Source organism: Ylistrum balloti, unplaced genomic scaffold (assembly GCF_031769215.1).
Source record: "Ylistrum balloti isolate Yb309-2 unplaced genomic scaffold, AGI_CSIRO_Ybal_v1 Utg369820, whole genome shotgun sequence".
Lineage (NCBI taxonomy): Eukaryota > Metazoa > Mollusca > Bivalvia > Pectinida > Pectinidae > Ylistrum > Ylistrum balloti.
The window spans coordinates 659,541-796,325 of NW_026781988.1; the positions used below are offsets into that span (position 1 = coordinate 659,541).

General features: G+C 36.0%; 2 protein-coding genes across 2 annotated transcripts; one reads left to right on the forward strand and one right to left on the reverse strand.

The window, feature by feature from the left end:
- The first annotated feature begins 616 nt into the window (after positions 1-616).
- On the forward strand, positions 617-121,235 carry LOC132545019 (RNA-binding protein Musashi homolog 2-like). Its single transcript, XM_060208683.1, has 17 exons — positions 617-735; positions 884-924; positions 1,157-1,238; positions 3,089-3,173; positions 5,379-5,420; positions 18,753-18,845; positions 55,455-55,503; positions 91,720-91,802; positions 92,774-92,858; positions 94,976-95,038; positions 98,139-98,186; positions 99,436-99,525; positions 107,131-107,337; positions 110,259-110,330; positions 113,614-113,715; positions 120,125-120,303; positions 121,194-121,235. Exons 1-17 carry the CDS (start codon positions 668-670, stop codon positions 121,233-121,235), a joined length of 1,431 nt encoding a protein of 476 aa, XP_060064666.1. The 5' UTR covers positions 617-667.
- A 10,260-nt stretch (positions 121,236-131,495) lies between these two features.
- LOC132545010 (uncharacterized) lies at positions 131,496-134,217 on the reverse strand. The gene is made up of 5 exons (XM_060208674.1): positions 134,165-134,217; positions 133,408-133,553; positions 132,875-133,039; positions 132,085-132,131; positions 131,496-131,522 (listed from the first exon to the last, which is right to left on the reverse strand). The coding sequence occupies exons 1-5, from the start codon at positions 134,215-134,217 to the stop codon at positions 131,496-131,498; spliced, it is 438 nt and encodes a 145-aa protein (XP_060064657.1).
- Positions 134,218-136,785: the final 2,568 nt, after the last annotated feature.

A 136,785-nucleotide genomic window follows, 5' to 3' on the forward strand; every position in this document is an offset into this window, starting at 1 on the left:
ATGACGAAAAGATAAATAGCATGTGTTAAAGTGAAATAGTTACTTCGGCTCCATTCCCGCAAACCGCACATAACAAGTCAGAACAGTGACGTGAACATCTACCAACCTAATTACACGTACTGCTTTAACTATGGTCAGGCAATAGTGTTTACGTTATGAAAACGAATTCTTCTTCAATAAATGAAAATAGATTGATATTTTATGTAGAATGTGACCTTTAGGAACCTCCTGATTCACAGCTTAATGGAGAAATTGAAAAGTTGGAAGCGATCAATAGCATAATGAATATAAAACCCAATATAGATTTGCTGAACGCCTTGCCGCTTCATTAATTCATTCATAGTGGGAATCTTCTGAAGGGACCTACTTATCAGTATAGGCGGGTTTGTTTTCCTGATGTTTATGTTAGAGAGAGGCGTGGTATTCACCCTGCCAGGCACGGTGACGTCAATATAAACTGATCACAGTTGCCTAGCGACTTGGCTTCGACCAATCAATTGACAGCAGATATCTGTCAATCACTGACAATTGGCGCCTTGTGAGACGCGCGAAATCTCCACCCACAATAGCCGAATGGTTGTAGAGTAGTGAACATTCAGATCTTCCCCACGTGCAGTTCTCCAGTATACGGTGTAGTGTTAGTAGTTAGCATTAGACTTTTAGAAATATGAAGATGGACCTCCAGGTTTCAAACACTACTAGCAATGGTACCGAGGATATACCTAATGATCCCGGGTAAGTTTCAATTAATATTACGATCAGATCGAACGGAAATCAGATGGTTATCTATCGTTTGTGAGGCTATATGTTCGTTTTCTTCTCCGGTGGCTAAAAATAGGTCACCGACGAGAACCGTAATAATGAACTCTCTTCATATTGACAGGAAAATGTTCATCGGTGGCCTCAGCTGGCAGACAACTGGGGGTAAGTAGAAAATTTATATAGATTTTGATCATAACTTAAGCGATCTTGATTTTGAATTGATTTGTGTCGACTGAAGAGTCTTGCCGTTAGCTGTCACGAATGAGTGACCGTGATGTTATTGTCTTCGTTGTGTGTGTTCCCTCTGGTGTCGTCGCGTTCGTTCTATTGTCAATTCCAGAAATATCGCAACCAAAATCAAAATGAATAAAAGATATTGTTATGTTTATTACAGATTCTTTAAAGGAACATTTCGGAAAGTATGGGGAGATCAAGGAGGCAATGGTGATGAAGGACCCGACAACAAAACGATCCAGGTACGCCAATGTTTACAAACCAGTTCCGGCTGACTGCGTCTTGGTTGATTCAGTGTTATCATGCCTATGTATAGAAAATGATGGATATGTGCAATATTTTATTTGTGATTTTCCTCAGTTATGATATTGGAGTATTGGGAATATGCCGCCAGTAACATGCACACATTTATCGTATGTGCGCACAAAGGTATTTTTTTCCAATTAGGATCCGTGTTCTTCATTGTACTACACTTGGAAGATCAAAGGCCCGGTACATAGTTCCTATAACGTCTTACGGCCGTCAGCCGTTTACATGTTGTAGAATATGATTTCTGCCTGGCCTTACAGTAAACCTGTACGCATTCATCAGTTGATCTGCCCCTGATAAAGCACCAACAGTCTTTGATAGTTATTTATAATGTTCCTGACACAAGCTTCCTGTAGACACCGTTTGCAATGTATAGACAGATTTTAATAATTCACGTCATCAGTAATTAAAACAAAACCAATTAGAGACGAGTACAGTTTTTATCAGGAATCCTAATTAATTTTGGCAAAGCTCCACGCACTATTTTATGTAGATGTTTTATCAGTGATGTTTCCTAAATCTGTTTTGTCCCCTGTCTGAGGCATAAGCTTGCAGATATAAATGCCATGTTGTATATAATTACAGTGGTAGCTAGCTGAGGCATCTGTCTCCATTCCCAGCCTCCCAGCCTTACACTGCTAATACACCCAATAGGTGACCTACATAACCCTAGTTGTAAATTTGAATGTAAACAATGTGAAGAAGGATTCCTCATTGAATAGCTCACCAGTGTAGATGTCGACATTATTTTGTGTATAAGTATGCAGGGTGTTATTCCTTACACAAGGAGTACACAAGATTTATCTGGGCTTACATATTTTAATTGGTTAATTTAATTAGCTCTGAAGATGAATTCTATTACCCAAGGAAGAGATATAATTAGTGCTACATTGTAGAGAGCTGAGGAACTCTGTTCACACACACACACAGCCTTACCAGATACTTCCAAATACACGGCCCACAGCTCCTTCCTGGCTGCCATTAAATTGACTCCATAAATTGTAACGTTTAATTTTCCAGCTGAATTCCTATTAAGTAATGTTAGGTTTTAAAATGACAGGGGATAGGCTTTGCCTATCATCCTCCTATGTTGATAAACAGACATCTGCAAATGTAACTGTTTTAAAAGGATTAGAACGAGAGACTATTTAATCACCTCTCCCGGCACAGACTCCTGGTGAAAATCTGCTGATACGAGAAAAACAATTTATGTTGTACATTAGTTTTACTAACATGTAATTCTTTCTCTGGTTGCGGTAGTTTTTGTCTTTGGTATTTGGATTTTTATCGTTTTTCTTTCTTGTTTGATATTGATGGATATATATATATAGTTGGATTGTATATAGCACTGGTATGTAGGAGGAACAGATTCATTAAGTCTTTTTTTAGACTGCAACAAGCATTATGTATATATGTGGTAACTTTGATGTCGAGCAACCTAGTCTATTAAAAGTGGTACCTGTATATAAAACATGGTGATTCCAAAAAACACATGTCGGCACATAAAAACCATTTATACAATGAATCGAATATTCAAGATTAAAAGAAAGATGTCTAAAGCAGAAAAAATAGGAAGAATTTGAAATGTTTAAAAATTTAAATCATCTTAGGGAAATTTCATTGTTTAATATTGAAGAGAAAAAAAAGTCAAGACGTAATTGAAGTGTTCAAAGCTAGGATCCGGTACCAGAACTGATATAAACTAGGTCTCGACTAGAAGTTAAGAGGAAGACCAAGGACTGGGAATTTTAGCGAAATCTTGATTAAATGTTTTTGGTTTCAGGGGCTTTGGTTTTGTCACATTTAGAGAATCTGCAGCTGTAGAGAAAGTGCTGGCTAATGGGCCTCACGAACTGGATTCAAAAACGGTAATATTAACATTTATTGATATTAACCATTTCTTTTCCATCATTGCTCATTACATCTAATTATCCGTAGTTGTATTTATGGTAATTTGTCTATCTAATGACCCAGATTTATCATAGCTATACACCCATTAATCACTTGTAATTAATCACCTTGTCAGATATTACTACCTCTGGTCATATATCATTTTATAATAAATAAAACAAACATAAAGGAAATATTTAAGTCCTGTCCATTATTTGGGAAATTATACATATTTGTGATTTTTTTTTACCCGTTGTTTATCATAAAGTCATAAACATTATGTATGATTTAAACAAGGTATAATGGTGTCTTTTATAAAAAGTTTGAACAATTTTGTCAGGTTAGTTTTACCTCTCCATATCTGTATGTTTTACCTGTGTGTCATGTTTTTCAAATTTAAAAGTAATTTTGATTACAGTGTTAGAAAACCAGTCATAATGCTTGGTCAGATAAGAAATGGAAGCAATCTGACACCACTTATTTATATCTCGGGAAATTAAAAGTGAAAAGTCTCCATTAAGTAGGGGTATGTTTCCTGTTTTTTATACTGCACTGCTAGTTTATCAGTATGCTGGTACACAAGGCCTGGATAGAGCCTTTCAGTGGCCGCTGTGACCCCCTCAGGGCTGAATTAGCATACTATCAAAAGGATGGATAGGTTTAAAGTTAGAGGGTGCCAGAGCCTATTGAAATGTGTTACCTGCAATGTACCAGAAACTCTTAAAATGTTACCATCAAGGTGAGAGGAGAATTTTCCCAGGGTGTCGCTGCTTTTTCATGTTAATGTATCAGATTGGGATTATGTAACACTATATAACTATTCATGCTTTATACAGAAGCTGCTTATTGATAAAAAATTAAATCACTTGAAGTACAAAAGCATTTTATTGAATTTAGATAAATTTGAGAGACATGACTACACTGTCCCTACCTCTGTGTGTAATGTGTTGGTGTTGTGGCCCAACTGTGGCCCATCTTCCTCTGTCTTGTGAATGTCCTATAGTCATATTTATATATCGTACATTTACTGCCAGAGTCTGTCATTGGTCAAGGTAGAAAACTGATGAATATTCATAACTTTTAATTAATATGCCTATCAATTATGTTTAATAAAAATGTGAAAAAAATGAACAAATTGATGAAAACCCAGAAAAGCATAGAAAGCTTTATTGTTGGTAAATTGCATTTAAAATTAGCACAAAGGAAAACATTATTTGTCCAAGTTTGTACACAGAGCTTTTACCTGCCTACATAGGTAAATACCCCGAGGACTGGACTGATTTTGACAGTGAACTATCCACAGTTATATTTCAAGATTTCCAAAACAGGACTGAATAGCTATTTCAATGTTAGCATTCAAGACTGTAATTGGTTTTCACTACTGTGTTAGAGTCTTATTGAACAGGTCTGTTATATTTTTTCTGGTATAACAAAACTTCTTTTCAAAAGTTGGACCTCTACTGTGTAAATGTTCCATTGAAATCAGCCCCAATGTCATAGCCGAAGGTGTTTGTATAGCACAGAAGGTATGGATCAGGACTGCTGAATGCTGTGTGTTTGTCAGGAAGAAAGAAGTTGGTTCGATCAACCCGTCTAATGTTTACTTATATTTTAACTGGATGGGAAAGAACGCCGTTACATCACACGTGCTCTATTGTTTGGAATAACGATCGGGGAAAGAATCGAATACATTTAGTGAGGGTCTGGCTATTGTCAGGGCAGACCATGACGTCGACAATGGTACACTAAAAACGCTCGACCTAATTGGTTGTCAGTCAGTTCCTAGAGCTTTTGAGATGGAAAGTAATTAAAGACTGTTGCTTGGACTCAACTTAAGGACTAGGTGCACAGCAATCCCACAGTATTAACTTGTAGTAGATTCAGGACTATACTGGGACTACACCATACTTGTTCCCTTTACACCTTAGAACAGGCACATTACATCTGCCGCCCCGTGGTCAAACTGTCCAGCTCCGGCCAAGAAACGACAGAGAGTGACACGCAAGACATCACACAGCATAATATCTGACCATCTTTATTGTCCTGTGTGTCACACCGGCCAGTACACAAAATACTTGTCATTTATTCGTCCACTCTACCTTGACCAGTACAGGCGTTTGGCAGTCTGTTGTGTTACATATACCTAACCTAAAATGGATGCTCTTTGGTACCTTTATCCACAGGTGGACCCCAAGGTAGCCTTCCCAAGAAAGGCCCAACCAAAGGTTAGTGTTCCTTTTCAATTTCATTGTCTTGTTTAATCGACTGTGTGACCTCCACAATGTATCAGACAACCATCTTTTTTTAAATGCATGCTTTCTCTCTTGACCCTTGAGTTATTTTTGGAACAGATTGTATTTGTTGGGAGATTGCTGGGCTTTCTTTGATGAATGTGTGAGGTGTGTGTAGAATGTGAGATTAGTGAACCCTAGATACTGGGATTCTAACACTATGCAGGTTAAATGAAATGATATTCAATAATTCATTGGTCGTGTACCTATAGATAGTGCCTTGATGAAGTGCTGATAGTGGTGTGTATGTGTGTACAGATTAGATTTACCTGTGTCTTTCACCTCACTAGTCATTCAGGATAAAATGACATCTTCACTGATCTGTTGGACATTTCTCTTGGAGCGAAATCTGAATTTTTGATTGATTCTGAAAAATACATCAATGAAAAAAAAAGACAATTAGTATCTGTAAAATTTGATGAAATATTAGACAAAAATTGAATTTCATTTTCATTCATTAATTGTCTTTGTAAGTTATTGGAGGGATAAACAAATTGTTTCTAGAACTGAACTTGTTTTGTCCTCGAAATGATCAGTTTTACATCTCACTTTCTGGAGTAGTAGTTCTTTTCATCAGTCAATACTATCGAATAAGGTGTTACATTAAAAACAGGAGAGATTACATTGCCTATCAATTCTTGCATAAAAGGAAGGTTATATATGTCGGTTATATATGTCGTAAACCGTAGAGACTCTGCACTTCAGTGGAAAGAATTCACAAAAAAAATCAATCCTAAAATGAAGAGCATCAGTCACTAGCCAAATTCATCTCTGTAGTCCTTTGAATCGACTCAGTTTGGGATTTATTCCATAAAGTTATCACTGGGGAGGAAGGTTGGGTATAGCAGTGCATACTTGGTGCTGGAGGAATGATGAGGCGTGCACACTTATCTGTTAAAAATGTACATAGAGCCCTGAGCTGCAGTAGGATCTGATAGCTAGAACACATAGAAACCAAGGGTAGAACTAAACATGCTTCAGGATAAAAGCCTTTCGTCATATCTACAGTGTTTTTGTAAATGAAAGTTCACACATTCAGTTAATAGCTTAGGTGGGTAGCCTCAATATCACAATGAAATGTTTTGAATAGCTCCTCTACTTGAGGTTTTACTGCGAGATTCCCACCGTGGATGGAACACAGTGGGACACCTCTTTATAGCCCTAAACTATTCACACTTTGATTGGAATAAATTTGACAATTTCACCAGGTACTGAAAGGCAAGTCCTTGAATCAGAAATATTCTGTTTTTATCTCGTTAGATTGTGATGAATCATCAACTTTGTCACGTAGGGGGAGGGATAGGGCTTTGATTTTTATCACTCGTTAGAAATAATCGGATGTTTATTTGCACATCTATTTCAGGCAAGATAATGCTATTTTCCTTTGATTTTTTTTTTTTATAAAATTAAACCTGTCAAAAAAAAATGGGTGTGTATGATTGAGTAGAAGTGTGGGATATATTTCTAAATTTGGATTGCATGTGGATATCAGATTAAGTTTAGATATGACTGACATCTTTGTCTCCTACAGTCTTAGTTATAGGAGGTCAATATCCCTTTAAAGAGCCCTTGGGAAGTTTTTGGGATTCAAACACTGTACACATGTGCTACCACAGCAGTAAGAATGGACTCCATACATGGTGTTTGTTGTCCCAAACACTCCACTCTTTTCAATTGTTCCCTGAGCAAATATGATGATTGAACCCTATTCATGGTAAACTGGGTCCTTTTACACTAGCACATATAAGAATATATTTGTTTAATAACATACAGAAAGTCCAGTTTTACTGTGAGTATTTTCTAGTGATATTGGCTGGTTGTGTAGATCAATACGCTTGGTCATTTACATACACAAATCCCTTAGTGGCCTCCCAAATTTGCAATATTGTCAGAAACTGGAAAAACAGGGTTTCCTCTATTAGCACTTCTGTTTAAAAAGCCAGGCTCCAGTTAGGTGAAGATTATATTTCCAGACTCGCAGAAATCAGCTGGGCTGATGGGAAGGTTGTATGCTTTGTGGCAGAGCCTTAGATATACTATTTATGACACAAGGTTAGGAGAACTTTCTGAGAATTTTCGGGAAAATGATTCTTTTATGAAACCTACAGCAAAACATGACCATCAGAAAAAAATGTCGTTATAAGATGTCTGACAAAATCTGCAATGATTTATTGAAAAATTAAATAAAAATACCACCCTTTTCCATTAATGCACAGAGGATGCGCATTGTTTCGTGACAAACAGCTATATTTCATCAAGTTGGATGGAAAATTTGATATTTTTACGAGTATGCAATTATTCATCAAGAAACAAAACAATATTTTAATGATGACATCTTTTCACACCTTTCATCAAAGCAAGTTTGAATTTGCTGCTCTGTCTAGATCTGAAATGAGAGCTCAATCATCATCACTCTACTGATGAATAGCGTTACAGCGAAGACAAAGATTGTCAAATAAATAACATAAAACAATGTAATGATTAAATTCAGATTGACCAAGGTCAGTATAGTATAGTAAATGCAGTTTACTACCATTTCATCAAATTATTTCGACTCAAATCGTCGTTATTGAAATTTGAAATGTTTTCTGGGAGAAATAATCCTTTCATTGCAAAAAATGAGCAAAATATGAAAACATGATAGGAAAATTTTAACAGTAAAATCTTTTTTATTTTACTGTGAAAAGTGATATATCAAGTTAATGAAAAATCATGTCAAGTAAACATTGGCGTTAATTTAATTGATGTTTAAGCATAGAAAAGATGTATTTTGATTTAAATAACTTTGAACTTTTTGACATTCAAATGAATGTTTAGAGAATTTAAAATGCAAGCTGTCCAGACTTAGTACAGAAGTCTGTAGCATGCACATGTGACTTTCTAATGGCTTGTTTCATACCCAACTTCCCAAGCAAGGACCAGCGAACCATAAAACACCATAAAACACGGTGGTTACTGTTATGAAATTTGAGATTTATTAGATTAACACTGATTTGGCCATGTTTTCATACAGCCACAAAACTCGTGTTCGCACTATGATAAAATAATCGAATTAGTGATGTGAGAAATCATTAACTCGTCAACATGTTTTACTTCATAGGTCTAGGATTTTTCTTAAAATAAATTAGAAATAACAGATTTCTCATTAGAATAGGACCTAACTGTGAATTGTCCTAAATCATAAAGATAAAACTGGCAGAAAATCAGATATTAAAAAAAAGAACCAGAAATTTTTTTTGATCAGGTTTTTTTTGACATTGTGTCCAAGTAACATGTATATGAAGTACAACACAAGCTGGCAGAGAGCTCTTTATCGTTCAGATTTTTCCAACTGTCGCACACTGATGTAATAAAACAGAGAGGTCCTAAACTCTGGGCACATATGTAAGCTGTTCAGGGCGAAACTAATTCATAGGCAAACGATTTAAAATCATCAATATAAGTGTTTGGCTTTTGTCCCTGATGTACGTCTTCAATTTCACGTACAGATCTGACAGAAAATGGAGGGAGATACATGTCAGGATGTTGCTATTGTTAAATTGTCATCTATAATCCATACGGACTGTAACACATGGTTAAAAATCAAAGTCAAGCAAAATTAGTAAATGATTTGTAGGAGATGTTGATAATAAATGGATGTTTAATGTATTGGCCCAGAGGAATCACAAATATGAATTGATTTTTATGTACATGATGGTAGTGTATGGGATGCCATCCTGATTTGGTGAGAACAAGTAATGCATCGCTATAAATAGCATTACTTCACATAATGTGAATTCAGTAACTACCATGTAGATATTATGGGATGGAGATTGATCCAGCAATTTCCTGTCATTAATACACCGCTACTACTGCCATCTGTTAGGACACCATGGTGGTACTTAGTGGAACCAATACATGGTTATACATGTTTAAAAGCAGCAGTATATGATGGTTTTAGATTTAGGAGAGTACATGGTTATACATGTTTAAAAGCAGCAGTATATGGTGGATTTAGATTTAGGAGAGTACATGGTTATACATGTTTAAAAGCAGCAGTATATGGTGGATTTAGATTTAGGAGAGTACATGGTTATACATGTTTAAAAGCAGCAGTATATGGTGGATTTAGATTTAGGAGAGTACATGGTTATACTTGTTTTTCAGAAGGCATACAAACCCTCTTTATAGATAAGATTACTACAGATTAAAAAATAAAATACAACAGATTTGTGTGTAATTTAATGCAAAACTATTTAGCCAATAAAATTCTGTTGACATCTGTGGAGGATGTAAACTCTGTTTATTTTTGGTAGAGATACGTTACATTTCTTTATGTAACTGCCTGTAACAGTGTATTGACGTCATAAGTACCGGGTAATGTAATTTTCACAAAGGATAAATTTATCATGGCTGGAGATGTTTTCATGATAATGTGTTTAACAGACTCTAAAATTTATTGCACAAAACATATATCTGATGGAAGATTTCCTCTTAATACATTTGTAAAATTCAAATAACAAAATTTCCAATAAATTAGTGTACAATTTTTTGTTAATTAAAAGTCGACTCAAGAAATGTTGATTACGGTTAATCTTACAAATGTTGGATATAACACTTCATTTTAATTGCTGAAATTATGTCAAGACTGAGAATTTAGTGTTTGTGAAGACTGTTATTACGAGATGCTGGTAAATGATAGCTTTTCAGCACCTTAGATAGACATACCTGTTTTAATCAGTGTAGACCTATTGTTGAAGCAAGGTCTCGGCTCGATTATCACCACCAATAAACCTCTCTCCTATAGTAGAGAAAGTGAAAGGCAATGCTAATTACCAAGTGTTGACAATTGAGACCATTACAACGACCGTGTCATCACATAATTACGATAATAAGGCTGCTATCCAATTTAAAAATTCCATTACCTGGGAGCTTTTGTGATGTTTTCATTCACTTGTGAATGTTAAACAACAGTCTATAAAGGGAATAATATTTGTATTTCTGTTCCGAATGGTTCCGTCCTCAAAAATTCTCTTTGTCTTCTTAGTTAACATTCAGCTTTCGAACACGTCGGATGTGCTTATTCTTGTTCTGAGTGTCTCTGGGCGTTTGTTTGACATTTACTGTTGGTACTGTGTGGAATTAGGACTAGTTAACAGGGTATATTTGTGTGTTGATAACTTAGGAATGGGAAGAACGACGGTAAGTGTGATTTCTACTATAATATGTGCAATACTATCTATGGGGTAATATTGAGATTCATTTCATCAAATTTTATTGAGAATAGTGAGATCTAGTATAAGCAGGCATGGTGATACCAAAGTTAACAGGATGAGATATACTTCAGGGTCTAAGTGACACTGTACACTAGAGTCGAGGTAGGCATAACTGTAGCCTCATATCTTAGATTTCTTGAGGTTTTAAGTAATGTTTGATAATTAAAACATTTGGAAGCTGCTGTAATTTTCAGCTGGATGACCATATCTTCTTAAAGCCATAAAGTTGTTATTTTGTCCTAAGTCCCTATTATATTACAAAGAACTGTTTATGTAATAATTTTTAATCTAGTTTTTCCTTTTCCATGATTTTGAAATAATAGCTGTAATTTTATAGGTTACTATGGCAACACTTTGGTGTCTGATTTCATTGGTATATTAACTCCCCTTACAGACAGGCAGGTCGAAGGTTTTCTTTATATTCATGATAGTCAGTACAGTGCCTGTCTACATCCTGTAAATCACTTCCAACTCTCTGTTATTTGTATAAAATGCTACAACATCGATTTAGACAAATAATTTTATTCATTGAGTTCTTCATCTCTGACACATAGTTTTTTTTTTTTTTTATTTCCTTTACCCATGATTCCTTGGGCGATATCTCAAAATCTATTCCCATGATTCCCTGGAGATACTTCAAAATTAATACCCATGATTCCCAAAGGATATTTAAAAACCTAATTTGCCAATATGGTGTACAAAAGATATTCCAAAACTAATATACCAATATGGCAGTGTACAATTATGGGAAATGTCAACACAGAAGGAAGGATATATTGAATGTTGTGTTGACTGAAGGATAATACATGGTAGCAATAAGACTCCGGGACAAGGAGCAAAAAGTTCCACACCATCTGACTAGTTAACAAATCGATATTATATCACAAAATAAAAAACTTCACTTAAGAAAAAAATGATGTTTGAAGTGTGTTTGTGTAAATTTTGTAGGTAGATATTAGTGTTAAAAGTGGACCAGAACAGTGATCGATGGCTAGCCCAGACACACGGGCATCAGCGAGCTGCAAATAAAACACCTTCTATATACCAAAGATATGTACAATAGAAAGGACTTTTTGTAAAGTTCAGTCATGTAATAAATTGTCAAAGAATCAAAAATAATTTGTGTGCATAGAAGTAAAAATGATAAAATACACTTAAATTGCCTAGTGAATGACTTGGTACAAGACTGGTTTTAAAATTGCGTTTATTCATTGCATTTATATGGGCCAATTGATATCCTTGTGTATGTGACACCTTTCAAGCCCCACGAGAATTCACTTTCAAGATTTTAAAATTAAATCTTCTTTGACTGAGTCATAAAAGATTTTAGTTTTGGATATTCTAGAAACCGAACATGAAAGATTGTCTTTTGCTGTTTTTACCATTCTAATGGCACTGAAGCTAGCATCTTCGCAGTCACTATCAATATATCATCAGCCCCTATAACCAGAACAATAGCAATTCCTATAGGCTGTCCCAATGGCCTGTTCAGGAACAATAGCAATTCCTATAGGCTGTCCCAATGGCCTGTTCAGGAACAATAGCAATTCCTATAGGCTGTCCCAATGGCCTGTTCAGGAACAATAGCAATTCCTATAGGCTGTCCCAATAGCCTGTTCAGGAACAATAGCAATTCCTACAGGCTGTCCCAATGGCCTATTCACGAACAACACCTATATTCAGATCATTTTTATTTATCATTTTCTATGGCTATTGGTTAACTCAAATTCAAATTAATCATACAAAGACTTGGACCAAAATCAAACAATACTTATCGATTGAAGTCTGAGGTCATAATGCTGTGTATATAGATTTGATAAATAGCTAAGTTTTTCTTTTTTGAGTGTTCAATGGCAAATTGAAATTAGATAATAAAACGTATCTCATTAATCGTGGAGTAGCATGAATGTTTGCTTTCATAAGCGAAGGACATTAAAAATTTAATGTCATCAAATTGATTGAATATGATATAAATATTTGTGTAGATGAATTACCTCCCTTTTCAGACATCTTATTCTTTTTATTATGACTAAAGCTCTTGAGTTTGAGACAACACATATATCATAAAGGGGACCAGATACGATGATAATGACATCAGAAACAAAGGTTTACAATTTGTCTTTACTTTAAGTCAATGTTACTTTCTCTTAACCAGAACAATGAAATTCTAAAGACATTTTTAAAAGTGAGTGCAAAGTAGTTAATTTCTGTCATTACAACATTAAGTATCTATTCATAATTCAATTTTTATGACTCATATAAACACATTTATTGAAAACTTAAACAGCAGCATCTTTTCTTAAAAGGACTTTGATAAAAAATTTCAATGCAGGAAAAGTCTATGAAAACATATATAACGGTTATTCTTTGTATTTCATTTTTTATATCTTTCCTTGCCTGACTGTTCCGTGAGTAAGGTGGTCTGTCCGCCAGCACAAGGGTATTGAAATAAGCAATATTCGTTCACATTTGCGATCTTTCAATGGATATATTGTGTTAAAACCAATCTAAAGTTTACGTGAAGGGAATTTAATTCATTTGTTAGCTCAACCTGACCGATCTTTTATAGCTGTAGAACACAAAACGGTAGTGTTAAACTCTAGCTTAAAGTAATTTAGTGATACGATATTGATGAATGTGAAACATGCAAATTAGCGATAACAGCCATGTGGAGCGACAACTTGCATTTGTGTAGTGGTAGACAATGGTTTGAATAGGAGAAGTACAGGGTATATACCCTTCGGTCTGCTTACACAGACGCTTGTTAAACACCAAACAATACTGATAACGCAGACCTGATGTATGGTTGCTCAGATGTTAAGATGTACAAGATATAGTTCATTGTGATCCAGATCAATGTGGATTTACTGTAAATCAAAAGGGCTTACAGGTTTTGGTGCATAGTTTAATCTAAACATGGGTCGAACATAAATTCCTTACCAAATTTCAAAAGGGAACAAACAAATTTACTACACCTTACCAGAAATATGGAACAAACATACTGGTGCTCTATCATATTCAACACCAAACAGATTTCAATGATTACCTAATATAGCATTACCTTATTTCTGAGGAACTAAAAAGCAGTATTTGTATCTTTTATACAGCCTCTAAAATGATAACAGTTGGATTCTGTCCTTTTGGACATGTTAATGACTGTTTGACAGTATATCTGAGATTTTAGATGTACTTCTGAAAGAATTTTTAATTATTTTGTATCCTATAAACACCTACGTGGCGATATTAGTGAGCAGTCTCTAAGCTTACTACCACCTTAACAGTTACCAATGCTTGACTATTCCAGCTGATTTCTACTTCTATGTGAAAACTTGCATGGAGAAAAAATTTGATATAAGAGATAATTTTACCGCGATTCAAACTCGTTAAGTTAGGTAAGGTGAGAATTTTAAGATTTTTTCACCTGTAAGATTCCAGGTGACTGGAAATATTTAAAAAGGCAGTGGGACCTTTCTGAGATCTTTATCATATATATTGAAGTTCTCAAATTTCAAAGTCTTGCCTGATTTTAGTGACATATATAATTATACTGTACTTATAGGTAATATACTGTTCTTTACGATGTAATGGTTGGAATACCGATAAAATTACTTATGTCAGTACATGCATTGTCATAGAGGTTAATTTGTGTACTCCTATTATCTGAGGTGAATTTGTGTACTCCTGTTGTCATTAAGGTGAATTTGTGTACTCCTGTTGTCATTAAGGTGAATTTGTGTACTCCTGTTGTCATTAAGGTGAATTTGTGTACTCCTGTTGTCATTAAGGTGAATTTGTGTACTCCTGTTGTCATTAAGGTGAATTTGTGTACTCCTGTTGTCATTAAGGTGAATTTGTGTACTCCTGTTGTCATTAAGGTGAATTTGTGTACTCCTGTTGTCATTAAGGTGAATTTGTGTACTCCTGTTGTCATTAAGGTGAATTTGTGTACTCCTGTTGTCATAAAGGTGAATTTGTGTACTGCTATTGTCATTAAGGTGAATTTGTGTACTCCTGTTGTCATAAAGGTGAATTTGTGTACTCCTGTTGTCATAAAGGTGAATTTGTGTACTCCAGTTGTCATAAAGGTGAATTTGTGTACTCCTGTTGTCATTAAGGTGAATTTGTGTACTCCTGTTGTCATTAAGGTGAATTTGTGTACTGCTATTGTCATTAAGGTGAATTTGTGTACTCCTGTTGTCATTAAGGTGAATTTGTGTACTCCTGTTGTCATTAAGGTGAATTTGTGTACTCCTGTTGTCATTAAGGTGAATTTGTGTACTCCTGTTGTCATTAAGGTGAATTTGTGTACTCCTGTTGTCATTAAGGTGAATTTGTGTACTCCTGTTGTCATTAAGGTGAATTTGTGTACTCCTGTTGTCATTAAGGTGAATTTGTGTACTCCTGTTGTCATTAAGGTGAATTTGTGTACTCCTGTTGTCATTAAGGTGAATTTGTGTACTCCTGTTGTCATAAAGGTGAATTTGTGTACTGCTATTGTCATTAAGGTGAATTTGTGTACTCCTGTTGTCATAAAGGTGAATTTGTGTACTCCTGTTGTCATAAAGGTGAATTTGTGTACTCCAGTTGTCATAAAGGTGAATTTGTGTACTCCTGTTGTCATTAAGGTGAATTTGTGTACTCCTGTTGTCATAAAGGTGAATTTGTGTACTGCTATTGTCATTAAGGTGAATTTGTGTACTCCTGTTGTCATAAAGGTGAATTTGTGTACTCCTGTTGTCATTAAGGTGAATTTGTGTACTCCTGTTGTCATAAAGGTGAATTTTGTCATAAAGGTGAATTTGTGTACTCCTGTTGTCATAAAGGTGAATTTGTGTACTCCTGTTGTCATTAAGGTGAATTTGTGTACTCCTGTTGTCATAAAGGTGAATTTGTGTACTCCTGTTGTCATTAAGGTGAATTTGTGTACTCCTGTTGTCATTAAGGTGAATTTGTGTACTCCTGTTGTCATTAAAGTGAATTTGTGTACTCCTGTTGTCATTAAGGTGAATTTGTGTACTCCTGTTGTCATTAAGGTGAATTTGTGTACTCCTGTTGTCATTAAGGTGAATTTGTGTACTCCTGTTGTCATTAAGGTGAATTTGTGTACACCCATTGTCATAAAGGTGAATTTGTGTACTCCTGTTGTCATTAAGGTGAATTTGTGTACTCCTGTTGTCATAAAGGTGAATTTGTGTACCTATTGTCATTAAGGTGAATTTGTGTCCTGTTGTCATAAAGGTGAATTTGTGTACTCCTGTTGTCATTAAGGTGAATTTGTGTACTCCTGTTGTCATTAAGGTGAATTTGTGTACTCCTGTTGTCTGAGGTGAATTTGTGTACTCCTATTATCTGAGGTGAATTGGTGTACTCCTGTTGTCATTAAGGTGAATTTGTGTACACCCATTGTCTGAGGATAATTTGTGTACACCCATTGTCTGAAGTGAATTTGTGTACACCCATTGTCTGAAGTGAATTTGTGTACACCCATTGTCTGAAGTGAATTTTTGTACACCCATTGTCTGAAGTGATTTAGTGTACATCCATTGTTTGAGGTTTTAGCTTGTGTCAGAGGTTATTTGGAATTGTTTGTGTATAGATTTGAGAACCACAAATCTATCTTACTTGTGCCTTGCTATTTTGTCACTAAATCCCAACAGTCTGGTATGTGATAAGGCACCACAGCTGACCATGAAATACAGTAGACTAAAGTTGCACTAAAATAATAGAAATATGTGTTAATCAAATTAAATTTTAAGTGACAAAAAGTCCTTGTGATCAGATTTGAACTTCTATCAACAGAGGTGTTAGTAATTGAGGTGTTATTATTGTGTAGTCATTGAAGTGTTACAGCCAAATGATGTCCTCTCATCTCGTGTAAGTTGACTCCAGTCTGTGACAGACCACACAATCATTATACTCTAGCCTTCAACAACAATCTCTCTACTTATTTGTGTACCTAAAAGAAACCTTTGAAGTTTGTGAGATAATTTAAAGGGGTTGAGTATTCAATTACTTCCCATTTTCTTTTTTTGTTTTAATTTAAAGTGACATGTTTCCAAAAACAATTTGACCAGGTGTTGGATGTATTTTGATATTTTACCTTAGCATGGGGCAGAGTTTCTTCGTAAATAGGTATCACAATTGGAATATAAATGTCTACATAGACCGATTGTTGAGAAATAAATTCTACATATATTTGATAAACACCAATATGGCCTTTTCATATTTCTTGCAATCACTCGAAAGTTCTTTGTTATAAATTTAGGTGTGCTTTCAGGATACATATATGTAATTATGGTAATAAGGCTTTTTGATTCACATTAGTCTGTTCAGGTGTATTGTTTTCTGGTTATTTATGGTAATAAGGCTTATTGTTTCACACCAGACTATGTAGGTGTGTTGTTTTCTGGTTATTTATGGTATAAGGTTTATTGTTTCACACCAGACTATGTAGGTGTGTTGTTTTCTGGTTATTTATGGTAATAAGGCTTATTGTTTCACACCAGACTATGTAGGTGTGTTGTTTTCTGGTTATTTATGGTAATACTGCTTTTTGATTCACACCAGACTATGTAGGTGTGTTGTTTTCTGGTTATTTATGGTAATACTGCTTTTTGATTCACACCAGACTATGATGGTGTGTTGTTTTCTGGTTATTTCTGGTAATACTGCTTTTTGATTCACACCAGACTATGATGGTGTGTTGTTTTCTGGTTATTTATGGTAATACTGCTTTTTGATTCACACCAGACTATGTGGGTGTGTTGTTTTCTGGTTATTTATGGTAATACTGCTTTTTGATTCACACCAGACTATGATGGTGTGTTGTTTTCTGGTTATTTCTGGTAATACTGCTTTTTAATTCACCCCAGACTATGTAGGTGTGTTGTTTTCTGGTTATTTATGGTAATAAGGCTTATTTCTATTGATCATCAAATGGAGGTGTGTTTCACACCAGTCTGTATATAATATACCTATATGCATCCCTAGCTTGTCAAAGTCTTATGTGCCAACTGGTCATATTTTCATATGCATGATCAAAAGGCTCTAGTATTATAAATGGAAATTTATACAATTTAACCCCCAAGATACCTCTTGGCTGCATCCAAGACTGTAAAGGGTTGAGTCAACTAATAGGGAGGAGGGAGGTGAGGTAGAGGTTAGGTACTAACATATTGTAGATGAGATTCACAAGTGACAGCCTTTCTTAACAAGGACAGGTACAATAGTCAGTGATTGTATTAACACTAGGTATTGTCTGAAGAAAGGAAGAAAGAAAAGGTTTGTAACGGACAAATAGTGATGACTGCGGTCTTTCCTGATCTATTTATCGACTACAGTTGTCTGTGTATCTGTATTTACTTTATCATGTCGTCTTTCTCTGGAAATACTTGTATCCAGACATATGAATTGTATCTTCTGTGGATATAATTGATGGGAATCGCATGCTGTAAAGGTGAATTAAGATTTTACATATTCTCATATGAAACATTGTAGGAAATGTGTTTTAATGCAGGTAAAATTTTGATAATAGGATAAAAAAGCAGAATAAAACCAAGGAGGTTGGAAGGATGGCTTTTTGAAGGATAAATCTTGAGTCTTTTATGTGATGATCTGCTTTAGATAAAGATTCCCTTCTTTTACAATAAAAGACAGTTATCTATAACAATTGTTACAACATTTACGTGCTGGTTGTTGTACCAATATATACATATACCATTTATACAAGGGTTTCACATTAACTTGTTTGCTGTTGGTGAAGAAGAATTCATTTTAGTAATAAATCATTTTTAACTTTTCATTACACATCTCATCCTGGTGCATTTAAAAAAAATTATCTTAATTAAGGATGTTGAAATGTAATTAAACTTCCCCTCTCCCCTGTTCTTAGACAAACCATTTGACTCTAAAGCATTGAGTGCTTATCCTGAGAAGTGTCTATGGAGATTTCATGTTAATGGCCTTAATATATACAACTGTTTTTATAGTCTTTTTTATTTCTTTTTTCCAGATGGTTACCAGAACTAAGAAAATCTTTGTTGGAGGGCTGTCTGCTGCTACCACAGTGGAAGATGTCAAAAATTATTTTGGTAATTTTGGCAAGGTAAGAATCTTTTTAACCATGGCAACACCTCAGAAGTTGTTTTAAATGTTTTTGAAGGAACATTCTGTAATGCACCAGTAAGATTGAGGAGAGTTTGTTATTTTTATCATACTGTCTCTATATACCATCCGTCAGCTTGAATTAATCGTTCAGCAATCTCGGTGTAAGAAAAACACAATACAGAAAACCAGTGATGTATTGGAGTTTTTAGGTTTTATACAATTTTATGTCTGGCAGAGATAACAGTTTGGCATAGGCTTCTATAGTCATAATGGCTCTGATCTTTGTGAGCAGTTGATGGTGTTTGCTGGTTTTAGAATCTTTAGTTATTCCTTTTTTCACAGAAAATGTCATGGAGTATATAAGGTCCTGTTTAATTTATGTTAAGATATAATGTTTAAACAAGAGATAGCTGATGAGAATTGATGTAGAATGAAGTCTGACATTTGTAATGCATTGGTAGTACCTGTTTGGAATCAAATGCCATTTGGTTGAGGACAAATTTATAACCTGTTTCATGTACTTGACTGCAATTCAGTTGGTTGATGGTTTTCTAGTGAAACCCATTAATTCATGCTGTAGAACTAAATGCAGGTAGAGATTTTTGTGACTTGTAAAGGTGTTTTGATGTGTTTGACCTTTGGAGGTCATTCATGGCCATTAATGTCTTTTATAAGATGTAAGAGCTTATGTTTGTGAAGGACAGGAATGTAAGGGATCTATCAATCACCTAGATGTCCTGTTATTGTGTTGTCATGGTAACAAATTAAGGGAACATTAAGGGCAAGTGTAACCTGTCTTAATGATTGGATGTTACTATGGTGATGAGTCGAGCAGGGAAACATAAAGGGCTTATTTGACCTGTCCTATTGATTGGGTGTTACTATGGTGATGAGTTTGGGTTTTACTATAGTGATGAATATGCAGGGAAACATAAAGGGCTTATTTGACCTGTCCTATTGATTGGGTGTTACTATGGTGATGAGTTTGGGTGTTACTATGGTGATGAATATGCAGGGAAACATAAAGGGCTTATTTTACCTGTCCTTAGGATTTAAATATGACTTCAGTGATTAGTCAGTCAAGGTAACATTAAAGGCTTATTTTACCTGTCCTAATCATTAGGTGTTACTATGGTGATGAGTCAGTCAGGGCTTTTTTTACCTGTCCTAATCATTGGGTGTTACTAAGGTGTTGAGTCAGTCAGAGGACAACCATACTGATGAGTCAGATAAAGGGAAAGTAACAGGATTTGTTATGGTCCAGTTTGTCAACCTCAGCCCTTCATATGACAAATACATGTGCTAGTACGAGATTGGTGTTTATCAGTCAAGTTGTAGGACAATATCCTGTTTCTCTAAATTCTATACAAACTGGAGGTGGTCTGAGAGAGCAATCAGTAATTTAAATCCACTTTCCAATGAAGTGGACATCTGGCAATCAAAAATTCAAAATTTGCACTTGGAACACGATGAGACGTTAGTAAATCCAGGTGTGGTTTATGCTCTATACTTCCTGTCGATAAAGCTGACCACTTTATGGCTTTAGTGTAATTGGTTATTGCCAAGTTTTATTGGTGTGATGGACTCTCTACTGAGGTAATGACCTGGATATAAGTCCACTGGACAATGACTAGGACAGGGGTCAAGGTAATAGGCAAAATGTATTAGATTAGAATGGTTGTTTAATTGGAGGATGTTATGCTGGCTTGTCATTAATGACAATATGTAATGTAGAAGTTGTGTACCTGTTTACCTGGTCAGACCTGACATCAGTGGGACATGTCTGTGGAGCATGCTAGTATACAAATACCTGTCATTAGTTCTAATTACCTGTGCGTAATATCTGGACCTCTACCTGTGTTTCCCATCATCTGTACTTAGTTGTTTGGCCGCTACAGCTAACTTCTCTGGCCTAATGGTATCACTAATGACCTTGTCTAATGCATGGCCTGGTATCCTACAGGTGATTTGACCATTGTAATGATTGTTTGTTCTTTGTGAAGTAATCCCTGTATTCTGCCATAAACGACTATGTCTATGTCACCATCTGTTAGTTGTGCTGGAGGACTTTACTGTCCAGCTCACCTGTAGATTTCTACCTGTTGATTTTTACCTGCAGATATTCTATATCTACCTGTACATCTTTACCTACATTATCTTCAATGAAATAAATTGTTTATTGTATTGTAATATTCCTAGTCTAGTACTTATGTCATATCTATGACAGAAATCCTGTCAAGGTGAGATTAAAGACAGACTCCATTTTCCAACAGAGAATTAATCATTTCTATGTTATGTGAAAAATAAGTACAGTTACCGCTACCTCTATGTCCAGGTATGGATCTATTTTTGTTTACACTTTTCTTGACCATTAGTGTTGTTCTTAGGTCAGGTGTCTTTTGTTTTCTATTAGCTTGAAATGACCTGTAGGGGTGGGCTGACCATTCGATTCTGTATATTACAAGAGGTGTGTGATGTTTCTACATGGCTCTGTAAGTGATCTCCCTAGGTCTGAGTTTAAGATACTTGTTCCTACTGAGTGCGCCATAGACATACTGTCTGCTTAGGGTGTCGGACCAAGGCGGAAACAGGCCTTGTTGTCCGATGGGATAACTAATCACATGACTCTCCGACACAGAAGGTTTATTATAAGTGAATACCTTAGGAATATGAAATGTTAAAAAGTCACATGGACATGAGTCATGACAGCTACATGATGGTTTGAAAAATAATGTAAATTTACAGAAGCAAAGAATTCAAGTTTTAAAAAAGTGATGATGATGATGGTGAGGAGAATACCAAAACTCTCATGAAAAAATCTTGTAAATTCATAGAAAGAAAACAAGTTGAAAAGTAACAGGGAAAAGATAGGAAACAGATGAGAAAATGTGTCATCATCTTGCCTGTTATCTGGTTTAAATGTAATGATAAGTCATATTTGTGGTTGTCATTTGACCTTGATAGTGTTAGAGTCATCTGAAAGTTTGTTACATATACAGGGAGCTATTAGTCTGAATCTAGTTAGTGCTTGTTCTGATACCAGACAGTGACAACAGTTTGATGCATATTTGGATAAAAACTGTCAATTAGTTTTGACTAGATTCTGTTTTAATGTCTGTGATTATAATAAAGCTGAGGACAATTTGTCATATCCCCAGAAGCTTTTGCTGGATGTGCACAATCCTGAGTTGGTAGCCTGACATTTCCTTCAAACGCCTACAGGATCATTAAGGGAAAAAAGTGTCGGGCACTAAACCCATATAGGGATCATTAATGTATCATGGGAAGTGGAGTTTGTGTTGTACCATATGTACATTTATGTCTGTGTAAATCGGAAGTGAGTCTAGGGAAAACAAGGGCCCTACATATACCTGTAATTGTGGGTTTATTGGGACTGTGCACCAGAGGTCAAAGGTCAAATGAAAACCTTGTCAAGTAGTTTGAGACAGCAGGCTGACAAAGGCCATACACTGCTATAAACCTCTCATTGACACACATGGGAAACAGAAGTCACTATCTAACACACATGTTTGATCTGTTGACCTACAGTGTCAGAGGTGACAATCTGGGTTGAGACCTATCAATGGATAGTGAGATATTTTCAGATATTCTGGTGATCAGGTCCCTACATTGCGATTGTTTCATTGGTGTTTAGCTTAAACTTTAGAGAGAGTTTTAAAGTTGATTGAAGTATGTGGGTCAGTTGGTATGTGTGGGCGACATTGTAGGACTCCAGTGCAGCATACTAGACAAGGGTAGAATGATACAAGATAGAGTGATCCAAGACACTGCCTTGGGGGTGGAGTTTCCGCTTCAATAGAGTTTTGTTTACTAGCTTGCCTCTCTATCTAAACAACCATAGGTGAAAACCATTTAAGTTAGAGCTTTAATTTCTGCTGAAACTTCAACCTCTCCGTTATCCAAATGCTGGTGACAACAAGTGAACTAATTGGAGACAGATATCCATGAATGGCTACTTTTTCCCACAAATGTTTTATTATAAATGAACATTTTCAATATAATACAGAATCATTTGTAACATTTGAGATTGGGCTGTGGACACTGTAGTCTTCCTTTCAAAATGTAGTTTCAGAAATATTTGTCAAAATGATAAAAGTGAGCAACTTCTAGATTTTGTACATTTTCTTTAATTTGTCAATTTGACTTGTTTAACGAGTTAGAAAGTGATACAACAAATGGTATATATACAGAGTATTTTCAGAACATTATCTGGCACAGATTTCATGCCGCACTTTCAGCATTTCTTGATTCAAATCAATCACACTGTGGTCTGTGTAAATCACAAAGAAATTGGACAAACATCCTACATTCTTATGTTGTTCCCGTCTAGCTTGGCTCGTGTCCAGTTGAGATTGAGGCTTTCAGGAGGCATCAAGACTCTATCGATTACTGTCAACTGTAGATAGACTCCACAAAATAAACTATCAGGTGGAAAGGTTACTTCTATTGATACTTTTGTTTTCAAGGTCAAAGGTCAAGATTACTTGTGCCTGACTTTGTTCTGTTTTAATGTTTGGTTATCGTGCCCATTATTTGTTGTTTTGCCATCATTGGCCATTTCTCATCACATGTGAAAAATTTATTTTAAGCTTCTCTTTTAAGTTGCAGGTTGTATTTTAAACAAAGTCACTGAAGCTTGTTAATTTTGCTTTGAAATATTCTTGGCTCATTTACCTTGTTGGTCGGTCTTGTACAGAAAGAAATGAGATGGTCTGGTAAATTGGTGCACTCAATAAGTTGCTCCTATAATTCTAAATGGCAATATAAAAAAATGATTGACATATCTGTTACAATTCATTATCTGGAGATTCGTTTAATTTACAATGAATGAACTATGAATGGCAATCAGTGAAAAAGAGTCTGTTTTACGGTGTAAGTTTTGTGGAACTTTTTGTGACCTACCTTTGTATCGTTAATGATTAGCTATAACCTCAGGTGTACTTTTACATCACACATATCAGCTTTTGAACCAGACGTGATGATCTACAATTGAATTGTATCAACTGAGTAGTGATGATCTAATATTTAATTTCTGGTCTCAATCAAGTCATGCTTGTGTGGTTGGTCTCTATAACACAGCACAAGTCTTTGTGTTGTCAACCTTTCACAGGAAAAAAGTCGTTGGGCGTAATCAGATCCTATAATCGTCATTCCTTTGGTATGAGACACACATGTCTGTGAAGACACTGACTCGTTTATACAAAATTGACGACAAGCAGTATTTGACAGGTATCTCATTAGGACAGGTACAAGACTAGACAGCACTCCTGGGAAAGTATTGAAGCTTCCTGATCTCTCGATGTAGGCAAAAAAAAAATATGTCAGGAAAAAGGAGATGAAAATGAAACATTCACCTACTAGATACTATCTACAGGAGAATTATCTCAATATTTTATGTAAAGAGAGTATGTACACATTAAAGGTATTTAGATAATTACAAACTTTGGCCATGGTTCATATGAGATTTTAGACTTTATGTCCTTGAGGTGTGACATTGTTGGACCAACTTTCTATTGACATTTTTATGTAATTATGTTTTGATGTTTTTCGTAGTGTTAATTAGCTGATCTGTTGTAGTGATATGAGGAGGTCTTTTTAAACATCATATTTACGCCAGGATTTTTTATGTCGACAGCTCAATAAATAGACATCAATCTGTGTTAACAATCTTGCTTTCTGCCCACTATGTTAGTGTACCAGAATATTAGGATTTCATATTTATCTCTTAATCTCATTTTGTTTGTATTTGATATTTATAGAATCAATTGTCAACTGTCAATAAATTGAAGTGAAAGGTATCTTCTAACATTTCAAAACTTGTAATAATGCTCAGGGCTAGAGGTAATATTACATGGCTATACCTTGTGTACAACATTTGAATTGTTGTAGCAACCCTCTGAACGGAACACACAAAACCAAACGGTGGTCTACTGGAACAGCCCATTAATAAAAACTAGATGTTATTTTCCACTTTACAACTTTATCATGCTATATATATTTTGAGGTTAGAAACTTTATTGAACATGACTGGCTTGTTCTGACAGGCAGGAAAGTTGTTGTGATCTCAGGGATGCTAGCCTTAGTCAACACCTAATGAAGAGTAAACAGTTAGGCCTACCATCCTAGGTTAGATTCATTTGATATAAAATTTATTAGAAATTCTGATGAATAGATTGGTTTGATGTTGTTGGCTTCCTACCAGGACAACACAGGTTGGCAATATATGTATGAAAAGACATTGATTTGAGAGTCCCTGGCAGTCTTCTGAACAGGACTTACATTATTGTCACAGAAACGCACCTAAAACTTTTTAAAGTACTCTCTGTAAATGTCAACGAATGAATGATGGTGGTAGATTTCTCATTGGTGATGTAAACATTTCAGGTGGTTGATGTTTGATAATAGGAGATATGTCCCTGTTTTCCCTTTAGCACATTTAGAAACTAAACAGGTACAAATGTAACAGTGAAGATAAGTCCAGGGAGGTGTGAGACTCCGTTCTTCAGAAAATGTTTTTATATAAAGTGATCCGCCCATGAAAACCATTTGAAATAAAATTCTGTACAAGATAAAAGAATAAGTATATGGTGATCTTGGCTTGATAACAGGATTATCTTCTTTATCCAATGATATGTGAGTGATGGCACAATGAGAAGTACTGTCAAATCATATAGGAATAGGATTACCCTCCTTAAAACCTTTCCTGTCAGTATGTCCAGTCCAGCTTCCAAATGATTGGCCACCTGGCATTGAAAAATGGGGTAAGGGTGTACTTGTCAGTATTCTGGAATTTCTATAAGGGAATTTGCAGAATTTATGTCTTATCATACTGTAAAATTTGTAACTAGTTCAAACTCAGTTTCACTTAAGCTTTGTATTAAAATTTGTGTAAAAATTGGAAGTAGGAAAGGTAAACAAGGAAGGTGTTTGTTTGATTAAGACCCCTGCTGGATAGACATATACAGATTTAACCTTGAAAAAACTATATTGATGTGCCTATACAGGGTTAACCATGAAAAAACAACATTGATGTCCCTATACAGGGTTAACCATGAAAAAGCAACATTAATGTCCCTACACGGTTAACCATGAAAAAACAACATTGATGTCCCTATACAGAGTTAACCATGAAAAAAGAACATTGATGTCCCTATACAGGGTTAACCATGAAAAAAACAACATTGATGTCCCTATACAGAGTTAACCATGAAAAAACAACATTGATGTCCCTATACAGAGTTAACCATGAAAAAAGAACATTGATGTCCCTATACAGAGTTAACCATGAAAACATACAACATTGATGTGCCTATACAGGGTTAACCATGAAAAAACAACATTGATGTAGTTAGATTTTGAAAGGTGTTACGAAGAGTCCTGATTGCCCCTTTTCCATGATGTGATGTAACTTGACTACTGGTACAACGCAGATGTGAAGTTAAAAAGAAGAAAGTTTTATGCTTGGAAATCTGTAATTAATGGCAGACACCTGGTATTCCCACGATAAGATACATGTGTGCCGGTTACCATGGTAACTTACACACCAGTTCATCTTGTTGTACCAGGAAATGGATCATAGTTAAAATGAGACTTGTGGATTTTGTTCTTAATGTCACCATCATCTAGCATTCCAATGAACAGGAACATGCTAAAGTTGGAGGTGTTTTTTTGTGATCTGTAAATGTGAAAGTGTGCTTTGTATAAGGTACAGTAAAGATATAGTAAAGCTGAAGCTAAAAATAGTGAAGTATATGATTTTATGATGAAATTAAATGTATTGGTGGGAACTTGTTGAAAAGTGGTCATTACACAGTAAGTGTGCGCCTACCCTAGTCCCAGGCCACTCATACCAGGTAGCTGCTAGACCAGTTATATCTCTATCAAAAATGGTGAACCTTTGACCTTGAGTGATGGAAGTCGGGTGTGAAATTTTGACTGGGGTGTTTGTGGTATTGTAAGTTACAGTAATGTATTGACAGCTATTTCACCAATACTGGGTAGCAAGCAGTGAACCATATCAATGCTAATGTAAACATATATGATATTAAATTTTCCCTCAAAAAATAGAAATTACTTATTTAATGTGAATTGATTTGAAGCTTGAACACCATATTAGTGAATCATTGGGACCATCGGATTTGGTGTTTGTGGCAAGTTGTAACAGGCAAATCATAGGAGAGTTTGTAAATCATTAATACAAATGTATAGTAGTGTATGGTTAGGGCTAAAATGCAACCCAGCGACCAACATCCCCAGTTATCACGCCTCATACTGTGGTATCGATAAAGTTTTAAAAAAATCATAGCTTGTGAATATGTGAAGTAAAATAAAATCTAGATATATGATGGACTACATATAGTGTTTAGTGTTTAACAAAGAGCTGCTTCACATTAATGTCACTTGTAGATGTTACCTGTTAACGACTTGTTGCTACATTACCTGGTGAACTGCTGATTGAATTAATGTCTGTTTCAGTGCTGTGGTTCAGTGCATCAGGCATGCCCCTGGAAACTTATTGAAGTCATAAATATCTTACTTCATAACACAACACTTGCTACCATAAATATATTACTGAATTAATTAAAAGTGTGTTATATTTCTGTTGTAACTCGAGTTGATCTTATTGTATAACAAGTGATTAAGGATCAGTATTTTTTAGTGTAACATTGGTGGGGTTTTATGACAAAGCCATTTTGTGCAGAAGAAATATATTGTGTGGTGTCCTAAGATGACTCAATAAAAAGAAGACACCTCACCTGTACCTCTACACCTATATATTAGGTATAGACCTCAGATAACAGTGTGGTAAATGTTTACAAATTCTGATAGAAACAAATCAGTCTCTGACTTCACTATGTAGTGATCAGTTGTCTTTATACAGGTAAATCAAATAGTCCTTATTCTACAGGTAATATTTACTTACTGAGTTTATCAGTGTTCATTATGTAGGTATACTTCACTTGATTAAGATTACTATATATTTTCTAGGTAAAAATTACTGGTAAATGATGTGTGTGTTTTACACAGGTAAATTTTACTATTGGCTTAGAATCAGTTTCTATTATACAAGTAATTTTTTGCTATACAGGTGTTCAATTTTATGTCGCAAATGTGAAGGAAAAAATCTCTGACACAACTTTATGTATCATGATATTGTAATAAGTGTAAATAAGGATTGTTGGTGCTCATCATTGTAATCATATATGACAGAGCTATTATTTTTATGATGAAATAAAATTGCAAGTGCATAATGAAAATATTTACATACATTTGAATCTAATACATAAGATTATAAATTATGAAATGCTAGATTCACATGTATGTGGGTATAGATGTGGTATACGATATAAATATACAAGTGGAAAGATGGTGTAGGAATACATAGGATATTGATTTATAGAGTATGACCTCATAAAGGCATACCTACCTCTCGGGAATCAACAGAAACAGTACTGGTACGGCAGAGGAAAAAGTGTACAGTTGGAGATAGCACAGTGGGGAGAACAGTCACGCAAAATATGGGGCTGTTTAATAGCTGCTTCAGAAAGCTGACAGTTTATGATATTGAACAGAGATTTTTGAATTGTGTTTTAACTGCCAATTAATCATGATAGTGTAGCAAAAAAATGCATTGGAAGGCAAGTTGATTTCACCAGAGAAAATACATAACTGTAGTTTATTGTTACTTCTGTGTCCTTGGGGACTATGGCAGTTAGAAAATTGTGGTACTATAAAACCCATTTTACTTTGGGCTTGTATTTACTGGTGGTAGAAATGAGTGTCAGTCACATCAGAATTGATGTGGTGGGTAGTAAGCATCGCCCTAGTACAGAGAATTAGAGGGTGTTAATGGTAGAGGTCAGAAGCCACCAAAGGTCAGTAGAGGGCAGAGGTCATTATGACCTTTTGAAAAGGTGAAGGCTGTGTGGTAGCACCAATAAAAGTTGTAAGAATTGCAGATAAAATTCTTTTTCAATGGTTACAATTATTGGCTGGTAAAGATATAGTCTGGAAATGTATATCTGAGGATTTTTTTTCTTGGAATCTTGCCGTCAAATTTTGTGCTGATGTTGCCTTGTCAGTCTTGGCATGGTGGTAATAATTTAACAAAATTATTGAAGTTCCTTGCGTCCTCTTGGAAACTCTTTCTGTCAGCTTGTATGCATGATAATTTGAATATATATTTCCTACTGAAGCCATCAATTATCCCAATATTAAAATGCCTAGGTCCCCAGATACATTTGTTTTATTTCATGAAATAGATATAGAATGGTTAATACTTAAGGGGAGATGGTATGACGCTATTCATACATAGAATTAAATATTTATGGGTTTAAGCCGGGATGAAGAAATCTGAATTAAATATTTCAATTGACCAATTGAAATCAATATCCCCTGGCATTAATGCTGACAAGTTGGTTTTGATTTGTTAAATACATTGAAAAAAGGACATAAATATGACATAAAATATGTCGTCGCTGTAATGGAGTCTTTCTGTCATTGTAACTCGGGTTTTATAGGTATATTTCATTGTGTGCTGATGATCTATTAATCTCGGCTAGCATCCACTGTTGTGAGCATGCTAGTACAATCCACTTCTTTTTGAAAGCACCGGCCTGAGTTTGACGAAGGAGGGTTTCTTTCTTTCATGTGGTGAAATGTACTGCACAACCCTACAACAGATTTGATCCTGACGGTCAGCTGACTGGTCAGAGATTCCGATTGAATATTGTCTCATCAATTTTCAGTAAATGCCTGCCTAGTAAAGCCCGGAGAAAAAGGCAGCATGTTCTGATATCGTTTATACCTCAATAGACGAGAAGAATTATAAAAAGCTGAAGGAATTCTGATGAATCGCGACATCAATATCTAACACAGAATCCAGTCTTATTAAGTGATTCTGATCCGAGGCTCCTCTGTACCACTGATACCTTGCACAATCAATAAATTTAAAATAACTAAGTAGGATGAATTATGCATGTGCTTGTACACAATTGTAAACAGTCTCGAAATATAGTGTTTAGCAACCAGGTTGGTTTCTGTACCGAAGCATGTCGTACTGATTTCCAGGCTTAGTGTGGTTCTGGATGGAAAGTATACATTAATGACATGTTTGTATAATTTTATAGAACCACAACTAACGCCCAATCATTTTTATTAATTTTAATGAAAACAGACACAGTGGCGGAAGTTTTCATCACAAAATCAATTTGTAATAACTGATCTGTCTGGTAGCTGTCATGTACAATACTTCATGGCTGTAACATGTACTGTGGGAGGGATAGCCTAGTCACATCAAGGGGAGGAAGTGAAAACCTCATTTGGGAAGTATGAAGTTGATGTAATGAGGATGTTTTAATTATCAAAGAGACATCATTGGAGGTATATGTCGGGTCAAAGGAAATCATATCACGTTTGTATAGGGAAGAGAGATATCACATGATCAAATAAAAATGTTACCAAAGTAACAGTTGAAATTTCTTACCTGATAACAAACTTTAGATTGATCCAGATGTAATGTAATCATAGTATGATGACAAACTTTAGATTGATCCAGATGTAATGTAATCATAGTATGATGACAAACTTTAGATTGATCCAGATGTAACGTAATCATAGTATGATGACAAACTTTAGATTGATCCAGATGTAATGTAATCATTGTATGAGGACAAACTTTAGATTGATCCAGATGTAATGTAATCATACAAGTGATCAGAAAACAGGATGAAAATATGGACCTAGTTAAAAAACATATCAAATTCTTAATTGACAACAAAAAATTACAGAGTGGGCTTCTAAAAGTTGACAATTGTGTTATGTTTTCAGTGCAAGATGGCTACCTGTATAGGATAGATTGATTCAGAATGGTCACTACAGTTTTGATAGTGGTCAGTACCCTATGTGGTACTAGGAAAGCTAAACAAGCCAGTATGTTTACTTTATGGATAAGCGACAAAGGAGGTCAGTTGTGTCCTATCAAACACTATCTCACTTGTTTGTGGTCAGCTAGTAAATCTCCTAGGAACTTGAGTATAGAGATCTAATTAAATATGGTGGCTTATAATCATACATCATAATGTCACGTCACGGGTGCCATGACAGGTCTTATCTCAGATTAGGGGAGAAAGAAATCAAAGGAGTTTATGGGGAGGAAACAGTAAAGTTAATGATACTGGGGCAAGAGACAGCAGATTGATTGATATTGTAGGCTAGTGTTTCACAAGTGCAGAGGTCAGAAATTTGGGATAGGGAATGGTGGGAAGTGTAGAGGCTGGAATTTTAGTGGAAGTAGGACTTTCAAACTTGAAAGCATATATTCCAAGTCAACCTTATAGCATTTTACTTGCAAATAACATTTATGGGTTGAGCTGCAAATAGCACAATAAAAAGGATGAACAAGCACATGTATAAAATGTACAGAAAGGTGAATGATAGTATGGAGATACAGTTTGATCATTTCTTTTCAAATTCCACATAAGAGTATATGTGTCTTAATGTTAGACTTTACAAGTGTGTCTGAGTATTTATGGCTCATTCAACATTCCACCAACACAGAGATGAGTGAAATTTAAAATAAAGGGTGTGGTAAGTCGACGATGTTACTATTCATTGTTAACACTGGGCCTTAAGGTGTAGTGCGGCGACATTGTTCTTCTCTCCAGTCGGTAATGGGGCATGACTGGTATTTTGTTCTAGGTAAGCTAGCTAATTCTACAGACAAACACTGGACAGCCTGGTATGGAAAAAAGGGGATTTAGATAAAGAAATAGGGGTCAATATTAGTTTTAGGGATTTGCCTATAATGGGAGTTAATCTTTCCAGCTGTTTTACGGTGTGTGCTTGTGTTGCAATATGCTTAAAGAAGTAATTTATTGTAGGATAAATTTACAAGTAGGGTAAAGGGCGTTTATTGACAATTTCTTATATTGGTGACATGTAATTTGGGTCTTTGTTTGTTTATCTGTCATTATATAACTCGTCACAAACATTCTCGGTCTGATAGCTAATAAAACAGGTTCATAATTACCGTGGGTACAAGACTGTGTATCAGACGTTATAGGAAGTAGGAAGTGTATCAGCACTCACAACACATCTGTAGGTAATCAGGACCCAATTTATAGGGCGACATACAGCTAGGTAGGAGCATACAAGTGAAAAGGAAGGGTGTATGGCATTTACTGTGGTGTATTTGATACAGAGAGTAGATGCTGCTGCGACAACTATGTACAGCCAAACATTGTATCTGTCACATGTAGATATGTAGAGAATGAATCAGGGTGAAGTAGCGTACACGAAAGATGAAGAGTCAAGTAATTGCGCGTTGATAGTGTGGTAATGATAGGCCCTATTGCCAGCCCTCCTCATTCCTTGCCACCATTACCAGGCAGGGGTGCATTCCCCTCCAGCACAGGTACAACATGCATTCCATCATTACATGCATGAGCTTACGGTGAAGTGACTTTCAAGATGTGTGCTAGACCGCCTTCTGCTGGTGGCAGTGTAGGGATGTGGAAAGAAGTAACAGGGTTGGCAGGGTGGCAATGACATTAGTAGCAAATTAGGGAGGTGGAAGGGACATTGATAACAGCATCAGGATATCGGTGGCAGCTTTTGAATATTGACTGCAAGGATATTAGTGGCTGGGTTGGGATTCAGCTACTTGTAAAGGTTAAGAACATTGGTACAGGGCAGGTCTGTGGGAGAATATAGGAACTGTACTGGCATATATAGTAGTTGTATGGCAGATCTGTCTGCTTGGCGAGACCCATTATCTGTTGTTAGTGTTTTAATATGAAGTGTCTGCATTGGATGGGCTGCCTTGTTCTGTCCTGATCATCTACTGATCTATGTATACATCTTGTGTGGGACATCATCAGCACCCATCACCGTTAACCTCCCATCACAGTAAATTACACTTGTACTTGGTAATTTCTTATTGCCCAATTAACGGTGTAAACTGTGTGATGACGTCCTGTCCTGAGGAGGAGGTGAGGGGAGGTACTGTCATAATCAAACAGTGTTTTCCCTCCACCTTTTGGTGTCAGGCTTCAAAGTCCTCCATACACCTTTAGCATCTCTTTGTACCTACAAGCAATGTCTGCTCTGCTGTGTCATACAAAATTGATTACAGATGTTTCATTATAACATTGAGTGGAGACTTATGGAATGTAATAAAGACAAATGTAATATGTTCTTAAAAACATGAATGACTGTGGTAATTTCCTTAGTTGGTAATTTCCTTAGTCAAACCTTTATTTCTGATATCATCTTATTGGTGGAAAATGTTACAAATACATAATATGAAACACAAAAATTTCAGCTTGTGATATTTTAATCATCAGACAGGATGTAATACTGCTGTAGTTTCCGTTCTAGTGAAACTTATAACATGTTTTTTCAGTAGAGTTTATATAAAGGTGGATGTATTGAGTAGAGTTCCGTGTTCAAACTTGTGAGCTAGTAGAAGGATGTAATGAGGTGGAATGGTTGGTCTGTGAGGTAAAAGTGGGCTCCTAATCTAAATACCAGACTTCCCTAATGTCACTAGGATCAGTGAAAATGGCGGAAACGTGTGAATACATGCCCTGTCAGCTTAACGTCACGTCTTGAAATGTTTATTTCAGGTCAAGTATGTTAAAGTAAGCTTACTCCTTTCCTGTGATATTGATCATGTTTGATTTTAAAATTAAAGAACAATTTCAATACAATGTGAATAACAGTTTTGTCAGTCTCGACCAACAACATATGTTTGGAAGGTTGTAGGTGAAAATTTACATACATATTGAAATATATATTGTTAAAAAAAAATTCTATGCAATGAAATAAATATATTTAAAATTCCAGTAGGACATGAGTCTTCACATGTTATGTATTTATGCAGGGAAGTGGAATGGGTTTACACCCCAGTAAACAACTATAGACCGTTATTGATGTCAAGTCAACCGGAAATCTCCACATATATTTTTGTATTTGTTTGGAGTGAAAAATAATTAATCGTCACATTTCTTTATTTGTTGATCTACTTTTTAGTACACAAGTGGAGCAGAAGTCATGCAAGTTCTATAAACATTAAAATCTTACTGCAAGTTTCCTGACTTAACAGGAGTTTTAGCACCAGAATTCATAAACAAATCCAGAAACAAAATTACAAGGTTTTAAAAGCTATGTATGAAAAATTTATTACAGTACTGCCTTAGGCTTACATTACAAATACTGCCATGGAATTTGTTCGTTTGTTAAGACATCTAATCATGATGGTTAGTGACACTTTGTAACCGTAGTAACAGGAACTAGTTAAATCATGACAGTCTACAACTGATTTAAATTTACAGGTGACAGACCAATCAGTGAAAGTAGATTTGATCTCACTGTTATATTTTATACAACAGACAGAAAATCGTGTTGTGGGTTTGTGATTTATGACTAGTCCTGAGTGGCAGCTGATATTTCTGTTTAGTCATTAGGGATTAATTGTTTTGTAGGTTACATGACTTTGGCTGTTGAGATAACTTTGTGGGTAGAAACGACAACAACACTGATCAGAGGGTGTAGGTGGAACGATCACAAATTTTCTTACCAAAATATATTAAAAAATGTTTCTTTTCTAGACAAAGAAGGAAACAAAAATGTATTAGACATGTTTTGTTTTATATTATAAAGAAAGAAAGCAAGAAATTGATGTTTGGTAAGTTGGTTGTTTAGATTACACAGAGACAAATTTAATGGAGGACGGTCATGTGTTTGGAATGTTGAAAAATACATATCAAAGTCTGTTGACAGGAACATTTCAAAGCTGTCTTGATAACAATTTCTAGTTTTAGATAAATGATCTAGATGTAAATCATGTATAAATTCTGTTAATTCTATCAGGATGACAGACGGCTACACACTGTGTGTTGTAATGATTCAGTATTAAACAAGCCCGGATGATTATCTCTATCCCAGGGGATATTTTAGTGTCATTGTCACTTTTGTCCTGTGGCCTTGTCAGCTCAAACATGATTGGTCAGCTGACTGACTAATCACAATTATTATCTTATTGTGTGTTTGGCAGGAGTTGATGAAATGATCATAATCCTATGGGTATAAAGTAAGATGAAACAGTGTCTTGGTCAGGGGTTAAAGGTCAGAGACCTTTAGGTCATAGGTAAAATGTTAGGGATGTTGGGGTAAGAGGTTTTGAGATGTCTTTGACATGATGGCAAAAACTATGGACTAATGGGAAGTTATCTCTTACTCTTGATAATATCTGATCCTTGCGGAAAGTAATGACGAATGGGGGAGGTGGTGGGGAGCGAGGGGGAAGGGGGGGGGGGTCTAAGAAGATAAAAATGGCATCATTGATTGACACGGGAAGAGGGTGCAAACCCAGGAATCCTTCTCCACATCCATCTTGCCTGCAGTAACACAGCACCCTGATCCTAATCCAATATACTGCCGGCTTTCACAGTACGTGTTATATACATCATTGATTAGTGTCACTGTAGAAGTAAATACAAGTAATTCCTATGGGATCTAAGAAAGGGTAGGGCACTGGATTAGCACAAGTCCTGTCTGGTACAAGGATTTCCTAGTGTGGTAGGGGTCTAGGGGGTAGGGCACTGGACAAGTGTAACACACTGTCTGTGGTTCAGTAGGGGTCAAAAGGGTAAGACATTAGATTGGAATAAGACCTTGTCTGTGGTACAAGGAATTCCCTAGTTCCTTAGGTGTCTAAGGGGTAGGACCCTAGATTAGTGTAAGGCTCTGTCTGGAAACTGCACACATAAGACGACCAACATGCTGCTCTGACTTGTAAAGATGGAGGGAAGGTATCCTGTTTCCTGCGGGGTAACCGTTTCCCCGGTCAAAACGTTGATATGGTTGACCAACAATGGAGGAAAGGCGCCTTCTGTATGTCTGTACAGCTGATCAACATGGGGGGAAATGAGTTGCTATCAAGCTTTCCCTGGTCCATATTGATCATGTCTGATGTTATACCTGTTTAAACCATACACAATGCCATTAACTACACCTAGGTTACCAGCAAGGCCCTCAGGATTCAGCAACATGGTATAGATGATTAGATAAAGACCATTGTATTAGATACAAAATTCATCTGAGAAACATGTTATTTTTACTTTCAACATTACAATGACATTATCAGGAAATAAAACGAGGAAAGTCATTGACCAGACTGTATTTAAACCAAAGAATTTATACCTTGTTTTGTTCTGTTTTAACACCAAAGTTGATTTCGGAAAAAGTAATGTTTTTTCAACTAGCATTGTTCATTGTAAATTTATATGGCTGAGGTGGACTGGAATCTTTATTATGGAGACTTTTGGTGGAGGTGGTCTGGAATCTTTCCTGTGGAGGCTTTGGCCAAGGTATTCTGACAATTTAGACCCTAATTTATATGTTCTGTGTTAAATTCCCTACACATTAGCACTTAACACAGCTATATAACATATGTATGTAAGTTTATCAAAATTTGTAAATCTGGTTATTTTATCTATTCTGTAAAGCTTGAAACTTTATTCTTTAAAATGGCATTTCCCAGTATAACTAGAGATTTATATATATATCTACAGAGTAAGATCATTCTTACTCTCTACTCTGTATTTACCTGCATCAAGGCTTCATCCTAATTTTAGTCAGGCCTTGCTAATGATTAAAAACAGTAATGACTTCTAGGACTATCACAAACATGTGGGAATAAAGTTGTGTTTAATAAGAAGGAAAGCAGGGGATTGAGGCAGCATTGGAGGTTTTATCAGCCGGATGTTATCTAGGAAACAATTCTACAGAAGGAGTGACTCCATATGTGCTTTATAAAATGGTGTCTTCAAATTTGGGGTTGTAGATTGTTATCGGAATTATGGAGTCGATGGTCTGTGTCATAGAGTGTAATGTTGTGCTTTTCTCATCCCTCTCCAGCTTGTCCATATAAGGCAATACAGATGCTGAGATTAAATTCTCACAGAAACAAAAACAAAACAAAATCCACAATGTATTTCTGGTTCTTGTAGAAAGCTCTATCTACTGTTAATCTGTAGGATGTATTATAATTTCTGCGTCATCACATATCTGTATATTTCAGTTTCAATGTTAAAGAAATGATGTATTTTCTAGTGTCAATGTTATCTCTCCATTCTGTGTTTAAGCCCCTATTGTACTTTTGCTCTGTTTATATCAGTTATATTTTCTCTTACATATTTGTTTTAATACATTAAAGAACGATTTTTGATTATTTACGTATGTCTAAAAAGCTTAAGTGGAGTGAATCTCATATTTTACTTCAGTTACTCTTTATTAGCCTGTATCCAAAACTCCAGGGAATCATTAGGCTTGGCTTGTATCAAAGCCGTCCTTCATCAAATTGATTTAATACAAATTGATAACAACTTGAAACATACGCCATGTTTGGGAACGGAATCAGGTTGACATCTGTTTACCTTTAGAAATATTCTTTCATCAGGGACCTTTTAAGTGTAAAAAATGCCATGATATATATAGCTGTATGTCAGAATTGGATCAGAATGCGATTTATTTCTGCCATTAGAGGGCATAGTCTTGTCACTACCGATCTCGGCGCCTTGTACGCTTTGTGATAGCTTTAGAGCATGTGCAGAGAATTACGGGATGATATAGAGGAAGGAAACAAACTCGATAATTCATTTTGTAAACCAAGGCTGCATATAGTTAATATAATAATGTTGTCCTAATAATGTTGTATATCTGTATCTTCATTTACAGAACTTGTCCGTCGATTTGTCAGTGATGAAATTGACACAATATCATGTCCCTGTTTATAAAGGCTACAGATTTGCAGACACATTGGAATTCTTCAAATCATTTCAGCTAATTTTACATGTAAATACTAGATAAGGTGTGGAATGTGTTGGCTATTACTGTTACATACAGCATCAAGTGTCATTCCATGACAAAATGAAATGTTTATTTATATTTACACATAATACAGAAATACAATTTCAAGTGAGATTGGAGAAAAAACTTCTAAATGTAAGTAGCAGTTGTACATGATAAATAAATAAGTGCAATTTTCCGAGTGGTACATATACATTGGAATTTAAAAAGAATGTAATTAAATGTTATATAGGAGTGGATGTGTACCTGTTGCCTTTACAAAGACCAAGCATTGTATTGTCTCTGAAATGCACTTGATGATTCGTAATGTTTAAACATTTCTGTCCTTAAAATTCCTTATTTAAAAATCTTTTTTTGTTAATTAATTGATAAAGATTGTGTACATTTATAATTAGAGAAAAAAAAACCAGTCTGTGATAGGTAACTATTATTGGGTATCTCTGAGTAAGCTCTCGAATTTCTTACAATCTACACTCATTTATCGTCAGGGCATCACAGATCAAGTATAATGTACATGGTCACAGGGTCACACTCCGTGACAATAAGGTGTTGTCTTTGATGTAGGCAGTAAATACAACATAAGGAATAGAGCTTTACATTTTGAAGATCTTGTTTAACAATTATTGTAGCAAATGAACTTGTGACAGCACTTCCTAAACACAGTTGTACAATGTTTTATTTCACTTTCGCACAGGAAACAGAATGTTCTCTATGGTATCGTCACACGGAAAAGACAAACCTTTGAAATGTTAGGGTCGTCGGTCAAACAAAACTGCAGGAAAAGAGCACACCTTCAAAAGATTTTTTTAAACTTGTAATTAACCTTTTCATCATGAGGTGGACCATGCACAAGACTGTTATTGCAATCAATGGCATTAATGTCTGTGGGTAATGCGCGACACCATGTCAGGAATTTTAATCTCAAGACTTTTATAGCAGCATAAGGCTTAATAAGATATAAGAACACATAGGTCTTGACTGAACTTGTGCGATGAAAAAAAAAAAACTTCCATCAAAGTCTTTGTATTATCAACATGACTAGGCCCACTAGAGTGCAGTGTGTATAGAAATTCATTTATTCTTTTTATGAAGACATGCATAACGAATATGAGCCTACAACCTTCAGACATTGATAATCAAATCTCCCAAGTTATTGACAGGGTCTACCTTAATCTCATTGCATTCATATCAATAATAAAATTAATTTAAAAATGAAATAAATTTATTTACACAGGTACATGGATAAGTTATTGACATGTGGTTTAGTATAAAAAGACCCTTAAATGATGGCCTTTTGCACTCTGTAACCCCGAGGATATTTTACATTAAATGTTTGAATTATTAGGAGACATAAAACTGTGTTATATATAATGTCATGTAATCCCTACCAAAAAAAGCTCCCAACACTAAAACTATGCGCTGCAGCCCTTGGTAAAATGTCAAGTTTGCCATGTGAGAACATTACAGACTTCCTTCTGACATTTAAAGGCAGAAACGTTGTTGACACAAACCAGCGTTGGGTTGTTGAGATAAAAAAACACATGCCATTTTCTACAATAAACAAAAACATACTTAAAGAATATATAATATCAAAGGTTAGTCAAATCTAAAGTTAAATATTGGCATTTTTACACAATCCAATTTCTGTTCTCGTACTCTCCAGCTCCTACAGGAATACATTATATAATTTTATTCATTGTTCATTGTTAGCAAATTACAGAGACATTTAGCTATGATTCATGTCTTTGCATTCAGCTGAAAAGTTTAGGAAAGTTTTCTTTAAGTAGTATGTTTAACTTTATGATAAATATTCAAAAATTTAAACTGCACTACTTTAATAGGAAAAGCAAGTAATTATTTTCCTGTAAAAAAAAGAAAAGAAATTAGATAGATTGGCATAATAACCATGTGTTATATTAATGGCTATGAGACTTGTAATTGGTGTAACTGAGAATTACTTTAGTTGATGGTTTGTTTTTGTAATTTACAGCTCAATCAGGTATGTTATGTATACACAACTACTATGTGGAGGTTTCTGTTCATTCAAGTATGTTACGTACATCATTCTAAGACATTGTGTTAAAATTTAATGACTAGATCTGTTTGAACTGTAGATTTAATAATAACTCATGACTTAAGTATCCAGACACAACCTGTTATACACCTTAGCTCGAAAGACAGCGGTGTGGGCTTGCCGGTTTTAAATCATTTTCGTTTGTTGTTTTGAATAATTAATAGAAGTAATTTAACGGAGATGTAGATATATTTAGGTACAATTACTAGAACCTTTAATAAGTACTGATGATGGTTACTCTGCGTTTGTGATTGATTACCTATAGGAGAAGTCTGTGTGTCACTATAAAACATTGATGATCGTCAGTCTCAGCAACACAAAATATGTGAAGCAATTTCTTCCTTTGTCTACAGAGTATAATTTAAACTGAACACATTATTGACAGAAAAGATTCCTTGTTCTGGCCTTTGTCCTCTGATATTCGTCCTTCATGCACGGTTAACTGCTTTCTTGGTCAGTGATAAGAAAATTTGTGTGATTGGATTTATTATCATACCATACATATTTTCACTGATATGATGCCTTGGAATCTATACCCAATGTTTTTTCAGTATTAATTGTAAGACATGTTTGTTATATGGAATAGTTATCATACCTGTACCAGTATTCTTACTTTTTATGTACAATCAAGAAAACGTACTAAGTCATTTGAACAGTCAAAGGAGAGAAAAGACGATCTACTAGTCCCTAAAGATAAACGTCATCTGGATGAGGTGGCTAGGAAAGTTGGCAGATCATAGATTGAATATTTCTTTATTTAAACATTCACAAATGATAAATTATTTTTTTTATAGAAAACAAAATAAATGAACAATTTCATGTCAGTATTTTTATATTCAACATCAGGTATACCATTGAAGTGTCCGTTGGACCAAGATAAGGATCACAAAAGAGGTTTTGAGATTTTCTGAATAGGTAGTTATACCACAGATGTTAACTGCTGTCAGGGTTTTTTTGTCTGAGTGCATCAGCGGCTCAGGACGAGTAACAGCTTGTCCCATCTAACTAGATGCTGGTAAGCATTGATTGATGGATCAGCATTGAACACGTAATTTCTGTTTCGTTATCTGTACTTTGCTGGACATTGAGATGTGTTGATGTATTCAGCCGTAACATTGATCATCATGTCAGGACCGATCAACGGGGCCCTAAAGAGACCTTAGGATGCCTTTCCCACCATCCCTCCACCAACAACACCAAATCACCAGTAGTCACATGTCACTTTCCACTCACGGGTTTTCCTTTTTTGGGTATCCATTATCCTGTCTGGAAATTTATGATGTTGAGACATTTGTAATTTTAGCTTCTTGGCAGAAGGGTGTATTTAAAAGGAGTAAAACACCACGGAAGTTGTATGCACTAATCGGGCTTATTCAACATTCAGTTTTTTTAAATTAAAAATCTTTAAAAAAAAACTTGTGAAAAGTTGTTCAACAGTTTAGAACTGTGTACGTGTGGGTGTATGAATATGTTTTCTGTTTACCCCTAAGGGTATTATGTAAATGTAAGTATCTTACGTTTTAAGTTGATAATAACGAGGGACATTATCCTTTAGAAATTCTCAGGTAAATATTGACTCTCAGTCACTGTTAGTAAGGAGTCTGATTTTATGTTGACAAGATTGTTGAAATTGGTGAAAATAAGATTGTTAGTGTAGATTTAAAATTTAAATCTTGGTCTAGATTTTTAAGATTTAATCAAAAGGAAGCACTGATTCACAAAGACGTGATACCACTGCTGATTTTCTGTCCTTAAAGTCCCTTTCTCCACGTGTGTGGAGTCAGGTGCTGGATTTGATTGGAACTACTTGTAGACTTCTGTTCCTGAAGTCCTGTTTGATGAAGCTAGATCAGGAGGATTTGTTGACAGTCTACATGGTTACCCTGACAATGAAGTGGGGATACTGGACTTATCAGGACAATGACCACCAGCTGAAGGCTAATTGATGAAGGACACTTGTTCATTTGATTGTCCAGGCTTTGCCATCCATATAACATTAATGTGCTGGTCTTTGTATAAATGACTAATTATAGAACTACAAGACCCTTAATTTCCTCAGACTTTGACAGATTTCCATAGTAACTAACCTTCTATTCCACAAACATCAGATTTATTTCCTGTCTTTCTCGTTTTCTGTATTATACAAGCTAATTGATTAATATTTTTACAAAAAAGAACTTACTGGTAGAAGCAATGGTAAACATTAAAAATGGCATGGAAAACGCTTGATGGAAATAGCCTCTCTGAGCAAAGGAGGTGTGAGGAAGCCATGTCACGTCTCTGTAGGCTGTTCACACATCCAACCAACATTATTCTTTATGTGATGATATAAGTAGTTAACTCCAGGAAAATCAGTTTTGAAAGAATTTTTGCCATTACATTTCGCTTCTTTAACTCACTATGTAGTCTGCAGCCTCCTTTAGCAAAAAATTGATTTAGAAAAAATGATTTTAGAGAGATATTTGTGTTGGATTTGGTCTCCAGAGAAATGTAAAGGAATGGTTTTCTCTTTTTGTCAACAAACAGACATGGTAATTCAATTTCTGCCTGTTTCCTTGCCATCATTGCCAGGTTTTCACTGTAGCACATCTTGTCCTGTTGTCACTAGCTTGGTAACCTGGAAACCTTGGCTGCGAGCTGTCATTCCGTGGCTCTCCCAAGGCTGGAAATTAAGTGGGATGATGAATTTGAAAATTGCGCCATAACTGTGATCATTTAAAGACCTCTTTTGAAGATAAATGGGTATTTGTTTAGGACTCTTTAGAGCAATATTGATTTTCAATGAAATCCTGTCGTTGCTCCAACTCAATTCTTGGGGAAATTTTCTCCACACAGAATAGTGACGGTTTCCATCTTTGTCAGGCAATAGTAATTTTTGTCAGATTTGAAAAATTGTTCTTTCAGTTTCGTTGCATAATTTTTTGATTATTACATTTAGTTTTGTGCCTGTTCTAACAAGTAGCCATACATGAAAGAGAAAAAAGACATCACCATGGCAATCAAACTGAAGGGAAAATTTCGGAATTCATTTATGAAATAATGTCTTGTTGAAGATTCATTAGGATGCATTTGTGTACAATTTTAGAAATAATTGTTGGAGAAGATTGAGATATTTTGGAGGGGATATCTAGTGTCTGTTGTGATTGATGTTGTGTAGTATTACACTTTTCTATAATTTACTAGGATTTACAGATACATTACTGGAGTAGTTATTGTCTAAATCTAACGGCATAGTGCTTCCAAATGTCTTCAATGTCCCAAAACATCCCATATATCACCAGCGTATTGAACATCGTTAGGGTAGTTTTTTTTCCTGATGTATGTCTTCTGTGTGCATGACATACCAGCACTGTACAGGGGGATTGGTCTATAGGCACCAAGTGTCTGCTGGTTTCTGTCCCTGAAAACCTGTCTGACATGACCCTCCCGAGGGAAGGGAGGAGAAAATGGTTAAGGTGTCAAATGAGTTAGCTAGGCGAGGGTGAATCAATATGGGCCATTACATTGCTACCATGCATTCATTACCAGTATTTCTTCAACCAGCCATGTTCTCAGGAGGGGAAAAAACCTATGTACACTAATTTCAATTTTCACTTCAGTCTTGGGAGTATTGTAACTCAATTTGTACTGTGATGGAAGCATTGGAAACATCTATTGTACAGGGCACCGAATCGAAGGAAACTCAAAACCTAATTCTAACCTTTCTAAAATTCTTCAATATGTTGTAAGTGTTGGCATTTCAATTTATTTTCTCACCTAACCTCGGTGTAACCTTTCTTCCGTACTTGTGATTGAGGCATTTCAATTTACTCTGGAAAAACAGAAATTAGGTAAGACCATTCAGTCAGGAATAGTTGGTCTGTAGTTCATGGTAACCACAGACATGAAGACCAGTCCATAGTAACCACAGACATAAAGACACAGTCCATGGTAACCGCAGACATAAAGACACAGTCCATGGTAACCGCAGACATAAAGACACAGTCCATGGTAACCACAGACATAAAGACACATTCTATGGTAACCACAGACATAAAGACACACCCCATGGTAACCACAGACATAAAGACACAGTCCATGGTAACCACAGACATAAAGACAGTCCATGGTAACCACAGACATAAAGACAGTCCATGGTAACCACAGACATAAAGACACCGTCTATGGTAACCATAAAAACACAGTCCATGGTAACCACACACATTTGTCAGCCTAGCCATTGGAAACTAAACTCCTGTGACAGCACTCCATGGTAACCAGACATTTGCCAGCCTAGCCATTGGAAACTAAACACCTGTGACAGCACTCCATGGTAACCAGACATTTGCCAGCCTAGCCATTGGAAACTAAACACCTGTGACAACAGTCAGTGGTAACCAGACATTTGCCAGCCTAGCCATTGGAAACTAAACACCTGTGACAACAGTCAGTGGTAACCAGACATTTGCCAGCCTAGCCATTGGAAACTAAACACCTGTGACAACAGTCAGTGGTAACCACACACATGTGACAACAGTCAGTGGTAACCACACACATGTGACAACAGTCAGTGGTAACCACACACATGTGACAACATCCACAGTAACCAAACATTAGCGACTGAGACTAGAATTACTAGGTATAAACTTGAACATGCCTCACTGACAAGTCATATTATCTGGTCGGTATAAAATTAAGGTGTTTGGCTGAAATATCAAACTGGTTGTGGGGAAAGGAAAATTTTTTGATTCAGTCTCGTTTAAAAGTTCAAGTGACTCATCTTTACAAACACCACTTGTGTCAATATGACCCAAAAAGACATTCAAATATTTCAAAGATAATGGGGATAAACTTCAACATGTCAAAGACATGAGTCAGTATTAACAGTAAGCACACCATCTCACTGTTATTCAGGTTGTCCAAAAAAACTGATAAAAACTTAATCACCTGAAACTCACAGCCTCAGTAGGCAGCAGCCCTGATGGCACTCTCACAGATAATAATTGGATTTTTCATATAGGTGGGGAAAAGATTCTGGGTTTATCAATATAATCAGAAAAGTTCAGAAAGGAAAATAGGGATGAAAAGTCAATAGAAAGATGAGAGATGTGGTGGTTCTAGCTGTTAAAGCTGTGTAACTTTGGGCTAATTTAGCTGTACGGTATCACAGCTAGGTGATTGCAAGGCTTTTATATTAAATGTTGCAGTGGTTCGTGCCTGTGTGCCTCAAGGATACAAAGCTTGTAATCCTCGTACTACGCCATTCTCCAACATCTCTTGCTGGTACAAATTTGCACATGTCCTTTTTTCATTCAAATGAGCCACACCATTAGCACATTTGTCTAATAAGCTATCTGATTCCCTACCAGGGAGAGATTCAATGGTTACTGATGGGGAATATAGAGTCTGACAAACCAGAGATGCCATTTGTCTGAGCACAGACATTTCAGCTGTTACAGTATTATCTTGGTATGTCCTTGAGTGCTGATCATCCACTTGGTGACATCTTTACCATGACTTTGAAACTCCTTACCTGTGACCTTGAGAACTGCAGTAGTATGATCAGTTTTCAGACAAGAACTAATATTCTTTAAAGATTTGTTAACATTTCCTTGATAGTGAGATGGAAAAGACTCGTGTGATCTTGTCCCCTGCTGTCATAGTTAATCAGGATGGATAAATTCCCAAGATGTGGTTGTAGGAGATAAGATGGTTGGAGGATTGAAGAATTTTACATCATAAAAAAAAATTATGAAATTTTTGTGCAGTCTGATAGTTTTATTACTATATTATTTGAGCCTGGAATTAACAGGCAGTTTGACGGTAATCCTAACTCTTTGATTTACTGTTGGGATGGAGTGGAAATATTCTGTGTTTTTTTCTATAAGTCTCTAAGTGATGTATTGCAGCAGGAGGTAATTTATAGCAGTGGACAAATACTTGTGTACAGGAAATTCATACCACAGACTGCAATAATGGAAATTAGTTGAATATATAAACAATTCATTTCCACGTTTCGATACTCTATATGTGAATGTTGGAAAAGCTCAAGTTATAAATCTTATACATACAGGATCAATAATATCAATTTTATTTGTGTATGAAAGAAAATATGAGAATGGCACAAAAAAAATCTGTCATTTGTAATCTGAATTGAGCTTAAAAAGTGGTTTTCAGAAATGTGATACAGACCACCCACTATAATGTACAGTGTTACAATAACAATTGATCATCATTGTATAATTTCATAACAAAACAATACATAATTGTAGTAAATAGAAATTGGGGAAAAAATCATGTGGTGTTCTTTTTCAAAATACAGTACAGAAATAAAGAACCACTGTTGATCAATGTTTACTTGTGTATATGATTCACTAAGCGTGTATCTGTGCCGGTTATGTAACAGCCGGTGACAGCCCCCTCCCCCTGTGGTGGGTGGTACCCGGTGCAGATTTTTTTTGAAGTTATGATTTGTTGATAGACACACTCTAACAGGTTGGTTTTGTCTTGGCCACTGTGGCCCTTTGTTGGAGATCAGAGATGTATAGTGCTGATAAGGCTAGTTCACTGCTATTCTACCCTGCTATGAATACAGAACTGTGTACCAAATAATGACCTTCACCTTTATAGTCATCATATGCATATAATATTACGGTAGAAACTATAGTCTGTTTCCAAAAAGTCCTAAAATACCCGGGTATCCACCTGCACCCAACAAACTTTGGTATTGTTACTGTCTTGAAGGTATTTGAAATGCAAGCTTTGGTGTCTATATATAGTGATTCATAATGCAATCTATAAGGCGAGTGCTTGCTCAGTCACGCATACAGGTAGTGTACACCGCAGTTAAATGTATCAATGTTAGGTAATGATTCTGTGGAAAACAGTTAGCTTTGTACACAGGAATAATGAGGTGTTGTTTTATAGCTAGATTGATCTGTTATATGGTGCATAACCTCTACAGTGTATACCACAGTGACTTTATGTGCTTATATTTCTTTGTGATTTATGGTTTGTTCATGATCAAGATAAAGATATTTTTTGTGTGAAATACTTAATTCAGATTGAAATAAATGCTGTTGTTATACTGTACAAACTTAAGAGGACATAAAACCTTTAGTGTTTCCTATAGATTGATAGCCTTCACCACGCTCTTGTACAAAGATCCTTTTTTTCAAAGCTATGGATTTGAAAAGCAACTTTAAAAAAGTAAAAACCAGTCAAAACATTAGACATAGAGAATAAAAAGTTTTATTATAAAAAACTGTTTCTCAGGATACAGGTATTTGTCTAGACTTTAATGTCATATGTCCAGGGTTAGAGGGCATTTTTGACTACAAGGCCATTTGTCCAGGAAAGAAGGTTTTTGTCCGGATTATAATGTCATTTGTCTAGGTTACACGGTCATTTGTCCCGACTAATAAGGTCATTTTTCCATGTCACAAGGTCATTTGTCCTGGCTATAAGGTCATTTGTCCAGACTGTCTATTGAATGGTGATGTTTGAGATATGGGTGTGATTATTAATGGGTTACACTTCTAGACCTGTAAAGACTAATACAAGCTTTGTACCTGGCTGTAGGTAAATCATATTTTGTGAAGTTCCTGCAGATGCTGGAGAAGATAGGATAATGTATAAAATTGATTAATTTATCTTGTCAGGAACATGCATTTCCACAAACATGTTGAAATGGATCTTTTTCATTTAAAGTAATTATAATTTTACCTATATTGGTTTTGTCTACCCGTTCACTATCCAGTTACTGTAACTGACCAATGATAATATCCCACAAGCTCAGTGTGCCTCAGGCCAGACAATTGTTAATTATTGTTGTAGTAAGTGCTAGTAAACACACATACACACATGTAAACATACACCTTCCTTGATTACCCTCATCATCTATATGTCAAACTGAATCAGTAGATCACTTCACTGAACCCTCCCATTCATTCTAACACCTCCACACACAATTTATCTAGTCACGGAAATCCTTCTGTCCCTGTGAAAAAAAAAAGAAATCCATATATTGATACTGTATAAAGTTGATGTAATCCTAATACCTGAGGAAATAGGGAGGGTGGGGGAAACAGGACGACTGTATCATCATGTGAATGGACTCGACATTTTCAAATACTTTTGGCACTTTTTTTTTTTGGTAATTAGCAATAACAATCATCCCTCAAAAGTAAAAAAGGTTGAAAAAAAAAAATTTAAAATTTCGCTGAGCTTTAAGTTGAAGATATCATTGCAGTTCTATAGGAACAAATTGTGTGTCATAGATAATACTGTAACTCAGTTCATTGAGGTCGATCATTGATTGGCATGTGCTTGTGGATGCATGCTCTATCAGGAACAATGGGACCAATTAGCGTCATGTGCGGAGGTGCTCATTACATTGCTGGTAAATGAACAGCAGAAATTGTGTTGTATTTTCAAGATAACCAGTGCTGGATTTTTTTTTTCAAAGATTAAATACAAACAAATAGATCCAAAGTTGTAAGACAATGAAAAGGATTTAAAGCTTTAGTTTTATCTTGTAAATGGTACACAATTGGCACCAACCACACAGTATGTAGTTGTAAGCTGCGGATCTGTCGAGATGTGAAGTGACCTGCATTTCTAAGGTATTTAAACAAGAACAATGACCCTACAATAATGTCAATTTGTATACGGTCAATTAGGTCCAAGTCTGGATGTAAAAACGGAAATGGCTTGGGAAATCCACAACAGGTGTAAACAGTGTATAGAACTAGAGTTTTTATAACAATGGGGAAAGGTGTTTAGACGTAGCATTTGTTGGTAGTTGGTTCAGTAATTAAGGAAACGATGGTGATGGCACCATTTTGTCCTTGAATTATCTCTTTAATAATTCAAAATGTGTACATAATTTTGTGTTAGTCATAAGGGAAATCAAGAATGAAATATTCCCATGTGAAAAAAATACAGTGCCTTTGAAAATATTTATTGGTGTTTCTGCAGAAAATGTGATTTGTTTCTAATGTGGTGTTCGGCCGCTGTATTCTTCCGACAGCTTTCTTTTGGCCAAACCACTGCTCACCCAACCTCCATCTTGATAGGTTTTGTCAAGTAAAATTAAGTTCTGATGTGCTATGGATCAATTTTTCATTTATTTTGCATGAACTCAGCAGCTTAGAGACCGAAACTTGTTAATATATGTCACTTTTGTATCAATGAATTTCTTTGTCATAACAAGGCAGATAAAACTTGCCGTTCTGGTGGCAGTGACTGCCATCAAAGTGGTTTATTTTGTGGACAGCGCACAGATCTGATCCCCACTGTTTTGCATAATTGACTCCGCCTTGATATTGGTTGGATGTGTTAGTGTATAAATTGGTGATAACGGGAATTGATGATTTATTATTGGTGAAGGTGGATGGTAGATAACAGGTCAGATAGCTGTTACACTGTTCAGGGCACAGCTAATCAATTAACTTGATGCTATAAAGCTAGAAACGATTTTCTGCAGTAAGTACTTTGGAATGATGGTAATATCTCTGGTTACAAGTGCAGCATTTAGCACCTTTCTAATACAAATTCTCTGCATTCCTTACCCATGCTGGTCTAATTTCTACTGACTGGTCTTAAGAACCTATTTACAGCAGGTTGTGTCCAGCTGGTCAGATATGTAGTGCCCCCTAGACAGATTCCAGTATAGCCATAGCTGTACCTGAGAAGGTCATTTGGGAAGTTTGTGTTGGAAGGTCATCCTGTATTTGGGGAGACATTGTAAGAAAGTTGTGTTGAAATGTTGTCCTATACCTTAGGAGGTCATGTAGGGAGGATATGTTTGAAAGTTGTCAGGTACCTTAAGAGGATATGTAGGTTGGTAGTGTCCTGTAATTTGGGAACTGGGGGGTTATGGAGAGGGTTGGTCATCCTTTATCTTGGGAAGGAGGCCTTGTACCTGGGGAGGTCACATGGTGAGTGTCGAGTACCGAGGGAGATTGTGTGGAGATTTGTGATGCTGCTTTTTAAGAAAAGTTAAATACTATTTAAGCAGTCATTGTAGATTTTTGTTTAACATTGTCATCTATTTTAGGTCTCTGACAGAATTTTAAAGAAAACATTAATGGTGACTATCGTCAAATGCATTATACAATTAAAAATTGTGAAGCTCGTCAGTTTGGTGATAAATTCAAACTCGCTGTAATGGTATTAGCACATTCTAATTACATTTACATTTTACAACACAAAACAAAACAGGTATAAAGCTCAATCCAGCCATCTTACATGGTAATTTCACCAATTGTCAATTCATGTGATACTCCTGGATCTTAATTTGCATATACATTACAGTGCATTGGACCTTGTCTCCCAGATCCCAACAGCTGAATCTGTTCTATGGTTGGAAATCAGCTGGAGGATTGTGTTGTAATAACCGAGAATATTTCTTCTTTAGTTCCCTTCATTATGTACAGTCCTGGTCCAGTGATGTCCCAACCCATTAGTACAATATGGGCAAGCCCTTGTCCAGAGATGTCCTGTCACATTAGGACAATATGTACAGTCTTGGTCCAGTGATGTCCCGTCACATTAGGACAATATGTACAGTCCTGGTCCAGTGATGTCCCGTCACATTAGGACAATATGTACAGTCTTGGTCCAGTGATGTCCGTCACATTAGTGCAATATTTACAGTCTTGGTCCAGTGATGTCCCGTCACATTAGGACAATATGTACAGTCCTGGTCCAGTGATGTCCCATCACATTAGTGCAATATGTACAGTCCTGGTCCAGTGATGTCCCGTCACATTAGGACAATATGGACAAGCCTTGGTCCAGTGATGTCCCGTCACATTAGGACAATATGTACAGTCTTGGTCCAGAGATGTCCCGTCACATTAGGACAATATGTACAGTCCTGGTCCAGTGATGTCCCGTCACATTATCACAATATGTACAGTCCTGGTCCAGTGATGTCCCGTCACATTAGGACAATATGGACAAACCTTGGTCCAGTGATGTCCCGTCACATTAGGACAATATGGACAAGCCTTGGTCCAGTGATGTTCCAACCAATATGTACAAGGAGGACATGTCATTGGTCAATGATGGTTACAAACTTGACACTGTGATGAAGTTGCCTTTCACCATTAGGCTGTGATTAACATCTAGTAAAACCAATCACTAGATTTTTGTGATGTTGTTAAATAAGCATGATTTGTTATCTATTTTTCCTGTATGTCTGTGACCTTGATTGACCTTGAGTAATGGTAATGTCATGTGAAATCTGTAAATGACTAGCTGATCACCTAGTATCAGATCAGACAGAATCATTGTGTTATTTATGTCTGTTTCCAGAATGTGGTGGGAATCTGGGGAGAGATCAGATTTGGTCTCTGGTATTTCATAGTTATAATGTCAAAACAGATAGTATATGGAAGGTTTTTGTAGAGGTCTCAAGCACAGGATAAGGTCGAATGAATTACCTTGGCTGTGTTCAATCAATCGGTTGTGATGGCGTACACCCCCACTTCCCCCGGGTCCAAGACACGAGATGCATTAACGGCTGCGGTACTGTTGTAGCTGCTACCAGCTTCCACGTATAATGGACTGAAGTAGTATTTATTGAATCACATCTCAATCGTAGCTTATTTTAAATAGTTGGTAGCAGTGATCAGGACTTAATAGGTGTTGATGCAGTGTGGGGAGTGGGACAATTTTCACATTTCAAATTGGGTTTAATGTCAGGATGTGTAACAGTGAGAGGTAAACTGGCCAAGCTCAATGGTTACACAGGAAAATGCATCCACATGATGTCGAGAGCTCAAACCCTGCTTAGCAGACAAGCAAGCTTGCTGCTAGCCTGCGGAATGCATGGTAGACAGCACAAGGTTCTAGCTGCATTGGAAGAGAAGGTAGTGGTTATTGACTGGGACTGTACAGTCGAACAGATACTTACTACACGACTGTATCCATGATTAAGAGATGTGAATATGCTATTAATAGAAAAACCGTATTGATTGGTCAGACCTATCACATAAAATGGTCAAAGTGGACAGAATCCTGGAATCTTTGTAAATTAACCTTGGTTTGTCTGATTTTCACTTCAGTATAATGTCAATAAAACACTGCTCCAGTTTGATATATAGAAAGTCAGTTTCTTCAGTTCTTTTTGGTACATTGGTGCATAAAGTCCTTTGTTTGATGTTTTGTAAGTAAACCGAGAATCTGTGTTTGTGTGACATCGACCAATACACTGCTGTTGATCAAGTGATGGTTGTAAGGAATTCATTTAGGACAGGATGTCAATAGTGGTTCGTTAGGGCCTCCCTAATGAAGCAGTGAATGCTGATCATGCAAACTTGAGGGTCGCGATTCATGTCAGGTTATTCATTGTACCAAGCTCAGTTTGGCCGTGCTGATTATGCCACGGCTAGAGAATGAATTTACATCAATGTGTACTTATAGCTAACATAGGAATACACAGGCAAAGTAAGGAATAAGCAGGTAAAGGCAGATAAATAAGGCAAAGGCAGATGAATAAGTTACAGGCAGATAAAATAAAGGAATAAGTAGATAAAGTAAGAATATGTAGAAAAGGAAGGAATAGGCAGATAAAGGAAGGAATAGACAGACAAAGTAAGGAATAGGCAGATAAAGGAAAGAATAGACAGACAAAGGAAGAAATAGGCAGACAAAGGAAGGAATAGACAGGCAAAGAAAGGAATAGACAGATAAAGAAAGTAATAGGCAGATAGAATAAGGAATAAGCAGACAGCAAATGAAAAAGAGAAAGATTAAGCAAATATAAGGCATAATAAGACTGCACAATGATTAAGGTTAAGTAAGGAATACTTAAACTACAGAATGATTAAAGTTCAGTAAGGAACAGTCCTGTAGATTCCTTGCTCCTGAGAAAAGTGTAGATACAGGACTTTTCTTACTCCTGAGCCATGTAATAGAAGATGATGATTGTTTTTCAAGAGTTTATACTAATTGGCCTTCATAGGTTTTAAATCCAATGTAGATTCTATAGTAAGGGAATTATTTTATGTGGTAATCTACTTCTGTGTTATAAAAGTTAATTACAAAACAAATTTGTTCTTACATTTTTTTCATCACAGCTGTTAAAAGCTCTTTTTCATTGCAATCAATTTTATTTTGTAATTTCTGAGATGAATGAAATTGAGAATTTTATTTGGTGAACCATTTTGACTTTTTTGTTACCAATCAATTATTTCTCCTTGGTCTATCCGTTTTATTGTTGGCCCGTACAGTTTTAACAAATCTTGTTCCATCTTCAGTACATTTATTCCAAAGGTTCGGCAAAATATAATTGAAATTTTTATGGCATAATATAATTGGTATTTTAGATTAGAAACAGATGATTAAGTTATGTTGTGATTAAGTATTTGGCTTGGAGGAAGAATCTTAGCACTGAGTATATAAAGATGAAACATCAAACAGACCTGATCCAGAACATGCCGCCGTTAGGGCCATGCATGTTAGGTTCTACAAATTAAAATAGATACTTGTTCTTCTGTGTTTGATTTAAAACATGCTGGGAAGATTTGTAGGAAAGCAAATTGAATTTAGAATTGGAAGAATGGTGAAGAGAATAAACCATAAAGGTTTTGTTAAGAGTATCAAAGAATGCAGTAAAATTTCTACTCTCCAGGAAGGAAGTTAATTGTGTCAAAGACGTTGCAAAAATAAATGAAAGGTTGTTCTTTTTTTTTTTTTGAGAAAAGAATTTTTCATGGTAAATACGGTGTGATTTAAATGGTGGGTTAAATGTAGAAGGTCACAATCACATTCAGAAATTGGTCTAGAAGTTTCCAAAGAATGATAATTTCTCTTAAATTAGAATTAGATACTAATTACTTGTCTTTGGATTGTTCAAATGTTATTGGAGGTGAAATCATTTTATCACATGTTTACAGCCTAATTACAGGTTTTCAGTTTTTGGACAAATTATATCAGCTGTCAGTATACTACTGTTGAGTACTCAAGGTTAAGAGCAATTTGGTCATGAAATGGTTTTGTATGTATAGCGACTGTAGTCCATGGTTCTTAACGGTCAAAGAGACTTGATTGGTATAGTGTACAGGTAAATGTCTTACCTGTATTTGACCTAGTTATTATATAACCTGGACATACCACCTGGTCAGTATTTAGATATCAAGTTTGACTTGTTTTTATAAGATGGATAATCACCTTGGGGGCATCTGTGTTAATAGGGACAGTCAAAAATACCAGTTATATGATAGGGAAGAGAGTTGTATGTGTGTTTAATGATTGGGAAGTGGAGATGGAAGGGGTGGACTAAAAAAAGTGAGACATGTATTAGGAGAAAACACATTGAAAATCCTGTGTTGTGGGATTGTGGTTTAGAAGACTGTAAAGGAGAGGGGTGTGTCATTGTGTTTAGATTTCTTTGTCAAAACAGGAAGTCATTTGGTTTTACATCAATCCCAGCAACATGAAAATTTGAAATTTTATTGAAGAAAATGTACATAGAGTTACCTGTTCGTGTGTAGTAGTAACAAACACAACTGATAGCACGGATTACATAAAAAAATAGACACTTGCTATCAATTAGCTAGTTTTAAAAGTACAGATAAATAACCATTCATAAATTTCCTTCAGCTGATGAATTTAAAACTCATCTATCTTCGGTTATGATTTATCTTGACAAACACAGATCTGTCATTCCGGGGTTGGTGGGTTTGTCTCCAGGCCTCTGTAGTACAGCTGTGTTCTTGGTCATTGTTCTTTATTTGGCAAGTAATAAGGCTAGTGGTTGATGATTCTGTAATAAAATTATAATGTCTTTTACTCAATATTTCAATGGAATGCCACTGATAAAAACAATTTCATTTCCTTCCTGCAATGTTGTATCAAGTTGACAAACTTTAAGAAATCCTTACATCACCTGAGCTTAACATCACTCTAGATTGCCTGTTGTAGGATAACAGGCTGATTAGTTATGGGGTACATTGATACCATGTTAATTGTAAGCTGTATGAAGAAGTAGAAGTTGGGCAATTTTTTGTTTGTACATGGTCAAGTTTCATCATTTGAATATCAGCTGTTTTCAGAATTTGACAAGATTTGGCTAATGATGTGACGTATGGTTTGAAGTTGAAGAGATATGTTGTTACTTGTTTTGTCATGTTTCAATATTCTTCAAAAAATATTCTAATAATATGTGTACTCGGCATGTTTTGATAAATCATTTTAGCTCATGCTGCAATGTAAATATGTATACACATCCTTAAAATGAGGTGAAATTTGCATATTTCAATAAGTTTTGACAGTCTGTGTATTTTTTGTATGGAACAAATGTCAGTATAATTTGCATATTTCAGTACATATTGACAGCTCTGTCAGTGTCTGCTACAGGGGGCTTGGTATATAGAGTGGTGCCTGTTCTTTAACTTGTATTGATTTGGCTCCGAAATGCCTCGCACGTAAATCCGAAGTACAAGATATGTCCCTGTAGACATCACTTCTGTTTATTACTTTTTTTTGTTTGTTTAAAAATTGAAAATGAGTGAAAATAAAAAAGAAGAGTGATGGAAAAAGACCACTTATGTATCTTATCATGTTTTGCCAACATAAAATGTTAGCTGTTGTCGTTGAAAATTTATTGACATCAGTGCTACATAATTTTTATACTTTCTGTATTTGTAGATTGAAGATGCCATGCTAATGTTTGACAAGACAACAAATCGTCACAGAGGTAAGACCGCGACACCGTGGCCGCATGTTGGACGTGTAGACGCCTTCCCCTGCAGATTCATTCCGCTATATACTGTCCTATCTGCTAGAGATGGGAAAATGTAAACCCAAGTCTGATGTAGACTTGTCATGGTAGAACATTGTTAGGTGTTACTAGAAAAGGTCTGCTGTCCTATTATGTATAGGTAAATCTTAAGTAGTGGTATATATTTATATCATAAATATAAATACATGCCAATTTTCTTATGGATTTTTTTTCAGTTTTATTTTTGTAGACAGGGGAGATAACCCTGGATTAACCTGTAATCTAAGTAGTAATGTTTAACCCAGTGTGTAAGGTAACAGACTTACCTTTTGGGTGTAACATTTTTATTTCAGCAAGTTTGTTGTAGCACAAATTTCTTAGGTATATGTATCATGTAATGTAGATATCTGTTTTCCAATCTTGCATGCACAATCTGCACACATTCAGTTACGTAAACAATTCACCAGTGTTTTGAAAGCACAGTTGATTCTTGTGAAAATTTGTGTTGGTCCTATATTCTTTCCACTTGTATCCTACTAATGAACATATAAAAGATACCAGTAATATATACTAGATAGAGCTGTTTGAATGTTTATCGTAATGTTCTGTGTCCATGTCCACTGTGATTAGGACTGTGTATTGTAGGTCGTGATTTATTATGATTTTGGGTACAGGAAATGTTGGGTGTTCTTGCCAGGATGAAACCTTGTTCCCTATTCTGTAGTCTGATTTGGGTACAGTAAATGTTGGGTGTTCCTGGCAGGGGTAAACAGAGTTCCCTAATTGCTACCGTACTCTGATTTGGGTACAGTAGATGTTGGGTGTTTCTGGGTTCCCTAATTGCTATCCGTAATGTGGGTGTTGCCTTTGCATTCCTGGTACAGTCATTTGTAGGTATGGACAGAACTACAATTAAATGTTAGAATGGCTAATTACTTTACACTAAAGGGAATTTGTGCTTTCTGCTCAATTGATGAAGTCTAGGGCTGTCTGCTGGGGAATCTTAAGGTCATGTTTATGTGTAGAATAGTAGAAAATTTCTCTCATTAGTCAGTCAGGCATGAGCTCAAAAAGCGTAAGTTGAACAAAACATAGACTTGTATAATCAATGAACTGTCCGTCTGTCTAATTACCCCTACCTATAACCAGAGATCAGCTTCTGAAGGCGGAATCGCTTCTTTATGTACCACACAAAACTCTGTGGAGGTAATTTATGATGTTGGAATAGTAAGGATCTCTTTAGTCATGCAGCAAAGAAAAACTTGCTGGCTTTTTTTTTCTTTCTTTCATGAAAGGTTAACAACAATAGCAGATGTGTAAAAAGTCAGTGTAGAAGGCAGGTCACACCAGAACCTCTGTATCATAGTGGGCTGCAGTGAGCAGCAGTCCCCAACAGACAGGGAAAAAAATTTGATTTTTGTCTGTTTTTAGAATGTCTTTTCCTTAGCATTTTTTGTCCCATAGCGATGTGGTTTTAACATCAACAGATTGCCTGGCTAGGCTCGGGTCTGATGTCAGGATGTTTACCATGCCAGATAGATTGGTTTCCTGCTAATATTTTGAGTTTGTTGTGAAAGTTTTTAATATCACAGAGTGTTGGTCCTAACATATTTTCTCCTGAAACTAAGTAGTATCTATCTGTTGTCTGGCATTAGTCTGAGCTTGGGTCTGGCTCTGCTGAATCTGCCATCAGCCTGAGCATGGGTCTGGTGGTGCTAAAGCTGCTGTCTGATCAAGCATGGTTCTGATGGTGCTGAAACTGCTGTCTGATCAAGCATGGGTCTGGTGGTGCTGAATCTGCTGTCTGATCAAGCATGGGTCTGACAGTGTTAAATTTGCTGCCAGTGTGACCTCTGGTCTTGCATAATGAAGATTTGATTAGTTTGAGCCTGGGCTTGATGATCTTGAGACTGCAAGGAATAAACTTCCTGTAGGTTCATATCCCCTGAATGCCTAAGAGCAGGTCCTTTACACACAACAGGTGCTATCAGGACTTTAGTAGTCTGCAGCAATAAACTACTAAGTAGTGGTGTGACATACACATCATTTTTTACAGTTTTGCCCTCTGTGTCTATAGTCCTTTTTGTTTTAAAGTGTTGAAAATCTGTCTTACTGTAGCTGTACAATGTTACAACTCCCACTATGTTGTATAATGTTTTAACACTTTGTACACTATACGATACTTTGTGAAATAGTGTGTATAGCTACATTGTACAAAGTAGCACTTTGTACTGCTGTGTGTATAACTATTTTGTACAAAGTAGTACTTTGTACTGCTATGTGTATAACTATTTTGTACAAAGTAGCACTTTGTACTGCTATATGTATAACTACATTGTACAAAGTAGTACTTTGTACTGTTGTGTGTATAACTACTTTGTACAAAGTAGTACTTTGTACTGCTATATGTATAACTACTTTGTACAAAGTAGTACTTTGTACTTTTATGTGTAACTTTTTTGTACAAAGTAGCACTTTGTTAGTGCGTGTAAAATATATGTAGTTCCATGTATAACAGTGTAATTGTATAGAGATTGTACTATAGTTAGTATGACTGTTTAGTAGTTGTGTAGAGGTACTGGTTTAGCAGTAGATGTCCTGGTGTTTTCTGTCTTTGATACTATAGCTAGATATATATGTATTGGTGTAATGTTTCCTGTCACTTTTTCTGTTTAAGTCCTCTCACCATTTCTAGTAGAGTGGTTCCCTTACACAACCATAGTTGCATTTTCTAATGGTACACATTAGTGTCTAGATGACAGTTATTTGTTGATTGTGAGGGTGATTCTGGGTATGGTAGATTTAATACTTTAGTGTTAACTGAGGGCTTTTCTGGGTAGTTTTAGTGTAGTGGTTGTAGTCTAGTGTTTGGTAGAATTTAGTCTTGGTTTCAGAAAGTGTGAAGATTCTACAAAATTATGGAATTCTTCTGAGTGAAAATTGGTGTTTTCATTGTGGTAGCTGCTGTGTGTTCTATCTTCTCAATGTTGGAAATTAAAAGTGTGAATATTGTGAGTTATAAAAATGTCAATGTTTCGAAGGATATAGTGCCATGTGAAGTTTGCTCTTTGATGGGGTGTGTCACAAACATGACCTAGGCAGTTGTGCATCGGAAATACTACAACCATCTTGTGACTGGTGATTTTGTGCTGTGACATTTTGTATCTTCTGGAGACTCGGTGAGGCTATAATGGCTGTCATCGTTGCCATCCCTGTTCTAATTGTTAGTGCCAGCACGGGATCGGGAAACCCCATCACAGTTGTTACTCAAAGGATGGAAAGTCAAAATACTACAGTAAGCAATGACACTACATTGCAAAGGCACGCAAAAGCTGACAGGGTTGGAGGGAACTTTACAACACTACCCAAAGCTCCAATCAACCTGCAGGAATTATATGGATTTCTTCTGAAAATAAATATTAAATCAATTAACAGCGTATCAGAGCAATGCATTTCGGATTGGTGGTTATAGAAGCTACCTTGTGATTAGTAGAAATTGAAAGAGCTACCTTGAGCATATGAAAATTCAATAATTGCTTATTATGGTTGAGAATTGGCAGAAAATTGATGACTTTTCCTCTTTTGAAATGTTATTAATATGAATGTAAAAAATCAACAATATATCAATTTGGACGCAGTAACCCGTAGTAAGAAGGTGATAAAATTGATATTGCCTTAAATGTGTTAATGGTTGCTCTGGTACCATTGTTAAGACCAAGGTTTGTATACCTGAGTAGCTTTAGATTTTAGTCACCTAGTCAACACTGGGATTGCCATGCTTTCTTATTTCAGAGTACTATACTTAATCATAATTCATTGTATGCACATAACAAGTATAAAAGACATGGCCACTGGTGTTTCACATGTTAATAGCCAACTTCTTAATTACCACATATCTTCACTATCAAATGACTGGTACTTTAAGGACTTCATATCTTGTCTTCACTACAGAGGTCAAATTTGGCCTTATCAACTCCTCACTACAAGCAGTAGAGCACCTAGCCCTGATCCAATCGGAGATGAGTCACTGTTAGAGTAGACTGTTTTAATGTCTGATCACTATCATATACTCTAAAAACATTTGAGGATCTCTATCAACTGCATATCTAAGGAAACGTCTTGATGATGAAATACATATGCCCATATATAAAATGCTTTTAAATTTGTTTTGACTTGAAATCTTGTGGTGCCAAGGCATATTTTGGGTTGGTATCTGAAGGCCTAAAACATAAAGATAATTGGAAGGAGAAGGGGTTGATATCTACTGTCAAAAGCTAAAATCTGTGGATAAAGTAGGATTAAATGTGAAGATAGTAAGTCAGGCCAAACTGTGGACTCCAAGCTGGAGAATCTCCATAGCAACTAGATGGATATCTACAACTGCTACAAAAGAGTCTGTCCCATTTATATCGCCATGGGAACATAATGAAGGTTCTGTGTTTTTGATTGGAATAAAAATGCTTATGTTTTCCTGTGCTGATAAGTATAAAAACAAATATCCTGCAGAAAGGTGTTAAAACATGTTACGATTCAGCTGGTTACCTTGGTAACTGGGCATGCATAACATGGTACCACCTGCCTTGTCAGTCACGTTCCTTAAGTAAGAAGGCCAAATATTCAGTGTAAATGAACAAAAAATAAAAATACAGACACTCCTTCGCTCTTGAGTTGCTACCCTATTAATGTGGGAGAGGAAAAAAAAGTGTCTGAAGAAATTTCGGAAATTGTCAATTACACTTCCAAAAATAGAGTATGAATGAATTACGGTTGTGTTGTTCACTTTCATTTTGTAAAAAAAGAAGAAGTACACCCAGTGAGATGTCGCTTTTGTTTTCTACATAATAGTTGAGAGGGAAACTCTGGAACAGCCATTCAAAAAATACACATAGATTTAGGTGTTAGTACAATACTGAGTGACAAAAAGTTGCAATGTTAGGGATGTTTCAAGTGCCTCCATACAGGAAATTTATAGAGGAAGCAGACACATATCAAATTAACACAACAACAATGATAATCACAATATAGTAATGTATTAACACTGAAATATGATAGAATGTACAATTACATTGATATGTTAATACATATTCCTTGTGGTAATGAAGAGAATGTGATTGATTCCTATATTTCTGCTTTCTCAATGTTTATAGAATCATATCGTAGGGAAAATATGTTAAGAATAGAAGTAACAGGTGATTGTTCTAGAAGATGTGTCTTGTGTTATTCAAATTTAATTTGTAGAAATTAGTATTTGTTTCTGTAAAAATTCAAATTCTGGTGTGTTGTAAATGGATGGCATTTATTGACAAATTAGATTAAGATGTGAGTAGTCATGAAGCTGGAATGGATCAAGTTCTGTTGTTGATACAACTTACGTTCCTTTTAAATCTTATTAACTATTTTTACGTGTTTTAGTTTTGATGTTGAGCTGTATTCCCATCAAACTTGCCGGGCCACATCTGATGCTGTTCTCATTGTGTGTTACGGTGATTATACAGTGTATTCTGTGAGGGAATTACGCAGCAGCGATCACAGACCTTCCTGGCTCATTCTACAAGTCAAATTTGAAGCTAAAAATATCTTTTTAAGTCTGAAGTTGTGGCAGGTTTGCATCAAGTATTTTACATAACATGGGATGTAGTTAGCTGGTTTGGGTGCACCATTTCTCAGACACTGGTTTGTTGTCTTATCATGTCTGTCTGTAGGTCGGTATGTCCCAAGGGGTTTCTTATCTTTTGAGGGAAGGAGGGGACCTCAAGTCAGGGAATGCCCTGGAGCCCTGCAATGGAAAGATGAGAGTTTCTTTATCTTTTGCTGCATCTGGAGAAAATGATACTTGAAATGTAATTTATATCAGATTTCAGAATCTTTCATCTGTGTTGGCATGTAAAAAGAGAAACTGGTGGATAACAATCATTTGCTGTCCAAGGGCAACAGCAGTTCACTGACCCTCTTACTGAACAGGTGCCCTCTTATACCGAACAGGTGCTCTCCCTTTACCGAACAGGTGCCCTCTTATACCGAACACATGCGGTCCCCATACCTAACAGTTGCCTTCTCTAAACATTGTCCTTGACAATAAGCATGTATCTATACCAAAATGTTGCCTTCTGTATAAGGCGCGAGGTTTCTCTCCATTACAAACGGCGTCCTTCTCTATAACAAACAGGTAATTTTGATTTCATGATACCTATCCATCTTCATTGGGTAAAGCCAGTTCAAACTGTGAATCTGTACAGATGCTGTAGTAGGCAGATAATGTAATACTGAGACTGTGAGACTAGAAATTGACAGATCTGTACCTTGTGTACTTTGTAATACTTACGTACATTAGACGGACATTATTGATGGTTTCTAGGTAATGGGAACAACAATAGAACAGAATTACATGGTACACAATCTCTACTGTTTAAAATGGAAACTTTATTAATTGAAACAAAGACTCTACACAGTTCTGAGTAAATACAAATACAGGGTTATGTATTAAATGTGATGTATATATAGAAAGCATTATTGATGAAGTACAATATTTGTGTGTTATAAAATTTATGGTATGGATAGTTCATTAAGGTTAACCAAACTACATCCGTTCTGACAGAATTGTCAAGCCCTATTCCAATATTTGATCAGGTAGGGTTAGAAATAGGCATTAACGATTATCAAATAAAAGTCTCCATCAGTGTAAACCCTGTATCATTACCGGAGGACAGTATCCTGGCTTGTTTATACCTTATTGAACCTGGATTACAAATCTTGCTCCAGTCTGATCAGTGTTAACCAAACTTTACTGCCGTCTACAAACAGTATTAAAGCATGGCCAAATGTAGACTTTCTTTTGTACATCCAACATATAATTATTTCTCAGTATTGATACTGAAACAGTATTTTCATTAATGTTGTTGGTGAGTTTGGATTCTAAGCATTTGTTAGGGATACACAATGTTAATCTTTGGCTGTAGAAAACTCATATTGCATTGGCAACTGTTTTCTAAAACCATGTCTAATGATGCTATGGAATTGTAATAATATTGTAATAAGTCAAAGTTTTTTATGTATGAATACAGAATGTTCAGCTAATTAGCTGAAACTGTGTGTTAATGACCTTTCCACCTTGTAGGTCTGTTTTACCAGTAGGAGGTTACACATCATAGTGACAGCTAGTCACAAAGTTTAACTGTTACACAAACACAAGTAAGGTACAGTTATACTGCACATAAAGTCAAACAGCATCATCACCCGACACAAAACTACAGAGTTAAATTGAAATTATGGTTACATGCAACACACTACACACAATCACTCAGTGTTCAAAGTTCAACAGCAAACATACCTTGGTGTAGCACACTGCACACAAATTTATACAGCATATGCAATTAGCAGCACACTTTCTAGACAAGTGTTGGAATAGTTGTCGATTTTGGCACAAACTTCATTTCATTACGCTTGATCAGGCATGAAAAATAGATATATAGATTAAAAAGATTAAAATAAACTTTGATAATGAAATAGAGTGTATCTAATGGCTTCAGAGAGAATTCTACGGACTCTGTAATAACATCGTTTGATAGATAAGATTGCTTTATATAGAAATATTGCTATCATACAAAAATAAGATTCTCAACAGTTAAAAAAACCAAAAAGATTTTCCTTACATTTCTACATAAAAGACCTGATATTTCGTCAAGATCAGACTTGGTATCTCCGGTCCCTGGCGGATATTATCAGGATTCCGGACTAGAGTAGGAACAATAACTGTGTAAAGTCACCTGTAAAGCTTCATATTGCCAGATAGATGTATAATGCGTTTTCATACAGGGTCTAAGATTATAATGATTTGTGCCCCCCTCCTTGGTTCTACACTAGAGTCAGGGTCTCTCCCTATTGCTGTTGTTGGTTCTGAAGCACATTCCATACATCTTCTGGTATGGCATGGATCCAAGCCGATCTAAAGATATCAGCCTGCTAATTCATTAGTCATTTTTCTGAATTGAGTCTTGTAAAATCAGTTAAAAATTGACTGACGTTGGCATTCATGCTTTTGTATTGCAAATTTTATTGATTTAATTAAATATTAAAAATCATGTTTTAAACTCATTGGGTTCTATAAACCTTTCAGTAGACGAGTTCTTATATCAAATTATGAAATAATTTTGATCATATAACTATATTATGCTTAGTTAATAGCTAGAATATGAATAATTTGTCCATTTAATCCTTAAATAGTAGTTATACTTGTACACAAAGGTATTATAGATGTTCATGATTGCTGAGTAGACATGGCTTTGTAGACTCCAGGAAAACATTAAAGTATGTGTGTACCTGACAAACAGGTGACAACATATAAACAGGTGACTATGTAGACTAGTCAGTAAGGGTCACTTCCTGGACAAACAGGTGACTATGTAGACTAGTCAGTAAGGGTCTTTTCCTGGACAAAGAGATGACTATTTAGACTTGTCAGTAAGGGTCACTTCCTGGACAAACAGGTGACTATTTAGACTTGTCAGTAAGGGTCACTTCCTGGACAAACAGGTGACTATTTAGACTTGTCAGTAAGGGTCACTTCCTGGACAAACAGGTGACTATGTAGACTAGTCAGTAAGGGTCACTTCCTGGACAAACAGGTGACTATGTAGACTTCATGATAAAGGTCACCTCTCCACACCCGGGTGATTTTTATAGACTTGTTAGTAAGGGTCACATTCTTGTCACTGCTGGTTAGCTTTGGTTAGGAGTAGATTTGCTTGCAATTTTGGTGTTGATTTGTGTGGTGACAAATAGGTTTGCTTGGTGAGAAGGTTGGTTGTATACTGGATTCTGCATTGACCTGCTCTGGTGTGGAGTGTTTCTGTAGTAAACCTGGTGTAGATTGAGCCGACCTGGCTATGACAGATATTAAATGGCTGATAGGGATGAAATGGCCAGATAATCGTAGTGTTTGATGTAGTTAATTGGTAGGAGTCTGGTGAATCTGTTTCACACATGTAGCTACACCTACATATTTAAATGTTGTATAAAAATGGCACATGGTATCAGTAATGTGTCAATTTATCTTCTTGGTAAATAAAATCTTCCAAATGGTAAAGCAGGGCTAACTGAGCAACATGGAAGTCTTCAGTATAAACATACCCCAACCTGTTTATCATATCCTGGTCAGTCTCATTATCATTCTCATATGGCAGTTTTCTGTTTATCTGTTTTGAAAATAAACAGTATTTGACCTGACAAGACAGGTGTACAAGTAATGTTTGACCTGGTGAGGTATATTTAGTTAACATTCCTTGTCTAGTGCAACTAGATCCAAATTTGTTCACATCCAACCATACAGATGGCTGGAGCTCAATCATAATGTAAAATACGCTGTTGTTTACAGCTGGGCTTAGCTTGTAGTACCTAATGAGAGTCATACCACAGTTTTTTTTTATATAAAATTTCTATAGATAAAACAAGTCTTATATACACCTTACAAGGAGTAACAGTGTTAGAACACCAAAGCATGGCTTGTATTTTGTAATACTGGTTAAAGGGACTGATTAAAAAATACAGGAGAGATGAGGTGTGTTTGAGGGAGGGGACTGATTCATAGAGTTGATCCTATTTCATCAGTTCTGTTCAGCAAAGAGGGAACACCTTATTCTAGGGAGAAAACAGTGGTGTTCAGGGGAGGAGGGAAATGTAACTCTATGATTACTAAATACCTGTAGTTGAGGGCTGAAGAACCAATTCAGAGCACTAGGAAGATTAGAAGCTTACTGATGAACATATAGTTAGGGAAGCTGTGCGAGAAGTAATGAGAGGCAGCGTACTGGGAGTAGATGGGTGTGGTTAATGTCCTCGGTGGATTGTAGTGTTTGGGGAGAATATGGGGTGATAAGTGATGGAACTAGAAATGTAAATGTCAGAAGTCCACTAACCACACACTCCACCTCACTTTACAGGGTAGAGAGATCGGATATAGTCTGAGTGGAGCAGGAAATCTGTACTTGTCATCTCCTTGCACGACAAAAAACATTGTACAACGCCACATCTCTCATACAACAAAAACCTTGTAAATATACATCTCCTTGCATGACAAAAACCTCATACATTTACACAGCCACAAGGTGTTGTTGTTAAGAGGCCTCTCTGATAACTGATGCTCCAATCAGTTTATGTCTTGTCACAAAAACTGTTGTCTTGGTGCTGTATTAGGATGGTAATGATGGGAACATGAACCCTCAAGTTGATTGTGACTTCATTGCCAGTCCTTACTGCTAGTGTTTTTATGAGGCCTACATTGATGTATACACTTTCTGGTATATACTACGACTGGGCTGATGTGTTAGTCCTTTACATTGGGTGAGGGACCCTGCATTAGTTAGACATATATCATATTTAACGAGTACAATATACCTGATTAACACCTGTATCTAGAATACCAGACTTTTGTTACTGACAACAACCAAGGCACCTGGTTAATATTCATCTGGATTACAAATTTTGTGTTTTACAGACGGTGACAGATCCTATTCTTTAAAAAAAAAAAAAAATGGGAAAATATTATAATGTTTTCTTTAAAATTGAAAATATTTTCTGAAACTTTTCTTTAGATGTTGGAAAAAACTCTTTAATTTTGGGAAAGTAGCACAGTTTTTGGTAAGGTGAAACAGTTTCGCTGTCAAACACAGCAAAGGAAAACAAAAGTAATGCTACATATAATCACAAACTATGTATATATTAACAGTAAGGGGTTTTACTCATCAACTGTGAATGACACTGTAAGTGATTGCATCTACAATACACTGTCAAGGTCAATTGCTTTATTACATGCAACTGTTCAATCAAGTGTGACACATATTTGTGTATCTTTGCATACAGGTGATATGAGAGGTGAGATACATTGTAATTAGGCATGGTTGACTGCAGGTTTTTCCTACCGTAGGGACACGAGGCAGCATGCTAGTATAAAATATTGATGGCACCTGCTCCAAACTAGGGAGGTTTGTGTACTTAACTTTGTTCTGTTCACAACATTTGGTTGTCCATGTGTTGCAATCTAGGTATCAGCAATTCTGTGTAATCATTGGCTGATACTGATTAATCTAACATAAAGGGCAATATTGTGTGTACAGAGATTGACAAGAGGTGGGATAGTAGTGATTCGTGCCTAGTGTAGGCCAGGGCCTCCTGAATTAATAGCATCAACTTATTGGTGTATTAGGAGATAAAATGTGGCCGATAGTCCTTATTGGTAGGATTCACTTTGCATGCTTGTTGGTCTTTTGGGAATTGGTTGGTGGTGAAACCCAAGACCACACATCTTCAAGCTGAAGCAGAAACAGTTAGTCTTAACTCTGGTTCTTCATCAAGTCTTTAGCTTTCATTGCAAATAAATAATGCATTTTGTTTCAACTCTTCTACTGGAAACAAAATTGGCCTTCTTGATTTTCTGTCATAATCTTGTTAGTTTTTGGTGAATGAACATGAAAAATGACCCAATCACGACAGACAATGGGTTATTCTGGGATCATAATGATATACACCACCGGAAATTAGAATGGGCCTTGTTGGTCAGTGTTGGCTTTAGTGTAAGGAAGTGTTGGAGGTGAGCAGTGGTGACATGACAATGCTACATTTATAGTGTTATGGCATCTAATCGGCTACGGACCATAAACCTAGACATTCCCATCATAAGTCACTGTGATGGATCTTCTAAGGCTGAGATCAGGATAAAATATCTAATTCCTGTAGTCATGGCATACGCAATCATCTCTTCCAATACTATTACTTATCAGGCTCACAGTTGATGGGAAGTCATCTAGACAGAATGGACCCTTTAGTAACGGGGGTTATTGTGATGACTATTAAAAGTATCAGTCTCCACAAAACCTGTCTGATGTATCTGTTCTGGTCTCCACAAAACCTGTCTGATGTATCTGTTCTGGTCTCCACAAAACCTGTCTGATGTATCTGTACTGGTCTCCACAGAACCTGTCTGATGTATCTGTACTGGTCTCCACAGAACCTGTCTGATGTATCAGTTCCGGTCTCCACAAAACCTGTCTGATTTATTGGGTCCGGTCTCCACAAAACCTGTCTGATGTATCTGTTCCTGTCTCCACAAAACCTGTCTGATATATGTATGTTCCAAAATTCCAGTCTCCACAAAACCTGTCTGATGTATCGGGTTCGGTCTCCACAAAACCTGTCTGATGTATCAGTTTCAAAGTTCCAGTCTCCACAAAACCTGCCTGATGTTTTGATGTACCTGTTCCAGTCTCTACAAAACCTGCCTGATATATTGGCCCAGTCTTGTAAAATGTTATTTTGCTCTGGGAAAACAGTTTTGGGGAAACAGAGATGAGATAAACATTTTAGCTTCTTTAAGTTTTTCATTCATCCTGCAAAAAAGTTGAGTATATACTGCATACTGAAGATATTTTATCACAGTTTTGTGAAATGAATACCTAAATTCACTTTTCTTTCATTGTACAACCTGTAGGGCAGCATTGGTGGGAAAACTTCACGAAACAGCTGGCTATTGTCTACTTCATAAGTCTGATTATTATGTGTTATGTAATTTTGTGGAGTAGCTATGTGGGCTGTTGTTTCCTATCTGATTTTAATCTTGGAACCTCTGGCCTCTAATTTTGAGAATCACGTGGGTATTTTAATAGCAATCATTGTGTGCCTTTCCACCCTAAATATTGTGAAGTTTTTGTTGTTTGTGAAATTAGATTTTCCGTTAAGATTTCATTGTTAATGTTAAATGTATTTTTTATTTAAGAAGAAAAGAATTTTCTAATGTAATTGATGTTTTGCCTACAATGGAACGTGTATGTACTTGAAGTACTTGGGAAATCAATTTAAAATAAAAATTGAATTTCGTGTTTAGAGTAATTTATTGTAGAAAACGCTTTTGTCTGCACTTCATCTGTTAAAGGTAGAATCCAACTGTTTAATACCGGTAAGATGGAAGGTTCTAATAAAGAAAATGGAGGTTGAAATATTGAAGATCAAAAGATTTCATTGTCGCCCTGGGAATCAAAATACACCTTCTAGTAAATGATGGTTTAAAACAAGATCAAATTTGGCTGCAAAGTATGTGTTTGGGTTTTTCACAGATTAAATACAGAGGTTTGCTAGTATACAAATGGTGATAAGAGTGTCGTTATATTTGATGGAGGCTGGTACAAGGTTAAAATATTGATTTGTTGTAGCGTCTGGGATCATCCTGTGTAAATTCATACCTTAATGATGTAGTAGTGCAATGATGCTTCATTGACTTTAAATCCAACGCAGTCTACCATATAGAAAACCATAATGTTTTTTAGGTATTGTTTACTTGATAAACTTAATCATGTTAAACTGATGTTGTGGTGTTGCTAAAGTGATGTTAAACTGATGTTGTGGTGTTGCTAAACTGATGTTGTGGTGTCGCTATAGTGATGTTAAACTGATGTTGTAGTGTTGCTATAGTGATGCTAAACTGATGTTGTGGTCATGCTATAGTGATGTTTAACTGATGTTGTGGTGTTGCTATAGTGATGCTAAATTGGTGAACAAGTGTTGCTTTATTGATGTTAAACTGATGTTGAAGTGTTGCTATAGTGATGCTAAACTGATGTTAAAGTGTTGCTATAGTGATAGTAGTGCTATAGCTAAACTGATGCATATTGCTAGAGTGATGTTAACTTGATGTCATAGTGTTGCTATAGTGATGCTATACTGATGTTGAAATGTTGCTATAGTAATGCTAGGCTGATGTTGAAGTGTTGCTATAGTGATGCTAGACTGACGTTGAAGTGTTGCTATAGTGATGCTATACTAATGTTGAAGTGTTGCTATAGTGATGCTATACTGATGTTGAAGTGTTGCTATAGTGATGCTATACTGATGTTAAAGTGTTGCTATAGTGATGCTAGACTGATGTACTGATGTTGAAGTGTTGCTATAGTGATGCTATACTGATGTTGAAGTGTTGCTATAGTGATGCTAAGCTGATATTGAAGTGTTGCTATAGTGATGCTAGATTGATGTAGAAATGTTGCTATAGTGATGCTAAACTGATGTTAAAGTGATGTTAAAGTGAAACTCTAATGTTGCTTTATTGATGTTATAATGATGCTATAGTGATTCAGAGAATTGCTGACATTTATCAGATGGCTGTGATATATGGAGGGACTAGTCTATAGGGACCTTTCCACGTTTACTGCAACAGTAATTCCTATTATCGGAAATTTTAAAGTGTTGTACAAATTGGCCATAATATCAATGGAAATGTTTTGATTCACCGATTAGACAATCCATAGGTCTGGGTTGCCTGCTTGATATTGGTTTAGAAATGTTTTGCTGTGGTATGTAAATGGATTATTCTTCATTTCTCTGAGGAACTGGTTTTTGGTTGAGGTATTGATCTGTTTGTGCTTTCTTACGGCTGTCCTCCACTCAACCCACTAAAACACAATATCAACATTTCTACCCCTGTTGGTTGCCTGTGTTACTTTTGTTTCTAATTTTCTTGGAATACCATCTGTAGCAAAAACAGGTTCTGTATGGCCTTCTATTGAATTATTTCTTTAGGTTGAGATTTCATTACCGACCCTGTGGGAGACAAGCTGATGTAGCAAGCATGCCATTGAACATGTAGCATTGTGGATTTACAATTTATTGGGAATTTGTATATATTTATTTGGTTATGAATATTCCTTTGGTTTTCTTTGATGAATATATGTTTCCTTTTCCATCTCTTAGATATGGAAATATTATTGTTTTATGGAAATAGGAATTTCAGTCTATTATTTTCCCATTGGTTAATTTTATATTTCACATTTTATGGCGAAGAAAATGCTGACCTGGGTTAAGTTGAAAATAGCTCATCAACAACCTGTATGTGGGAGAACTCCAAAATGATGCAAAACCACCTATCATTGAATGCTGGGATGTGAACAAGACACATACTCCCTGTATAGGATTGCAAATAATATATATAAATAATAAAATAATAAAACAATAAGATTTCTGACTGCTTGATGTAGATCTTTGGTCTAGTGTGGTAGAATATAAGGTGCTGTAGGTTAGAGGACATTGGACCCACTGATATAAAGGTATGGCTATTTGTATAATTCAGGGTAGGTACTGGAGGCAGTTTGGCTGTTTTCTAGAACCAGGCTAAACACAACAACAGATAAAACTGAGACTAATTCTTAAGGTTAGACACTACAGGAGATATGGCTGTTTGACAGTAAGTCTCCAGGACCAGGTTAGACACTATAGGAGATATAGCTGTTTGACTGTAATTCTCCAGGACCAGGTTAGACACTATAGGAGATATAGCTGTTTGACTGTAATTCTCCAGGACCAGGTTAGACACTATAGGAGATATAGCTATTTGACAGTAAGTCTCCAGGACCAGGTTAGACACTATAGGAGATATAGCTGTTTGACTGTAATTCTCCAGGACCAGGTTAGACACTATAGGAGATATAGCTATTTGACAGTAATTCTCCAGGACCGGGTTAGACACTACAGGAGATATAGCTGTTTGACAGTAATTCTCCAGGACCAGGTTAGACACTATAGGAGATATAGCTGTTTGACTGTAATTCTCCAGGACCAGGTTAGACACTATAGGAGATATAGCTGTTTGACAGTAATTCTCCAGGACCAGGTTAGACACTATAGGAGATATAGCTGTTTGACTGTAATTCTCCAGGACCGGGTTAGACACTACAGGAGATATAGCTGTTTGACAGTAATTCTCCAGGACCGGGTTAGACACTACAGGAGATATAGCTATTTGACAGTAATTCTCCAGGACCGGGTTAGACACTACAGGAGATATAGCTATTTGACTGTAATTCTCCAGGACCGGGTTAGACACTACAGGAGATATAGCTGTTTGACAGTAATTCTCCAGGACCGGGTTAGACACTACAGGAGATATAGCTATTTGACAGTAATTCTCCAGGACCGGGTTAGACACTACAGGAGATATGGTTTGGCTTGGTAATTCTCAGAGACCTGATGAGACATTCACTGGATTCCCTGTCAATACATTGTGTACTCCCAATCACAGCTGCTAGCGGCCATTTCCACACTTCTAACAATTAAAGCAGCAACTACAGCATTAATTATCTCTGTCGATGGCCCGGAATAAATTGTTTTGACATGAATATGAAATGGGATTTGAGCAATGTGATGGGTCTGGTTGGCAATGACAGTAGGAGCGTTATAGATCTGTAAACCCATTTCCATTTTGATTACGCTTGATGCAAGAGGTTACAGCCTTATATACCACTAATCTGTGTCGCCTGCCCATCTCTGACACTTAATTTTACCTACAGATCATGATAGATTGCGGAACTTGATGGAAAATGTGATTCAGGAGTTGGGTTGAGAGAAGTGCCTTGATCATGCTTGCTACATGGGGATGATCTAGGCTTGCTATCATATTGATCCACATTAAAACAATTTGGGAGTGAAAGGCTTCTGTGCTTGTTATCCCTAGGACTAAGCTACATTCATCATGTGTCAAGATGACTGCGGTCCAGGCCCTCTCATCTATCATACACTACCTAACTAACTCCTATCTCCACCAATTTTGGTCAAATTTCTGGGATGTCTGCCGTCATTTGGGAGTCCTGTTGGCCTTTTTAGGGCAAATGTATAGGTAGAGATATATTACCTACATATTTTGTGATTTTGTGTTTGCCTGATACTTGGAGCTCCGTCTCTGTTGCTGTCTGGAGGAACAATTCTCTGGTGTATTTTTACATAGCAATCATAGTTTACAAAAATTCTTTTTTGTCTTCTGCATTTCCAAAAATGAAATGTCATATATTTTATGCTGCTTGTGACAAATGGCCAGCCCTAATATGCTGTTATGAAGTATCTCTGAAATGGCCTTGTAGAGCGCAGTTTCCTGGCTTAGATTGATGACTATACATAGCTGATTGACAATACTGGTACACGGTTGGTAACAAAGATACCAGTATAGATCTCTTCATCACACTTAGAGGGAAATGGTCCATCCAATTTACAGTGAAATCCTAGATACTAGAGAGACCTGGATCAGAAGTCATATTGGACATTTCTACCTGACTTCGATCTACCCACAAACTTACATGTGGAGCTCGTGCCAAAGACTTGTAAACATTACAATATGTCTTAAGATGAAGCCAATCATTGCAATTAATATAATTACATGTAATTTGTCACAAGACTGACTACGTTCACTTCATACAAGAGAGTGATTTATAACAGGGGACCTTTTTGAACTGTCATGTAAACAGGCTTTATCAGCAACTGTCTATGTAGCTTATTGATTGTCCAATCTGGGGTTGTAAATATTCAATTATACTGCTATCTCACTACTATGAATAGCCTGTAATGGAAGTTCATGAAGGTCATTTGGATATAAAGATGATAGTCAGGATACAAAGTGATGGAGGTCAAGGTCAGTAGGTGTTAGACAGTAAGGTCTAAAAATAGAAAGTCAACTGAAAATCCAAACAAATGCTTCCTATGTTACAATGTTCATGAAATATCCTAGGTAAATCAGATATTCTCTTGATGGAGAACCAGGGGGCTGTGAGTGGCATGTGGGAATTGAGATGGTAAACATTGTAAGACAGCAAAGGAGGTTAGGGTTGGTTAGAGACCATGTATACCAGTTAGAGTTGGTTAGAGACCCTATATACAGGTTAGAGTTGGTTAGAGACCCTATATACAGGTTAGAGTTGGTTTGAGACCATGTATACAGGTTAGGGTTGGTTAGAGACTGTGTTAATAGGTTACAATTGGTTAGAGACCATGTATAACAGTTAGGGACATGCAAGATAGATTCAAAAATGGAAGAAAAAGCAAGGAAGTTAGAGGTTTAGCAATGATGGCGAAAGAGGAAGGTTAAAATAAAAGGGAAAGCATAGAGGTTGGTATTGAGATGTCAATCAGGGGTACTATAGGGTTGAGAGCAAAATTAGAAGGTTCAGAGACTGAGAGATGTAGGGCTGTAGTTATGATTAGGATACAGAAATAGAAGGAAGCAAGATTAGTGAGGGTAGAAAGATTGGAGACATGAGAGCAAGGTAGGGAAAATGAAAAGGGTTATGTAAGAGAGTATATAAACAGATCCTGCTGCAGCGACTGGAGGTATTGATCCAAGCCAATGAATGGCCAGGCTTCCTATCCATTTACAGAGTTGATGTTGTTGAAGGAGAGGGAGAAAATAAAAAACCACGATCCATTTTAGTAACTTTGCTTTTGGGGAGATAAGACAAGAACATTCAGCTTGAAAGCTCTAGATAAATGTGGACAGGAACACGAATAGATAATTAAAAACCAGCGGCACAGGATTATCTCTAGTCTGTGCGTCAGATCAGCATCCTGCACCCAAATAACACTAATTAAATATAGAAAGCCAGAGCATGTTAAAATTTTGCTATTTATCTTCAAAATATTTTTGTCCTGTTTGAAGCTGTTAAAACAAAGTCTTATCTTCACAGCTAACAGAAATATATACTAGCAACTGAATGATCTTGTATCTAAACTCTCAGTGTAAACATTTACTAAATGATCAATCAGTACAGAATCTGGTAATTCAGAGAAACCAGTTAATGTGCAAGCTTCTGAAAATTACTTCATTGTAAGTGTTAGTTACATGGCTGTGTAGGAAATGAGAGTTTTTTGAAAAGCATTGTAAGTGTTAGTTACATGGCTGTGTAGGAAATGAGAGTTTTTTGAAAAGCATTGTAAGTGTTAGTTACATGGCTGTGTAGGAAATGAAAGTTTTTTGAAAAGCATTGTAAGTGTTAGTTACATGGCTGTGTAGGAAATGAGAGTTTTTTGAAAAGCATTGTAAGTGTTAGTTACATGGCTGTGTAGGAAATGAGAGTTTTTTGAAAAGCATTGTAAGTGTTAGTTACATGGCTGTGTAGGAAATGAGAGTTTTTTGAAAAGCATTGTAAGTGTTAGTTACATGGCTGTGTAGGAAATGAAAGTTTTTTGAAAAACACTATGTTCAGCCATCACATATAAAAAATTTGTAGTACCACACATGTCGAGAATAAAACTAACAAATATATCATCTTAGTTGAGAGAAATAGAAAGTTAAACTATATTAGTTTGGCGAAAGGAACACAATTGTTAGAAAATAAGCGTACAACATTTGTAGCTGTAGATAAATATGTAATGTCTGGCAAGGGAGATAACTGGTTATTTTTGTGGATAGACAAAAATAAAAATGTATATTGGTGATCTTTAAGTTGTGAACTTGGATAATATAAAGTTCTATATAGGCTGACAAGTAATCCAACTCCTTTTGTCTGTATCTTTCTAGAATGGACAGATAGAAACCTTATTTTAGGTCACCTCCACATCTAAACCCAGAGATGGTGAAGCCACATAATTCCTCTGTGTTTGAAGTTCTTGATAACTTGAAAAAAGCTGTTAAAGAAACCATACATTCTGATATATTTTAGAACAGAATTCGACATCTCGTTTGGAAAATCAGGTTTTAAAGTTTGATGGAGACTGAAGGGAGAGGAGGGGAAAGTACAAGAGTAAATAGTCAGCTTAACAGTGTAAGCTTGATTGGGTTCCTGAGAAAGTAAACTGCACGATTGCAATGTCAGCATATATGATCAGCAATGTACCATATCTAGCACATAGCACCAGCTCTATTTCTGTCTGGTGTCCTTTTATATTGCACCATTCGTCAGTGTTACATTTAGTCACAATGTCATCCCAGTTCTAAGTACTGTTGATAGGTTTTTTTGTTGGGATGGTGATAATGAATGGTTTTAATTGTTGTAGAATCATTACAAATCTATAGAACACTTTACATCAACATACTGTTGTTCCCTGTACTCTCTAAATTAGGTTTTTGTTGATAATTCAAGGTAAAGTACTAATCCTTTGTCTGTTACAAGCCTTTCTGTAAACCAACATTGACATTGCAGGAGAGGCGTGGAGATAGGGGGTGATCACAAAACCAATATTTGCTAGGCAACTATTAATGCATGGGAAAGCCTTTGCTGACATTTAATTAAGAAATGTTGGAAATGATATTGAAGAAAGGCAAGCAAATATAGGTACTTAATTAATTTTTCTGGTGTTCTGCATAATGTACTTCTAATTTGATTTAATTGGAGATGTTTGAACGTGCAAATTCACCTTGCTGACTCTATCCTAAATGCTACACAGTATGCAGGAGTCTGCCAGTATAAATGGAAGAAAGGGGGACATTCAATAATGTCTGTTCGTTCTTGGAAATTTATTGATTTTGTGTTTATAAAAAAGGACCTGGTATAATGAGACTGCACTTGTTCAGAAGAGAACCAACAACATATTGGATAAAAATTACACCCATATGTACCTTTATGAAAATATGAATGGAAAATTTAATTATTTGTTCTTTTAAAAAATGAAACACATTTGTTGACTGGGAATACTTTGAAATGAATATTAATGTTAAATGCTGCAGAACCTCGTTAATTTCTCCCTCCTCAAATTACTGCAAGTCACAATCACACAACCTTCATCTTCCCTCCCTATCCAATGTAACAATTCATGAACATACATACTTCTATTTCTCTGCTTCACAAAAAATTCCTGAGTGTACAACCTTTACCCTAAAAACTGTTGTGGATTTGTGTGTGGTACTGAATAGTCCATGTAGAAACACCTAATTGGTCCTTTAATTTAGTCGGGCTACTCCTCCTCTTCCTCCTCCTCCTCCTCCTCCTCTTCCTCCTCCTCCTCCTCCTCCTCCAGCTTTGCCATTGGATTCTGATTCCGTTATCAGTTGTAGCTCACCTACAGACTTCTACACATCTAACTGACTCATAGATATAAGGATTATTGCTTCTAAGTACTTTACATATAACTACAAGAAAGCAAATATTTATTTTTAATTCTAAACAATTTTAGCAGAGTAAAAAATATACTGAAGACATTTTAACAAAATTATATTTTTGTATACTTAACTCTGCAGGGTTTTACTGTTTAAGTAACATGACAGCTGTTGATGTGTCCAGCAGTGTTTGTTTATTGAAGCTGTTTCTAAAACAGTTGATAACTTATAGCAGAGTCTTTGTTTATGGTATGTAACCTAAGAGCTCTAAATTCTGGGAAGACGTGTCAGTTTTTAAGTGAATAAAATGTCCTAGGAATGTGGAAGTTATCAGATGGACAGACAAGGAGTCATGGCATGATAAATGCAACAGATCTTGGTTGTCATAGAAACCACCATCATTGGCAAGTGGAGATTAGAACTGGTCCTATCATCAAACATATAAATAGCTGTGAAGAAGTTTATTGAGAAGACTGTTAACTAGTTACAGTTTCTAACACTAGAGCACTGTGGATACAGACTTCTGATTGAATACATACACAAATAAGAAATGTTAGGTAAAGGTCAAGGTCATTGTATAAACATAAATAGTGGAACAGGTTAGGTAAAGAGAAATGGGATTAAAATCTGTAGAATTTTCAAATGGGTTGAATTACAGTTTTGTTTACTGTTCAATCATACAGAATCATTAGGCATAAGTAGCAGAGCACTCTTTGGATATCAAGTGTTTGCTATAGTGTTGTTCTATACAGATTTTTAATGGAAAGGGTATATTTGCTGAAAAAATTCACTGTTGATTTTTATGAGGTGCTGTATGTTTAGGTGCAGTTTGAGAGGCACAGGACTTGTAGTACAAGGATACACCTTTGCCTACATGTCTGACCATTTACCCCTGATAAGTCTAGATAAAAGCAAAGCTGATCACTCTCCTGTTCAGGGTTGCTATGAAACAGCAAGTCTTGCTCTAAAGATTCAAGTGATAAGTGTTTTTCTAACCTGTTTTTATCGACAGTTCTTAAAAGGTGTTGTGTTGTTACTTCACAATGCCAGGTTACACGTCCATACAAATTTTAAAAGACATTTATGGTGAATTTTTGTGAAGGAGAGACCACTTTGTAACCCATTTGGGTTGACTGTTAAATGTTTTCTGGACAGAGATTGTAGAGCTACTGTACTAGAAAACCCCCCCTAAAAAATCCACAGCTGTTTTCTGACATATTTGTATTGACTTGTTGCTGGAGTTCATTGCCTGAGAGCTCTGTCGGTACTAATCCCTCCAAGCTGAATGACTCCTGCTACCTCTTCAAGCAGGCAAGTCTGATTAACAGGGAATTATCACATAGCTTCTCCCCATATTACATTCACAGAATTACCAAAGTGCTGGTATTGATGAGGCAATAGATTTGTACATTATAGAATATAAGTGTGATGCTTTTTGTTGAAAATGTATTCAGTAGCATTATAAGACCATTGTTCTCTACAGGAAATGTCATTAATGCTGTTAAATGATGTTAAAAGTTTCCCCGTCTTTGAAATCATTTGTTATCCTGACCTAAATACTACTGTTTATACAAATTCAAATCTAGAGTTGAGTAATGTGAAAAGTGTGAATAAGAATATGTCCCCGGGGACAGCGGGGATAATCAGCTGGCTCGCCCACCAAACCTGATCAAGATATACAAACATATAAAGATTTATGGTACATCCTGTGTATGTAGGTCAAATACTGTTGTGTTGAATCTCACCAGAAAATTGTTTATTCATTTTGTAAACACAAATGTGAAGCTGATCATATGATTTATACTTGGCTCCTACAGCCTGCATCTCCATACCAAGGGGAAGCCTGCTGTCACCTGGGAAACCATTCTCTAGCTCAATGTTAACCCCTATATAGGTAATAGTATGTATGTGAACCTAGTCCTATAAATTGTGTGGTTACAGTTTTACAGAGATATGGTGGTACTTGGCTTGCCATGTTTGAATTTTATTCTATGGTATTTTTCTCTCCACACAATCAATCAAGTGAACAGATAAAAAGGGCAGAAGTTGTAAGTGCTGAACTGAAGTGATTTCTGACTGACCTCCCCTTGTTGAGCTCTTCACCTCTTAATGTACTTGTGTAGTTCATGTTTCTTATCACTGCTGTTGAGATATAATCAGTGTTTAGAGAATGAAACTCTGGGTTAAAATGGATTTGACTAAAGCAGATAGGCATGTCATCAATATAGAGACCACACTGGTGCCACTGTGACAAAGAGAAACTGTGTTGGTCTGGCTAAATGAACCTGGATAAAGAAAAACTCCAGATAACATTCTCCTACATTCTATTCACTGCCCCGAAATAAAAGGCTGATAATATTCTTAAAATGTTAACAGGCTTATACAATAGAGACCTGGTAAAATGGCTTTAATCTTGGAAAGTTGAGAGAAAGATATTGCCTGTAAAACTGACGAAGGTAATGACTCACTTAGTATCCAACGAGTTGGCTTGTTTTAATTTGGTCACTTGGTCTGGAATAACAATTGTGTTGCAAATGGTCACTCTGATTAATCTGAACAAGGTCTGATTAATTATCAGTGGTGGATTTAAAGTAGTTGCTGAGTGTTTTGGCCACTGAACCCTTGCTGGTAATTAATTCATGGTGGCTATTGTGAAACTGGCCACATAAAGTTATATTGGTTGTTGTGGAGCTAGCCACCTAAGTCTGTTTGGTAGTGTGGATTTAGCCACATAAAGCTGTGTATTGAACTGCTCTGCCAATCTCTACCTAGCATTGACACATAGACCAGTCTCTGCCAATTTATAGTTTTTATAGTATTCTTCATCAGAGATTAAGTGAAAAACAAAGCGGTGACTATGTGATCGAGAAGTGAACTTGTTGATTACGTACATTTGGGAATGATACATACAGCTTGTTCTCACACATAACTTTATATTGTACTGAATAAGTTTACCCAATGGCGGCATTAGAAAGTCTGTACATCATCCTTTTATCTTGCTGGAGAGAGAAAGTGTCAAATCAGTGACAATGTGGAAGTGGTCACATCACATTAAAATGTTAGTTAGGGTATGTTAAGTTTACCAAATCTGAAATTATGGCATATATAACATGTTGACTTATATGACACTGATAAAAATTTTTCTTCAGGACGAAGTAACAACTTTGTATAATAACTGTTGAAATGAATAGTATATCTATGGAGCTATGTAGGGATTGGTTGCAGTGAAATGGTCCTGTCTTTCAGGAATCGCAGAAAATTAGTCCTTGGTTCCTTGTAATTTCAGTTGTATTGGTTTAGGATAGTTGTGACCCAGGTTGTCTGTGGGTCATTGTCTGACAGCTGTGCTGAGTTTTGATCAGGCTGACCCAGTATCAAACATCTATAAACCCCTCGGGTTTCTCTGCTCGGGTTTCTCTGGTTTTCTCTTCCCAGCTTTGTTTTGGTGTTTCAGTGTTAAGTTTGGTTCCAGATGGGTTGGATTTTTTTTCATAAATATGCTCCATTAATAGTTTGAGGGAATGCCAAGCAGGGCAACAGCTGGGCCATCTATCTGTTTCTGACCTCTGACCTCATGTTGTCTAGTCTACATCTAACCTTAATTGTGTAGAAATTTCTGAAACACACCCATATCTCCTTTATGTGTCTGTGTTTCTTCCTCCCTCTCCATCTCCTCTTTCTTTCTTTGTCCCCCCAAACCATTTCTCTTTCTTAAACATCTTGCCTTAGCTATTGAATTACCGCTAACCAGTGCGGACTATCTCCATGACTATGGAGTTCTGTTATCCAAGACAAACAAATCCATCTCTTCCCAGATTGTGAAATGTTTGTTCCCCAAACACTAGTTCATGTAGTTTCTAGTTAATTAGGTTTCAATCATATCAGGGTTCCTGTAGGCAGCTTGGTGCTAATTGTGAGACAAGTCCTTATCAGGTGTGGAACATAATTCCCTGCTTCTATGGCACCCTTAGACTCTTCTTAAAAATCAAATTTTCTTACTTTGTAGTAACACAATTGAGATTTGCCTTCTCACTGTGGTATGTTCTACAATAAATTTTTAAGCAACTGGTGTAGTAGTTACTGAAGTTATTTTCATCATTTTTACTAAAGGTTCAAATGTTTGGAATGGGAAGGGAAGTTATGGATGCTCATAAACAGTAGTTACAAAGATATCATATAAACTCCGGTATCTGCTGAAGTTTAAAAAGCGCCAATAATATTCATGCATGTGTATGGGAAAGGTGTTATCTCAGCAATCTTCATGCATATCTGTGCATGCGGCTGAGTCCGCCTACTTGGTGAATGTTACAAACTTTTGTGGGAGTCTGTGTTATGTCCCACTGAGGGACCATCACAAATGCTCTACCATTTTCCTGTCAAAAACAATTTGTGAAAAAGTAAGTTTGCCTGATGTTTGGAATAGATTTCTTCATATTTCTATTTCAACATCAATCCAACCACATATCCAGGCTGCTATCTGGAGAAAACATCACCCAAAAATCAATCTTTATTCAATATTTCATCATCAAATGTCTTTTATCAATCAGCCACTAAATGTGATTTGGTTAAGTTAATTAAGTTAGGAAGCATCTGGTAGTGAAACACAACACACTATTTCATGAGTCATTAACTTCCCTTTAAAGTAGGTTTCTGTTCTGTCACTTGTTAATCCAGTGGACCCACCTGACTGAGGCTGTGAACCTCCCCCTTCCTTGGCCAGGGACAGGACAGTGCATCTCTCTCTCCCCCTAACAGGGGCAGTTACAGTATAGAATTACTTCAGTAAACTAATCCCTTCCCCTGTTCCAGTGAACCTTCCCTACACTCTGGCTGTTACACTGAGCCTCGCCCTGGGTGAAGCTGTTAAAGTGAGCTCCCTACTGACTAAATATCCTATTCACCTCTGACAGAGGATATTACAGTAAATATCCTCCTACCTCCTGTTCGAGACTGTTACAGAGAACCTACATTTCTTCCACCAATCCCTGAAGCTGTTTTAGTGAAACAAACCCTTTCCTCATCCCCTGTTGACTGAGTTGGCTCCATTGCACCTCTTGCTTCTGAGTTTAGTGAAGTGACTTTTTTGGGGGAGTTTCTAACAAGGTCAGAAGAGCTAATACAAAAGTCAAATAAACCATTTGCAATGAAAGATCAGGCAAAGAATGTGACTACAAAGGAAGGTGTGTATAATGGTTTAGTGAAGACAATCCTCCAAACTATTATGATCTCTACACCAAAGACACCTTCGCATGTAAAATGGCAGTAAAGACTTTAATCCAGATGTATTCAAAGGTAGCTCCAAGTCTGCTGTAGACACTGTTTTATTGGTGTGTAATCATCAAGTTTTATTGTTCTGTAATTAAGTGGGATAATGTTGGAGTTGGCAGCTGTGTGTTTTTGGGAGAGGACTGTATCTAACAATATACATTTTAATCTTGTATAGAAAATATGTTTCATTGAACAATCGTGTTTTAGGATTTTTGTCTCAAATAGTAATGCCATTATACTCGTTTTAACTATCTGAGTGTAAAGATTGCAAGATGATGAGGAAAAGGTCACTACCTCAGCAAGGTCATGCCCTGATGGTAAGAAGGTCATGTCCCTACAGCATCAAGGTCAGGTCCCTACAGCATCAAGGTCAGGTCCCTATAGTAAGAAGGTCATGTCCCTACAGCATCAAGGACATGTCCCTACAGCATCAAGGTCAGGTCCCTACAGCATACAGCATCAAGGTCATATCCCTTCAGTAAATGTCGGAATAAATTAAGGAATTGAGTCATTATGATACAGTCATTTGACACGTAGCTAGATGTGTAGATGGTTGCTAAAAGTGACTCTCAAGGACTACCAGTATATGTTCATCCAGTGAGTGTACTTTAAAAAGATCATTCAGTAAAAATAGTCTTAAGATCAGACTACATTTGTGGTACATGATAAAGGTGTCATGTTGTTGTAGTGACAGAAGACGTCTGTGGAAATGTCATAGCTGATTGGCTGATGACAGTAGTCATAGAATGAAGTTTCCTGTGAGCACAGAATAGGACACAGAACCAAGGATATCTTTATCTGCCTGTCTATATACCTATCTGTATCTCTTCTGTACCAGGCCCAGGTCTCACAGATAAGGGTTACTCCATCCATTCCACCAGATAGTCGGTCCATGCTAGTTTTTGCTCCCTGTGAAGTCCCACTTTATCTCACTGGGACAATTATCACTTCCTCCCTAGGGTGTATACCTGTTTTGACCATATCATCACTCCTTGGAGTGTGGAACTCTCTAGTTCCTGCTGTGTCACTGATTTCTCCCTGTGAAAAAAAATCTCTTCCTCTCCATAACCCAGAGCTTCTGGCAGTCTGGTGCTGGGGAGGGGTTTGTTTACCTGACATAGAGGGAGATTATTTCATTTGGCATATGGATGAGTGGAGCAGGTGCTCCTCCACTTGGACTTTGTTGTAGCCAGTGAGGGGGATGTGAGGCTGTATATACCACTATAGGGAAGAGCTGTCCCTATTGCTTACACACATACCATCTAACTGGGCAGCAGGCAGATTGGTATTTTATCTGTTTAACTAAACAGTCACTAAAGCTCAGAGAGAAGTAACCCATCTCATTATATCTCCTAAATCCACTCTGCTATCATGTCCAATTTGTACCCAGAGGCAAATGCTGCCATTTCCGCTGAGACACAGCACCAGTGAGTGGATGTCTACAGCCGCAGCTTTCAGTCTATCACTGTATGGAACTACCGCAAGTGTAGAGAATTTAGACGAAGGTTTAGTAGTGATTTCCTGGGGTGAATGGAATATGTCCAAAGAGATTCTTAATATTTCTCAAACCATGAAACTCTCGAGATAAGCAGTAACACAATAATCTTACTCCCTAAACATAATACCTATCCAAATAAAAATAGCTTTTACCAACTTAATTTGAAACTATCTCATTATTCTGTCTCCTTCCCCTTCTGTTTTTTTACCTCCCTACTCTGGTCTTATCTCCTTACATTACAAGATTCCATCACTGGATGCCATCAACTTCCTGCACGGCCCCCTAACACAATAATATACATACATTTATTTTTCACCACCTTGGATATCCAGCTGAATAAAATCATAATTGTACTTTTTTCATTTTATTGTTTATGAAAAAATCTATTTCTGTTTTTTTTCTCTCAATGGACGCTCCAAGATTCTTGGTTTTTGCAATGGACATTAAATAATTTTTTGGTATTATAAGAATATGTATGGTATATTGTCCTTGTTTTGTTGATGAAGTGTTTTGATAGGCTGCTATTTTTGATTGCTTCCTCAGGTCAAAGTTGAAAGACAGAAAGAAGTGGTTTGAATACACTGAAATCATTACTTGATTACAATACTAACACCACATGTTGTTAGTTACCTATTTCTTTAGCAACATATGGCTCAGCCACAATGGGCAGTTTTACCTATAGAATTACCTCACGGAAATATATTGTTACGTTTGATCCCAGGTGGTGTGTGAAAAGGAAAAATCCATCGGAATGTTTAATTTCATGAGAAGAAAGAATCATTTTATTGACTTTTTAGCTGGGTATATATATATCTAGAGCAAAATCTAAGGTTAAATTGTCAAGGTCATGTACTGCTTCTTCTATTAAAGTGACCACTTGTCCCAGGGATGGTAGGAACTTAAAGTTGAAAATATTAATAGTGATTCATGAGGAATGCCTGAGAATTTTAGCATTAGCTGCTTTTGTAAACATTTGTAATTAAAAGTAAAGTACCAAGATTTCACTTGTTATTTGCATGCATTAATCCATGAATATTTTCCATCACTTTAAATTTAATTTGCACTCAGCTTCAAATATAAGGATATATGATATATTGCTGTTTTAATGTTATTCAGATATAAAGTTTTAACAAGTGCATAATTTTTGTGTATACCCCTTCCTGAGATAGAATGGGCATTATTTCATATAATAATAATTAGTTATTCTCTACAAGTTGTTTAATGCATATGAATTAGTGAGGATCCTACAAAACACAGGATGTTTGTGTAATAGTGTTTACAGACATTTGTATGGTATGTTGTAGCTTTGAACCGTAAATAAATCTCCACGTTCTCCATGTGTATTATTCCAGAGACAACTATGTACTCTCCCAGACCCAAGAAACACATTTTGAAAAGCAATTTTTGGCTTCATCTCAAAAACAGCTTCTTCATGTTGGTAACTTTGAACTTTGGGCAGCATGAGAACAGAAATCGGCAGTTGTATGATAGATGGAATTATGTCTGGATGTTCAAGGAACGGGCTAGAGATGATTGAACTCAACAGTAGTCATCCATATAGATGAAGGTGATATGGTGCGGGGTGGCAGCCAAAGAGAATATTGTGGGCAGGGCGAGACAGGTTGTAGTGAGGGACTAGCCAAGCTGGGTGGTAGTGAGGGCAGGGCAAAACAGGTAGCAGTGAGGGACTAGCCGAGATGGGTGGTAGTGAGGGCAGAGTGAGACAGGTTGTAGTGAGGGACTAGCCAAGCTGGGTGGTAGTGAGGGAGCAAAACAGGTAGCAGTGAGGGACTAGCCGAGATGGGTGGTAGTGAGGGCAGGGCGAGACAGGTTGTAGTGAGGGACTAGGCAAGATAGGTGGTAGTGAGGGCAGGGTGAGACAGGTTGTAGTGAGGGACTAGGCAAGATGGGTGGTAGTGAGGGCAGGGCGAGACAGGTAGTAATGAGGGCAGGTTGAAACGTATATCAATGAGGGCAGGGTGAGATAGGTAGTGAGGGACTGGTGAGACTGGTATTAGTGAAGGTGTGGTGAAAAGGGTAGTGTAGGTTTGGGGCCAGTTAGAAGACAATAACATGGTTCACTAATGTCTGTACATATTTGACGATTTACTTAAATTTACTGTCTAATTGTATTTATTGGACAGTTGTAATTAGGTCATTTCAGGCACATGAAGTATTCCACATCCATGAAAGGGAAAAAATTTCTCTTAACAAAATCTGAAGGAGATATTAAATTGAAACAATAGAAAGGTATGAAGTGATTAAAAATTGAGCAAATACTTGAATCAGAATGAGGTTATTTTGTATTAACGATATAATGCTTCCTTTAAACATATACCTGTTGAAGTCTGTATCTATACACCAAATTATGATCAAATACCTTTCTAGTGCTAATAAAGCTGTGTTTAACCTGTGACTTCAGGTAAACATGAGACATCTGTTCTGGGACCACATGTCTAGGCAGATCTGTTTACTTTTGTTTGGCTGGTCATTTCCCACCCTACTCATAGAAACAATGGATACAGGCCATAAAACTACACTAATATCAACATAATGCCAGTTTTTATTTTCTATTTCATTCATCACTTTCCTATATACTGTGATGGTTTTTGGATATTCCCATAGATTACATTAAATTTTTGGATTTTCCGAAGTTTACAGTACTTTTTTTTATAGAAATATTTTCTCGCGGTTACTGTCAATTCTAAACATTAAGTTGTTGTATTTTTTTGTGATTTCCATCTTGTTTCTTCCTTACTCTATGATATATTTGATTTTCTGTGATGTTGAATTTGCCTGTTATTGCTGAACGTGGGAAATTAAGTTAGGATTTTTCTGATGTAATTCCTATTGATGGTGTCAGTCAGTACAGAGGATTGACGATAATTCACCCCCTTCAGTACTTAAGAGGGTACATGCTCCAACCTGGCGACCAGCATTAGTGCTCTTCGGGGCTGGAGGCACATTTAAGCTATTATTTGAACTATTTGCAGTTACTCTGCCTACCAGTTTCAAATGGGAAGTGCTACTTGGAAAAATGCTGTCTGCAAATTAAACTTTCTTGTATAAAGTACACTAAATTTGTAATGACAAATGTCGTGTGGGCATTGAAATGAAGAAATTAGTCTTTTACACATTATCTGTTCACAGCAGAAAGGCTTGAGATGTGACTAGGTATATAAGGAATATTATTTCTGTTGATGAATAATATCTATCACAATTTAGATATTTGAATGTTGAAATTTCACTTGCTTTATTTTGTATATGTGTATAGGCTGGTGTGTAGACTAAAACGATAGGTACTGTGTTACATGTTTACTCTGAACTCTTCTGTCTTACGACTGGTATAAATCAGGGCAGAAAGTGTGAAAATGGCCCTTGTAATCTTTAGTAAACATACCCAGTATTGACAAATCTTTGGAATGTTTTCAAGTATCCTTCTAGATACAACGTTTCAGTCTCTACCTTATCTGATGAATATGATCCAGATATTTTGTACCGATGGTATTTTTTTTCTAATTTGAGCTCGGATATTAGTACAACTGGGACAATATTCATGATGATGATGATGAAAATTGAGGATGGCACCATGCAGATAATCTACTTATTTACTGGTTAACCCAGATAATTTGAATATAGTATTTTCTGCAAGGTTTTTTGTTGAGTAGGAAAACTGTGGTCTCTGTGATGTTAGACAGAACATAACCTGTTATCGAGCTATCAGGCCATATTGTTGACACTGGGCATAATCTGAGAAGAAAGCCCCAAATGAAAGTTAGTGGGTCACTACAGAGAATCGTGTTAGGTACTACATTATATTACCTGTGTAATACAAATCCTTCTTTTCCTGTTTTCTTTCTCGTTTTATTGTCGGTGAATTTTGACCAGTCCTTAAAGAGTTAAGTATGTATTGGCGTATGAGAGTATTATTGAACCTGTTTTCATTGACAATTTAATAACCACAGCAAAACATTAGCAAATGTGGCGTGGTTTGGCACAAAAGAACCAACAGGCTTTTGAATGTTACAAGAAGGTAGTAATATTAAGTTGAGGCAGTCTAGATAGCCAATCCACACTTGTATGTATAAACTATACAGGGCCTATTCTTTGTTGGACTGTTTATTGGGATGGATTGTTGTATTAGGCGTTTGAATTGACAGGTTGTAATATAAAAGCTAGGGGCACCTGCATCAAACTTGATTGAGGAACTTTACATTAACTGTTAATTTGATAATTGGTTTGAAAGTAAATTAGGCATAACTTATACAATCGTCTGTATGTTTTGCATGTTTACTGATAGAATTATTCAGCATACTTTTGTCACTAGTGCATTGCGCTATCCAGGCTTGTTTTAAATCAAGCTTTAGGGTTATAAATTGCATGGGCTTTGTATGGTAGTCTTAGCTATGTGATATATCTAGCTACATGGTAGAACTACCTACATGATAGACCTTAGCTAGGTGATAAACCAATAGCTCAGTGGTATACTTTTTGTTTTCCCCTTCACTCTAGAATATCCTACACTAGCTGCACGGCAGCAGATCTTTGAACAAAGGTGGATAACTCTACATATTTTCACTATACTATTGCTTCTATGCTTGAAGATGGGAAAATTTTTCAATGCATATTCTTACTTAATTTCCATAATATTTATCAAGGTTTTGATTGCAGCTTGGAGAACTCTCAGATGCTCCATGGGAACGTTAAGTAGTTGTTGTTGATGCCCAGCAATGTTGAGATGTTATGCGTGTCCGGCTGGATCCATTTATACTGATGTTGTACTTGATTTTTCAGGCTTCCTTCACAACCCATGGGGAACATAAAAGGATTAAAATATAGGAGAGTCAGCGGACCCTATGGTATACTTCATCTGTAGCTAGCCACAGAGTAGGCCGATTCTGTGTAGTGTCAACTGTCTAGCACAGTATGAGCTGGCTATTAGCTTCTGTCCATAGTAGATTCGTGTACAAGCAATAGTGGTAACACCTGAGGCGGTATTACGTAGTATCTACCTTCTCAATGTTATTGTGCCTAGTGGTGGTAGGGACACATAAAACCCCTGTACCATTGTTTCTTCAGTATTATTTTTAGCCCACTCTCCTTTATGTTTTCTTACTTTTGACATATTCAACCCTTCCCAATCTGATTTATTTCTTGGAATAACTTTTATCAAGACAATGCATGATTTTGCAACAGTTCACATTATGCTTACTTATTTTCACAAAATTTAAAAGAAAAGCTAGATACTTCATATAGAAATAAGCCAAATGAGGACCATTGATCAGGGATCAGAGTTTGAATTTTGTGATCTTTTAGGTAACATACAAAGTTTGTACTCCCCTAGGTTACATACAAACTTTATCTCTTAGGTACCATACAAAGATTCTTGTCTCTTAGGTAACATACAAAGTTTGTAGTCTCCTAGGAAACATACATACTTTGTAGTGTCTTAAGTAACATACAAAGTTTGTAGTTGCCTTGGTAACATGCAAAATTTGTAGTCCCCTAGGTAACATACAAAGTTTGTAGTTGCCTTGGTAACATGCAAAGTTTGTAGTCTCCTAGGTATCATACAAAGTTTGTCGTGTCTTGGGTTTTATACAAAATTTGTAGTCTCCCAGGTCCCGTAAAATGTGTGAAGTTTCTGGCTGAAAAACAATGGCAGTAAATATTTGTATCAAGACTGATTTATTATGAAACTGGATGATACTCATGGAATACATTGACCCAACACAGAGAAAATAAAATAAAGACATTTTGAGACTTAAGAGTAAAAGTGTTAGATGAATAGTAGCTATATATTGTATGGACTAAGGAATGGCTTTGTCATCAGTATTTGATACGTTTTAGTGCATGTAATGTAATAGAGAGCCGACATGTCGTAATTATATATACCTCACATTTTTGGAATGAGCACTTCGTGAACTTTTGTTAATTGTTTTCTTGACAAATTTTTTTAGTTTATGGTGTATTACAACATTAACATGAAAAATATGGCTCACAAAGTAGTACACTGCTATCGGAACATAAGGGCACATTTTATCTGTAAGTCTGTGTTGCCATGTCTGGAACATATCTCAATCACGACTGGCCATATACAGTGCTGTGGCTCTGTTGTTGTGGATATATCATGCATGCTTACCAAATTTTCCCAAATTCAGAAAGTACCATTTAGGATAGCAAAATATGCTACTGTAATATAAGGTGTATATTTCTCATCTTGGGGTTTAGCCATGGGTAAGAGATTTAGATATCATAGGGATGTAAATTTCCATATATCTCTTGTCTGTTTATCTTTCATAAAATTTTTCCTTCATTTTATTAATGTAAAAATAGTTAATATTTTCTCATAGAAAACTTTTTTCTCATTTCTTAACTCATTTCTCAATGCCAAAAAGTCATACATGTGTATCATGTGTTTCTAACTTTTTTGTAGGTAGTATTTTTTATCAAGGGAGATAATTCATAAAAAATATGTTAACCATCATGCATGGTTGTTTGTTTCGCTATCTGATGTTAATATTAACATTAAACTCTGGTAGATTAATGTCTAGAGAGCTATAATCTTAATTCTTGTTGAACTAATGAGTTACACTAGCACAAGTAGAAAATCCAGTTCACATAGCTCATGTTTTTAACTAGGTCTGTGTGGACGCTTATTCCAATGTGGTGATGGATTTGATAGCAGTGAATTACATTAAAATGGTCTTATTGACTTAGGTGAAATAATTAAGACACAATATGATAACCATTAAAAGCAGTTCTGTTTAAAATTTAAAAAAAAAAAAAAAAAAAAGGAAAAAAATGGGGGACAAAAATGCAATCACATAAACTCCAGTCTGAATTTAGTTTGGGAAATGATATATTTTCTGCCGGCCCGAATGTTACATGTCACTTTGATCTCAGGAGAGGCAGATAATGAAACAATGTTATCAGAAATAAAAAAAGAAAAAACAAGTAGCAAGGAAAATAAATGTGTTTCTGAATTCCATTTGGGTTTCATGTTCCTTTGAAAATATCATTGTACATTTAGTGTGTCTGTCAAGTGGTGTGTTACCATGTTATGTGGTATGGAAAGGTATAGATCAGGAAAGGAAAATTGTGTTAGTTTTATTCAATTGGACTGATTCTCATGTCTGATATATATGCGGTCATCATCTAGGGGCCTTTGTACAGGGGAATTCAGCAGATCTAAGAACTGGTAAAAAGATTCACATGTCACCAGAAAACAAGTTGACTGTAAAACATTTGGCGGGGAATTATAAAATAACAAGTATCAAGTAGATCAGAAAACAAGTACGGTAAATTAATTTTTTTAGAGGTAGTATTTTTTGAAATGATGATGGTTTAGAAAACCACGAAAGAAATGGGGAAAGAAAACAGCACAAAAGGCAAAATATCCTGACATGTTTCTCTGGGGATCTGTTGTGTTCAGACTTGTTTTGCATCGAGGTATACATCTTCCTTGTCAAGGCCTTGTTTACTAAAACACGTTGGAAGGAAATGGCAGCTAACAGGACAAATAGATGTAAACACAAGGCAACATTGTGATGTGGACATAGCTAATATTGGGCTGGTTATGGTTAAACACAGAGTTGTAACAGACTGACCACTAAACTTACACCACCTTTGTTAACAAAAAGATAATATATTCGATCTTTGCCGTGTGGAATTAAACACAGCCAACAAATGTCTTGAACAAACATTTGGTGCTGATAAATAAACATACAAGAATATTGTCATTAAATACATGAAAGAAATGTTGACGGTATTTTGTGAATCGTTATTGAGGAGGTATTTTGTGAAATGTTATTGAGGAGAAGTTAGGTGACAATTTGCTCCTTTGATGTATCACAGGGTTTACTTACAATTCAGGTTTATGTAGAATTCCCATAAGTTTTCTTACAAATTTGCTTCAATATCTTAACAGTCTTGTTAACGTAATTTGGAAATTTAAAAAACACATCAACTGGCATGCTCATGCATCAGATTAATGAGCTTGGGTACTGCCTCAGTTTCTTCATTAAATGTACCTATTAATAGTTCATCAAATTCTTGAGCCTGTGGGAAAGTTTCTTCCTATTGAGAGAAATCAAACGTACTGGACATATCAGAGACGGATAAAAGTATAGTAGTAAGTCTACTTCTATGTTTGGCCCTGTGAAGGAAAAAGAAAAAGAGGAAGCAAATTTGCAAGTTTGAATGTATTCTTTAATATATGTACAGTTTATAGATGTAAAATTGATATCTGATGATTAGTATAAATTGTTGGTAAGGTTGTGTGGTGCAAGGGAGACAATCCCAACACTAAGTAGATTCCTGGCAGCAGACCTTTTCATCACTGAGTTTGATAAGCATAAAGATATTGGCCTTGTTGTTTTTTGTCTTTATGGCACGGTCAACTGTTATCTGGTTAGTGTTTTTGGCATATTTGAAAATTTAAAAAAAAGGGAAAGTTTTGTATTAATAAATTTCAATTTTGTACAAAATTAGAATTTGTGTTGATGATTAACCAGATAGTAGACTTTGCCTTTAATCAACGGTTGTTTAGGTATCATCTAAATTGTTACTTATTCCTCATTTTTTTGTCCTTCAGGGTTCGGGTTCGTGACCTTCGAGTCAGAAGATGTGGTTGACAAAGTGTGTGATATTCATTTCCATGAGATCAACAAAAAGATGGTGAGTGAGATTATCTTCATTTTTCCCTGTTAAAGTTCAGATGCGTTTTTTGGGGTTTTTTTTGTTGGCAGAAATTTAAGCCTTGTGGTATCACCAACAGGTTTTGTTTAATTTTTGATGTTTTTTCAGCTGTTTTATCTGATTATTGCATGAAGTGAAGGACATGAATTATATTTTGGGACCTTAGGGACCTTAAGGAGTATTAATTGACTAGAAAAAATGACTGTCGGTATGAAAATGGTAACAATGATTGTTGGTATGAAAATTGGTAGCAATGACTTGGTATGAAAATGGTAACAATGATTGTTGGTATGAAAATGGTAACAATGACTTGGTATGAAAATGGTAACAATGATTGTTGGTATGAAAATGGTAACAATGACTTGGTATGAAAATGGTAACAATGATTGTTGGTATGAAAATGGTAACAATGACTTGGTATGAAAATGGTAACAATGACTAGGTATTTGATGTTGCCACATCTTAGAAATTTCCTGAACGCTGACAAAAAAATACTGCTTTTCCATTTAATATGTTTGTTGTGAACATACATGTTGATATATTACGAACTGACTGTTTAAATTTTAGGCCAATGTTTGAAATATTAACATGGTTTTATGACATTTTGCCAGTTCAACAAAGTTATATAATTGTATGTATTACAGGGTAAGTAGTTTATCAATCTTTTTGAGTATTTATATATACATGTATTAACATCAGATTTCATCATCTTTTTGTATTGTTGTAAGCAAAACAATGTAAGGTAAAAAAAAGATCATTACCAGCTTAACAACAATTATATAAAATATCTATATTCTGTTTACCTCTGTTTTATATGAAGTCATCTTATTCGAGTAAGTGACATTATTCAGAATAAATAGATACAAATTTATAAAGAAAATAATTTTTTTTCAATCAATTCGAAGGGATTTGACTCTGCCGTGTGACAACATGCCTATCTTATATTGTAGGTGGAGTGTAAGAAGGCCCAGCCCAAGGAGGTCATGTTACCAACAAGCCTAGCTCGGGGTAGGGGCCTTTCAAGGGGCACGTTGAGTGAGTTCTCTTGGTTTGATGTAGATCTGGGTTGTTAGCATTTATATCTGTGTATCTACATCTCTGCCCATCAGGCTCCACTTGCACTTTGACCTTTTGCTATTTTTTCTAATTTTGGGAAAAAAATGAAAAAGAAACAAAACAAGACAAAACCAAAATAGAAATGAAAAAAAAGAACAAGTGATTATTTTGATTGCATGCCAAAAGTTTTAGCAGTTGGTATTTTGTATTAGCCGTGCCCAGTTTGTGAAACGTTAGCAAGCAGTATGTTGAACATGGATTACATCCATTTTGTTACTTGTCTGTATACCACTCGACATTGTGGTCCCTGTAGAAGTATAGTCTTGTCCCTCTTCACATCTGTTGTCAAAGAAACAGGAACATGGTACCAAAGCTTGAGTCCTTGTGTCTAAACATCCTCATTTCCTTTACATAATCTTCCTTTAGGAGAAGAAATTGCTTTGATTTTGGCCTGAGTAATGCTTTTTATGCTCCGAATCACTGATGTTGTAGTTTATTATAACAACAGAGGGTTTCTTCCTCTTTATCAAATAATATGAAATTTCATTCTTATCCTGCACATTTTCGCTTGAATATCTTCAAATCTTGCAAGCTTCCATGAAACTAGTTTCTCCACCAATGACAAAACCTTTGTAGTGACATGTAGAGGTGACGGTACTTTTGCCCCCATCGCGAAGCAATGGTTGTCCATTTCCTGTTTTCTGCAGCTGATTTGAAGAATGGAGATAACCGTAAGTGTTACCAGCCTCCCAAAAGAAAGTGCCACGAGTTGTTGGTTATAGGACTGTAGATACTGCTGCCATTTTAGTGTTTAATTTCTCCTTGAAATGCTTAGTTACCAAGCAACCTACCAATCCTGAACATTAGAGAGGCGGAAGCACGGTAACATTTACTGTTAATCCTTACCATTATAGATACTGCAAGCTAGAATTTTTGTTCGTTAACTCATGACAAGTTTCAACTAATTTGAGCACTTCAAGTGTCTTCATTAATATTGCCAACCAAGCAAATTTTTAACTTTTCCAAAAGAAGATAATTAAAACTTCTCTTGCATATATCATGTCTTTTCCTGCTACCAACCTGCTTCTTTTCTTGTGTTTACACAACTGGTTGTATACCTGATGTACAGACCTAGACTGTAACTGACCAACTGCTATAAAAGATTGGAAACTTAATATCATCTGTGTTGATAAAAACCCTGGGTCTCTTTTATTTGTCAACTTAGTGCTCTGGATCTGGGGGAGAACTAGGATCTGCACCAAACCAAGAGAATTACAACTTGCATTTGAAACGTTTTGAATTGTAACCCTTTCTTCATTTAACTTGTCTGTTGACTGTCGAGGACGACATTCGTGTAGTCCTCGGGGGTAACAGGCTGGATCTGTTCCTCATCATCTGCTGTTTTTCTTGTAACACTGCATTGGCATTTTGTTTACTTATTGACATGAAAACAAGAAAATGTGAATTTGAAATTACCAATGATTAATTACTGTTTAGAGAATTATGATAATGATGACAATAATAATGAAAAAATGAAGATGAAAAACTGAGATATCCAAGCAGTCATTAACATTAGCAGTAGAAGGAAACTTTGGTACATGTTGTGTATGTCTATTGACTTTTTCACACCCGAGGTCATTTGCTGCGAGCCTAATGCTGCGAACGACCAATGAGACGGTGTGACAGAGTTGAGATTATCACTGTAGAATATTGTTGTCGTAGATGATTTGTATATTTTTTTTTGCACTATTGGTGTGAGGTGCACTGGGTTAGACCATACTCCCAAGGACTATTTACATCTGTTGGCTTTCATAGTGTATCGCTGTGTATAATGGCTGCCCGCAGTGACAAATTGTCGGAGCTCCAAGGTAGATCGCAGCATTCAGGGAAGTAGATGACACAAAATGTTGTTTTGAAAAACAGTCTAGACCTCCCTATGGCAGGTGAGGCCGGCCGTGTGGTGGGGGGGTTTAGACTGTGGGCTGGTGTGGGCTGGTAGACGGGACCTGTTACCGGGACCCTAGCTCTATACATGTGTGTGCTTATCTCTGCTGCCACTAAAACTTGTTTCCCTTTTTTTTCTAATCCTTTCGTAGTGACGAATGAAGATGGCGAGATTGTGTGGGATTTATCAAGCGACATTATTATGCCAGAGCTGTGTAAGTTCACCTCCCTCCCTTGCCCCATTACGTTCCTTCTTTCACCTGATTGTAATGCCCCATCCATTTTAATGGGCACAGTTGGGGTGTTTAGAAGGATGATAAAATCTACCTGGCCTATCCGCTGTACAGACTGTACAGGCCTCAACTTCATCAAACCAAACTATTTAATGGCATGCCCTACAATTGGTCAAACATTTCGACCAATCAGAGGGCATGGTGAGTTTAATGTTGATGAATTTGAGGCTTGTTTAACAACTAATATTTTATTGCTTTTGCTATTAGACCATGTGACTGAAGAAGATTACATTTTTATGCATTTTGCCATTGAAAGTTTGCTTTTCATTTTCATTAAAAGGGCATTAAGTTAGTAAGCAAAAATAGTACGTTGTTGTTTTGAAATTAGTTTCTAGAAACAAAATGGAGGGAAACATTTAAAAATTGATTTCTTGTGTATGACATGAGCAATAGAAACCCCTTTGGAATAGATTTGATGAATAGAAACTGTGATGGCAACCATCCTCACACAATAAATTTTAATATTGAAAACCGAAATAAGACTTTAATATCAATATGATGTTGAAATTCTTAGGGTCATAACCCCAACTCAATGTTTAAATGTCTGCCGTTACCCCAGCAACCCCACGCCATCAGCTGTTAACATGGGCTATTATATGTAGGTTGCATGACAATACGATTGGGGTCAGGTATCCATAGCGATACCTGGCCCTCCAATCAGAGTAGAGAGAAACCTGTACTGTGGAGTACTGTCTATACATCTTATTCTAGACGTTAGATTTGCATTTTGGCATCGTAGTGTTTTGCTGTGGTGCATGAAACAGTCTAACAATTATAATCTTTATTTTATATAATTCTTTTCCAGATGCTGAATCTATTCATATCTGTCCAGTCATTTCATCGTTTTCTACATGTATTTCTTTTGTTCTTGAATTTCTAATTTTTTCCTCTCAATATTTATCTGTAGGTGCCTTTTATGTTGAGAATTGTAAGCCATTTCATTGATAAATACAGAAAAAAAGAATAGCTAAAAACAAAATTTAACTTAACAAACCTAAGGTATTTGATAGACCATTTCTGGGTAGGATGTGAGCCTTAGCATGTTGGCTTTGTGTGTGCCCTGTCTCAGCGTGTCTGCTACTATGTGTGTAGCATTAGTGTAGTTAATGAGGCTATGATAACAGCACTGCTGAAGCTACTCCATACATGTATTAACTTTAGAGGTAGATCAGTTCAGTTGAGACAATTAAAATTCAAGACATCTTGAAAAAGAAACAGAGCAAAGAAATCTGGTAAACAATCGCCGGATAGACTCTAACTAATCAAGACTAGAACTCATTAACTCAGCAAGCAATAGGATAGACTGGTAATCCAGCAGACAACAAACTAGCATTAGTAAGCTAGGCATCCATAAACTAGAACTTGGTTACCCAGCAGACAATAAATGAGAACTTCGTAACCCAGCAGAAAATGAACTAGAACTCCATAACCTCACAGACAAAAAACTAGAACTCACTAACCCAGCAGTGATAAACCAGAACTCCGTAAGTCTATAGACAACAAACTAGAACTTGGTAACCTACAACCATAGACACTTGGTAAGCTGCAGACAAAGGTACGCTGGCAGACAAACTAAAAACCGATGAACCAGCCGACCATAAACTTAACCTTGGTCACCCAGAGGATCATACATTTGAACCCTGAAACCAACAAGAATGCAGACTAGAAATAAGTGTCCAACAAGAAAGCAGACTAGAAATAAGTTACCAACAAGAATGCAGACTAGAAATAAGTTACCAACAAGAATGCAGACTAGAAATAAGTTACCAACAAGAATGCAGACTAGAAATGAGTTACCAACAAGAATGCAGACTAGAAATAAGTTACCAACAAGAATGCAGACTAGAAATAAGTTACCAACAAGAATGCAGACTAGAAATAAGTAACCTAGAAGAATGATATTAGTATTGCTAAGGTCCAAAGCTAGTGGTTAACAAAAATTTCAAGGTCAAAATGACACCAGTTTTTGAGAGATAAGAAATTTATTGCCCTACCATCTCTCCCTTGTGGTAATACATGCCTGCAATTTTGTAGATATGTGTTACATTTTCTGACAAATTCTTCTGCGCTTCATATCGGGAAGCAGCACCAGCTACTTCCATTACATAAGCGATAACAAAGATAGAAAGTCATAGCTCGATATTGGAAGGAAAGCCAACAAAAAGTGACTTTTATAATGAAATAGAGCAGATAATATTGGTTTGTATAAGGTTGGATAGGTGGAGATGAGCTGCCGTCCAATTACTTGTCATGTTAATATGGTGCCCCAAGCAAGCAGTGTATAGAGTTTGCTAGCAGTACAGATAGCTGCCGTCTAGAGAGAAATTGTCTTCTAGATAGGAAATATTATTCTTTGAACATAATCCATTTAGTTAGCAATTCACTCAAATACTGACAGTGGAAGATGAGATGGTTCGGATGATTTATAGGATAAGAAGTTGGCTATAACATTGACAGTCATAAATGACCCACAGCTACAAAAGATAGTAGTGACTCTAATAGAGAAGCAATCCTGTAGGCTGTAAATAGATCTGGGAAGATGTAGGAATATTATATAATAGTCCACTGGACTTTGTTTTATTTCAAATATATGTGAGGGAGGGGGGAGTAGTTGGGCAGAAAAGGCAAGGAATGGTAGATAATGATGTAAAAATTCTATCTCCCCCAACTCCCAAGAGGTGTAGAGATGGACCTTCCTCTCCACTCTACCCACTCCCCAAATGTGTAGAAATGTGCCCATGCCCCCACCCACTCCCCAGAGCTGTAACGGTGTGCCTTTATCCCCTGGAGGCATTACCTACCATGAGAAACTATGTCCCTTACAATATAAACATTATATAATGTTTAACACTGGAATATTCCATAAAGATATCAATTTTAAAGATTAAAATTTTCTATTTATTATTTATTAAAACATATTTCTTTATTTTTCATTATTGTTTTAATCGAAATATTTCTCCAATTGTACATTGATAAAATATTGTTTGGAATATAGCAAAACAGGAATTCTCACTTATTTCAGTGACCTCTCCCCATCTTGGCGGTGTTCCTTTGACAAGCGGTGTGGAAGGTTGGTATTTTCTCCTGGTCACTCACAATGTCTCTAGCACAGGTCCAGTCTATGGTCACTGACCAATCATAACACAGGACACAGGCCTGACTTTCATTGGTCAATACATTGACCAATAACCATACCTAGCACAGTAAACCAAATTTTGTGTCACCAGTTCAGTTTATATAATTTCTTGCTCTGTTGTAAAATTGAATTGGATTGAATTGATGTGATGCTGTTATGTCTGGTATGTAGCTATATTAACACATCTGTGATATTAACTCTAAACTTTGACCCAGATTTGTGCTAATTTTAAAATATAAGTACATTACGATCATGCGATGCATTTTGTCAGCTAATGCATTAACTCCTTTGTCTTCATTGTACTTCAGAAGTTGATAGTACAACTTTCCTACATAACAAGATATGAATTGTATTTAATGGATATCATTTAAGAGCTGCCAAGCTGGCCAGTAGATGTAGTTGTTAACCAGTTTAGAAAGCTTTCTGTCCATCATGTATCTTATTTATTGCCGTCTCAGTAAGCCCAGCTGGATATAATCCGGTGTGATGTGCTAGAACTGACATGCTTTTGATGTTTTACTAATTTTTAAATAGTGACATTTTGGTGTATAGAAAAATCCAGTTTGTCAGCATGGCCGATGCCTGCATGATACTGTTTCACATCTCCTGTGTTATTTAGTTCAGTCCTTATATCCCTACACATTTGGATGATCTATTTGGATAAGGCCATTTTGGCAGCGGTCAGATGCTGCTAATTATACAAGTTGCCTTGAATCCTTTTCAAAAGAAATTTTGATTTTGAAAACATGAGTATTTATTTTATTCAATTGTAGTAATTGACTTCAAATTCAGAAAGTAATTTTACAACTGAGAGTTCAGAGGCAACTTGTGTTGTTACTGCTAGTCGCCTCCTCAATATCTAACATTGCCCAGACTACCCCTCTCATACATCCCTTGTTTTCTGTCTTTCAAATGTCCCATGTTTTTTCTGTTGGTTTAATTTGACTACTCAGAAATGTTTTTATAAATGCAGTTGATCAGAAGTAAGTCTATAAATAAATTAACATATGTCATACTTGTATTTCATTTCTGTTTATTAAATATGATCAGACATCTCTGTTGACATCAATCATTACTCACTTTTTTATTATTTGTTTTTTTTTTTTTTTTTTTTTAATTTTTCAAAACTTTGAAATAAGTTAGAGTGAGATGAAGTAGTGAGTGGTTTTACGTTTCCTTGCAGGCTTCCTGCCCCATGGACTGCACACTGCTGCCTACCCCTATGCTGGCCGTGGATTCCCAGCCATTGCCCCTGCCGGGTACTACTATCCAGGTATGGAAATATTAGACTTAGGGCAGTGGTACCCCTTCTAAAAACCACCTCTCTGTCTGCTTTCTGTCTGAACTCTGACCTTAAGTTTTCAGCCAATCAGGAAGGAAATGAACATTTGACCTTAAGTTTTCAGCCAATCAGGAAGGAGTCAAACATTGACCTTTAAGTTTTCAGCCAATCAGACAGGATGTTGTCCCAGAACATTTAGGAGGCTTTTCAACAAAGGAAGAAGTGTAATCTCAAGCTTCGACATTTTTGGTGGAAACATATCAGAGTTATATGTAGTGACAAAATCTGGTGGATATGTGTCTGTGTAAAATTCTGTTTTCTTTCTTAGTTGTCACTCTTGGTGGAAAGTGTTAATTTATTGATGAAATAAGGGATGAATATGGTTCTAGATGGACCAATGTGTTATGTATATAAAACTTTGTACCCAGAACAACATATCTCAGGTTTTACCAGTGTATCTGTATAAACCAACTCTTTATCATCTAAACAAATATCTATACTAAAAAATGATTAACAGTATTATGGCGTAATGATCAAATCTCCTTGACATTTATTGAGGAGATACGGCCAGTTCTTTACAATGATGTGTGAAATTTTTAATTGGCTTTCTTCTTTTTCACTCATTGCTTGTAACATCTTTGACAAGAGATTTCAGGAGTAGTGAAAAAAAATTGTAAAATGTTGAGATGAATTGACTATTTTTAGGGAAAGGTGTCTTGAGATGTGTTGCTCTGTTTTATGTGACGAGTCCTTTCCGAGAAGCCAATTAATTAACTGTGAGCTGTGGTAGGGATGGTACAGGAAGCTATTGATGTACCACCTCTAACACTTCATGGTCACTGACCACTGGTCAACGTAAGGTCTTGTTTATACAAGATTTTGGGCAAAAGTATTTATTTTTGCGTCATTCATGTACCAGAGCTGTTCCTGGCATCTAGATCAGCCATTTTTACTGATATCTTATGGGTAATTACTGTATGTGAAATAGTCCATTTATGGGCATATACCCACCTTTGCACTTTAAACGCAGATGTGCCAAATTTTACCCAAAGGAAAAGCATTAGTGAAGTAATTTACTAGTTGTTTCACATACCCACAAAACTTCACAGCAAATGGTGTATGATGAAGAATGACCTGACAAAAATAGTACTGTTGTCTTTGTTTTGCTAAATTATTTATTGACTATTTAAGATAACATGGTTGCCATGCTACCAATGTACAGGTTTATTTTTGTCTGTTTTTGTTGTTGAAATTCAATAATCTATTTATGAGGCATGTTTGTAGTCTTAAAGAGTGTGTATGAATTGTATTTATTTATTTAATTTTTTTTTTTTTTGTTTAGGTGCTATTTTCTGTATTTGATTTTTCTACAAATAATATGTCGGTAATTATTTTGTTCACAGAATACTTATCAGACGTAGTATTATATTTAAAAATATATTTATATTGTATTGAAATATAGATAACAGGTAGTTTACATCCAAATAAAAATTACATTTAAGTTGCATAGTGAATCTCTATGATAGATTGTTTATTTTGAGGATAAAATAAATCAGAGTGTTAAAGTTAATAACTACGATAGACATGTGTAATCTATTGTCTGTAGTTCTTTTGTTTAAAACTATTAAGTTCCTTCTTATATGAATTCTGTTCACAAAAAATGTTTTAAAGAATATACACTTGTACATAAATATAAATTTTTTTTTGAGTTGATTACATAATTTAGAGAGACCCACCAATTCTTTGTTACCTTTGTTTTACACTGTATTATATACTCAGAAACACCAGGAAGATATTATCAAATCATGCTTTCTGGTTCTAAACATATTGCAAATGAAAAAAATATTTTTATGAGACTACAATGTATCAACCTCAGGATTGTTATATTTTAGAGGCTTTCAGCGACACAAAAATAGGCTTTTTCATTTGTTCTTGCCCATGTAAATTGTGTTCTTCAACCTAAAATCTAGAAATTATCTCCCCTGTGTGAAGTTACCTCCCTTGCTAGCAATATGAACAAGGCTTTTACCATCAATGTGTTGGGTTAATATTTTTCTTCTAATCCTCTATTTAAATCAAAATATCCAAGTTCTTAATTACATATTGATTCATGTTCAGATATAGAATATATTCTTCAAAATCAATCAAGCGTTCTATGGTATGTGTTTCCCATTATGATTTTAAGTTTCAGTTGGAAGTAACTTTAGCATATCTTACTTAAGAGAATTAGATTATTTTATATTTTACATAAGAGAAATGTTAAAATTAATCTTAATGTGCTATTGTATAACCATTGTGCATTTTCCTCTGAAGTGGGTGATAATAATGAAGAAACTATTGATAAAATAATAAACAATGAATCCTAGCTAAACCACACTACCTCATTCACCCAGTATCCTTGGCACCTAAGCCGGGAAATTGAAGCAAAAACACTGCTCCATATGGATGTAATTATGCAAACTGCCAACTCATTACCTATTTCCTGTATTTTTCCTTGTAACCTGTATCATTTATGTTTAGTCCAGGGAAGGTTTAAAGGGAGCATGAAGATATAACGAAGAAAAACAAAGATTCTCTTCTTTTTTTAAAATCACTTTCTCTTATATTTTAAAAATGGAAAAAAAAATATTCAGGGAAAAGTACATGTTTCATATCTTAATTATGTGACCCAGTTCATGTGATCTCAAAAGTATGCTTCCAAAAATCAAACCTTAGCAAACAGTGAACAACTTGCCCAATTCCATGGTAGATTAAAAAGTCATAAACATTGTATTAGAAAATTGTTCAAGGCTTCTTAACCCTAGGAGAAATTGTAAGAGAGCTTTGTGTATTGATTTTCCACCTGTGATGGCTACTTACCTGTATCTCTGTGATTAGTTGTTGACCTGTATCACAACACATTGTTATATTCGCATAAGCAATAATAATGAAACCAGGAAACAATAGCTTTTCTATTGTGGATGTTTTGCTTATTTTATTGCAAGGAGACCAAATTTGTTTGTGGTCGCCAGGCAAACAATCTATTGTGAAATAACAGGGCAAATTTGTACATATGATAAAATATTGTTGTCTTTCTTTATGAATCTATGCATGCATTTTTATGAGTTGATAAACATGAAATTGCCAAAGGGTTCCAATGTAAGAAAGGGCTAAGATAATTGCACAAAGTTGTTGCTTTTGTTATTATTGTTGGAAAACATCAAGTAAATATCAAATATTACAGTTTTTTTGTTTCAATGAAAATTCATACAGACTTCTATCCATTTGTGTCACATACAAACCTATCTCATGTTCTACAAAAATATCCCCATGCAAATGGATTCATAGCATTACTTCTATGAGAAAAATATTTTGTTTGAATGTTGATAATCTCTTTGTTCAATTATATTTATGAAGTCATTATGGCCAGACCTGTTTTCTATAAACTGAAGTTTATATATTTATTTATATATATGCTTATACATATTAATGTGAAAAATCCCTTTTGAACTAAGCTTTAATTTCATTCCGTTGCCATTGTGTTGATGCCTTATATGGCATTGAAAACCTGCCAAACATGTTAGACTTTTGTAGGATGTAATCCTGGTTAGGTTTGTCCACTCACAGGTCACACTCATTATTGTAGGGAGGGTTCCACATTATCACTAGGACCCCGTCATATTAACATAGAATGTGTAGTTCAGACTGGATTGTTAGCACTTTATTTGCATATTTTAATTTGAAAAATTAGAATTTGTTGAGAATTGTAAATTTAAATTTCAAATATATAGCTTATAACAATAGATGTTTAATTAGGCAGAAATGTATCATCCGTGATGTTTTTTTAATACCCCGTTTAGTGGTCCTGTATCCTCAATAGGTCTGTGTCCTGTGGTCCCGCATCTTGTCAATTAAACCACGCACAAAAGAAGACTAAGATCAGAACAAATCTTCTACACTGTACAGTTGTCAGCAGTTGTATGGTTCAAGATGATCTTAGTTGCCAAGGTAACTGGTTTACTTGTGGTCGAGGGACAGGTGAAGTCTTTGTAGTTTTAGCAGTGTAGGAGCTTTGTCAGTAGGTAAGATAATATATAAATGTATACCTAATACTGCTTTGTCTGTAGACAGACGTTGTGATTTTTGTTTAATGCTATAGCTACACATATGATTGTATACATTGATGTTTTTGTCCGTGGCTCATCACACTCAGAATCACCATGGTGATGAGGGGGACCAAGGTGCCAAGTGACTTGGGGTGTATCCATGGTTCCACAGCAACCACTGTCATTCACTTGTCAGACTAGAATACTTGTATCTCAGCAGAGGACATGATGTTACCACCTCATACCACTTACGATAATTGTTACATACGAGCAATAAGAAGAATTATGATAACTTTTTACATGGTGTTTAGACTTGATTAATCCCCCAGTCTTCTTGGTCACCTTAGAAACCACTGTGGTACTGAGATGTAATTGGCTGTTTTTCATTGGGTGCAGCTGATTGAAGGAATGACCTTTAAGGGTATGCCACTAAATACTGTCAATGTGAGGAACAACTGTTCTCATTAACGATGTCACTATATGGTTGGTCTTTTTATGGGAATAAAATTTTGTTAACAAGATTTCTTTCTTTCTTTCTCTTCTCCATTGTTTTCTGTGGTTTCCTAGTTCTGTTGCCATAACAACAAGACTTGCAACTCAGTGAAGTAGACACACACATAAGCTCTATGAAAATAAATAGGAGAAAGAAAATGTTCAATGTCAGAAATACATTTTGTCCAACATAAAGTGAAAAAAAGAGATGGTCGAAAGATTTTTTAAAATTTAGAGATTTTCCTGCAATGTGGCAAAACAGGATAATAGGAAGAAGTAATAGAGAAACCTCAGAAAGAGCTTCAATAGGAAGTCTTTAGTTATACTCTGGTCCAGGGATGGTATCAGGAGAGAGAGCACTTTCTCATATCTCTTCATTGTTTGTCACATGCAGGACTTGGTACAGCGTATAGTCCGTCCTCAATGGTCTCGGCCGCTGCGGCTCGCAGTGTGGTTGCGGCCGCAGCAGCCCGTGGCTCCGGGGCACCACGTGCAGGACGGAGCATTTTAAGTCTCCCCTCTACTCCCGGTAAGCCCCACTGCTCTTGTTCAGTCCACACTTGTAAACATATTGCCACATCCTTCTTATATTGGCACAATTTCAGGTATATCTGTACATAGCACGACTTCACATACATTCTCAATATATCTGACAAGTATTACAGGAGGAGCACAGTTTAAAGATTCATTCTTGTGTTTAATGGAAAAACGAAGGATTGAATTCCTAGTTTGAGACCAAGATGATTATAAAACTGAGGCCTTCCAATAAAGGTATGCTGGAGCCTTGCATACCTGTACAGTTGAGAGTTTATGTGAGAACTTGCTGTGTTAGAGAGACTTGACATTGTAAGGATGATTTCCTACAGCTTCCAGCTTTTTCTCAGTCCTTGCACCGTGGTGTTTGTATTTGGTGCAGTCTTGTGGTGTGATACTATCCGATGTATAACGACTAACTGCCTGTAGTTGTGTATACTCCCCCACATACCCTGTCATGTGGCGGACATGTTTGTGGATTGTAGACATTTTGAATATTTAATTAATGTTGTTTGTAATTATCTCCCTTTGTGGTCAGCAACTTTTCAAGCTGTTTGTTTATTGTTTATTATTTATTTCTTAGTTTTCTTCAGATAATTTTTGTAAATATTGTTGTTTTATAAATTCTACAGGAAATGAGATTGATATTGAAACTGTTTCCTCGTGTGGTGCGCTGTTAATGCTATGCCTACGTACATCTAGCTTGCTTTGATTAACCTTGATGGTTGCTATGGTAATCCAGTATGTTTTAAGTTGAATGTTTTTGTTTTTCTTCTTGAATTTTGATTTGATATTGTGCTTCAATTTAATGTTCACAAATTGTGTCTTCATTATAGAAATTGCTGTTATTTTGAATGAATTATAAATTGTATTATGGTGTGAAAAATATCTATATAGTTATTTCACAAATTAACATTGATAACAGCTGTTCATATGAATGGCTATTTATAGTATTAATAAGACCTTCAATGGGAAAGAATTTTACCAAGTAAACTGACAGTACATTTTCATAGAAGACAATATCTTTAAGGGGAGTAGAGGTTGGGGGGGGGGAGTAAAATAGGCATCTTCAGCAGAACTTTTGTTAATAAATGTATTAGGGGGAAAAAAGAAATCAGAAATTCTACCCTATTGAAGGTTCTATTAAGATTTTTATGAAAGAATTGACATCAAGAATTATTATAATACATGTTAATAACTTGGCTACCAATTATTGTTCATGTCCAAATGTCAACTCAAATATTTATTCTAAATTATGTATTTCTTTTCTGGTTTCAAATGTACCATGTTGAGTTGGGATTTTTGGATGTGGTAGAGTTGAATTAGTCCATCATCTACTGATGCTAATATAACATCCCGGTCTCATTCTGATGGGTGGTTTTAAAGGGCTCACTTTCTCTCCTATAGAAAATCAGCTTCTGAAATATAACTGCTGTAATTATAAATCTTATTTTTGTTGCAGTAATTTTTAAAAAATCATTTCTGAAAATTAATTTAGTAATGATATCAACTTATATTTTTGTATAAATAACATCATTGTTGTAATCCCTATCGTAGCTATAAATGTGGTGTATTATGGATGGAGACGGGGATGTTCTGTCACCATGGTGACCTCTTAACCCCTGTTGTTGGTGTAAGGCTACAATGATTTTGCATGTCTAAACTGTAGTCGACACAGCACACTGTTGTTTACTCTGAAAATACTGCTTTTTCTAGAAATTAGTTTCATAGTATTGCTTGTAGTGACATCATGCATGAAATTTACATAATCCTGTCCTTAGTCTAAAACGTTTTACCCAAAATGCATTTTTTTTTTCTTTCAAAACATTTAAAGAAAAAAGAGAGACTTCATATTTAAACAACCAATATTTTGGCCAAGCACTTCTTTGAAACGTATTAAAATTTGCCCTGGTTGGTGGAGTCTTTAATACATTGTGGTGTATATATATACATATATATATCCTGTAGTGTCTAGACAATTGTAGCCTTTGTAATGTTTGTGTGCAGTGTGACTCGGAGTTAGACATTGCAAAACCAGGGAAGCCAGATACCTATTATATATGCTGGAATTATGTGTTTTCAGTAACACAACATAGCACAGTCTGTTCCCAATGCTATATAAAGCCAATTGCTTTATATAGTAGGTCTACCACTCACCAAATTCCTCAAAACTCCAATACAAGCTTGGCATGCATTCAGACTGTTTAACCTTTAAACAATCTAATGCCTTGGATTCAGATTTGAAATAGAATGGAATTTGATGCGTTGTAGGCCAGGAGAGCATTTCTGTATCCTAAAGTCTTTGAGTACTTGTAACCTCGCTATGTAAATGTGGTTTAAAGCCCCGTGTACCTAGCGTCGCTATTTGCTGTAGACATTAGGATATTTAACTGCTGAATATGTTATCCTAGCAGGATGACATAGTCAGTGAGTTTATAGCTGACGTATCACTGGCTTAGAGACGTGTTTCTGCTCTCTTGTTTAGGGCTCCCTGGTTATGCTGGGTACCTCCCCACCACCCCCTCCGCCCCAGGGGAGAGACACATGTCCCCCATCTATGCCGACCTTGGTGCTGCGACGGCAAATCAATTGACTGCAGGCTTACAAAGGAGCGACCATTCGCCGCTGCCAGTCAGCACGTCGCCTCTCCATCGTGTTGGCGATCATATACTTACTGCCCAGCGTGCTACAGGTATTGGTTTGTCTCCCTTGTTTTTATTCTCCGTCTCCCGTATAAATGTTCACAGTTGGTCCCTTTATGACATTAGGAGTAGTAGAAGCTCCCTTTAATTTATAGAGTTTTACCATTGTCAGATTTTCACCTATTTTGATTGGAAGAGAAATTATAAGACTTTTTTTTTTCTTAACTTTTGCAAAATTGAATCTCCCTTGTGTATTACCATGCAACATTTGATCCTCCTTCTTTACTAGAGCATTTCAGGTGTTCGTCTGTAAGAAGGAGGCCATTATTGCCTAGTCCCTATATCTTATAACTGGTGATTGGATGTTTCTTCTAATAACACTAATCTAGTCAAATTTCTTTATTCAGGTTACTCAGTTTTTGAAGTTCTGTATTGCTTCAGATTATCCAATCACAAACCTAGTCGTTTTCTGATTAAAGTTTTCCCTTATGCTTTCACAAACATAATTTCAATTTGTAGGTTGGTTTTATTTTCTTTTTTTTTTTTTTTTTGTCCTCTATATATAGAACACCTGTATATTTACACAATAGTAAACAATAGTCTGTTACCTTTTACATGTTATGTGAATGCTGCTACTCGGCTTAGAATGGCTTCATGTGTATACATATTAGCAGTAGACTAATTTATGTTGTAGAGCAAGAGTTACCTCCCTTTAGTAGAATTGTTTGTTATATATTGGCAAGACCATGACTGTATATGTTAACGATGGCACACCTTATTTGTGGACAAACTGTGGGTACTAATTTATCAATATGAATAATTAACAAATTAATTCTTCTACTATTCAAATATTACTTCTCTTAGAAATCAATGTGTATGTGAATTATGCAAGAATTTCTTCTTGGAAATTGAACCCTCACTGAAAATAACCTGAATTCTCTAACTAATGTGTATTTTCTTGCTGCGTTCACTATGGAACAGGTTGGAGCATTCTCTTTCTGTATTAGTCATGCTGATCAGTAATGCTATTTTGCTATCTGCAACCAAGGTGTCTTGAACATTTCTTAATCACAATATGACATTAAAATGATTTGAGCAAAGTAATACACATGACACAATATATGCTGCTGTATCAAGGTTATTACATCAAACAATTGTGCCGAAAATACAGAAATATTCTCTTAGAATTCATCAAATCTACACTGGGAATTGGAGATAGAAATAAGCTCTGGGTTATGTAGTAAAGTTCAGCTCAGGAAACACTGAATGAGAATTCTATTCAGAATAAAAACAGCCATTGCAGCACCAAATAAACTACCACCGCTGATGTGTTAAAGGATCTTTCATTGGCTTAGCACTAATTAAATTCCTCTAACTTAAAGCTTATTTCTTTAATGAATTTGATGACAAATGTGTGATGAACAACTTAGAACACTATACGGAGCTCCAGTTAATGTAACATTGGGGATCAAATACAATCAGCTGGAAACCAATCACATTGCTGAACAAAGAAACAATTGCTGGAGGGAGTCCATGCTGATTGGTCAGACGTATGATACAGCAGACATTGGCACGACAGTGTCTGACCACAGCCATCTATAACAGTTAGGGCAAGAACAATAGGTACATGTACTTTGTCGTTAGGTTAGATAATATAGATAGAAAATCAACCAGACTCGGAAACTCGGTAATTCATTGTATCCGAATGTGACCTTTTAGCTGGGAGTTCAAAGAGAGATTTATAAATGTACTAGAAAAGAGCAAAAACATACAGATGTACTGATGTTGATCACCATGAGAGCAAAACTTTTCTACAAGGAATTAAACGAACAGAAATATAACATAAATAGATATGTACTTTCACTTATCTTCTTGTTATTTGATTTGGTAAAATAGTTATTGATGATGAAGAATTGTTAATAGGTGTTTGAAGAGCAGTTTTCTGGCATGATTGATAGACAGGTATTACACTAAACAGAAAATTGTTCAAGACATCCAACCTGCTCCAGTGTGGCAGAGAAATTGTCACCTTTCCTGGACGTGATTGGCACTTGGCACTTAATCCTCGGGTACAGAAGCCCTATTGTGGAGTGATTGATGAAGTGGATTGTCACGCGCCCGTAACATGTTGATGGAGAATCATACTGGACCATGAACACTAGCAATTTTCTGTTTAATGATTCTATCTGCTCTTCATTCTTACAAAATTGTTTTGTTTCCCAAATAAAGAAAAATAAGATCCAGAAAATAAAGCATCAAATCGGAATAAATCTTTCTAGAATAAATTTTATAAATGTAGAATAGACATTAAACATCAAGTGGCATTATCAGCTTTAGTCAATCACGATATATTCACTTCAGGAACAAATGTTGTGATCATGTGACATTTAGTTGTAAGAGGTCATTAAACAATGTCAATTTTAACCAATGAGATGCAGTAGTAATATCATGTGACAGCTGTTACCAGTCAACCAAGAATAGTGAGATCATGTAACTCTCTCATGGGTAACCAAGCAGAAATGTTGAGTGAGATCATGTGACGCTGTCATTCGTAACCATTCAGGAAAGATGAATGAAGTCATGTGACACTTGTCAGTCTTAACCAATCAGGAAAGAATAAGAAGTATATGACAGTGCTAGTTTTAATCAATAATCGATGCTCTCATCTGATATTATTGCTTGTAATCAATGATAATTATAAAAAAGACTAGACAAACAAGTGATCCTGGAAATTTTAGGTGATTAGAACAAAACAAAATTTGTCTGCTTTGCATTTTCATTTTGGGATTAAGAAATAGAAATGAAGAATGAAGTCTATGAATCTTAAAATCATCGAGCATAGACTGAGTTTGAGGAGGATGTGGAGGTGACCTTGATTAACTGTTGTAACCACTGTGTACATATCAAGGACACTTAACTTTGTAACATTTTTGACCTTTGTTGACCTCCTCTCCTCCTTTCACCCCTACAGACCACAATGGACTGGTCAGTTTAAATGGAATGGAGAGTTTAATGTGGAACCTGAGGGGTGAAAGGCTCTCCGGTAAGTACGACGTAGGTAGACGAGGTGGCTACATATATTGTTGATGACATTGTAATGTGGTGTCACTGTGCTTGATACCACAGTTGTCATGTGGTCATTGATGTTGATATCACAGAGATGTTTTAAACATAATACCTTAATACTGTTGATGCCAGTGTAGTTACATATGTTAGGAAATTTAAGATGAAGTGACATTAGAATGTGAGCCCCCTTATTACTACAAGCTGTCAATGGGTCTGATTGACCTTGGTCTTACAATGATACTCTACTGCCATATGACAATAGCTCCTCCCCAGTATGACATCAGTATCTCGATACAACTTTAGCTCTACATGACATCAACTCCCTCCCCTCATAATATATTGTCCCTCGTCTATATGTCATTGACTTGTTCCCTTCATATAACCCCTTCCTAATGTGATTTCAACATCTCCATCAGATGACATTGGCTTCCCCCATTTAACAAACTACCCTCTCCCCCTTGAATATCGGCACCTCCCTACCTGACATCAGCTCCTTCTTACCTGACACCAACTCCTTCTTACCTGACATCAACTCCTTCCTACCTGACATCAGCTCCTTATTACCTGACATCAACTCCTTCCTATATGACATCAGCTCCTTCTTACCTGACATCAACTCCTTCCTATATGACATCAGCTCCTTCTTACCTGACATCAACTCCTTCCTATATGACATCAACTCCTTCCTATATGACAACAACTCCTTCCTCATTAAATACCCTTCTTTTGCCATTCATTCCTCACCTTTGCCTTACCTGCTCCTCTTCATGATATTAACTCTGCCTCTTTACATTACATCAGTTCCTTCCATATGTGACATCAATGCCTGCATGGCAGTGACTCTTCCCCAGCATGACAGTTATGTTATCCCTTCAAGACATCAGCTGATCCTCTAAATAACATTTTCTACTTCCCTTACATGACATACGTTGTCCCTGAATGACACTAACTCCACTTCCCCTTCATGGGGTTAGCCCCTCCTAATGTCTGACATTAATAACTCCTCCCCAACAGGACGCTAAATCCCTACATGACATCAACCCTTTTCCAACATGATGTCAGCAGCTCTTATATGAGACATTAACATCTATAAATGACATTAAGTCCTCTCCTATATGGCCAATATATAAATATGCTGATGTGTTATTGCCCATATCAATGACAAACCCATTCCTCTGATGTGTTATTGCCCATACCAATGACATAACCCATTCAGCTGACATGTTATTGCCCATACCAATGACATAACCCATTCAGCTGACATGTGTAACCCATTCAGCTGATGTGTTATTGCCCATACCAATGACATAACCCATTCAGCTGATGTGTTATTGCCCATACCAATGACATAACCCATTCAGCTGACATGTTATTGCCCATACCAATGACATAACCCATTCCTCTGATGTGTTATTGCCCATACCAATGACATAACCCATTCAGCTGATGTGTTATTGCCCATACCAATGACATAACCCATTCAGCTGACATGTTATTGCCCATACCAATGACATAACCCATTCCTCTGATGTGTTATTGCCCATACCAATGACATAACCCATTCAGCTGACATGTTATTGCCCATACCAATGACATAACCCATTCAGCTGACATGTTATTGCCCATACCAAGCTGACATGTTATTGCCCATACCAATGACATAACCCATTCAGCTGACATGTTATTGCCCATACCAATGACATAACCCATTCAGCTGACATGTTATTGCCCATACCAATGACATAACCCATTCCTCTGATATGTTATTGCCCATACCAATGACATAACCCATTCAGCTGACATGTTATTGCCCATACCAATGACATAACCCATTCTGCTGACATGTTATTGCCCATGCCAATGACATAACCCATTCCTATGACGTGTTATAGTTCTGTTTATGGTGGTGGTTATAATTCACTTCAGCTTCAGACACATTTTTCCTAGATCCCCTCACCATTATCACTTGGGTGACGCGGACAATTTACATCAGCAGTCTGTAAACCATTTCTTTCTTGCTTGTAGTTCATTAGTGAATTTTGAGTCTGATCCAAATTAACTCTTGTTTCTACTTTATCAAACATTCAGGCAGAAAAAAATTATCCATTTCTGAAATGAAGCAAAAATTCACATCCATTAACAAATATTTCTTATTTGAAAAAAAAAGTAGTTTGAAAATAATATTCTGCTTACTTTGCATATGTGGATACTTTTTCCAATGATAGCCCCATGACAGAATATCTGTTAGGGCGGAAAGGTTAAGATGTGGCTGCAGACATCCTGATGCATGTGTTGCAGTGTCTACCATCCTATGTGTTCATCACTGTAAATTATGTGACTTAAAACCATCTGTTTTTTTTTATTTCTGAACTGACTAGAATTATCGTTCTGTTTACAAAATTTAGTCTTTTCTGTAAAACACTAAAAGCATGATTTGATAACGCTGTAAATCTGATGGTGTGACCTCGTCACCATCGATTTTAAACACCTATCATCAGTAAGGAAACAGTTGATTTGTGCATGAGTCATTCATTCTCTCCAAAACATTGGATTTCTTCTACTTTCTCTGTAGAGATTTTACCAAAATAGTAGCATTTCCTTGCTTACCTCAGCTGAAACTACAGGACAAAGGGAAGACAGGGTTAATTAAGTGTTGCTCATGAAACATCTCCAGAACACCAACAATGCTAAGCAGGGGGGGAAAATTGGATCAATTTATAACAATATTTAATTATAAACATTGTAGAGGCCCGCAGATATATGAAGGTAGGGGAGAGTAACTAACAAAATTGGATGCTTGGAGAAGAATAAATAGAAAACTGGATTAGCTCTGAAGATAGATAGGACAGTTTGTAGTGTTCAATACAGATTAGACATGTTCGGGAGAAGTAAGAGAGAATCATGACCCAAAAACCTGGTGTGATATAGAGATTTCACTGACTATAGGGGTAACAGGAGTATTGATCAGGCAGTGACTATAAAGAGTGAGTGTTGGGAAAGACTGATGTGTTCCTCACCGTATATACTTAGTAGACAATGGAAGGGTGGTCCTGGTAAAGACACTTATCAGAGGACAAAAATAGTTTCTTGGAATACTTGTTATATATATATATATATATGGTGAATTGTACCACAAGACTTTATAACAATATGGAGCCATTTGCGGCCTAGCAGCATTTACAAACATCCAAAAGGTGGTTCTATGTAGCTGGTATTTAAGATGGGCACCACTTAACTAAAACCCAACATTTCCCTTGAAGGTGTAGGAGGGAAAGCATTGACTAACAGATGCATACAAATGCATACCGACGGAAGGACACAACCCTACCAGGTCGTGGTCAAGTCCACCCAGTCCACACAAGGTTCGTCGAGGCCTCACACCTCCGTGTTTGCTATGTAGTCAAGTAGTGGCACGTAATAGACGTGCATAGTTGTGTGATGTACAGCACTGTACACAAGCTTCACTCCGGTCATTAAGGACACTGGTCACCATGGTGATAGGCACACACCCCTCCAGCGCTCACAAGCCACCAACCTCCACTTAAACCACCTAGAGTAAAAGTCTAAAACCACATCAGTTTTACAGTCAATTTAATGGTTATCAGTTTGACATTTGAGCTGAGCTTATGTCCAAATGAGCATATTTGCTACTGTCATTGACAGATTTACCCTGAAAGATTGGTGGTCTTGTGTCGCGATGGAAGGCTATCCATTCTGTTGCACACCAGTTGATTCTGTAGCTGTTTTCCTTTAAGTCCTGAAATCTGTTCTGCAGCGAATCACTAACCATGATTTTACACAATTCCATCTGTTTACTATATATGGTAATTACTGCAGGTACTAAACAACTACTGTGTAACGCAGAAAGCCATTAATGTGCTACATACCTTTTTCTGATACTAAACAATATTTACCTTATCCTTGACCTTGGAGATAGTCATGTCTTTGACCTTGGAGAAGCTTGTGTACCTATTCCCTAATAGAACATTTTTATCAATGTGTACAACTTTTTGCTAATTTGTCTTGGATACCATTTTATGACAAATTCAAAATCATTGAAACAAATTGTGGGTCAGGTTTACTTTTCGTAAATGACATTAATATTGTTAAAGATCCTTCTTTAAGTTACCCCAAAGACATATTAACATATATATTTCCTGGTAACTGAAAGTTGTCTTACATTTAAATATCTGTTGGTAACCAGGAAGTAGTTCAACAAAGATATCTCCTGGTCAACAGCAAAATGTCAGACATCCTCTGGTTAACAGGAAATAGTCCTTTAGTAAAGAGAAAATAGTCCATCACTGAGACATCAGTTGTAAACAGCAAGTTGACCAATACGTAGAGATCTCTTCGCATACAGGAAGTGTTAAAACACTGAGAACCTTAAGAAAATAGGAATAAGTTCAACACTTCAGCAATCCTCTAGTAAACAGGAAGTAGTGTAACACTGCAATGTCCCTCAGTAAACAGGAAGTAGTGTAACACTGCAATATCCCTCAGTAAACAGGAAGTAGTGTAACACTGCAATGTCCCTCAGTAAACAGGAAGTAGTGTAACACTGCAATGTCCCTCAGTAAACAGGAAGTAGTGTAACACTGCAATGTCTTTCAGCAAACAGGAAGTAGTCCAGCACTGCAATATCCCTCAGTTAACAGGAAGTAGTGCAGCACTGCAATATCCCTCAGTTAACAGGAAGCAGTCCAGCACTGCAATATCCCTCAGTAAACAGGAAGTAGTCCAGCACTGCAATGTCTTTCAGTAAACAGGAAGTAGTGTAACACTGCAATGTCCCTCAGTAAACAGGAAGTAGTGTAACACTGCAATGTCCCTCAGTAAACAGGAAGTAGTGTGACACTGCAATATCTCTCAGTAAACTGGAAGTAGTCCAGCACTGCACTGTCTTTCAGTAAACAGGAAGTAGTGTAACACTGCAATGTCCCTCAGTAAACAGGAAGTAGTGTAACACTGCAATGTCCCTCAGTAAACAGGAAGTAGTGTAACACTGCAATGTCCCTCAGTAAACAGGCAGTAGTGTGACACTGCAATATCTCTCAGTAAACTGGAAGTAGTCCAGCACTGCACTGTCTTTCAGTAAACAGGAAGTAGTGTAACACTGCAATGTCCCTCAGTAAACAGGAAGTAGTGTAACACTGCAATGTCCCTCAGTAAACAGGAAGTAGTGTAACACTGCAATATCCCTCAGTAAACAGGAAGTAGTGTAACACTGCAATGTCTTTCAGTAAACAGGATGTAGTGTAACACTGCATTATCCCACAGTAAACAGGAAGTAGTCCAGCACTGCAATATCCCTCAATTAACAGGAAGTAGTGCAGCACTGCAATATCCCTCAGTTAACAGGAAGCAGTCCAGCACTGCAATATCCCTCAGTAAACAGGAAGTAGTCCAGCACTAAAATATCCCTCAGTAAACAGGATGTAGTCCAGCACTGCAATATCCCTCAGTAAACAGGATATAGTCCTGCACCGCAATATCCCTCAGTAAACAGGATGTAGTCCAGCACTGCAATATCCCTCAGTAAACAGGATATAGTCCTGCACCGCAAGATCCCTCAGTAAACAGTCAGTAGTCCAGCACTGCAATATTCCTCAGTTAACAGGAAGTAGTGCAGCACTGCAATATCCCTCAGTTAACACGAAGTAGTCCAGCACTGCAATATCCCTCAGTAAACAGGAAGTAGTGTAACACTGCAATATCCCTCAGTAAACAGGAAGTAGTCCAGCACTGCAATATCCCTCAGTAAACAGGAAGTAGTCCAGCACTGCAATATCCCTCAGTAAACAGGAAGTAGTCCAGCACCGATATAAGCAAGAAGTAGTGTAGCTCCCAAGCATCCCTCTTCTAAACTGGAAGTTCTCCAGTATTAAAACATCCCTTAGTTAACAGGAAGTAAGTTCAACTCAGAAATTCTTAATAACAGAAAGTTGTTGTATAGGAGAACAATCCATAGAAACTAGTTGTCAGCATTGTATAATGTTTGATATCAGAGAGGTCTTGGTGTTTAACTGATGTCTGTGGGGTAGCCTATTGATGGTTGAAATGATATCAATATTATAGTTTACAAACATGTCTAAGGAGCCAGACAAAATGTAAAGGTTGTACACATCAACATTTATACTCAGTAGAAGGAAATATACATATATGTAAGATTACTTTTTGTGCTAAACTTCAAAGATTTCTATGTAGATATTCTTGATTTAATAGTTTAACATATTGTTCTTATTTCCTATTCTAACCGACAAACTTTCTGATAGCTGTGTGATGTCATTACATTTCATTATTTTGACGTTCATCAGTTCTGTTTATTGCACGAGACTTGGACTTTGACCTGATGGCCACCACCAATGGTTACCCACAATACCAAATACATTGAAATTGTCCCGTGTTGATAGAATTTTCCTTGCATTTCCTTGTAATTTGGTACTCTGTCCATCAATTATTAAAATGGCTATGTGACTTGTGATCAAAACAAGATTAGAAATTGGAAATTTGGTGCCTGTGAGTATATGCATTCCCATCTGCTATCCATTCAGTTTCTGCTTCCAAAACAAAAAGTGAAATGAAAGCAAATTCTAAATTGTCTTTCTTCTGATTCAGAAGAGTAACAGAGGAGAAAATACATCGGTGAATATTTGTGTCGTCGGAGTTGTGTTTGTTAAATAGACTTAAATAAAGCATCTGCTATCAGCCACATCCTGACACTAATGGAAGGGTATGTAGGGTATACCATGCCCAGCTCATCAAGGAAAGTGACGCCCACTCCAGTGGGAAAGGCTTAGGGTTTATTTCAAATTGATGTGTGTCAGCTATGTGCTGTTATTATACTTTAGTGGGAAGGACACAGTGATTGGTGTCTCAGTGGGAACTGGATTCTCTGTGCTTGGATCTCTAACAATACTGGACCAAAATATTGTCGGTGTCTACTAGATCTATCTGCTAGACAAAAACAGCTCAACTAACAAAGTTATACAACATTAATACAAAAGTACAACTATATATAAACATGATGACAAAATGACTTTCAAAAGTAGACTCAGATAGGGCAACTGTCAAAACTAGACACGGATAGGACAACTGTCAAAACCAGACAAGAATATGTCAGCTATCAAAACTAGACTCAGATAGGACACCTGTCAAAACTAGACACGGATAGGACAACTGTCAAATCTAGAAACGGATAGGACACCTGTCAAAACTAGACACAGATAGGACAACTGTCAAAACTAGACACGGATAGGACAACTGTCAAATCTAGACACGGATAGGACAACTGTCAAAACTAGACAAGAATATGTCAACTATCAAAACTAGACTCGGATAGGACAAACTGTCAAAACTAGACACGGATAGGACAACTGTCAAAACTAGACAAGAATATGTCAACTGTCAAATCTAGATTCGGATAGGACAACTGTCAAAACTAGACAAAAATATGTCAACTATCAAAACTAGACTCAGATAGGACAAACTGTCAAAACTAGACAAGGATAGGACAACTGTCAAAACTAGACACCGATAGGACAACTGTCAAAACTAGACAAGAATATGTCAACTGTCAAAACTAGACAAGAATATGTCAACTATCAAAACTAGACACGGATAGGACAAACTGTCAAAACTAGACAAGGATAGGACAACTGTCAAAACTAGACACGGATAGGACAAACTGTCAAAACTAGACAAGGATAGGACAACTGTCAAAACTAGACAAAGATGGGACAAATATCAAAACTAGACATGGATAGGACAAGTTTCAAAACTAGACAAGGATAGGACGACTGTCGAAACTAGACAGGATAGGACAACTGTCAAAACTAGACACGGATAGGACAACTTTCAAACCTAGACACGGATAGGACAGCTGTCAAAACTAGACAAGGATAGGACAATAAGCAATTTAGGTGGCTGTATTTTTCAACACAAAATAAGTTCATTAAAACATATTCACCACAAAACATATAAATTTTATCTTATTCGCAATTCTACATTATGTAAATATGATCCCAGACACCATGATATTTTAACCCACAAACCTACATTATGTTAACACGACAAGATCTAGTCCTGTAGCTAGGAGGCTATTTCACATCAGTTTTAAATCATTAGTACAGGACGATGAAATAGATCCATATATAACTTTACTGGGTAAGAAGATATATATGGGATTATTGCCAGGTTGATTTTAATCAATGGAGATATTGTCTTATTAGCAGTAAACATGTTGATTCTGTATTGGAAAGAAAATGTTGCTGAACATATTTTCAGACAATTAAAAACATAATTAAAATCATACTACACAGCTGATAATAATCTGCCTGTTGTATTCCAAATCTATTCCCTCTGCCTTTTAGTGTTTTCACTCTAATCAATTAATTCCATAAAGCAGACCTTCTAGTTTAATTATTTTAGGTATCTCCCAAACCTAGAAATCATAAAAAACAAGGGTTGTTAATGTCCAAGTATATTAACCTCTCTCTGATTTTGATTGCAATTATTTTGCATATGAGGTCAGAAAGTTCATTTACATATGTAGAGCAGGATTTGGTTCTTCAATTTACTTTTTATCACCTCAAAATAAAGAATTCATATTTTTTTTTAAAAATGACTATTAATGTGTTGGGTTGAATGTTCTGTAGAAAGGTGTACCTCAGGGTAATTAAAATGCTGATTATTTGCCATTTTGATTTCAAAAGTTTATTTTTGATTACAATTATGGTGGCCCTAGGCATGTAGCACTGTTAAATGGTTCCCAGGAGAACAGCAATGAAAGCCGTTAGAATTGGCCATCAACAGAATACAATCTAGTCTTTCATGGTAGTGGGCCTGGTATTCCCTGCCACAGCCATAAGAGAACATTATATTTTTGAATGTTCAGTAATTGAAAATGACATTTTTTGTTGCTTGGACAGACCAGAGTGCACCAATGATTTAGGGAGTCAGCAAACATATCGATCAAACAACGAGAGCTATAAAAGGCTTTTTGACAGACATGCTAACTCACAATAGGACACAGTGATTGATTGCTTTGTTTACCTGCTAACTTTCAAATACAATATCAAATAAAAAAAGAAATTAATTAACTTCTGTACATGAAACTAGAAACATTAGTTGGCTCTTTGTATAAGTGTACTGTAAGGTTGTAAGTGGTTATCTCCCTTGCCTCATTTGTATACTGACATCTTCATTCTCACGTAGACTGCAGCCTTTCTTGTTTCTGTTTTGTCAACTGTCTCATATATCTCTTTTAATGCATCTCTGTTACATCTTTGGTTTTTCTTCCTCGTGTTGAACTTTTTGTCGTCCTGGTTTTTCTACCTCATGTTGAACTCTTTTTTGGCCTGAATCCTGTAGTGATATCTATGTGAGTTCTCCAGCTTCTCACTGATAAGGTCATATTTCTATAATTCCCTTTATTATCTTCTTTTCCATACTGTCTTACCATACTTCACAATGTTGTACCACAAATGCACTGAATGTTTGACATCAGCCATTTAGGCAGCTTGTTTAACTGTAGACATGTGTTATAGGAATCATTTATACACTTAGTGCTTCACAATCCTAACTGGACTTGGACCTGGAACACACAAGTATGTTCTTGTTTTATTACCACGACCTAACAACAACTATATCATCTGGAATACAAGCAACATGACCTTGACCTTCTGTTTGATAATGGTTTCTTTTCAGTGTTTTCAGTCCATAGGAACATCGACACTGACCCTTGACCTTGCATGTTAATTTTGTTTGCAGCTGTGATAAATAACCTTGGACAACAACAAGCCTTCCCCACTGCTACCTCTCCCGCCACCAGCAGTCGCGGCATCCCGCTAGCCAACAGCCCTGGACCATGCGACCTGTACAGCCAGGATGGTCTTAGCTATATTCAGGCCACCAGTCCCCAGCCATCAAGCTTTGGCCACAACCTAGCTGTGAGTATCCTTCCCAGTAAGAAAACTGTGATTGATTGTAAAACTGTACATATTCTTGCAGTTTCTTTCACTCTCTCTGTCACTGTCCTTGCCCAGGGTTTTTCCCCTTTCCTCACTTGCACCATGTACAGGTCACCTGACATTTGAACATTAAACTTTGCTTTCCTACAGGGTCACTTTACATTTTAATGTTAACTATGAACAACTTGTATTTTTCAAGACAGCTCGTTACTAAATTCTGACTTTATAATACTTTAACTATGTACTCCACATTTTGATATCACAGTTATGAAAAGACAAGAATGACCATGCTAACATTTCATAAAGTTTGAGGCAGATAACTCTGATAATTAGCAGTTAGGTGGCATACCTCCTTAAGTACAATTTATATCAACATAAGGATCATGTTATTCCACCAGGATTTATTGTCAAAAGATGATTATCCCATCAGGTGCATCTTAAATATTTTACATCCTAACTGATGAGTAACTTACTGCAACATGGTCGCAAATCTTTACTTTCTTTTTCTTAATCTTGATAGGAGTGCCTTTCACATGACAGATAAGAAACTTAATTAAACCAGGTTCATTGAAGTATATTTCCATCCATTCAATAAATTTTCTTTTATCGATGATAGATTTTCTTGTCCGTGTAATCATGAATATTTGTATGGTGAGTTTGCCCTTTAAGACTGATCCATCTTCCCAGCTGTGATGCCCTAAGGACGGAGTTTAGATAAAATGAACCATAAACAGCTATTAAATCATCAATATTAGAAAACATACCCTAGCAACTTTATATTCATCTGTAGGGAAGGTGATTGCCTTTAGTTAGAGTATAGAATTGGAAACTGGTTTCTCGAATAAGTAATGTATTTGTACATATTTCAGGGTCAGCTTATAGCCACAAACTTCCAGAATGGTTACCACTAAAACCCAAGTCGATGCAGGTAAGACATGTATCCTTCACACTGACATTTTACACAGATCAATATTAATGACATTCAATTCTTCTGACGTTCTTTATGATGATTAGTTTGTTATGAAATTGACAACTTTTTTTTTCTTATTTCAGACTAAATAACAAACAAAAGCATTTTATCGCAGACAAGTTTGGCATCAGAGGGATGGTTGATCTGTCCCCTGGAGGCTGTGAACAGCTATTTTAGAAGACCATTTTTATATCTCGATCTTAATTTTTTGAGTAAATGGAAGGTACACAGGTCATGTTTTATTTGAATTGTCTTACATTATTTTGTGTTCTAAATTATTCCATTTTTACATTTCATCTCTAGTGAATGTGACCAGTTTTATCATCAGCGCCTGAGCATTTTACCGAAGGGCACTTTTTCTGTTAATTGTTATAAATTGATCACATCATAATAATTTGTATACATTTTAACACATAAAACCCAAATATATATATATGATAACTGCATTTTTCTCTTTATTTTTGCCTTATTCATTAGATTAGAAGATTTTGCTTCCATCTTGTAATAATTTTCGCCGATTGTGACCTTCCAAACCTCATTTTGTATATTCTTTTGTCATGTATGTGTATATTTTGAGTTTTATTTGCTGATTTTAAGTAATTTTTTCTTATTTTTGATTTGTTGAAACTTTGCGATAAGAAATGTACATAAAGAAGAACTTTACCACTGATGTTTGTTTGTACATTATGCAGGAATTTAATCATTTTGTTACGGTTGTTTTTCACTTCTGCCTGCCTTTGTTTCTTTTAAGTTCAGAAGTTGTGTTCAATATGAGTTTTAACCAGCAATAAAAGACCTTTTTAAGTTTAATCTACTGCAAGCAGACTGTTTAAACCCTGCCATATACCAATGACATCACTATTTTAATCTGACATAAGAAGCAATGATTTATAGGCTTAAAATGGAGTGCTAATTTTAGAGTTGGCCATTTAGGGTTTATTCTAAAATATTTTTGAAATACGCAAAATTACTTTAAGGATATGTTAAAATTTTTTTTTTATACAATTTTTTTTAATTTCTAATGAAAGAGCAATCAGTTTGTTCGTGTAATGTTGTAGTCAAAGCTAGACGAAGAAGAAAACTTTAGACCAGTTAGCTGGTCAAACACAGCAGTTTTACACCACATTGTTCTGAGGTAGAATGAGTGATGATGAACTGGGAGGTTTTGGGACGAATCTTATTTTTTGGTTGTGCAGACTTTTTATTTTGATGTGCCTGTGTGAAATTCTCCCAGATTGTGCAAAACTTTGTTTATTAAAATCTGTTAAGTTTAACTATGGATTTTGTAACCTGTAGTCAGGTAAAAACAACATTGGTTGTTTACCCGACGTTCAGTCAGATAGCAATAATGATTTTGTCTCTTTAAATATCATGATCCTGTGATTGTAGTGGTGGCCATAGCAACTGTTGCCATGGGCAGCAACAGATACAGCCATTACACCATTAAACCTTCAGTATTATCTACTGGGTAGGTTATTTACTATGATATATACTGGGGAGGTAAAATTATTTATAGTCATATATACCGCGGAAGGTCGAATTATTTACAGTCATATACTGGGGGAGGTCAAATTATTTACAATGATATATACTGGAGGAGGTCCTTTTTTTACCCTAAGAACATGTTAACCACGTTTAAGGCTGTCTGTCTCTCGGCGTATTGTTGTAGACCTGGTAGTTGCTATGGCTACATCTGTTGTGTAGTTACCATTGTTATACATCACAGACATAACAAGATTCTTATTGTTTTATTTGTAAAAATGATGTACATAGTCTGGTTTGATAAATTTTATGGATTTTTAAATATCTTTTCCTTTTTTTTTGGTCATGTATGAAAATTCAGTCAATATTTGCAGTGAAATTTTGCAAGTTATTGAATAATTATCTGCTGTTGGGTTGAATGATATAGTAACCCTAATATTTGCTTAACTTATACATACAGACAAAGAGTTCTTCCTCATGAAGTTTTTATGGCATGTTTTTGAAAACCAGTTGAAATGTAAAGCAATATCATTTTATCTATCTCACAGACCATATCCTATACTTAGAGGTCAAAGAAGCTTCTAAATTCGTAACAACTCGCAGGAACAGGTCAACAATGATAGGTATCGCCTTGATCTACAAGATTTGTCGAGTCTATGCGCTGAGTTTGTAGGATATGATCTATGAGATTCCGTATTGTACAGAAATCTAGATTGCATGAATAACTTTATTACTTAACATCAGGTGGTACTTAAGATATTTTTTTGAATTTAATCTATTTCAAATATTTATGTATATACTGCTGTTTAAAACTGTTTTACCTGGATGAACTTGACAAAAAAACTAATTAATGGTTGATTATGTAGAATTAAAGGGAGACAATATTATAGATATCTGTTGTGTTGATCAGGATTGGTGATGCAAGGTATAGAAATGAAGAAAAAATATTATATCTATACATATAGAAATAAAAAAAACTACAAGAAAGTGAAATTAAAAAAAAAAAAGTAAAAACCATTTAAGTAATGAATATTTAATGATATGTGATTACACCTGTTTATTGTATCTAAACCAATACAGCTGATTTGTTACTCTTCATCCCTTCACTTATACATGAGTGTTTGATGTGATTTTGTGTGAGTATTGTGAATGGTGGATCTGGTTTCCTGTAAGCAGACCGCTCGGTTGAGATTTGTACCATAATTGATGTATCAAACTTATCAGTCATGTCATGTCACTGAAACCATTTCAGATCTAGGTTTTTTAAAATTACGCAAGCAGTTCATGCATAATGTTATATACGCATCGGAATTTACCATTTATGGGCCTACTGTAATGAAGGGTTTGTTAACATTTGGTCACTTGGTGTTATAAACAATAATCGCCTGATTGATGCTGTACAGACAAGTTATGATACAAATCTCTACCATAATAGCCTACTGTGGTTTACGTCGTATGACGTCACAGTGAGAGATATTGAACCAGTGGCGTCTGAACATGTATGTACATATGTTTTTATATACTTTGTCAAGGAAAAATGATTGTTTTATTATGATGATGTTGATAAATTGTAATATTTAATATACCTTGTTGTAGTGGTATACATAAGATCTTATGAAGATATCGTAAGACTTATAGGACAGAGGCCCTCTTGGGGGCAACTGTTCGTAGTAGTATACCTATATATATACATACAATTATTAAGATATTGTAAGATTTATATTGGGGCCCCTTTGGGGGTAACTGTTTGTACAGTGTCATGTTAATATATTACCATGTTGATTGATTGCCATTGGTTTTAGTCACAAATGTCAATGTAGTAATATAGTAGTGAAATAGTGTGTCATTGAATTGTCATCGCATTGTCATCTAAACATTGCTGTAACCATCATCAGCTTTTGTATTGAAGGCAACAGTTTCATGGCCCAAACACAAAATTAATCAGGATTTTTATTTGGCCAAGGTACTAAAGGTGTAGGTGATGCCTGAGTATGAAATATGTTTGTTACTTTCTGGACTCAAAGTTATATATGGAAAGAAAGATAAAAGATTTCTTTGAAAGCCATAGGAAAGAAGCAGTGGAATTTCCTGTCTTTTGTAGTAGATAGAATGGAAGACAGTGAATTTCTGCATTATTTGGCTGATCAAAAGACACTTTTAGAAAAGAGTTTTGCCATGATATTGTTGCCATGCTTTAAATCTGTCCATATGTTTTGTTCACATGAAATTGACGACCCAGGTAGAAATAAATGTAGGTATATACATTAATCTGGAAGTGATGCCATAGTGCTATGTATGGTAAAATGCTGCATTGTCATGTCAAGTTTGTAATAGAAAATACAAATTTCAGGGTCCAATCTTGTCTCAAAACGCAAGTCGTTTGTGATTTGTGGATTTTTATTTCATATTTTTTTTTCTGGATATAGATAAAATTTGTTATATATTATGTAAATTTCTGTTGCATATTGTGTATTTTTCTCTACTTGTAATTTAAGACTTCCTCATGTAATTGCTGGACAAATTCTGTTACCGCCCTCTGTATATAGATGTATTTAATCTCTCTTTGTGTATTGCTAGTATGTATGTATTCTAGATGGGGTTCCCATGGGTAAAATATCCAAAGAGTTTTTTTCTATACTTTCAGTTGAGGACTTCCCTCATACCACCTTAGCAGGATTTCCCGCAGATTTTCTGTTAGGGTTATTAACAGACTTGTTATTATGAAAACATCATCAGTATATCAGAAAACACATTTTTATGGCACTTAAAATTCCATACACATGTGCAGTAAGCTTTCCACAGGTGCATAATTTCTTAGTGTAGTATGGAACGATGCTACTTTCTCATAAAAGATTGTCAGGGGTTTTTACCTGACAATATTGTGGATAGATTCATTTAACTGTATGAGTCGGAAATATAACCCGAAAAACTGATGAGCATGTCGACAAATTTTTTTTTTTTTGGAAGTGTCATTGATATAAAATTCTAAACTTCATTTCTAACATCATAATAAGTGTTTTTGAACTCTTGAAAACCTGCGGGAAACAAGAAAAAAATCTGTTTTTATTGACAAGGTGTTTTGTTTTATAGAAAAGAAGAGTATATCATTTTGATAACATATCAAATTAAACACCATTTACAAAGTGAAGCTTCCTACCAAATAGAAAATAAATCCAGAAACAGATACAAGTTTGGTGTGTTACAAACCCTGTGGTGAGCCCCATAGATCTTCTGGCAGGTGATATCAACGCTGGAGTGAGAAGCTATATAGTAGTGTGTATATGTGTAGTGGGTAGCATCAACCACATTCCTTCTATAGAAACCAGCAGTCTGAAGTTTTGGAAGGTTAGATAGAGTATGTACATATTTACCAGCAACACTTTCCAGACCTACAGTGTGGATCAATATTTTAGAATCTTGTGAATTCTTTTCTTTGTGGTTGTATACGGTTCCTGACCCCTACAGCTGTATAAAGTTCCTGGCCCCTACAGTTTTTGTATAATGTTCCTGGTCCTTCTGTTGTATAGGGTTCCTGGCCCCTACAGCTGTATAAAGTTCCTGGCCCCTACAGTTTTTGTATAATGTTCCAGGTCCTTTGGTTGTATAAGGTTCCTGGCCCCTACAGCTGTATAAGATTCCTGGCCCCTACAGTTTTTGTATAATGTTCCAGGTCCTTTGGTTGTATAAGGTTCCTGGCCCCTACAGGTTTTGTATAATGTTCCTGGTCCTTTGGTTGTATAAGGTTCCTGGCCCCTACAGCTGTATAAGGTTCCTGGCCCCTACAGGTTTTGTATAATGTTCCAGGTCCTTTGGTTGTATAAAGTTCCTGGCCCCTACAGGTTTTGTATAATGTTCCTGGTCCTTTGGTTGTATAAGGTTCCTGGCCCCTACAGCTGTATAAGGGTCCTGGTCCTTTGGTTGTATAAGGTTCCTACCCCTACAGGTTTTGTATAATGTTCCTGGTCCCTTTAGTTGTGTAAGGTTCTTGGCCTCTATAGTTGACAAGTTTCTTGGTTGTATAATGGTCCCAAACTTGATGTATATAATAGATTCCATGCTCCTTTGGCTGTAATAGATTCACTTCCACTCTACTTGTTTCAGAATTCTGGTCCTTATGGTTGTATCGTGATTCAAGTCCTTATGGTTGTATCAGAATTCTGACCCTTATGGTTGTATCAGAATTCTGACGCTTATGGTTGTATCAGATTTATGGTCCTTTTGGTTGTATCAGAATTCTGGTCCTGATGGCTGTATCAGAATTCTGGTCCATATGGCTGTATCAGATTTATGGTCCTTATGGTTGTATCAAAATTCTGGTCCTTATGGTTGTATCAGAATTCTGGTCCTTATGGTTGTATCGTGATTCAAGTCCTTATGGTTGTATCAGAATTCTGACCCTTATGGTTGTATCAGAATTCTGGTCCTTATGGTTGTATCAAAATTCTGGTCCTTATGGTTGTATCAGAATTCTGGTCCTTATGGTTGTATCAGATTTATGGTCCTTGTAGTTGTATCGTGATTCAAGTCCTTGTGGTTGTATCAGAATTCTGGTCCTTATGGTTGTATCAGAATTCTGGTCCTTATGGTTGTATCAGATTTATGGTCCTTATAGTTGTATCGTGATTCAAGTCCTTATGGTTGTATCAGAATTCTTTCCTGTAATATGACAATAGATTCTGACCCTAATTGGTTTTGTTAAATTCCCTGTCCCTATTATGGTTGTGTGAGATTTCTTTGTGGTTGTGCAGTAAAAACATCGGTCAAAATGTAGTTTTGTTTGGAAAGTTGGTTTGCTGGTCTGCATGTACATATTTATATGTAGGGAAGGAACAAAAATCCTCATATAACCTCCGTTGTCAGAAGAGTTCCATTGTCAGGCATTTTTTCTGAGGGAGCCATTTTGAACAAATGGAGCGCTATTCGTTGTATTTATAGGGTATACAATTGGACTGAAACTAGTATTACATTAATTTTTAAGTTATTTATTGAATTTTATAAGGTTTGCAGGCCTGCATGTTTGCCATGAAACACAAGATCTCAGGGAACATTTTGTGTGTTTTGTCATTGTGAATATAGAATAGGAAAAATCCAGTACTCATATAATCTTTTGACTATTAAAGTAGTAATAGGAAAAAACTTGGTAGAAACATATATTCAAGTGATGTTTTATACCCATCGCCTACAACAGCACTTGGGTAGCATTCTTTTTTAAGTGTGCATATAATACGTGTTATTTATAGTAGTGACAATAACCCTTTAAGTATCCCAGGGTTTTCTTGGTCATGTGACTTTAGTCTGGAGCTCTGGTTGGTTTGACTTTAAGAAAATCCAAATCTTTTTTTGACAAAGGCAACATTCGATTTCAGATAAAAGACACTTTGCCTAATGTAGTTGAAATTGAAAAATGTTTTGATAGTTCTTATCTGACATAATTTTACGACATTCTTTGAAAACATGAGACAACATGAGTAATACAGAAAATGGTTAAAGATGCTTTATTTCATGGTTTGACACACGATGTTGAGAAGTGGAGTCAGACACGTGACTCAGAGGTCTAATCTGGCACATGACTTTAAGAGTTCTTGTCAGGCACATGACATTGAGAGTTCTGGTCAGGCACATGACCTTGAGAGTTCTGGTCAGGCACATGACCTTAAGAGTACTTGAAGTTCGGTAGTAGTAAGTCCCTGTCTCACAGGGATATGTTTTGTATCTTGTGTTGCCTATAACTTGTGTGTAACATCCTCACCTGGAGTCCTATATCCCTGATCTGTCCGGACCTTTAGTTTAGTTGTAGTGGTTAGTCACATCAGAGGCCAACAAATGATTTACTGTTTGTTTTGACCTAAGAAATTTAAGGTAGAGCCAGGACATAAATCATCCTCTTTGAAAGTTTATCCTCTCGTTCAAATAGGGTAGACTACAGTTGCCTATTTCGACAAAGACTGCATCTAAAAATTTCCTTGGAATTCGTAAATTCTGTCATTCATCCAAAAAAACATTACAAAGTTTTGCTTGTTATGCTGGGGAAAGAACACTTTCCTTGACTTCGTAAGTTCTTGCTGAAATCATTTAAAATAACTTACCACTACTTTTGGTTTTTATTGGACAAAATCTTACTTTTGAAATCAAAGGAAAGAAAAATTGTAAAAACGTTTGTTGTGTTACCCTCTGATGAAACTGGAAATTTCAATAAACTGGTCTTCTGCCCCAGTAAGACTTGGTTATTCCACGTAATTCCAGCTGTAGTCTGTAGTCCTGTCCCTAGTGAGGCTGTAGCCTTTAGTCATAGCCTGTAATTTGTATCTTCTGCTGATTAATACTAGTTTCAGTCCAAACAAACTAATTTTGATCTCAAAATAGTTAACCAGTAGTAAATGTAGTGTCAGAGATAGATTTATATTATAAAATATAAAAAAAGTCTGATATTTATTTCATTCTATCAGTATTTTGTATATTTCTTCAAAGATCTGAAATAATTTATGTTTTTAGAATACAACAGACAAGCGGTGATATATGTTTTTTGTATAAAGATTTACAACAGGTTCGATGGGCCGTGTGTTTTAACTGTTTCTTGATCGTAGCCATATTTAATCGTGTCACCAAAAGTAGAGGTCAGAGGTTAACAATTTAAACAGCTTTTAATCTTTTTGACCTTGTGTAGACTGATAGTTTGCTTATAATGCATGTGTTGTCATCTCGCATATTAATGAGAACAAAGGTTATAAAAAACGACTATTGTCTTTCAATTTTACAAACCCATTGGGGATTTAGATACATTTTGTACCTAGCTTTAAATGCTACCTATACAAAGTACATGTTGGTGTATGTAATTGTTATACTTTAACATAAAGAAACTCCCAAAAATTTGTGCACTGCTGCGTTTCTACTTGTATTAGATTAGATGGAAAATTTTAGAGTAGATGTTTAATTTATAATATTTTGAAGACAAACAAAAAATTAACATTTTAAAAATATTTATGAATAATTAATGGCAAATTGTTATTATTATTTTTATTTTAAAAATCTGAAATGTGCCAAAGTTGCAGATTTTTATTTGTTTGTGACCCGCTATACGTCACATTTGAACACGAAGTTATATGATGGCCGTAGTTTTAAGACCCGCCCTCATCTCTGTTACCGTGGAAACTGCTACGATAATTGACAGGTGCTGACTGTCCACTCTCTTACCTATACTTAGAATGGTTGGGCCATACATATCAAGTGACACTATTACATGTATGTTTTGGGAAGCTGGGGGGTTTATCAAGTGAAAGTTTGTGAGTTGGATTGCTGTTATTACTCCTAATCTATCGGGCTAACTGTGTCATTCTTGTATAGTGTATTTGTGAACGTTCCTTTGAATTAAAAGGTATATTCAGAAAAAATGTGTTTCTTTTTTTTCACTTACCAATAAGTAAGAAGCTACGACTAACAGCTCATTAAGAACGGGCGATTTTTTAAAGAATTTTGACTGAGAACTATTGATACACTAAAGTCAAGAATTCAATCTCGGTATGCTTTTCATTCTTTCCAGCAGTATTCCTTTGATTCATCACACTCAATAGTATATGTGAATACGTATATTGCATGTCAACAGTTTGATCTTGAAGGTACAGTGTTGCTTAGATTGAGGCACACTGTTTCTGGATAGACACAGGGGCATCAACGCTGACGACAAAACGCCAATGTTGCCGAGATCAATCATTCCAGATAGAACTACGGATATACATTTGTTTAGAACGATGGTGTGAACAATCTATGTGTTGGTAAACGTGATTCGTTTTGTTTCGGCCGAGTGTTAAAGTCGAAAATGTAGATCTCGGCAAACTGTATACAATGGAAAGGCACAGTGAAGCCGACTGTTTCAAGGTATTCGCGCTGTTTCTCACCTTTGATAAAGGAATCATGCTACGAACGCTAGACAGATTATAAGATGGATCGGCATTCGGAATCAGACTTTCTAACCAACTCAACTACTAGTGAAGAATCACCTCAGGGGCAGCTTCAGATTAAGATGATTCTATCACAATTTTGTAGTAGTGTCCTTTCTCCTCCCGTATCAGAGGAGAAAATATTTTGAGTGCCAAAGGTAGAAATTCATTCATAATAGAAAAGCTATTGACTAGAAATACCACTGTTTCATTAGACCGTAAAATAATATCAATATCAAGACATGGGAGGATGAACCTAGCATTATTGTGTATTCAATGATACAGGAATTCATGGACACCACGCTGCAAGCCTAACCTTTAATGAAAGCCTTAGAATCAACCAGTCTGAAGCTGTAAAAGTGTTAAACCAACTTTATCGAGTCGCAGACACATCAATTGATTGCGCTCCAACTGAAAGTTGCTGGATTAACAAATCACCCCGTGAAATACTATATACAGATAAAGAATATTAAGCTTAGAACTCTTTTCCAAGCTGGTAATGGGGATCCACTTACTACAAAATGAAAAACGAAACATCTAAAATGAGTTTCAAAAGTCTGTCTACATTAATTGGTGGTTCCTTGGTGGTCGTTACCATGGTGACAGACAACATGACGTTTCTACATTAAATATCAGACCAACCTTGTTTGTGTTAAAGGAAGTTTTCACGTAAACTAACAGTTCATTTCTCATAAACACAAGCATCAACTTTGTTACGGTACGTTATATTTTATTTATTACTTCGTTTTATCCTTTGACTGGTTGTTTTACAGGTCCTACACAGATCAGTTGTAGGGGAGACGTCCAAACACCTAAAGTATATAAATGACACAACGGTTAGAACCACCATATTGTAGAGAAACACCCAGAAGCGGAAACCAGTTTTAACTATAAACAATTTAGAAAACTTATAAACAATTGAGGAAACTTCTAAACTAGCTCTACAGTCGTCATGGCGTTTTAATTGGAACATAAATGACGAGAGAAGATGGTGTCTGACTATATATGCTCCATTCAGAACTAGCTCAAGTGCATGTAGATCAAATTTCCAAGAACAACAATAGAAAATCAAACCTATCTATTTAAACATTTGTATTAAGAATCAATCTCAAAAACGATAAAAGGAGCAGCATGAAACACCGTTTCACTTACCTATAGTTATGTCTCAATCTCAATATTCTATAGATTTAATATTGGAACACTTGTAAATACACCAAAGGTGAGTCTAGTGGTTTGCTGAATAGGAAATGATGATGGTACACTAGAAGTGTCGACGAGGTCAATGCTGTATGGAAACTATTGAGTACAAGTAAATGAAAAAATGATGCCGAGAGAATATTTAAGGAATGCAGAGAACGTGATGTGGATACTCACGTAAGCCATCAAGGTGGTGAATTCAGCTTTGCTGATCTGCGTGTCAGCTGGTAAAACAGAACATTTGGATTATTCGAAAAGAAAATATTAAGAAAATATATATCTATTATCTGATGATGTAACGCGAACATCTGCTGTATCCCGATATAGATATGTTATAATGCTGGTATAAGTGCAAAGTGTCAAATCACAAGGACATCCTCTCAGCGTTTACACAAGGACATAATCGTCAATAACATAATATAAACATCATGAACAACAAGTCACGTGACCAAGAGGGGCGGTAGACGTTTCCACTACAAATACAACGATCATGCATCAATAATGTTTACCTTCAAACCATCAAACCTGAAGATCTCTAAAATAAAATCGTAATATACAAACGGCTGGTATTATTTTCGATGGTGTAAAAAGTCCTTCAAAAAAGAAAACTGTTTAGAACTTCTGCAGTCAATCATAATATCAACGACTAACAAGAACACATATACAATATTAATGTACAACAAAAAGCATTGAAACGGAGACGGGTGCAACGTTCCGTGAAATACAGGACAAATGGTCGGAAATGAGTACGAAAAGTAAGAACCACAGTCTTAGATACAGATCTGTATACATGTCCTTGGTTTAATACAAACCCAGATCAGCAAGTTTTTCATCAAGAAAGTTAACGTTGACAACTGCAGTGAGACGGACATAAAGAGAAACCCTGAACATCTTGATAGTTCTAACACCGATGACATAAGCTATTTTAGAGGATGACAATCGTGAAGGCTGTCTAGGTTTTACTCACTGTTGTAGTCCATGTGGTGAAAAAGTCTGCTGAGATCACTCTGGGTCAGGGTGCCATCTCCATCCAAATCGAAGTGTTGAAACACGTGTAGCGTGACGTCTTTATGCTCGTGGTAATTGTGGGTCCACTGGTGTACAAACTCGGTCTCACTCACCGACTGACCACCTGGTTCAAACATTTGACATATATCAGATCAGTTCATACATTTCGGATTGTAAGGTAAATTAAAATGTTTGTAGGCTATATGAAAGAACGACATTTGTACTAATATGACGTATGAAGAGATAGTCTATGTATTTTTGTTTTTAAATTGTAGAACGATATGTTGCTACAAAGTTTAACAACAGTTAGTTGCAAGTAAAGGAAGTGAAAACAAAAACAATTCAACCAATGAGATACGCGGTACATGTTGTTCATAGTAATAATTTGTCTGACCCATTTAAACTTTACATTAATGCGAGTTTTAAAACATAATGGATTAAAGTTTTAAACCCTTAAAACGTGTCACGGCAATAGGGAATAGAAGACCTTACCGTCATGGTCGAAGTTATCGATGAACTCCCTAAAGAACTCCGTCTCACTGAGGTGATCATCGTCATTGACGTCGGAGTTAATCCACAGACGATCTACAATGTCTGGTATTAACATACCACCACTTGGATTGTGGTTGTGGTCAGCGCTGTAGTGGAAACATTTTTATATATAGAAGCCTTTACACAAGTTAAGGTGGTGATAGAGAAACATATTGTAGTGTGGAAAGATGTAAATCTACAAAAGCTACTAGGAAACCTACTTTCCAAAAACATCCCACTATTCAGAGTTAGCATTCAGAAAAGTGAGGAATTGAAGGGGTAGAGAAATGTAAAACTTCAGTCTTACAGAAGTCACGTCGTAGAAACCAGAGGTGAGAATTGCTCTTATAGCCAAAGTGATAAGGAATATGCATTAAAATCTTCTGTACTGAAAAAGACTTATCAACGTGACGTTGACTGCAGGAACTTTGCGTTCTGGTATTCCTTTGTCCAGTAAAAGTACAGGTCTAGTTGAGATTGTCTTATATATCAATACCGTACTAAAGAAATACAACTTAATAACACCATGCAACACCTATCTAGAATTAACTACAATATCTTTGCATACCACAAATAATCCTTCAATTGAACTTGGTATGTGATTCCCGTAATTCATTGGTATTAGTTCGTATGATTTGATGTGATTTTGGAAAAGTCAGTAAACATTTCATCACATAAATGAGAAAATAATATCAGAATAGAAAGAAAGTCAGCTCACCAAAGCGCCAGACTGAGGAGGCCTGAAAATAACAGTACTGTCTTTATGTCCATTGTAAGGATATGCACCAGGAGATTCTTATCAGTGTCACCGAGGACAATCCTGGCGCATATAACGGTCTACACTGAGGACAGATAAGAGCAACTAGGTCAACAATGACACGATATCCTAGTCTTTTTACATGTATACGGGTTCGCATTCCGGAATCTTTATCATACCGATAAAACTTCACATATGTCACACTTACAATGAAAATGGAAAACATGAGTCCAATTGAACGAGGCAATCACATGCTCGCATCAGTACAATCTTATTGTTACAAACAATGTCGTTATTCATTCAAGTACTAATATGTACAAAATGTACGTTCATGGCCACAACTTCACACGGTGAACTGCTTGAAACAAGTTATACACTTTTAAAAAGTGGCAACATAATTATTTAGCTAAATTTGAATTCGGAAGCTTTTATTTCAAATAATGATACAGAAGTATGACCATTTTGGATCACATCATTTATAATAATAAAACAACAAAGAATATACAAATTCGCTTCCAATGAAACTAGATTTCAAAGGGACGATTTAAGGAGACCCATGAACACGTACAAGGAGAATAAGACCAGGTGTTCCGGAAGGGGAATGCCATGTACCAGTAACTGAATTTGGACAGCAATATTACCAATGGCACATTTGCTTAGACAAATTAAGCAAATGTTTCAGGTTTTATTTGTTTGATTTTCTTATTCCATATGAAAGAGCATACATAATATCCGTTACAGTCGGCATTTAATATATTACAAATACATTTTCTGTGTGTTTAATCACAAAAACAAAGACATATATCACGTTTTTCGTTCTTTAAATGTTTGAAATGATAACATGTTATGTAACAAACAAGTTAACAGTTTACACATTCCCTCCATGCAGTATGATATGTTATTATTGTAATCAAATAACAATAGGGGATTGTCAAATGTAACGGTATAAGTCTTAGTTGTGTAAAATGATATCATCATATCCACACATATACGTATACAAAAACCAGAACAGAAAATGCTGATAATGCCAAAATCAAACTTAAATTCCATAATCCTACGGAAATATATGAACAAAAGAAAGATTTACACGAAGACAACTGAAAAAGTACATGGAAAATAAGACCAGGTAGATAAAAAAAACTTGTCAGTGTGTTACCCAGAAATCTTTATAATGAGTTTTGCTATCGAGTTGCAAAACTAAACATAAAAATGGCCTGGTCATTTGAAAGTATCGAAAGTATTGATGTAAAGGTTGTTACTTGCTGAACTAATATCTGACAGTAGTTTACTGAAAATATAGCTGATAATGCTGCTGTTGAAGGGTTTAGGATTATTTGTGATGAATACTGCTGTAATAGTTATTTTCGCCATTTTCGTGGACGGAGTAAAAATCGTTAAACAAAACAGAGTAGAGAAAATCATGGTCCGTACCACGACTGCCGTTATATATGCAGTATGTCATATGTGACAATTCGAACCATTGGGAAAATAAATCCCGTGTGTTTCATAATTAAAACCGCGAAAGCCTAGACCATTGTAAAAATGTATGTAGTGTGTGTCATATTTTTAGTTAAACCGCGATAACTTGGACCATTGTAAAAGACATCTAACGTGTTTCCTACTTTTCGTAACAAGAGTGTGAGAAGTTGGGCTCATGCATAAAAAGATAGTATTGAGCATCTGCATCCTGTTTGACATAAAAGTTTTTCTTTAGCGTTCGATAGGTGATGATCTATATGTATTAGATGTTGTAGGTTTCAATGAATAATATGTTTCAAGTCTATTAATCAATTTTAAACCGGTGTCTATGGTAACGGACATTTATGATTATATATCATAAAACCCTTTGCACATCAATCCCGATCTTCTCTACAGAAGAATGTGATGACGGGACACACACATATATATTACACAGTTTATATAAATATACTGGGCAATTCGGTTCAAAATGATAATTTAATTTCGTTTATCTTTGCTTAAATTGATATTATTGCTGGAATATACAAGGTCCTTAATATTTTGACATTGCTGTACAATTATGGTAATATTTCGTTACTTTAAAGGGACTAAATAGTTAGATTTTCATTTCATAACAATGTCTTTGCGCATGCAAATTAGAAATCCTAACAAAACGGCGGGTTAAAACATGGTTCCGAAAAGTCACATGAACTCGGCTATCAAAACACTGATTGGCAGTAGATCGTAATCAAACGCATGGAAAAAACGAAATCTAACCATTTACTCCCTTTAATATAAACATTGTGCGATTTAAAATATTTGCACACTAACAAAATTGGTTTTGGGCAAGTGCTTAAATTCGAGAAAATGTTTTAAAAGATAGTTTGTATTTGAACATCTATAATGGATTTTCAGTAAATAGTCGAATTGACAAGAAAACTATCTTTCCCATAATAATTTAACTTTGCTCAAAACAGTTAAACTACAGAAGAGACGATCTTCTGTGATGTTTCGATATATTTTTCAATGCATTTGGAGCAGAGATCTCCGAAAGACTAGCAGACAATTACCATTGTAACATGTGATATATACATCCCTGTTCTCTTTCGGTATTTTAAACCATT

Coding starts and splice junctions, on each gene's coding strand:
- LOC132545019 (XM_060208683.1), top strand. CDS start 668: ATGAAGATGGACCTCCAGGTTTCAAACACTACTAGCAATGGTACCGAG. Junction 5,421..18,752: donor CAAGAAAGGCCCAACCAAAG/GTTAGTGTTCCT, acceptor TCTTTTTTCCAG/ATGGTTACCAGAACTAAGAA. Junction 92,859..94,975: donor CCTTTCAAGGGGCACGTTGA/GTGAGTTCTCTT, acceptor ATCCTTTCGTAG/TGACGAATGAAGATGGCGAG.
- LOC132545010 (XM_060208674.1), bottom strand. CDS start 134,217: ATGGACATAAAGACAGTACTGTTATTTTCAGGCCTCCTCAGTCTGGCG. Junction 133,554..134,164: donor CTCCTCAGTCTGGCGCTTTG/GTGAGCTGACTT, acceptor TTTCCACTACAG/CGCTGACCACAACCACAATC. Junction 133,040..133,407: donor CGATAACTTCGACCATGACG/GTAAGGTCTTCT, acceptor TGTTTGAACCAG/GTGGTCAGTCGGTGAGTGAG.